The 144,179-nt window shown below is 45.3% G+C and overlaps 3 protein-coding genes across 9 annotated transcripts in view; 2 read left to right on the top strand and 1 right to left on the bottom strand.

The window, feature by feature from the left end:
* The window catches only part of TMEM161A (transmembrane protein 161A), a 43,073-nt gene extending 16,855 nt beyond the window's left edge, over positions 1-26,218 (top strand). For all 4 annotated transcript variants that reach the window (XM_073555118.1, XM_073555120.1, XM_073555119.1 and 1 more), the window contains 9 exons: positions 643-740; positions 3,272-3,428; positions 3,512-3,663; positions 3,962-4,022; positions 22,063-22,206; positions 23,013-23,126; positions 23,466-23,640; positions 24,568-24,664; positions 25,507-26,218. In XM_073555118.1, the coding sequence (XP_073411219.1) occupies positions 643-740; positions 3,272-3,428; positions 3,512-3,663; positions 3,962-4,022; positions 22,063-22,206; positions 23,013-23,126; positions 23,466-23,640; positions 24,568-24,664; positions 25,507-25,787 (1,279 nt within the window). In that variant the 3' untranslated portion in view covers positions 25,788-26,218. The remainder of the gene's footprint in view (positions 1-642; positions 741-3,271; positions 3,429-3,511; positions 3,664-3,961; positions 4,023-22,062; positions 22,207-23,012; positions 23,127-23,465; positions 23,641-24,567; positions 24,665-25,506) is intronic.
* LOC141058911 (uncharacterized) lies at positions 5,214-9,436 on the top strand. The gene is made up of 2 exons (XM_073555117.1): positions 5,214-6,264; positions 6,359-9,436. Exons 1-2 carry the CDS (start codon positions 5,361-5,363, stop codon positions 8,032-8,034), a joined length of 2,580 nt encoding a protein of 859 aa, XP_073411218.1. The 5' UTR covers positions 5,214-5,360; the 3' UTR covers positions 8,035-9,436.
* Positions 26,219-78,780: 52,562 nt separating the features above from the next.
* Positions 78,781-143,942, bottom strand: SLC25A42 (solute carrier family 25 member 42). Of its 4 annotated transcripts, none has more exons than XM_073555114.1 (8): positions 143,797-143,942; positions 126,236-126,355; positions 109,192-109,306; positions 100,512-100,537; positions 97,430-97,596; positions 91,154-91,270; positions 83,251-83,402; positions 78,781-82,359 (listed from the first exon to the last, which is right to left on the bottom strand). In XM_073555114.1, the coding sequence occupies exons 2-8, from the start codon at positions 126,317-126,319 to the stop codon at positions 82,034-82,036; spliced, it is 987 nt and encodes a 328-aa protein (XP_073411215.1). In that variant the 5' UTR covers positions 126,320-126,355; positions 143,797-143,942; the 3' UTR covers positions 78,781-82,033. The 4 variants fall into 4 exon arrangements, with proteins under 4 accessions (XP_073411215.1, XP_073411217.1, XP_073411216.1 ...); XM_073555116.1 differs by lacking the exon at positions 143,797-143,942 and adding an exon at positions 118,395-118,430 and having other exon boundaries at positions 126,236-126,323; XM_073555115.1 differs by lacking the exon at positions 143,797-143,942 and having other exon boundaries at positions 109,192-109,330; positions 126,236-126,354.
* Positions 143,943-144,179: the final 237 nt, after the last annotated feature.

The raw sequence follows: 144,179 nt of genomic DNA, 5'->3' as shown, positions 1-144,179 counted from the left end.
TATAATCTACAGCAGTTATCCATAAAATGGTTGTCATATGCGTAGGTCACCAATATCATATCAATGTGAATCTTACACCTGATATCCCAACTTTTCAACTATTCTCAGCTCTGGGAGGTGGATGTAAATGGTGAACAGCACAAACTCTATTTAATCCAGTCTGGCTTCTGTTGAGAATTGTAGCTCCGCTCCCATTTAAGAGAATATCAGATCTGCAGTACCCTGTAGATGTCACTACACAATGAATAGAGCTGTATAACTCCATGCGCTGATTCCATCCAGATAGATCATTACCAGTATCATATGCCCAGGCAAAGCCCTACAATCGTGTTTGACACTAAGTGTCAATGGTAATTATTCTCTTAAATTAATGTTGTGTTTTTTGTTTTTTTTTTTCTTCTAAACTTTAATAATCGTTTAGAACTCCTTCACTTATGGCAGACCATCTGGAATTACGGAGTCATGGGTTTTTGCAATGGCCGACAGACTTTTAGACCATCTAATCTATCTATCTATCTATCTATCTATCTATCTAATAGAAGAAAAGTGTAATACTGTGCATGTGTCCAGATTTAGTGAGACATTAAACTTTCAGCTCCCATATTTTTTTACATTTTTTAGTTAACCTCTATTTTTTTGTAGGAGAATGAATGGAACCACAGATGAAAAACCCCTCACAGTCCCAAGAGACATTGACCTTCATTTGGAGGTCACACCAATCACGACGGTTGATGCTCTTGGTAATTTTTTATATTATTTAGTTGGATAAAGGTAAAATAAAGCTATAAAATCTTCCTTTTACATTCATAAGAAATCCGATCACTTGTGCGGCATGTGATACATAGTAGTTGTATTTGATCAGAGGGGACTGTATGATACATGTTTAATACACAGTAATGAGCATATCTACAGTTGTGCTCAAAAGTTTACATACTGCCTTTTTTCAGAGAATATGAATGATTACGCAAAAACTTTTTCTGCACTCATGGTTAGTGGTTGGGTGAAGCCATTTATTGTCAAACTACTGTGTTTTCTCTTTATTAAATCATAATGACAACCCAAAACATCCAAATGACCCTTATCAAAAGTTCACATACCCCATTTCTTAATACCGTGTATTGCCCCCTTTAACATCAATGTTTACTTTAAAGGGTTTATCACAAAGTCTGCAGTCACTCTGTATTACTGTACACTTGTGAATCCTCACACTCGCGCTGTCAGGATTCTCCACTGCTAATGGCGGAACAGGGCGGTCATCAATATGCATATGACTGGCCACATTCCAACTAGACGTGCAAGGCCTGCAGTCAAATAGTGACTGCACACTTTTGTGATAAACTTTAATGTAATCATCTTTCTGATCATGCAGAGTGTCTCAGTGTAATTATTAATAATTAATAGCAGTGTATAAATTATGATGTTTCAGTGAAAACCTCTCAGCATGTAGGCTTAAGATTCCAGGGTACTTGTGACTGCATTTGAAGAATGAATGGCCGGGCATTCCCTCATCATGGGATTGAAGTCAATGTGACCAGTATGGGACTTTGGGTGCTTGATATTACTAGTATGAGGTGTTCAGTTACATTAATAAGGGTATAAGGACTGTTTGTTGCTTTCCTACTGGAAGGAAACATGTTGGCAGATTTGCCTGGCATAGGTGGATATATCATGAGAGCCTTGGACCCAACAAATGAGTATCAATGGGTAATGTGATCTTGGCAGTTTAAGCTCTGAAAACTGGCTAATAAAGGCATGCTCTAGATATTTAGTGACGCAATGCAGGGGATATTGCAGGCTATTATCGATTGTTCAAAGGAGCACAATGTATGCTACATTTCGGGATGTTTCCAGAGCTTGTATATTATGCTTGGGTCAAATTTGGGATTCCTGTGGCTGGCAGTTGTCTTCAAATGGCTTTTAGTTTGGCATATCCACCACAGTGTCTGATAGGATAAAGGCTTGTCTTTGGATGCCACACTAGATGTGCCAACTTATAGTTAGGCTTCAGTATAAGGTTTATGAGTACTGCTTCTTCCTATAATGGCCAGTATCATAACTTCTCTTAATAAAAGGCTAATGAGACTCTGAAATAGTAAACTATCTGAATTTAGTCTATGTTCTTGTTTCAGGCTTTTGCATTTGAGGGCAGCCACATGATAGGGTGAGATATTGACTTGTTGCTATCCTTGGTATGCCATCATCCTTAGGCCACGGTCACACGTTCAGTATTTGGTCAGTATTTTACCTCAGTAAAAATCAGGAGTGGAGCAATCAGAGGAAAAGGATCATAGAAACCGTCACCACTTCTGGATTTATCACTCACTGCTGGGGTAAAATTCTGACCAAATACTAAATAAATGAACGTAGCCTTATTTCTATAGATTTCTCAGATTACAACTGTACCTAGCTAACTCTGGCCATGCAGTCACCCATAGGCACTGTGTCTGAGAGAATAAGTTGTCATTGATGGGTTCTCTCTATCCACAGCGGATTTGGCCCTGTGGACCCGCAGCGATTTCCGCAGCGGAGTACAGTACCATGTTAGCCTATGCAAAACAAAAACCGCTGTGCAGATGCTGCGGATTTTTCCGCGCGGTTTTGCCGTGGATTACAATCCGCAGCATGTCAGTTGTTTGTGCGGAATCCACAGCGGTTTCACACCTTATCCTTATGAGGTGTGAAACCACAGGGCAAAACCGCTGGCTAATCCGCAGATAAACCGCAGGACTTTTGTCCTGCGGGATTTACCTGTGGATTTCACCAAATCCGCGCAGAAAAATCTGCAGATCAATCCGCAGCGTGTGCACATAGCTTAAGGGTGTGTGCACACGCTGCGGATCCGCAGCGGTTTTGGTCCTGCGGATCCACAGCAGTTTCTTCTGCGGTGTACAGTACCATAATATCCTATGGGAAATGGAAACCGCAGTGCAGACGGTGCAGATTTTTCGGCGCAGATTTGCTGCGGTTTCTAATCCGCAGAAAGAATTGACATGTCACTTCTTTTCTGCAGATTCCGCTGCGGTTTACCATCTCCTCCATTGTAGCGGTGATAAACTGCAGGGCAAAACCGCAGTCTAATCTGCAGATAAACCGCAGGTCTTTTGACCTGCGGATTTTGCAAAATCCACGCGGATCAATCCACAGAAGAATCCGCAGCGTGTGCACACAGCCTTATACTGTAGGTGACACTTTCCTACTTTTTGTTCAGTGTCTGAGTATGTAATCTCTTTCTAGTAATGGCACTTAATTCTATTTTTTTTTTTTTTTGCAGTGCTTCGATATTTCCTGGAGTACCAATGGTTTATAGACTTTTCATTGTACTCAGCTATCATCTACCTGTTGACTGAAGGATACTACTGTCTAGTGAATGCCCAGAATGAAATCAATATTGGTGTTTTGTGGTGTCTGCTGACTGTCATTTTTGCTATGTATCCTTTTAAGGCCTAATGTAAGGGGGTGCGGTAAATGGGATGCAGCATATGTTGGTTACTCCTTACCCCAAATCCTCCAGTAAAGTTCTGTTTACCATGATGAAGCACTACTTCCGTTCCGAAGAGGGAGGAGAGCGCTCGGTCTGCTTGACCTTTGCCTTCTTCTTTATGCTCATCGCCATGATCGTGATGGTTGTAAGAGAAGAGTATTTAGAGTTTGGACTGGAACCAGGTATTCATGTTATCACCAATCTCTTCTGTCCCATTTTTAACCTTTTTACTGACTTTGAATGTACTTGTACGCCCAATGTTGGCTCCATGACTTTGATGTGCAATTTCGCCTCACATGAAATTTTTTTTCCCTGTAAAAAAAGTTATGGCTCTTGCATGAAGGAGAGTTAAAAACAAAAGCGTAAAAATGGACATTTGCCTGTCGGGATGGTTATGGTTTCTATGTGATGTCTTTTTCTCAGTTCTCATAGTTTTTCTACGTCTCTCATCATATATGATAGAGCTTTTTTTTATTGCAGGTATCGATAATATATGTCACAATCTGGAAATTTTACTAAAGCAGCAAGGCTGGCAGTTATCGTAAGTTGCCTCTTAGAATTTTTTATTAATGTACCTAACTTGCTGTAATCTTGGCAAATATATGTATGAGTTTAAGTGTTAAGTTTAGTGTTTAAGCAAATCTGTCAGCAAGTTTTTGCTATTTTAATCTGAGAGCAGTATGATGTAGGGGTCAGAGAGCCTGATTCCAAGGATGTGACATTAATTAGGCTGTGTGCTATAGTTTCAGTACAATCAGTATTTTATCAGCAGGAGATTAACACTAGAGGACTAAGTCTCATGTGCAGACCAGTCAGGCTAATCTGCATAACCCTGCCCCCTCCACTGATTTGTAGCTGACCATTCACAGTGTACACAGAAAACTGCTAGTCAGTGGTGTGGGAGAGTTTATATGCAGCTCAGTGTTCTGACCACTGCAACATCTATATATACATCATTTTTACTTTTCGCCACGACAGCACCCACTGGAGGTATCGGATCCGCCCATTTGGAACAGGAAACCCTACAGGAAAGATAAAAGGGGCGGTCCGCCTTTCCTCCTCAGTTTTGGGTTTCCTGTTCCAAATGGAGCAGGATCCTGCAGGATCTTACCTGGGCCATGCATCCGCCTGTGCGGTCTCCTCGGGAACGGCAGGGGCTGCGGTCCGGAAGCAGCGTCGGGGGAGATTCCGTTTGACGGCTCCCCCCTCGTCTGGTGGCATAACGGTGATGACCGGGTCCGGGGAGGGCCGCCCGGTCTTACCAGGGAGCGGGCCGGTCTGGCATCCGGAGGCAGAACACCCCCCTCCCCCCCCCCCCATCGGTGGGGATACAGCGTGGGAGGTGAAGCCATGAGCGCGCGAACCGCGCGTGTGAGTAGCGGTGGCGCAGGAGCCGGCCGGCGTCCGACGCACCTATACCCCGGAAGTAATGGTTGAACTTCCGGGGTAGGACGGCGATGACGCGGCGCATGCGCCCTGACACAGGGTGACTTCCGGGGGCACGACAGGAGTGAAGATAAAACAGCGCTGCAACGATGGAACCATGTCGTCCCCCACGGAGTCGCAGGCCCCAGCAGGGGATTCAGCTGGGGGCAACTCCACCAGGGACCGCAGCGCCAGGACAGAGACTGCCCGCAGGAGCGAGGCAGCAGAAACCAGATCCAGACCGTCTCAGCCATCTAACCCGGTATTAAGCTTCACTGGGTGAGTGTGCAAAGTATGTACTCTACCTATTAAGCTAACCTCCTCCCCCCCCCCTCTCTTTACCTTTGACCTCCCACTTCAGTCAAAGAAAAAAGAAAAAACTAAACATAAAGAATGCGCATTATGTTCAGAGCCTCTCCCTGACTCCTACCCCAAAAAACTCTGCAAACAATGCATGAAAGAGACCAGGCAGGGGTCGACGATATCTTCTAAAGATATCCGAGCCATAATTGGGGAGGAGATACAAGCCATCAACCGTGCCAGCACTCCCTCAGAGTCCAGTCATAAGAAACAGGTCGTTGTTAGTTCAGAGTCAGAGGAAGAACAGGAGTTAAATTCAGGCTCCGCATTCACGTCCTCATCGTCATCCTCGGAAATGGAAGGACGCGCATGTTTTCCACTGGACAGCGTAGATAACCTAGTAAAAGCGGTTAGAAATACTATGGGGTGTGAAGAGGAAAGGGGAGCCCAAACCGCGCAGGACATTATGTTTGCGGGATTGGCAGAAAAAAAGAGGAGATCATTTCCGGTGATACCGGCAATTAAGGACCTCATCAAAAGAGAGTGGGAAAAACACGACCAGAGGGGTTTTCTCCCATCAGCCTCAAAACGGAAGTATCCGTTCACTGATGAAGACCTATTGAAATGGACTAAAATACCAAAGGTGGATGCCGTCATAGCCTCCACTTCCAAACAGACCTCGATCCCGGTCGAGGACGCAGGATTGTTAGCAGACCCATTAGACCGAAAGGCAGAATCTTCGCTCAAAAGGTCCTGGGAGTCCACCACCGGGGTATTCAAACCCGCAATAGCCAGCACATGTACTGCTAGATCAATGCTGGTATGGCTAGATCAATTAGATCAGCAGATCGAGCAAAGAGTGTCAAGGGAGAAACTGCGTGCAGCCATCCCGTTGATAAGAGGTGCAGCTGCCTTTATGGCAGATGCTTCAGCGGACACCCTGAGACTGGCAGCGAGGTCGGCAGCCCTGGTGAATAACGCCAGACGCGCGCTGTGGATAAAAAGCTGGAAAGGGGACGCACAATCAAAATCCAAAATTAGTGCAACCCCATGCGAGGGTGAGTTCCTCTTCGGGAAAGCCTTAGACAAAATTCTCGCCAAGGCAAAAGAGAGGAAAAAAGCCTTCAGTGATTCTCCCATTCCGTTTTATAGGAAAACCTTTAAGAGACGGCCATTCGGGAGAAGAAGACAGTCGGACAGAACGAATAGATGGGCCACGAAAGACGAAAAGCAGAAGGGTACCATCTTCAGAGGGCCAACATATAGGAGAGAAAAAAATTAAGAGTTTAGACCCACCAGTTGGGGGTAGATTAAAATTTTTTGTTACCAAATGGGAACAAATTACGTTAAGCCCATGGATTTTGATCATAATCAAGGAAGGAATAAAGATTGAATTCCTTCAGATCCCTTATGAGTTCTTTGTTATAACTCGCCTTAATTCCTCAGTTCAGCAAAAGGCTCTCGAAGACGAGATTCGAGTCCTACTAGCTAAAAAAGTTTTAGTTGACGTCCCTGAGGAACAAGAGGGTAGAGGCTTTTACTCTCCCCTGTTTTTGGTTTCTAAACCAGACGGTACGTTTAGAACCATTATTAATTTAAAGAAGCTTAATTCATTTATAAAAAATTATAACTTCAAAATGGAATCAATTAGATCCACTATAAAGCTTCTTTTCCCAAATTGCGTAATGGCAGGGATTGATTTAAAAGATGCTTATTATCATCTCCCTATTCACAATAGATTCCAGAAATACCTAAGAGTCGCAGTGGAAGTCGAGGGCAGGATTCGTCATTTCCAATACGCGGCCATGCCCTTCGGGCTTTCCACGGCACCAAGAATATTTACCAAGGTGATGGCAGAAGTGATGGCCTACCTTCGCCAAAAGGACACACTGATCGTGCCGTATTTAGACGACTTCCTAATAATTGGGAATTCAGTCAAACAATGTACCGAACGCGTGACTGACGCAATCTCCTCTTTTCAGAGCCTTGGCTGGATCATCAATATCCAAAAGTCCAGACTCGATCCACAATCTCTCCAGACATTTCTAGGATTTCAACTAGATTCCTTGACCCAGAGATGTCTACTACCTCAGGTAAAAATCACCCTCACGAAACAAAAAATACGAGCAGCTATAGATAGAACACGGGTGTCCTTGAGAGGAGCAATGTCACTATTAGGATCACTAAATTCTTGCACCCCGGCAGTCCGGTGGGCCCAGTACCATGTCCGTACACTACAACACCAGATCCTCCAAGAGGATAAGCGACATAGTGGTCATTTACAGAGCAAAATAACCCTGTCACAAGAAGTCTTGACTTCTCTAGAGTGGTGGTTAGATGATGACCATTTATGTTCAGGAGTTCCATGGGTTATAGTTCCATCCTGTATCGTAACCACCGATGCCAGTCCCCAGGGCTGGGGAGCCCACATGGAGAATGGGTTTCATCAGGGAAGGTGGAATAGAGAGGAATGCGAGTACTCATCCAATTTAAAAGAACTGACTGCAGTGTTCTATGCTCTATACAACTTCCTTCCGCAGCTCCAACAGAAGCATGTCAGGATCCTATCGGACAACACCACCACAGTGGCCTATATAAACAGACAAGGAGGAACTCGATCAGAGACTCTGATGTCTTCAGCGGCAAGAATTTTAAACTTAGCAGAAAACTATTTTTTGTCCCTCTCGGCCCTTCATATCAGAGGCGAGAGCAATCAAAAGGCAGACTTCCTAAGCCGACACACTCTACGGCAAGGATCCTTCCTTCGACTCCCAACCTACTCTCCCAAGGCCCCTTTTTCCACCCTCAAGTGGTCAGCTTGCACTTGACGGCGTGGAATTTGAGAGGCAGTTATTGAGGACAAGAGGATTCTCTGAGTCTTTAATTACTACACTACTACAAAGTAGAAAACAGTCCACAACCCAAATTTACACTAGAATATGGAAAAAATTTCTTCAATTCCATACAGTACCTCATACAGCAGAAGTTCCGATAATCCCAATCTTGGAATTTCTGCAGAAAGGGAAAGACTTAGGCTTAGCAGTAAATACGCTAAGAGTACAAATATCGGCATTAGGAGCACTATATGGCCATAATATAGCAGGCAACAAGTGGATAACTCGATTCATTACAGCATGTGAACGAATAGCTCCAATCCACATACCCTCCGTCCCTACATGGGATCTAAATCTGGTCTTAGACGCCCTAACGGTAGACCCCTTTGAGCCGATCGACACAATACCCTTCAAATACTTAGCACTTAAAATGGCCCTCTTGGTAGCACTGGCCTCAGCTAGAAGAGTGGGTGATATCCAGGCCTTGTCAATAGATCCACCTTTTTTTCAAGAATACCAAGACAGATTGGTATTAAAACCAGACCCTGCCTACCTGCCAAAAGTGGCAACAAAATACCATAGATCTCAGGAGATACTCCTCCCAACCTACTATAAAAATCCCTCTACTCCGGAAGAGCAGAAGTTCCATACTCTGTACGTCAAAAGAACTGTCCTAAAATATATTGAGAGGTCCAACAGTTGGAGGCAGAGTAGGGCCCTATTTGTTTCATTTCAGGGCTGTAAGAAGGGGTATGGAGTCACGAAGAGCACCATTTCCCGGTGGATCAGAGAGGCCATTCGTTTAGCCTACTCCGCAAAAAACGAAGATCCTCCAGGGAACATCAGGGCGCATTCCACCAGGGCAATGGCAACTTCTTGGGCGGAAAAGGGAGATGTTCCGATTGAAACTATATGTAAGGCGGCAGTTTGGTCATCCCCTTCTACCTTCTATAACCACTATAGACTTGATCTTTCATCAACCTCTGACTTAAGCTTTGGCAGGACTGTCCTTGCCACGGTGGTCCCGCCCAGGTGATGGTCTCTGGAATCTCTCCAGTGGGTGCTGTCGTGGCGAAGAGTAAAAAGCCGGATTACTTACCGGTAATGCTCTTTTAATGAGTCCACGACAGCACCCGCTCACTTCCCTCCCTAAAGATATCAATAGTTAAAGTATATCAACCAAATAATGGATAAGAAAGATGTTAAAATAAGAGAACATTGCCTAATCCTTGGCGGTCCTTCTGGTACTCTGAAACGTAAAACTGAGGAGGAAAGGCGGACCGCCCCTTTTATCTTTCCTGTAGGGTTTCCTGTTCCAAATGGGCGGATCCGATACCTCCAGTGGGTGCTGTCGTGGACTCATTAAAAGAGCATTACCGGTAAGTAATCCGGCTTATTTGATATACAGCTCTGGCAAAAATTAAGAGACCACTGCAAAATTTTCCGGCATTGCAGGAAGATGGGAGGCGTTGGATCCGGACCTGTGACACCCATCGGACCGTACCACATTGGACAGCCCCCTGGATGAGTATAATAAAACTTATTTTTCTCATCTTGCAGGTCGGACTGGGGGCTTATCTACAGCATTATAGAATGCTGTAGGCAAGCCCTGAAAGGTGGTGGCCGTATCTTATTGCTGCCAAAACAGGTGACGTGCACTTTAAAATGAAACCACTGAGATGCAATTGCATGTAGACTTTCAGGTTTAATTAAAGTTTAATTGGAACCATTTCTCTACAAAGTCTACGCTTTTCAGGGGCTCAAAAGAAATTGTACAAATTAACTTAACCATAAATAAAATGTAGAGACTCCTTTGCAGGCAATGTCTCCCTGAAGTCTGGAAGCCATGGACGTCCCCAAATACTGTGTTTCCTCCTTTGTGATGCTTTGCCAGGCCATTACTGAGGCTGACTTCAGTTGTTGCTTATTTGTGGGTCTTTCTGCCTTAAGTTTTGTCTTAAGCACGTGAAATGAATGCTCGATGGGGTTGAGATCTGATGATTGACCCGATCATTGCGGACTATTCCACTTCTTTGCCTTAAAAAAAACTCCTCTTGTGTTGCTTTCGCAGTATGTTTTGTGTAATTGTCTATCTGTTTTATGACGTGCCGTCCTATCAAACATGCTGCATTTGATTGAATCTGAGCCGAAAGTATAACCCTCTATACTCCAGAATTCATCCGGCTACTTCTGTCTTTAGTCACATCATCAATAAACACCAGTGACCCAGTGCTATTAGAAGCCGTGCATGCTCATGCCATTAGGCTCTGTGCACACGGTGCGGATTCTGCTGCGGATTCGCAGCGGATTTGGCCCTGCGGATCCGCAGCAGAACTGCAGGTGATGTACAGTACCATTATTGGCTATGTAAAAAAAAAAAAACGCTGTGCACATGCTGCGGATTTTTCTGCGCGGAATAAAAAAAGCAGCATATCACTTCGTTTGTGCGGTTTTGCTGCAGTTTTCCACCTGCTCCATTATAGAAATCCGCAGGTGGAAAACCGCACAAAAACGGCAGTAAAACCGCACACAAAAATGCACTAAATCCGCAGGAAAAATGCAGGTCATTTGACCTGCGGATTCAGTAAAATCCTCGCGGAAAAATCCGCGGGAGGATCCGCACCGTGTGCACATAGCCTTACACTGCTTCCACAGTGTTTTACAGAGGATGTGGTGTACTTTGGATCATGAGCCGTTCCAAGCCTTCTCCATACTTTCTCCTTCCCATCATATAGGTACAGGTTGATTTTAGTTTCATCTGTCCAAAGAATGCTTTTCCAGAACTGGGCTGGCTTCTTTAGATGTTTTTGGCAAAGTCTAATCTGGCTTTTCTATTTTTAAGGATGATTAATGGTTTGCCCCTTGTGGTGAACCCTCTGTATTTGCTCTTATGAAGTCATCTTTTTATGGTTGATGTGACGGCCAGGAAGGTTACGTCCGAGAGTGGACCCTCTGGATCGCAGCACTGGAGCTCCCGGGGGTGAGCGTGCCAGGTGGTGCCGTCCCCTATACAGGGGCCGTTAGGGGCAGACCCTCGGAAGACAGATACCGCGACTGCTAGAACAAGAGGGGCGGCTCAAAGGACGGAGTGAGAGGTACAGGACTGAGAACAAAATGCAGGACGGAGTAGGAAGTACAGAACGGAGTACAGGATGGAGACACGGAGTACAGGACTGGGCACTGGAGTATAGGACGGAGACACGGAGTACAGGACTGGGCACTGGAGTACAGGACGGAGACACTGAGTTCAGGACTGGGCACTGGAGTACAGGACGGAGACACGGAGTACAGGGCTGGGCACTGAAGTATAGGATGGAGACACGGAGTACAGGACGGAGACACGGAGTACAAGACAAGGGAGAGAGTGTGAAGGGGAAACCCCTAAACACTTGGCCAGGATACCGCAAGGAAAAGGCACACGATAATCAGGCGTCTCCACCATGCTGGAGACGCCTGATATACCCCATGCTGCTGGCTGATTGGGCGCTCAGGCTTCTGGGCGGGCGCTGCAGGGTTAAAAGACCTGCAGAGCGCGCGCCCGCAGCCTAAGGCGCCCACATGAGACAGGCCCGCGCCGGCCTGATGAGAACAAGGAGGAGGCGGGCACAGTGCGGCGTGGGGAGCGCCGGTGAGTATAGGCGGCGACGGGCCCCGCCGCTGCTGGGACGGCGGCGGCTACCACCGCCGACGTGACAGTACCCCCCCCCCCCCTTTACGTCTCCCTCCCCTGAGGTTGGACAAAAACCTCCTTAAAAGAAGAGGAGCATTAACATTTTCCTTAGGTTCCCAGGACCTGTCCTCAGGACCAAAACCCTTCCAATCAATGAGGAAGAGGGTACGCACCCAAACTTTTTTCATGGCAAGAATTTCTTTTACCTCAAAGATGTTATCGGCCCCTACTGGCTGAGGGGAAGGAGGTGGGACTGAGCGATACCGATTCAGAACAACAGGTTTAAGGAGCGAGACATGGAAGGCGTTAGGGACCCGAAGCGAAGCCGGCAACCTCAATTTATAAGCCACGTTGTTAATGCGTCCCAGGACCTCGAACGGGCCGATGTACCGAGGACCCAGTTTGTAAGAAGGTATCTTCAAGCGGATATGCTTAGTTGACAGCCAGACTTTGTCGCCAGGTTGGTATGGTGGAAGATCCCTGCGTCTCTTGTCTGCATGTCTCTTAATCCGGATACTGGATCTTTCAAGTGCCTCTCTGGTCTCCCTCCAGACTTGAGAAAATTCGGTGGCGAGGGCATCTGCTGCGGGAACACCAGAAGGCGTAGAAAGAGGTAGTGGAACACCAGGGTTTTGGCCGGAAACCACGAAGAACGGTGTTTTATTGGTGGACTCATTAGGATGGTTGTTGTGGGCGAACTCTGCCCATGGCAACAGGGACAACCAATTTCTTGATGGGCGTTAGAGAAGTGACGCAGGTAGGTTGCTAATACCTGATTGATCCATTCCACTTGCCCATTGGACTGAGGATGATACGCAGAAGAAAAGTCCAGAGATATACCCATGAGTTTGCTGAGTGCCCTCCAAAAACGGGAGGTAAACTGGACCCCTCGATCGGAGACAATTCGTTGAGGGAGTCCGTGAAGCCTAAAGACCTGGTGTATGAAGACCTTGGCCAACTCAGATGCCGTAGGTAATCCAGGCAGCGGGATGAAATGGGCCATCTTGGAGAAGCGATCGACCACTACTAAGATGGTAGTGCACCCGGAAGAGCGCGGTAGATCGGTAATTAAATCCATACCAATCTGTCACCAAGGGGCCTCAGGAGGAGGCAGAGGTTGAAGCAGACCAGACAGCAGACTTCTCGGTACTTTATTCAGAGCACAAGTCGTGCATGAGGCTATGAAATCTGTCTCATCTTGGCGAAGGGAAGGCCACCAATAGTAGCGTGACAGAAGGCTGAGGGTTTTCTTGACCCCGACGTGACCCGCAATCTTGGAGGAATGCCCCCAGTGTAGGACTTCCGACCTCTTATTCTGTGGGACAAAGGTCTTGCCTGGCGGAATGGGGGAGAGCGTCACGGGTGCCACGGTGATAACTTTGGTGGGCTCAATGATGTGAGAAGAAACCTCCTCAGCCTCAGGTGATTGTAGGGACCTGGACAGAACATCTGCCTTGATGTTTCTGTCCCCAGGTCGAAAATGAAGTTTGAAGTCAAACCGAGAGAAGTATAGCGACCACCTGGCTTGCCTGGCGTTGAGCTTTTGCGCAGACTGAAGATACGCCAAATTCTTGTGGTCCGTGAAGATTATGAATGGATGGACTGCCCCCTCTAAAAGATACCGCCACTCCTCCAAAGCCATCTTAATGGCTAGTAATTTCCGGTCTCCAATTGAATAGTTGCATTCTGCGGGAGAGAATGATTTAGAGAAATACCCACAAGGTACCACTTGACCAGAAGTTGTCCGCTGAGAAAGGACCGCTCCCGCACCAGTAAAGAAGGCATCCACCTCCAGGATGAAGGGCCTATTGACTAACGGCCGGTGTAAAATCGGAGCGGTAGCAAAGGACCGTTTCAAGGCAAGAAAGGCCTCTTCAGCCTCGGGTGTCCAGACATTTGATTTGGTCCCTTTCCGGGTCAAGGCAGAGATGGGCTTGGTCACAGAGGAGAAGAAGGGAATGAACTGTCTGTAATAGTTCACGAAACCCAGGAACCGTTGGATGGCTGTTACTCCAACCGGACGTGGCCATTTGAACACAGCAGACAATTTTTCGGGGTCCATCTTCACTCCAGAGTCCGTGATGATATACCCTAGGAAGGGCAATGAGGTTTGCTCGAACAGACATTTTTCTAATTTTGCGTAGAGTCTGTTCTCCCGTAGACGTTGCAGAACCAGGCGAACACTCTTTCTTTGAGTGGATAAGTCAGATGAAAAGATGAGTATGTCATCTAGATATACGATGACACGTGAGTAGAGTAGGTCTCGAAAGATCTCATTAACAAACTCCTGGAACACCGCCGGGGCATTACAGAGGCCAAAAGGCATAACCAAATACTCGTAATGGCCGTCTCGAGTATTGAAGACCGTCTTCCATTCATCCCCGGCACGGATTCGGATCAAGTTATAGGCTCCCCGCAGATCCAATTTGGTAAAGATCCGGGCCCCTCTCAAGCGGTCAAAGAGTTCTGGGATCAGCGGAAGGGGATACCTATTTTTGACTGTGATACTGTTCAGGCCTCGGTAGTCAATACACGGCCGAAGGGATCCATCTTTCTTCCGGACGAAAAAGAACCCAGCTCCAGCAGGGGAGGACGACTTCCGAATAAAACCCCGAGCCAAGTTTTCCTGGATATATTCAGACATGGCCGCGGTTTCTGCCGGAGACAGAGGATAAATTCTTCCCCTGGGAGGAATCGCTCCTGGCATCAGCTCAATTGGGCAATCGTAGGCACGATGCGGCGGCAGTGTCTCAGCCTCCTTTTTGCTGAAGACATCGGCGTACAAGTGGTAAGCCGTAGGAAGCCCAGGAAGATCGGTAGGAACTTGTTGCGGACTTGGGCGAGATACCGGCAACAGACAACGTTCATGGCAGAAATGTCCCCAGCGGAGGATCTCCCCGGAACGCCAGTCTAGAACGGGCTCATGTAGACGAAGCCAGGGTAAGCCGAGGAGCACGGCGTGGGACAAACTGAGCAAAACATAAAAGGTGATTTTTTTTTTTCTTGGTGAAGGGCTCCAACTTGTATCTCCACCTCGACAGTGACCATGGTGATGGGTTCAGGTAGTGGTTTGCCATCCACGGAGGCGATGGAACGTGGATTCTCTAGCGTAACAACCGGAATCCGGAACTGGTCCACTTCTTTGAGCCGGATGAAGTTACCAGCCGCACCAGAGTCCACATACGCCTCCACAGATCTGCGCTCCCGACCTAAAACAACTAAAGCCGAAATGGTAAGGGGTAGAGAGGAATCGGAATCACCTAGGGAGGCCTCTCTTACCTGGCCTAGGCGGAGGCGCTTCCCGGCCGCACTGGGCAAGTACGCACAAAATGATTGGCCCCACCACAATAAAGGCATAGGCCCTGCGTCCTTCTCTCCCTGCGTTCTTGCTCGGGCAACTTTACTCGGTCCACTTGCATGGGCTCGGGATTGGAATTACTAGAAGACGCCGGGGAGCGGGGAATGGGGGCTTGGTATAGCCTAAAAGATTTCTTCTCCCTAACTGACTCCCGGGTGCGTTCCTGAAACCGTAAATCTATATGGGTAGCAAGGGATATAAGATCCTCCAGAGTGGTAGGGGTGTCTCGGCCGGCAAGCTCATCTTTTATTTTACCGGAGAGTCCCCTCCAAAGGGCCCCAACCAAAGCCTAATTATTTCACCCCAGTTCCGAGGACAGTGTCCAGAAGCGGATGGCGTACTATCCTACGGTGAGAGAACCTTGGCGAAGATTAAAAAGAGCCTCAGTGGTGGAGGCCACCCAGCCAGGCTCATCAAGTACCCTGCGAAAGGTATCTAAAAAGTTGTGGATGCTTGATACCACCGGGTCATCTCTCTCCCACAGGGGATTTACCCATGCTAAGGCCTCCCCCTCAAGATGGGACACAATGAAAGCTACCTTGGCTCGATCAGAGGGGTATTGCTGAGGCAGGAGCTCAAAGTGCAAGCGGCACTGGTTTAAAAACCCCCGACACAACTTGGGGTCGCCATTAAACCTGGGAGGTTTCCCCAAGCCTGGAGGCGGATGGGATACGGGATCCCGAGGTAGAGCTGAAGCGGCAGCAGAGGATTGTAGGGACTGGAGTCGGTCGTCCACGGACGCCATGTAGCTCAGAATATGGGACTGGGCGTCACGCTGCTGCGCGAGCTCCTGCTGGAGTCCCACTAGCAACGGGGCGTTCCCCGGATCAGTAGTTTGTAGGGCGGAAAGACGGGTGTCCATGGATTTCATAAAGGACATTATTCTGGTTTGATTCTCGCGTAAAAAGAGCAATTCTTTCTGGGTGGCCGCCGAAGCGCTAGCAGGGTCCATGGCCTGATTATACTGTGACGGCCAGGAAGGTTACGTCCGAGAGTGGACCCTCTGGATCGCAGCACTGGAGCTCCCGGGGGTGATCGCGCCAGGTGGTGCCGACCCCTATACAGGGGCCGTTAGGGGCAGACCCTCGGAAGACAGATACCCCGACTGCTAGAACCAAGAGGGGCGGCTCAAAGGACGGAGTGAGAGGTACAGGACTGAGAACGGAATGCAGGACGGAGTAGGAAGTACAGAACGGAGTACAGGACGGAGACACGGAGTACAGGGCTGGGCACTGAAGTATAGGACGGAGACATGGAGTACAGGGCTGGGCACTGGAGTACAGGATGGAGACACGGAGTATAGGATGGAGACACGGAGTAAAAGACAAGAGAGAGAGTGTGAAAGGGGAAACCCCTAAACACTTGGCCAGGATACCACAAGGAAAAGGCACACGATAATCAGGCATCTCCACCATTCTGGAGACGCCTGATATACCCCATGCTGCTGGCTGATTGGGCGCTCAGGCTTCTGGGCGGGCGCTGCAGGGTTAAGAGACCTGCAGAGTGCGCGGCCTAAGGCGCCCCCATGAGACAGGCCCGCACCGGCCTGATGAGAACAAGGCGGAGGCGGGCACAGTGCGGCGTGGGGAGCGCTGGTGAGTATAGGCGGCGGCGGGCCCCGCCGCTGCTGGGACGGCGGCGGCTACCACCGCCGACGTGACAGTAGACTTAGATACTGAGACACCTACTTCCTGAAGACTGTTCTTCACTTGGGTTTACTTTATGAAGGGGTTTCTTTCACCAAGGAAAGAATTCTGCATTCTTTCACCACTGTTGTCTTCTGTGCAAATCCAGGCCTCTTTGAGTTTGCAAGCATACTAGTGCGTTTTGGTTTTTTTTGCAGGATGTACCAAACTATTGATTTCTGGTATCTCTCTGATGTATTTGTTCTTTTTTTTCAACCTAATGATTGTCTGTTTCACTTCCACTGAGAGTTCTTTTGACTACATGTTGTGGGTTCACAGCTACAGCTGCCTAATGCACATGTCACACCTGGAATCAGCTCCAGATCTTTTACATGCTTCATTGATGATGCATTAACAAAGGAAAAGCCAATCAAGTGCTTTTGAGATAATTTTCCAATTACTTTTGGTCCCTTGAAAAAGAGGCAGCTACATATTAAAGAGATGTTTCCTAAACCCTTACTCCAACTAGGATGTGAATACCCTCAAATTAAGGCCACATTCACACGTTCAATAGTTGGTCAGTATTTTGCATCCCTATTCGTAATCCAAAACCAGGAGTGGTTGAAAATTGCAGAAATGGTGCCCGTGCTTCTATTATACTTTTCCTCTGATTGTTCCACTCCTTATTTTGGCTTGCAAATACTAATGTAAAATACTGAACAAACACTGAATGTGTGAATTTGGCCTAAAGCTTAGTCTGCACACTAAGCCCGTATTGATTATATAACTGTACCTTGAATATGTTTTGGTAAATAGCTAAAATGCCAAAATTTGTGTCTCCATCCATATATTTTCAGACCTAACTGAATGTGAGGTTTTATAGCTAAATATTGTACATGGTGTTGAGAAGTGGATGTTTGGGTTTGGCTGAACAATTAAAAAAAAAAAAAAGTTTGGTTCGGGTACAAGAACAGTAGAATGGGGGGGTTTGAACATCCATTGTTTACCATGCTATCATCTGCATGAGAGCGCAGTAAACACTAACAGTAAGATCATTACCACCGGTCAGATCGCTGCAGCTCCCTGGCTCGCTGCAGATGACAGTGTGGCCCAGCAGCTGTGACCGAAGGTAAAAAAAAATGTACCTCCAGTGACAGGCTTTGGCTGATAGGAGTAGTCCTCCCATCAGCCTACGCCTGCTGTCGGTGGTAGTAATCTTGTTGCCAATCAGAGCCACTGGTGTTTCTCCTGCTATCATGCAGATGACAGCATGGGAAACACCCGATGTTAGGGGTACTGAACCATATCAGTTAAACAGACTTCCTGGAGAAATCTGTGTTAGGACCCCAAACTTTACTGTTCAAATTCGTCCATCTCTAGTTGTGAGTCACCAAAAGTTGTAGGCAGATGTGAGAAAAATTCTGCAAAGTAAGAATGCTTTGAAAAACAGAAGTGTTTTTATACAAAGAGTCCTGGAATTAATGATATGGCCTTAGGGCCACAGCCCTAATGGGAACATCGAGTCTATCTGTAGATTACATGAGACAGAAGGATTTGCATAAACCTACATTCACAAAAGACCTGTGATTAGTTCTCAAAGATGCTTGAAAAAACAAGTACAAATGTATCTAGGTAAAGAGTGGGTAATAACAAATATTGGATTGCTTTAGTTTTCTGTTATTCATTCACTTTGCAATTTATAAATTAACTAGCTGAAGAGCCCGGTGCTACCCAGGCATAGTAACTAACTACGGTTAGTTATAACAAATTATAATTATATATATATATATATATATATATATATATAAAGCTGAGTGTAGAGCCCCACCCATTCCGCATAGCCACATTCACTATAATATCCCACATCATCCCGTCAGCCAGAGCCACCGGACTGCTACTCCTAATATCCCACATCGTCCCGTCAGCCAGAGCCACCGGTCTACAACCCCAAATATCTCACATCATCCCATCACAGACGCTGGACTACTCCCCATAATATCCCACATCATTCCGTCAGCCAGAGCCACCAGACTACTACCCCTAATATCCCACATCATCCCGTCAGCCTGTGGTCAGAACCAGAGCGCTGAGTAGAACGGTCCTAACTTCCATACCGAGGATCCCTTTAAGAGAGGCCTGGGGTCAGAACCAGAGCGCTGAGTGGCTTTGTCCTGACTTCCATACCAATGATCCCTTTAATAGAAGCCTGGGGTGAGGATCAGAGAGCTGAGGGATTTACCCTAACTTCCATACCAGAGATCCCTTTAAGAGAGACTGGGATCAGAACCAGAGCGCTCAGTGGATTTGCCGTGACTTGCATACCAATGATCCCTTTAATAGAACCCTGGGGTCAGAATCAGTGCATTGAGGTATTTGCCTTAACTTCCATACAGGAGATCCATTTAAGAGAACCTGGGGTCAGAACCAAAGTGCTGAGGGATTTGCCCTGACTTCCATACCGGAGATCCCTTTAAGAAAGGCCTGTGGTCAGTACCAAAGCGCAGAGTGTATTTGCCCTAACTTCCATACCAATAATCCCTTTAAGAGACCCTGGGGTCAGAGCCACAGAGCTGAGAGGAATGGTCCTAACTTCCATACCAGGGATCCCTTTAAGAGAGGCCTGTGGTCAAAACCAAAGCCCTGGATGGATTTGCTCTGACTTCCATACCAATGATCCCTTTAAGAGCGAAGCTGTGCCTACAGGATGGAGGATGTGTGATGGGGATATGGGCAGGGAGGGGGTGATTCATTTCTATCATTTGCTCACTGCTCCTTTCAGAGGGGCAGACAATGGCTGGGAGCTTATGTTCCCAGGGATGCTAGATTTCTCCCACCATGTAAACTTGCTCATAGCAACCAATTACAGCTCAGCTACTTTTAACCAGCTCTGGTGAAATGAGAGATGCTTAGTGATTGGTTGCAAGGAAAACTGTTGCTCATAGCAACCACTCACAGCTCAGCTTCTTTTGGTTGGTGATACACACACACACACACATACAGTGCCTAGCGAGAGTATTCGGCTCCCTGGAACTTTTCAACTTTTTCCCACATATCATGCCTCAAACATAAAGATACCAAATGTAAATTTTTGGTGAAGAATCAACAAATGGGACACAATTGTGAAGTTGAACAAAATTTATTGGTTATCTTAAATTTTTGTGGAAATTCAAAAACTGAAAAGTGGGGCGTGCAATATTATTAGTCTTGTTGGAAGACAAATCTCCGTCCCAGTCTCAGGTCTTTTGCAGACTCCAACAGGTTTTCTTCAAGAATGGTCCTGTATTTGGCTCCATCCATCTTCCCATCAATTTTAACCATCTTCCCTGTCCCTGCTGACGAAAAGCAGGCCCAAATCATGATGCTGCCACCACCATGTTTGACAGTGGGGATGGTGTGTTCAGGGTGATGAGCTGTGTTACCTTTACGCCAAACATATCGTTTGGCAGTGTTGCCAAAAAGTTCGATTTTGGTTTTACCTGACCAGAGCACCTTCTTCCACATGTTTGGTGTGTCTCCCAGGTGGCTTGTTGCAAACTTTAAACGACACTTTTTATGGATGTCTTTGAGAAATGGCTTTCTTCTTGCCACTCTTCCATAAATGCCAGATTGTGCAGTGTACGACTGATTGTTGTCCTTGGACAGACTGTCCCACCTCAGGTGTAGATCTCTGCAGTTCATCCAGTGTGATCATGGGCCTCTTGGCTGCATCTCTGATCAGTCTTCTCCTTGCTTGAGATGAAAGTTTAGAGGGACGGCCAGGTCTTGGTAGATTTGCAGTGGTATGATACTCCCTGTCATGAACTCATTTTCTGCTCCACCAGTTGAGAGTTCCCCTTCCATTCTCCCTCTGGTGGTGACAGGAGGTAGTGCGGTTGGTTTAAGTGGTAGTGATCTGCCACCTGATGAGGAAGATAACGATTGGATCTCTGGAGTATCAGACTGGATATAAGACAGCCGACGCCCTATCCGGGTGCTGGTGATTCAGTCTGCTTCTCAGATCCTGGACTTCAGCTCTCTTCCAGTCTTCTCAAGTTAAGTTTGTTTTTTGCTAATGTTCACACTTGCGCTTGTTGGTCAATTCAGTTTGTTGTGTAATCAGCCTGCCCCTGCTGGGGCTATGCTGAAATTACACTTCTATTAATCAGTATTTGCCAATCTGCTTTTTGTCCCTTATTAGATTGGCCTCTTTTTTGCTCTCTCAGAATATTTCAGAGTGCTGATATAGGTTTAGAAGTCTAGTGACTTCAGGGTTAATTTTGCTATCAGAAGTGTTGGACAATATTTTTGTAGGTTGTTTTTGGCAGATTGCAGACAGTGTCTTTCCTTTTCTGTCCTTTTTAGTTAGCCGGGCCCCATCGTTTGCTCAGCCTATTTTTCTGCCTTTGTTTGTATTTTCATCTTGTTTCACCGTCAATACATGTGGGGGGCTGTCTTTCCTTTGGGGTCTGCTCTGGGAGAGTTAGTTTTCCTCTTTTCCTGCTTTAGGCTTATGTAGTTCTCCGGTTGTGACGAGGCGTCTAGGACGAACGTAGGAACGCTCCACGACTGCTGCTAGTTGTGCGGTTAAGATCAGGGATCTGCAATCTGCATAGTTACCAACTTCTCTGGTTTTCTGAGACTTAGCTTGTTGTCTTGTTTTTCCTCCTCGGTTTCCCATTCATAACACCTTCCATTTCAATATGATCGCTTGCACAGCGCTCCTTGGGATGTTTAAAGTTTTGGAAATCATTTTGTATCCAAATCCGGCTTTAAACTTTTCCACAACAGTATCACGGACCTGCCTGTTGTGTTCCTTGGTCTTCATGATGCTCTCTGTGCATCAAACAGAACCCTGAGACTATCACAGAGCAGGTGCATTTATACGGAGACTTGATTACACACAGGTGGATTATATTTATCATCATTAGTCATTTAGGACAATATTGGATCATTCAGAGATCCACAATGAACTTCTGGAGTGAGTCTGCTGCACTGAAAGTAAAGGGGCCGAATAATATTGCATGCCCCACTTTTCAGTTTTTGTATTTCCACAAAAATTTAAAATAACCAATAAATTTCGTTCAACTTCACAATTGTGTCCCACTTGTTGTTGATTCTTCACCAAAAATTTACATTTGGTATCTTTTTGTTTGAAGCATGATATGTGTGTAAAGGTTGAAAAGATCCAGGGGGCCGAATACTTTCACAAGGCACTGTACGTATATTCACTTTTATATATAGAGATAAAAAATAAACTATTAACAGTTCTATTTTTTTTAAAGCACTGTTTGCAACATTTTCTCCACACGTAAAACTTTTGCACATTACGATAGAATTTAGTTGTATGAATGCCATGTTGCTGTTCTAAGTCCATGTGTGCTGTTTTTCAGGGTCCCCTTTATTAAACTGGGTTTCAAAATTGCATTGGTTGCCCTTTGTTCGTTTCTTGGTGCTTGTCTGACATTCCCCGGCCTGCGATTGGCTCAGACTCACCTGGATGCTCTTAAGATGGCATCAGACAGACCTATGCTCCAGTAAGTATATTGTCAAAGATGGCTTAAATAATAACATTTGGGTGGACCAGAACAAAAAGATCCAGTTGAGTTAAATAGCCATACTAAGTCCATTATACCCAGAATTTCACTCCTCCTCCTCCTCCTCCTCCTCCTCCTCCTCCTCCTCCTCCTCCTCCCATCCAGATTTTCATCCCTTTAATATATTGCAGTCATATTATACAGCACTGTGTATTTACAATTGCTCATTTTGCCTTTGTACCAGATAATTCTGCTCTATGTAGAAACAGGAAATCTCTTGTCCCTGCATTTATCATTCCCCTCTTCACCTCCTGACCCATTTGCCCCCCCTTTCTCCCTCTTACAGTGACTTTTGCAGTGACTCATGACTCATATAGGGAAAATTGACTTCATGTTTCTCTATAGAGCTTAAAAGGATTCAGCTTGTTAGTTTTTAATCACGTGATGTCATAAATCTAATGGAAAACAGAATAATTAGCTGGGTAGAAAGGCAAAATGAGCAATTGTAAGTACAGAGTGCCATGCAAAATGATGATTGCAGTAAAAACTTTGATGTGAGGAGTGATTCTCTAATGTCCAGAAAACATGGTTGTATTGTGCTTGTACTATTCGTCAGTATTTCCCATTGACTTAGTTTTTCTCACAATCATGTAACTTTCAATATAAAAGTGCAATGTATTATTCTGTTTGAAGAGGCAGGTGGTAATTTATGGGGCCACAGAAGATTGCAGGGTGGGCACATCTGAACACTGGAAAACGTGACTTGTTGCTGTTAATGATAACTCTTATGTGACCTCTTTATGCAGGCTTCTACTTCATGCCAGCTTTCTGCCTCCTGTCATTGTGGTGTTAATGTGGATCCGCCCAATCTCCAGAGACTTTCTCTTAAATGCACCAATGGGTAAAAAAGCTGTACAGCTGTAAGTAACATGAAAATAAAGGCAAAATTATTCTAAAAATCTTCCTCACGGCAAAGTGGATGCAGATCTAATATTGATTTGTAATGTCTTTGATAGGACCACCATAAAAGACTTATTGCTTAAATAAGGTTTTATGTAAAAAAAAAAAAAAATATATATATATCTTTCATTTCTGGGATTTTTTCTTTATTTATCAGTCTATTTTTCTATTTCAGTTTCATATTATAAAATTTGTCAAATGATCCTGTGTGAACAAGGCCCCAAAACCAGGCTTTTGGTATTTTCTTGTGACACTTTGTAACCTAAGAAAATAATAAAATAATCTTGTTATCTTCTCAGTATGTCAGATTCCACATACAACACTTTCCGCCTCTGGGTCATCGTGATTTTATGTCTCCTCCGCCTCTCCTTAACACGCTTCCATTTGCAAGCATACCTCGGCTTAGCTAATAGTTGGGTTGAGCAGATGAAGAGAGAGGCTGGACGGATATCCATGTTGGAGATTCAGCATAAAGTAAGTAGCCAAGAGAAAACGAGTAATAAGGTTCCCCTACAACACAATTGATAGTCCCTAATTACGGGTGAGCCATAGTCTGCTGTCCCGAGATATATTGGGAATCGTACACTAAGAGCTTTTTAACTACCATATATTCCGTATCGTGAACCTGTTACTGGAGTACTTTATCGGGCTCCTGATAACGTGTTTAATCACCAAAGTGTTACTGCGGAGTGTGTAAAAAAACAAAACAAAACAAAAAAATGTAATCCCAGTGCTTGTGTACTCAGAGTAGTATGGGAGTTCCATTATTCACAGTCCACTGATATCACGCCCACAGCAGCATCATTAGCAGAGAAGCGTGTGCAGCGCATTATCCTTAGGATAGGTCATCAATGTCTGATCAGTTGGGGTCCGAGACCCGACACCCCACCAATCAGCTGTTTTAATCAGTCAGAAGCGGATGTGCAGTTCCCTGCCTTGGCCACTATCAGAAGACGGAGCAGCTCTGCAATTGAGCATTTCCAGCTGCCTCTGACACCAAGGACATCTGGTCAGCGGGGGTGCCAGGTATCAGACTCCAATCAATCAGACATTGATGACATCCTAGGGATAGGTCATCTATGATAAAGTAGTGAACAACCGCTTTAAGCATATTATTAAGAGCCTGATACTATTATAGATCCTCCTTCCCTTTAAACGTTGCATAGTCCTTCAGAAACCTATTACAGTGTAGCCAGGTAAAGCTCATAGAATAGATGTGTTTAACTTTTACATCAATTTCTGTCAGCTGTAAAGATTAAATCACATTTAGTAGTGTGCATTTCATGTATGTATTTGCACTATTTTATTGCAAAATTAAAACAAGCCCAAATTGACATTTGAAAAAATGAATTTAATGACATCTGGGGCAATTTAATTTTTATTTTTTATTTTTTTGTGCAGATTTCCCGCATCTTTTGTTACCTCACCGTAGTGTCTTTACAGTATTTGGCACCAATCATTTTTACCCTGCATTGTGTTTTGTTGCTGAAGTCAATGGGTAGGTAAAATTGTCAAATAATTTGCCTGTTTGTGGGGAGTGTAGTTTGGTGGGAGACACACCCAGCTTGTGTATTGCACTGTAGACATTGGCCGCAGGGCCCAGCCGAAATGATCAGTCAGTGGTTGCTACATTACTAAAGGGCACATACCAATCGGCAATCTATTGTGGTCACCAAGGGAAGGGACGGAGTCCCTTTACTTCTGCTGTGTACTCTGAAAAAGATCTTGTTTCCATAAATGAGAACACGCTTTGGCCTACACAGCTTGCCATGCATGTAAAGTCACTAAATAAGCTAGACCATGCACTTGATGATTGTGGGTTGATGTCATCTTTCCCATCTTCCATATTAACATGCATTTTTCTTGGTGATGGGTTTCATGGGACAGCCCAATAGTGTGCTTACACGTATAGGTCCCAATTCATCAAGACAAGCGTTTATCACGCTGGTCTTGATGAGGGAGCATATTTGAGTCAGATTTTACTGATTAATGAAGAGGCGCATGCCTTTTAATGAATTAAGAGCGTCTGATGGTTGGTGTACACCTCCATGCACCTCGCCTCAGCTCACCATGGCCTTGACGAGTTGTGGCGTCACATCCCTGTCCCTCCCTAGTTTCACTCATTTTGACAGATCTGAAAGAAACTGTTGTTGAAAAACATCAAGTCGCAACATTTTTGTGCAACTCCAAGTGCAATTTACTCCAGAATTCTGGCGACTTTGCTTTGATGATTCATCTACAAAGCCCAACCAAGTTAGGTTATTGTGTGTGGCTAGTTCCATGAATTGGGTATTAATAAGACTCTATTCCATGTTATGTGCAATTATTATATGCTTCCAGGTAATTACTCTTGGGGTCTGTACCCAGAAACCGTTGGCTTGTCCCCTGTAGTAGAGTATTCTACTCCACCACCCATTACATCTTCTGAAGAAGAGGAAGACTCTGAGGATGTTCAGATTGCCGTTGAGCAGATAATAGGGGCACTGAGTGCTTTTCGAACCATCTTCTCTTCCATTTTCTTCCGTGGTCTGTTTGGCTTTTTGACATGGTGGGTCTCTGTGTGCCAGATTGTCACTAGCCTGTTTGGTCTCTACTTCCATCAGTACTTAGGAGCCTCATAGATGTGGAAAAGGATTTTTGAAGATTGAAAGACTCTACTAGACTTTTGAGCAAGCAGACACTGCTTTCTAACGGGCTACGTTACTGTAGGGATGCAAAGCACGTATGCAATGAAAAGGCATAAGTAACTTTTTAAAGGGGAAAAAAGGACTATGAAAACAACGACATCCATCATGTGGAAGATAAGATTTAATTTAACAAGAATCACAGCAGCATGGGCCCACTGTAATGCTAAGTGGACTGAATCAGAGGTTTTCTTTTTACCATGTGTTTTTTTTCTTATTTCTGAGCAGATTTTATCTGATTTGTTTGGCACATATTGTAGTAAATTGGGTCATCTTGACTAAACTGAAACATTTTTACTTTATATGCAAATTAATAAAAAAAAAATTATGTATACCCACAATGATAAAATGCGTTGAAGTAAAATTAATGCCCCGCTTGTAAGGCTTCATTCACATGTCCTTTTACCTATTTTTGTCGTAAGTGTTCCTTCGTTGTTCTTCACTGACATCACCATGAGACATTAAATTGTTTGGGGGTATTCACATATCATTTTTGCTGAGCGATAGTCGCATTGCAGACCTCTCCCCCACTCTGGTCTCATTTTCAGCCAAACTGCTTCCATTTACGTGCATAAAATGGCAAAATTAAAAAATGGCAGCATATGGATATACTGACGGGGCATAGACCAAAAATAGATGAAAACTGGATCAAACCCATGGATGAAAATGTTTGAGTTCAACTCTAATACTTTACATTTCTTGATTTGTACTCTAACTGATGTAGTAGGAAGCTGAAATACAGGAACTGCACGGAAATAAAGGTGTGGGGTTTTTTTTAATAGCGATATATCGCTAAAGCGTCACCGATTTTGTGACGCAACAGCGATATTGCTAGCGATCTCGCTTTGTGTGACACATACCTGTGACCGCCCCCCCCCACTGGATATCGCTGATCACGCTCGAATGGCTTGGACCATTTTTTCTCGTTGGCGTTCCGCTGGCGCCGAATAGCGACGCATGGACGCAGGCGGAAGTCATCATCATCGCTGCGGTGTGACAGGTAACAATGACCGCCGATGGATCGCTTATCGCTGCTGCGTCGCTGTGAGATCTGCCTGTTTGGCAGTTCACTAGCGACCATTTAGCGATGCACCAGCGATCCTGACCGGGTCGTATTGTTGTCAGGATCGATGGTACATCGCTAAATGTAACGGGACCCTAACTCTTTTAAGTTGTCCTTGTTAGGCTACGGTTCCATGATGAGCTTTTGGTGATGGTTTTGATGTTGCCAAATTTCTGTACCAATTACGTAAATTAGGTTACTTGCGTCTGAGTGCGTTTCTATTGCATTTTTGACATTGCCATTTTTCTCTGTTATGTCAGGATTTAAACAAAGATGTTTTGTTTTCGATACTTCTTGGTATTTGGCTTGGACACAACTTTGATATAGTCATGTGCGGATTACATGTGTTTGATGCTTTTCCAACATAGAAATGCACTAAAAACACGCGTGTATTTTGTACCAGAGAATTTAACGTCCAATACAAATCTTTTGGAAAGATCTGCACATAAATCTCAGTGTACTCGCAAAAGAAATTAACATGTGGATTTGAATTACGCAACGCAGGTCAGTTTACGCTAAGTTATTTTAAAAAAAACCAGTGCGCATAAGATTTCTATAAATCCCATCCGCTTTGCTGGACTTGTAAGATGCTGCGTTTCTGACGCAGCTAAAATACGCAGCATCATGAACTTTCCAAAAACTCATCTTGAGCACACAGCCTCGTGCTTCTTGTTTTGCACTGATATTGCTGTAGAAGAAGGAGCTGAAGATGACAGGCTTGAAGAGAGACATGTGGAAAGAATTGAAGACCCGTAAAGAGGCCAGAAGTTTGAGCTTGTAAGCTACGGCATTAATCTGTTAGAGAACCTTGAATGGACCAATGAAGCAAGAACTCAACTTGTACGAAGGTAGCTTGAGACGGACAAACTTTGAAGAAACCCAAACCTTATCCCCAGGACGAAACATAGGCGAACCCAGATGTCTCTTGTCCACATGTCTCTTCATCCATTTACAAGATTTAATTAATGTGGTTTTGGAGTCCTCCCAGATCTTAGAGAAGTCCTTGATAAGAGCTTCAGTAATGTCTGTGGTAGTAGACACGGGGAACTAAATATTTTGGTGTTGACCATACAACAGGTGGAGGTGCCTTAAATAATAAGTGTCTCCGAGCCATTGGCTGGGAACATTTTTGGATGGTGTGCATTATCCCTCTAAGAGACCGGGAGCGCACGCGTGCCCTAAGCTCAGTTCTGGGAACTTGTATGTGCACGTATGCGCAGACCCCGTGAAGCAGCAGATGGAGGAGGGCGCGTGTGACGAGGGCGGGGAGTGAGTCGGCATCCATGTTGGGGGGGAGGATAGGAAGCATGCAGGGAAATGACACTACAGGAATATTCTTCCAGTTCTGTGAGATTCCTGGGTTGTCTTGCATGCACTGATAATTTGTGGTCTAGCCACAGATTTTCAATGATGTTCAGATCAGGAGACTGTGAGAGCCATTGTAAAACCTTCAACTTGTGCCTTTTGAGGTAGGCTATTGTGGATTCTAATGTGTGTTTAGGATCATTATCCATTTGTGGAAGCCAACCTCTTTTCAACTTCAGCTTTTTTTTACAGGTAGTGTTATGTTTGCATCAAGAATTTGTTGAAATTTCATTATATCCTATTCTTCCCTCTACCTGTGAAATGTTGCTCATACCATTGTCGGCAATACAACCCCAAAGCATGACTGATCCACCCTCATGCTTAAAGGGAACGTGTCAGCAGGATTGTGCTTAGTAATTTACAGACACTGTTAGGTTGGCGCTGTTAGGCTATGTGCACACGCTGTGGATTGGTCTGCGGATTTGTATCTGCGGAACCGCAGGTAAAATGGCCTGCGGTCTTCCCCTGCGGTTTATCACCTCTACAATGGAGGAGATGGTAAACCACAGCAGAATCCGCAGAAAAGAAGTGACATGTTATTTCTTTCTGCGGATTCAAAACCGCAGCTTTTCTGCAGTTAAAAATCCGCAGCATGTGCACAGCAGATTGTAAATCACATAGATTTACATGCTACTGTACACTGTCGGCAGAACTGCTGCAGGTCCGCAGCGGATCCGCAGCAAAAACCGCAGTGTGTGCACATAGCCTTATACTGATTAAAATGATACTTTGGTTGATAAAATCCATCTTTATTTGCAGTTTTCAGTTAATAAGATTCTCGTGTTTTTTCTTGACATATTTATTGTACTTCATGATAGTGGTTACATTTCTTCGATATGACTTGTGTTTGTCTGAGAAAATATCAGAAATTTAGCGAAAATTTCGGAATTTTCAAACTTTTAATTTTTATGCCCTTAAAACACAAAGATGTTACACAAAATAGTTAATAAATAACATTTCCCACACATCTACTATACATATGTCTCATTTTTTAAAACATTTTCATTGTTAGAAAGTTACAAGGGTTAAAAGTTGATCAGTAATTTCATTTTTCCAACAAAATTTACAAAACCATTTTTTAAGGACCACATCACATTTGAAGTGACTTTGGGGGGCCTATATGACAGAAAATACCCAAATGCGACACTATTCTAAAACTGCACCCCTCAAAGTCCTCAAAACCACTTTCAAGAAGTTTATTATCCATTCTGGTACTTCACAGGAACTAATGCAATGTGTAAGGAAAAAAATTAACATTTAACTTTTTTCAAAAAAACTTAACTTTAGCTCCAAATTTATTTTCACAAGGGTAACAGGAGAAAATGGATCCTAAAATTTGTTCTACATTTCCTACTGAGTGTGCCGATACCCCATATGTGGGCAAATGCTAAGGAGCATGACAGGGCTCATAAGGAAAGGAGCACCGTTTGACTTTTTAAACACAAAAATGGAAGGAATCAAGAGTGGACGCCATGTCCCATTTGGAGAGTCCCGGATGTGCCTAAACAGTGGAAACCCCCCCCAAATGACCCCATTTTGTCTTCATGTCAACGGACAATACAAAGGTGACATCAACCCCACTTAGCTCGATACAGGGCAGGTGGGAAAAGCCAGGCAAAGCACCAGAATTGGTGCATCTAATAGATGTGCCTTTTCTGGGTTGCTGCATGCTGATATTTTTAGGCTGGGGGGCCAAAATCCATGGACTCTTACCAGCCTGAGAATACCAGCCCCCAGCTGTCTGCTTTAGCTTGGCTGGTCATCAAAAATAGGGGGGACCCTGTGCTGTTTTTTAAAAATATTTATTTAAATAATTTTAAAAAAATGGCGTGGGACCCCTCTATTATTAATAACTAGCCATGCTGAAGCTGACAGCTGAGGGTTGCAGTCCCCAGCTGTGCATTTTGCCTGGCTGGTTATCAAAAATATGGGGGAACCCAAGCCGGGTTTTTTTGTAAATTATTTATTCACAGCGTGGGCGCCAGCTGAACAATACTTCCATCAGCTGCTCCTGCTATCACTGTTAGCTACAGCAGGTGTCAGCTGATGGGAGCAGTAATCCCATCAGCCTACACCAGTGACCGGAGGTAAACTTTATACCTCCCATCACAGCTGCGTGCTCGCACTGTCAGCGTGGGAACCTGGCTGTCTGGCGGTGCTGATTTTACTGCTGATCATAAGCGGTGTTTTCTGCGCTGTAATGCACATGACAATGTGACAAACACCTGGTTTTCGGGGACTAAACCTAAACAGTATAAATTTAAATTTCAAAAACTGACCATCACATCCAAGCATAAGCATAGTGTGAACAGATGCTTAACCTAGAGTCACCAACTCATATACATTCAAGCAAAAAAGGAAGCACACTGTAGCGCCAAACCATGCAAACATGAAAAATGAATAATGAATTGCATTACTGCATTAGAAGTATGAAAAATTGAGAAAGTTTAGCGCATAAAATGGCCAAGTTATGTGTACCTGGAAGCCACGTTAAGGCATTTCTCGTTTTCCAGGTCCCTATTCTACGCCACTCCTCACTAAGACTGTAGTCTCCATCTGAATGGGAGCCTATGAAAATTCCTCTGTTAGGACTGAAGTCTATATCTCTGTGGAGGGGAAATGGCCCTGGTTTGATTAAAAACTCCTGCAGCTAACAGGTGGAGTGCTCAGTCAGAAGGTAAATGAATACAAATTTCAAAAACTGACCGTCACATCCCAGCATATGCATAGTGTGAACAGGTGCTTAACCTAGAGTCACCAACTCATATACAGTCATGGACAAAAGTTTTGAGAATGACACAAATATTAATTTTTACAAAGTCTACGGTTTCATTTTTTCTAATGGCAATTTGCATATACTCCAGAATGTTATAAAGAGTGATCAGCTTAACAGCAATTACTTGCAAAGTCAATATTTGCCTAGAAAATTAACTTTATCCCCCAAAACACATTTCAACATCATTGCAGCCCTGCCTTAAAAGGACCAGCTAACATCGTTTCAGTGATTGCTCCATTAACACAGGTGTGGGTGTTGATGAGGACAGGGCTGGAGATCAATCTGTCATGATTAAGTAAGAATGACACCACTGGACACTTTAAAAGGAGGCTGGTGCTTGGCATCATTGTTTCTCTTCTGTTAACCATGGTTATCTCTAAAGAAACACGTGCAGTCATCATTGCACTGCACAAAAATGGCCTAACAGGGAAGAGTATCGCAGCTAGAAAGATTGCACCTCAGTCAACAATCTATCGCATCATCAAGAACTTCAAGGAGAGAGGTTCCCTTGTTGCCAAGAAGGCTCCAGGGCGCCCAAGAAAGACCAGCAAGCGCCAGGACTGTCTCTTAAAAGTGTTTCAGCTGCGGGATCGGGCTACCAGCAGTGCAGAGCTTGCTCAGGAATGGCAGCAGGCAGGTGTGAGTGCATCTGCACGCACTGTGAGGCAGAGACTCTTGGAGCAAGGCCTGGTCTCAAGGAGGGCAGCAAAGAAGCCACTTCTCTCCAGGAAAAACATCATGGACAGACTGATATTCTGCAAGAGGTACAGGGAGTGGACTGCTGAGGACTGGGGTAAAGTCATTTTCTCTGATGAATCCCCTTTTCGATTGTTTGGGACATCTGGAAAACGGCTTATTTGGAGAAGACCAGGTGAGCGCTACCACCAGTCTTGTCTCATGCCAACTGTCAAGCCTCCTGAAACCATTCATGTGTGGGGTGGCTTCTCAGCCAAGGGAATGGGCTCTCTCTCAGTCTTGCCTAAAAACACAGCCATGAATAAAGAATGGTACCAGAATGTCCTCCAAGAGCAACTTCTCCCAACCGTCCAAGAGCAGTTTGGCAATCAACAATGCCTTTTTCAACATGATGGAGCACCTTTCCATAAAGCAAAGGTGATAACTAAATGGCTCAGGGAACAAAACATAGAGATTTTGGGACCATGGCCTGGAAACTCCCCAGATCTTAATCCCATTGAGAACTTGTGGTCAATCATCAAGAGACGGGTGGACAAACAAAAACCTTCAAATTCAGACAAAATAAAAGCCTTGATTTTGCAAGAATGGACTGCTATCAGTCAGGATTTGATCCAGAAGTTGATTGAGAGCATGCCAGGGAGAATTGCTGAGGTCCTGAAGAAGAAGGGTCAACACTGCAAATATTGACTTGCTGCATTAACTCATTCTAACTGTCAGTATAACCTTTTGTTACTCATAATATAATTGCAATTATATTTCTGTATGTGATAAAAACATCTGACAAACACACATAAAAACCAGAGGGCAGCAGATCATGTGAAAATATAATATTTGTGTAATTCTCAAAACTTTGGCCATGACTGTACATTCAAGCAAAAAAGGATGCACTCTGTAGCGCCAAACCATGAAAACATGAAAAATGAATAATGAATTGCATTACTGCATTAGAAGTATGAAAAATTGAGAAAGTTTAGCGCATAAAATGGATTTTTCATAGGCTCCCATTCAAATGGAGACTACAATCTTAGTGAGGATTGGCATAGAATAGGGACCTGGAAAACGAGAAATGCCTTAACGTGGCTTCCAGGTACACATAACTTGGCCATTTTATGCGCTAAACTTTCTCAATTTTTCATACTTCTAATGCAGTAATGCAATTCATTATTCACTTTTCATGTTTGCATGGTTTCGCGCTACAGTGTGCTTCCTTTTTTGCTTAAACCTAAACAGTAACACGGATTCCTGGTGAAGTCTGTGATCAGTGCCCGTGCCCAAAAGTAGGTGTTCGGTACGGACGTCGAACTTTACTGTTCAGGTTCGCCTATCTCTAATTGTGACTGCTATATCGCATATGAAGAGCCCCTGACATCTGGAAATAGCAGAAACCCCACATAAGTGACCCCATTTTGGAAACTAGACCCCTCAAGGGGTCATTTAGAGTGTAGTAAGTATTTTAAACTCATAAGTACCTCACAGAATTTTATAAAATTGAGATGCGGAAATATGACATTACAATGGCAAAATTTAATTTTTCCTTTTGCCACGACAGCACCCTACTGAGAGAGGGAATCCGCCCACCAGGACAGGAACCCACAGGTTAAAAGGGGGCAGTCCCCTTCGCCTCCTCAGTTGGGTTCCTGTCCTGATGGAAGCCTGCTGAACAGTCGTACCTGGGTCCAACCAGCCTCTGTGCGGTGTCTGAGGGAACTTCAGAGCCTGGGATCCCAGAAGCAGCGTCAGGGGTGCTTTGCCTGTTCAGGCCCCTCGTCTGATATGGATGGTGCGATCCCAGGGTCCGGGTAATGCCCCCCTGTGTTCATCCGGAAGGGCGAGCATCGGCCGCCCTGCACCACGTGCAGGCCATTTCCGGTCGGCTTTGACAATGACGTGTGTTATGAATGAGTCACCGTAGGAGGCAAAAACAGAAATACTAGCTAAGTCCAGAAAACCAGAGAAGTTGGCAGCTATCGGATTGCAGACCCCTGAACCTATCAACAACAACTAGCAGTAGCCGTGGGGGGGTTCTTACGGTGCCCTAGACCCCTCGATCACAGCCAGAGAACTAAATAGCCTAAAGACAGAAAGGGAAATCTAAACTGCCCCAGAGCAGACCCCAAAGCAATAGGCAGCCCCCAACATATAATGACGGTGAAGCAAGATGAAAAAACACTCACCCAGATAGAAAGATAGGCTGAGCAAATGATGGGGCCCAAGCTAACTAAATAGGACAGGATAGAAAAGCTGCTGTCTGCAATCCGCCAAAACCCTATCAAAACAAGAGCCAACAGGCTGATAGGGAAAAAAGCCCTGAAGACGCTAGGCTTCAAATAGACTATATCAGTACTCAGGTATTTTCTGAAGACAGAGCAAAAAGGAATTCAGCTCACCCCAGCAGGGAATGGCAGAAATCCAGAAAAACAAGGCAAAACAAAAGCAAAACACAAATGCAAAAAGCAGAGCAGAAAACTTAGCTTTTGAGGAGCAGGAATCAGACTGGTCTCCTAGAATCCCTCAGAGATCACCAGCAAGGCAGAAGGGCGTCGGCTGCCTTATATCCAGTCAGCAATTCCCGTCACCCAGTCATCATCATCCTGCCCAGGTGCTTGATAATCAGCCTCACTACCTTCCTTCACCAGAAGAGGGAGTTCATCAGACCTCAATGGTGAAGGGGAAAATGAACTCACAACAGTACCTCCCCCTTGAGGAGGGGTCACCGAACCCTCATCCACGCCACCAGGGCGATCAGGGTGATCCCGATGAAATAATAATAATAATAATAATTTTTATTTATATAGCGCCAACATATTCCGCAGCACTTTACAATTAAGCGGGGACATGTACAGACAATAAATTCAATACAAGTTAAGACAATTCAAACAATGACATTAGGAGTGAGGTCCCTGCTCGCAAGCTTACAATCTACAAGGAAATGGGGGGACACAGTAGGTGAGAAATGCTTGTTAATTCAGGTCTGGCAATTATAATAGGGATTTTCATATAAAGCTGCATGATCCGGTCATCAGCCCGTGTGTTTAAGCGCAATAGACAAGTATCAAGTGCAGTTATGTGCATGAAGGGTGTGGAGACAGATGAATAGTAGGGTGCAGATTCAGAATAATATTTGGAAGGAGGGAACAGGGCAAAGTTAGCTTGCTGAGTAGTTGATGTGATAGGCTTCTTTGAAGAGATGGGTTTTCAAAGCGCGCTTGAATAGGTCAGGGCTAGGTATCAGTCTGATCGTCTGGGGAAGTGCATTCCAGAGAGCTGGAGCAGCACGAGAGAAGTCTTGGAGACGGAGGTGCGAGGTTCGGATTACGGGGGATGTTAGTCTTAGGTCATTTGTAGAACGGAGGGCACGTGTAGGGCGATAGACAGAGATGAGAGAGGAGATATAAGGCGGTGCAGAACAGTGGAGAGCTTTGTGGGTGAGAGAGATGAGTTTATACTGGACCCTGTAGCGAATAGGTAGCCAGTGTAATGACTGGCACAAGATGGAGGCATCGGTGAAGCGGCTGGACAGATGAAAGGCACGCACCAATCTTTTGGCATGAATATCAGAGGCAGAGACCCAGGAATTATCCTCCTGACCATAACCCTTCCACTTAACCAAATACTGGAGTCTCCGTCTAGCCAGACGGGAATCCAGTATTTTCTCTACCTCACATTCCATGTTACCTTCAACCAATACAGGGTCCAGAGGTGCCACCCCAGGAACTACTGGTTCAACAAACCTCTTCAACAAGGACTTATGAAACACATTATGGATTTTAAATGTGACAGGAAGAGCCAAACGAAAAGAGACCGGATTAATAATCTCCAAAATCTTGTAAGGTCCAATAAATCTAGGCTTAAATTTAGGAGAAGCCACCTTCATAGCGATTTTTTTTTTGATGATAACCAAACCATATCACCAACCTTAAACTGGGGACCAATGGTCCTATGTTGGTTGGAAAACCGCTGGGCCTTTTCCTGGGAGAGAGATAACTTATCCACCACTTGGTCCCAGATCAGGTGCATTCTCTCCACCACAGTGTCAACACCTGGGCAGGCAGAAGGCTCCACCTGCCCTGAAGAAAATCGAGGATGAAACCCAAAGTTACAAAAAAAAGGTGACATCAAAGTGGCAGAACTAGCTCTATTATTTAAAGCAAATTCGGTCAAGGGCAAAAATGAAACCCAATCATCCTGATCAGCGGAAATAAAACATCTCAAATACGACTCCAAGGTCTGGTTTGTTCTCTCCGTCTGCCCATTGGTCTGAGGGTGAAAAGCAGAGGAGAAGGACAACTGAATTCCCAGCTTGGAACAGTATTTTTTGTAGCAGATTGGTACGGACCAGTTTTAAATAAAACTTAACTTTTAATGTACCTTTAAAAACATATAACAACAAAAAGTGCCATACAAAGTGCTCGTGCTGAAGTGATTATAAAATGATTCAATGCCGCCTGAAATCACCCATATGGAACAATGGGGCACTCATTATATCATTTTATGTTATGAAGAATGGTCTATGGCCCCACATATAAATTGTCCTTATATGGTTAATACTATTCTCTAGGCTCTATAACAGTCCGTATAGGACATAAATATAAACAGAAAAGTGAGCCACTGTACATACATCAGACACCCTCAGAGAGGAAATGTATAGAGTCTCCTTTAGATTACTGACCACAAATCACCTCTCTAGAGTGTGAATAGATCATAATGTACTTATCTCAGATAACGTTGTTTTCCATGACGGTACCCAAATACTGCTCACAGCTAGGGGGCTACACATATCAGCGCATCGCTGGGAAGCTCGATTCCCTCTATATGTCTCCCAACGCGTTTCATCTACCACAAATTCATCAGGGGAGTAGTGGCATATAGTCCAGTGGCATTGCGCGCCATATCGCGCTCTCGTTATCTTTTAAATACTTTCAGAAGTCCCGCGGTCTATCCCCACTTCCGGACGCTGGGGTTGGCACTTCCGGTTTCCATCTTGTTCAGGCCCCTAGACTCCTCTCCTGCCCCACTTCCTGGGCATGTCTAAGGGACGAAACGTCACATCCGGTGACGCGTATTGACCAGATCATATGCCCCACTTCCTGGGTTCGTCTGGACGTCAATAGCGTCACATCCGGTAAAAACGGCGATGTAAACACATCGCGTTCATGTGACTCGCCCGTGCCCATAGCAACCAGCCGCTATTGTACATGTCTATCTAGCGTTAGGCATCTCCTTCTAGAGAGTAGGGCTCGGGCTAAAAAAGAAAATTATTCAACTATTCCCATTTAGATAACACTAGTATCAATGCATTGGAGACGTGTATAATAACAAAAGATCAGCAAAAACCATTTTTTATTTTTTGCTGATAACCCAAACAAGGGACATTTTCAGTGCATTCCTAAGTCCAAAAAACAATTTTTACACCATATTCAGGATAAAAAACGTATGATTAAACTTCACAGAAAAAATAGTCAATTGATCAATAAATGTTGCATGGTAAATACTGGACACCACGGAACTTTTTAGGGAAGGATAGAGAAGGGTGCTCACTAGAACTTACCCTATTCTACCCTCTCTATATGTCACCTACCTAGCGCGGAGGTTGGCACCCTAATTCCTGCGCAAATGGCGCCCCCACTCGACGGCGGCTCTCCCTATACTTTTATGGCCCTATTAAAGTACTCCCTACAAGAAGGAAGAATAGGTGAGGAGTTCATTAAGTCCCTTGGGATGTACTGTTCGTAGTGAGAAAATCCAGAAGGTTTCTCTCTGGAGGATTCGCTTATCCCAATCACCTCCTCTTTGATTTTTTGGGACTTTTTCAATGCCTATGAAACTGACAGCCTTAACATCCCCATTGTGGGCCTGGTTGATGTGATTCGCCACTGGTGTATCTCGTTTGTTTATGATGTCCCTATGATGCTCTCCCACTCTCACTCTAAACTCTCTCTTGGTTTTGCCAACGTATTCTAAACTACATCTACAGGTAATCTTGTACACAACTCCAACCGATCTACAATTAATAAACTGTTGTATGGGAAAAGTTCTTCTTGTGACACTACTGCGAAAATTAGTGTCCTGTGTGATTGATGCACAATATTTGCAGTTGCCACACTTAAAACACCCTTTGGGTTGGGTACCCAGCCATGTAGATCTATTGTTAGTGTTTAAGGAAAAATGGCTACGGACTAGTCTATCCTTGATAGAACGACCTTTTCTGAACGTAATTTGTGGGGTACCAGGTAAAATTCCTAGAAGGTCTTGATCCATGAGGAGAATTGGCCAATGCCGTTTCATAATTTCCCTCAAGTCATTGGATCCATTAGAATATTTTGTTATAAATCTGATCGTTCCTTCATCTGTGTTTTTCTGTTTTGGAATTAATAGCTCTTTTCTATCTTTGACTACAGTAGTCTTGAATGCCTCCTTGAGGATATCATCAGGATATCCACGCTCCAAAAACCGAGATCTCAAGTCATCGGCTTGTTCTCTGAAATCTCTGTGATTAGAGCAGTTTCTTTTCATTCGTAGGTATTGTCCCTTTGGAATGCCTCTTCTAAGGGGGGCTGGGTGACTAGAATCCCATCTCAGCAGAGAATTTGAGGAGGTGGGTTTTCTGTAGGTTTTAGTTATCAACTGACCATTCTCTCCTCTTTCAATGCTGATGTCTAGGAATGATAGTTTATGTCTATCCGCCTCAAAGGTAAATTGAAGGCCCAGATCGTTCTTGTTCAAACTTTTTACAAAATTACCAAACCCCTCCTTATCTCCTTTCCAAATTATGAACACATCGTCGATGTAGCGGAGCCAGAGCACAATACTCTCCTCCGCCACATCCATGTGCTCTCCAAATACAATGTTTTCCTCCCACCAACCCAGGAGCAAATTTGCATACGATGGCGCACATGGGCTACCCATTGCAGTGCCCCTGAGCTGGTGGAAGTACTCTCCATTGAATAGGAAAAAATTCCTAGTGAGGCAAAATTCAAGGGCCTTAATGACAAACTGATTGTGTTCAGAGAACTGGATACCCCTGGTTTTTAGATAGTAGTCCGCAGCCATTAGACCTTTGATATGGGGGATGGATGAATATAAGGCCTCTACATCGATTGAACCCAATATCATATTGGTGTCCAAATCGATGTTGTCAAGTTTCACCAAAAGATCCGTGGTGTCCCGGATGTATGAACTTAGGGAAATGACAAATGGTCTAAGGATTTGGTCTACATATAATCCTAGATTTTGTGTTAGACTCCCGATCCCAGAGACGATGGGTCTTCCCTTTAGAGGGACCAAACCCTTATGCACTTTTGGTAAGGCATAAAAGGTAGCAACAACAGGATGCGTCGGTGTCAAAAATTCCTTTTCGTTTTTATCAATAATTTTAGAATGAAAGGCTCCATCAATTAGTCCTTTCAATTCTTTCACAAAGGATTCTGTGGGATTACTCTTAAGCCTTTCATAACCCATGGATCTCTGTAACAGGGAGTAACAGAGTGTTTTGTATTGGACCACGTCCATCACCACTATGTTACCCCCTTTGTCCGATGGTTTTATTATTATAGATTTGTCCCTTTCTAGATCCAACAACCCATCCATTTCTTTTTTGGAAAGGTTGTGAAATCTACGTTTTTTAATCCTCTCTATTTCCATCAAATCCTTAGAGACTAGGTTCAGAAAGACATCTATAGCACCAGCATCACTGCTGGTAGGTGGCATACGTGTACTCTTAATTTTTAACGCTGTAAAGGGTCCTTTACCTTGTACATTAGGGTCCACATCCCCCAGATGATACAAAAATCTAACATCATTTAACAAATCTTCATTAATCCCCAATTCAGCACAGCTTTTTTTATCAACGTTAATGAAGTGCTTTTTCCACTTTAACTTCCGAACAAATAAATTGAGGTCTTTGGTGGTTTCAAAACATTCAAAGTCAGAGGTAGGCACAAATGACATGCCTTTACTAAGGACCGCCATCTGTTCACTACTGAGGGATTTTGAGGATAGATTGATAATATGATTATTCAATTGGGGATCCGGTTGTTGAATCTGTTCCTTAGAGGGTAGTTGGAGTCTAAAAAATGCTCCCTCTGTGGTGAGCCTCGACCCACTCCCCTTTCCCCCCCCCCCCCCCGTGAGCCACCTCTCCCTCTGACTCTTCCTCTACTGTGTTTAAATCTAACCTCGGAATCAGAATATTCTGCCTCCGAGGAAGATATATCAGTATCTTGTGTGCGATTATTTTTGGTCACCGTATAAGCTTTGTTTTCACGGAACTCCTGTAAGTCCCGAATAAAAAAACTTGTGTTTCCTCTCCTTTAAATGGTATTGGAATTTCTCTATTATGCCCTGCAGGCTAGACTCTTTTAGGGCAAAATCTGTTTCCGTTGAAAATTTCTTGGTTACCTCAATCTGTTCCCTGAGGCGTTCGTTAATGTTGTTTAACATGGATTTCTCCTCATCGAGGAGTATCTTCATCAGCCTCAGTGAACTATCCGTTGCCTCTTTTTCAAGTCTAGCCAGCAGGGCTGAGTTTCTATACCTGTAACCGAAATTCACGGAAATCCTGAGATGCCGGGGTACTATCCCTGCTTTAATATAGCTCTCCAGGCTTTGCACCTCCCACCAGGATGTGATCTGTTCTTTATATACCTTAGTCAATTCCTTGAATGCTGCGCTGAATGATGGTATATATTTTTTCTGAGTAAAGTTACCATCTGAAAATACGTCTTTTGCTTCATTTACCCATTGATTGGTGTCTATTCCTATGGACAGGAATCCTGCCATGTCCTGATATATCAAAATTATTAGCAGGGGTATATACCAAAGATAGGATGTATATTTTGTAGCAGATTGGTACGGACCAGTTTTAAATAAAACTTAACTTTTAATGTACCTTTAAAAACAGACCTAGGAATTTTACCTGGTACCCCACAAATTACGTTCAGAAAAGGTCGTTCTATCAAGGATAGACTAGTCCGTAGCCATTTTTCCTTAAACACTAACAATAGATCTACATGGCTGGGTACCCAACCCAAAGGGTGTTTTAAGTGTGGCAACTGCAAATATTGTGCATCAATCACACAGGACACTAATTTTCGCAGTAGTGTCACAAGAAGAACTTTTCCCATACAACAGTTTATTAATTGTAGATCGGTTGGAGTTGTGTACAAGATTACCTGTAGATGTAGTTTAGAATACGTTGGCAAAACCAAGAGAGAGTTTAGAGTGAGAGTGGGAGAGCATCATAGGGACATCATAAACAAACGAGATACACCAGTGGCGAATCACATCAACCAGGCCCACAATGGGGATGTTAAGGCTGTCAGTTTCATAGGCATTGAAAAAGTCCCAAAAAATCAAAGAGGAGGTGATTGGGATAAGCGAATCCTCCAGAGAGAAACCTTCTGGATTTTCTCACTACGAACAGTACATCCCAAGGGACTTAATGAACTCCTCACCTATTCTTCCTTCTTGTAGGGAGTACTTTAATAGGGCCATAAAAGTATAGGGAGAGCCGCCGTCGAGTGGGGGCGCCATTTGCGCAGGAATTAGGGTGCCAACCTCCGCGCTAGGTAGGTGACATATAGAGAGGGTAGAATAGGGTAAGTTCTAGTGAGCACCCTTCTCTATCCTTCCCTAAAAAGTTCCGTGGTGTCCAGTATTTACCATGCAACATTTATTGATCAATTGACTATTTTTTCTGTGAAGTTTAATCATACGTTTTTTATCCTGAATATGGTGTAAAAATTGTTTTTTGGACTTAGGAATGCACTGAAAATGTCCCTCGTTTGGGTTATCAGCAAAAAATAAAAAATGGTTTTTGCTGATCTTTTTTTATTATACACGTCTCCAATGCATTGATACTAGTGTTATCTAAATGGGAATAGTTGTATAATTTTCTTTTTTAGCCCGAGCCCTACTCTCTAGAAGGAGATGCCTAACGCTAGATAGACATGTACAATAGCGGCTGGTTGCTATGGGCACGGGCGAGTCACATGAACGCGATGTGTTTACATCGCCGTTTTTACCGGATGTGACGCTATTGACGTCCAGACGAACCCAGGAAGTGGGGCATATGATCTGGTCAATACGCGTCGCCGGATGTGACGTTTCGTCCCTTAGACATGCCCAGGAAGTGGGGCAGGAGAGGAGTCTAGGGGCCTGAACAAGATGGAAACCGGAAGTGCCAACCCCGGCGTCCGGAAGTGGGGATAGACCGCGGGACTTCTGAAAGTATTTAAAAGATAACGAGAGCGCGATATGGCGCGCAATGCCACTGGACTATATGCCACTACTCCCCTGATGAATTTGTGGTAGATGAAACGCGTTGGGAGACATATAGAGGGAATCGAGCTTCCCAGCGATGCGCTGATATGTGTAGCCCCCTAGCTGTGAGCAGTATTTGGATACCGTCATGGAAAACAACGTTATCTGAGATAAGTACATTATGATCTATTCACACTCTAGAGAGGTGATTTGTGGTCAGTAATCTAAAGGAGACTATACATTTCCTCTCTGAGGGTGTCTGATGTATGTACAGTGGCTCACTTTTCTGTTTATATTTATGTCCTATACGGACTGTTATAGAGCCTAGAGAATAGTATTAACCATATAAGGACAATTTATATGTGGGGCCATAGACCATTCTTCATAACATAAAATGATATAATGAGTGCCCCATTGTTTCATATGGGTGATTTCAGGCGGCATTGAATCATTTTATAATCACTTCAGCACGAGCACTTTGTATGGCACTTTTTGTTGTTATATGTTTTTAAAGGTACATTAAAAGTTAAGTTTTATTTAAAACTGGTCCGTACCAATCTGCTACAAAATATACATCCTATCTTTGGTATATACCCCTGCTAATAATTTTTTTCCAGCTTGGAACAGAAAGTCCTCCAAAATCTAGACACAAACTGAACTCCTCTGTCAGATACAATGTTCTCAGGAATCCCGTGCAAGCGAACCACCTGTTGCAAAAACAGGGGCACCAACTCAGAGGAAGATGGCAACTTAGGGAGTGGTACAAGATGAACCATCTTAGAGAACCTATCACAAATCACCCAAATAACAGTCATTCTCTGAGAGACAGGCATATCAGAGATGAAATCCATTGAAATATGGGTCCATGGCCTCCTGGGGACCGGCAAAGGCATCAACAACCCACTAGAGCGAGAACAAGGTTTAGACCGGGAGCAAGTCCCACAGGACTGCACAAAATTCCTGACATCACGAGACAAGGCGGGCCACCAAAAAGACCGACTCACCAGATCTCTAGTACCAAAAATACCTGGATGACCAGCCAATGCAGGGCAATGAACTTCAGACATTACTCTCTTCTTCCACTGGTCAGGAACATACAACTTTCCACTGGGACAACGCTCAGGTTTGTCCTCCTGGAACTCTTCCAGAGCACGTCTCAAATCGGGCGAGATGGCAGAAAGAACTACCCCCTCGCCTAAGATGGTAGCAGGCTTGGTCACCACAGGAGAATCAGCAAAGAAGCTCCTAGAGAGAGCGTCAGCCTTGACATTCTTAGTGCCAGGAAGAAAAGAGACCACAAAATCAAAACGTGTAAAAAACAAGGCCCACCTAGCCTGTCTAGGGTTCAAGCGTTTGGCCGACTCCAGGTAAATCAAATTCTTGTGGTCAGTGAGGACCACGACTTGATGTTTAGCTCCCTCCAACCAATGTCTCCACTCCTCAAATGCCCATTTCATGGCTAACAGTTCTCGATTCCCCACATCATAGTTACGTTCAGATGGAGAGAACTTTCGGGAAAAGAAAGCACAGGGATTCAATTTAGATGTTACAGGATCCTTTTGGGGCAAAACAGCTCCTGCACCAATCTCAGAAGCGTCCACCTCTACCTGGAACGGGAGTGAGACATCAGGTTTCCACAAAACCGGGGCAGAAGTGAATCTTCTCTTCAGCTCCTGAAAGGAAGAAACAGCCTCCGGAGACCAATTCAACACATCAGCACCCTTCTTAGTCAAATCAGTCAATGGCTTGGCAATACTAGAAAATTTTGCTATAAATTTCTGATAAAAATTAGCAAAACCCAAAAACTTCTGGAGGGCCTTCAAAGAAGTGGGCTGAACCCAATCATAAATGGCCTGTACCTTGGCCGGGTCCATTTCAATAGTTGACGGAGACAAAATAAATCCCAAAAAAGAAATCCTCTGTATCCCAAAAAGGCATTTCGATCCTTTGACATACAGGAAATTCTCCCTCAAGATCCGGAACACAGTCCGAACATGTTCCACATGAGAATCCCAATCCTTGGAGAAGATCAAAATATCATCCAGATAGATAATCAAAAATTTATCCACAAAGTCTCGGAAAATGTCGTTCATGAAGCACTGGAAGACAGAAGGGGCATTAGTGAGCCCAAAAGACATCACCAGGTACTCAAAATGTCCCTCCGGAGTATTAAACGCCGTCTTCCATTCATCCTCATGCTTAATGCAGATAAGATTATACGCCCCCCTGAGGTCAAGCTTGGTAAACCAGCAAGCACCTTTAACTCTGGAGAATAGATCTGAAATCAGGGGTAACGGATACTGATATTTAATAGTAATTTTGTTGAGGTCACGATAATCAATACAAGGCCTTAATGAACCATCCTTTTTGGCCACGAAAAAAAACCCAGCACCTAAGGGTGAAGAGGATGGTCTAATATGACCCTTCTCCAACGCCTCCTTAATATAGGATCACATAGCCTCGTGCTCGGGTACAGATAAATTGAAGAGCCGACCCTTGGGAAATTTACACCCCGGGCTCAGTTCAATTGCACAGTCATAACTCCTATGAGGAGGCAAAGACGCAGACTCATTCTCACTAAATACATCATAAAAGTCCGCCAAATAGTCAGGAACATCATGCGACTGAGGAGAGGTGGAAAAAACCGGAGCCTCACTAAGGGCACACCCACAACCCCAACTCACCACAGACATAGATTTCCAATCCAAAACTGGATTATGAATCTGCAACCAGGGAAACCCCAGAACAATGGTATCATGCAAATGATGCAACACCAAAAATCTGCAATTACTGTTGTGAGTTCATTTTCCCCTTCACCATTGAGGTCTGATGAACTCCCTCTTCTGGTGAAGGACGGTAGTGAGGCTGATTACCAAGCACCTGGGCAGGATGATGATGACTGGGTGACGGGAATTGCTGACTGGATATAAGGCAGCCGACGCCCTTCTGCCTGGCTGGTGATTCTGTTATGAATGAATCACCGTAGGAGGCAAAAACAGAAATACTAGCTAAGTCCAGAAAACCAGAGAAGTTGGCAGCTATCAGATTGCAGACCCCTGAACCTATCAACAACTAGCAGTAACCGTGGGGGGTTCCTACGGTGCCCTAGACCCCTCGATCACTGCCGGAGAACTAAATAGCCTAAAGACAGAAAGGGAAATCTAAACTGCCCCAGAGCAGACCCCAAAGCAATAGGCAGTCCCCAACATATAATGACGGTGAAGCAAGATGAAAAAACACTCACCCAGATAGAAAGATAGGCTGAGCAAATGATGGGGCCCAAGCTAACTAAATAGGACAGGATAGAAAAGCTGCTGTCTGCAATCCGCCAAAACCCTATCAAAACAAGAGCCAACAGGCTGATAGGGAAAAAAGCCCTGAAGACGCTAGGCTTCAAAAAGACTATATCAGTACTCAGGTATTTTCTGAAGACAGAGCAAAAAGGAATTCAGCTCACCCCAGTAGGGAATGGCAGAAATCCAGAAAAACAAGGCAAAACAAAGCCAAAACACAAATGCAAAAAGCAAAGCAGAAAACTTAGCTTTTGAGGAGCAGGAATCAGACTGGTCTCCTAGAATCCCTCAGAGAGATCACCAGCAAGGCAGAAGGGCGTCGGCTGCCTTTTATCCAGTCAGCAATTCCCGTCACCCAGTCATCATCATCCTGCCCAGGTGCTTGGTAATCAGCCTCACTACCTTCCTTCACCAGAAGAGGGAGTTCATCAGACCTCAATGGTGAAGGGGAAAATGAACTCACAACAGACGTGCCCGTGACCTGGAAGTTCCTCCTCTTGACTTCCGGGTGGACCGGGGAGGTGCATCGTGGATGGAGAAGTGAGGAGGTGTGGGCACGCCTTGTTAATCCAACACCATGTGGCAGGCTGTGTGCCGAAAGATGTCTTCCTCAAAAGATGTTGGAGAGCCCTCACCGCCGAAAGGTGGTTACTGTGCAGCGCAGAAGTGGCAAAGGCAGCAACAGTGGCCGCTCTAGAGGGAGTGACACCACTGAAGCCAGAAGTGAACGAGGTCAGCAAACATCTAGATCCTCTAAATCACGTGCTGTATCTCCACCTCCTGAACTGGTACCATTACTTACAAGCTTCCGATGGTGAGTGCATATAATGGTCACTTGGTAAGCTGAATCCCCCTTCTGTTCTATATGTTCTCAGGTAAAGAAATCTGATAAAGCCAAGCACAAACAGTGCACTTTATGCACAGAGCCCCTCCTGACGCCTATCTAAAAAAGCTCTGTCAGTCGTGCATATGCCGAACCCTGGAGGAGGAAGCTCTTGTACGTACGTCTGATCTTGGGACAAAGTGCGGAAAACCCATAGGGACAGGGCTAGCTATTTAGACTCTTGCTCAAGATCTAGTCCTTCACTAGGAGGGCGGCAAATTGAATCTCCAGAATCCTCTTTGTTCATCTTCCTCAGATGAGGATGGTAGACTTTGCTTACCAATTGAAAATATGGATGCTTTGGTTAGATCAGTACGATCCACCATGGGGATGGCTGACGGTAAGGAGCCCAAGTCTGCTCAGGACCTGATGTTTGCAGGTTTATGCCAGAGGAATCGAAAATTATTTCCTGTGAATGACATGGTGAAAAGCCTTGTGAAAAGGGAGTGGGAGAAGCAGGACAGCGGGGGTTTCTTCCATCTACCTCAAAGCGTAAATACCCCATTGATGATGACCTGTTAGCGGAATGGGTTAAAGTCCCCAAAGTCGATGCTGCAGTACCTCCTCGTCAAAGCAGTCAGCACTGCCCCTAGAAGACGGAGGTCTCCTAAAGGATCTGTCCAAGGCAGACATGTTTCTGAAGTGGGCCTGGGAGTTGTCGTCCAGAACATTTAAACCGGCTATCGCGAGCACCTGTACCGCCAGATCGATGATGGTCTGCTGGACCAATTTGAAGACCAGATACGATCCGGAATACCTAGGGACAAGTTACTGAACTCCTTTCCACAGATCTGTGGAGGGGCAGCTTATTTGGCAGATGCTTCTGTCGATTCATTCCGATTAGCTGCCAGGTCTTCTGGTCTGTCCAATGCTGCCCGCTGAGCCCTCTGGTTAAAGAGCTGGAAGGGGGATGCTCACGCTAAGACCAAATTGTGTGCCATTCCATGCCGGGGTGAGTACTTATTTGGCCCCGTGCTAGATGAAATCCTCTCAAAGGCAGGCGATAAGAAAAATAGATTCCCTAAACTATTTACCCCTACTTTCAGGAACACCTTTAGAAATCGGTCATCTTTCCAGAAGAAATACAGAGACTGGGAGCCAGCAGAACCAAAACGGAAAGGTGCCTACTTCAGTGGGGCCTCATCCTCCAAGTATAGGTGCAAGTATCGGTAACCCCGATCTTCCCGTAGGCGGTAGATTGAAGTATTTTTTTATAGTCAGTGGATCCGTATAACGTCCAGCACTTGGATCCTCAATATGATGTCATCCGGGCTAAAATTGAATTTCCGGAGTATTCCTCTGGACTCCTTCCTGTTAACCTTAAGGGACTCCCCGATCAGCAACGGGCCCTGGAATTGGAAATTCTGCTGTTGATGGAGAAGTGGGTCCTAATTGAGGTTCCTAAGGACCAAGAGGGGAAGGGGTTTTATTGCCCTCTGTTCTTGGTCTCCAAACCTGATAGTTCCTTTAGAACCATTATTAATTTGCGGAGGCTAAATTCATTCCTATGGTCTCATACTTTTAAAATGGAGTCCATAAAATCTGCAACCAAACTTCTGTTTCCCAGGTGTTTCATGACAGTCCTGGACCTAAAGGACGCCTATTACCACCTGCCTATATACCAGGACCACCAACAATATCTCAGAGTGGCCGTGCTGCTAGGCGATCAGGTTAGACACTTTCAGTTCACCGCTAAGCCATTTGGTATGTCCTTGGCAACACGTGTGTTCGCCAAGATGATTGTAGAGGTGATGGCCCATTTGAGGGAATGAGATACCCTGGTTATTCTATACTTGAATAACTTCCTTATAGTAGGGAGGTTGCCCGTCCAGTGCAGTACCAGGCTGAACCATATAATATTGTCCCTACAGGATTTGGGTTGGTTAGTCAATCTGAAGAAATCAAGACTAGTTCCCTCAACCCCTCAAAGGTTCCTCGGCCTCCTCTTGGATGCAGTAGATCAACATTTTCTTCCAGAAGACAAAAAGCTAGGCATCATCGGCAAAGTCGGGAAGATAATAGACAATCCAGAGCTATTTTTGAGAGATGCAATGTCCCTGCTGGGTTATATGATGTCTTGTTTACTGGCTGTGCAGTGGGCCCAATTTCACACCAGGGCACTACAGAACGAGGTGCCCGAGGCAGAGAGGAAGTTGCAAGGCCACCTCGATGGAGGAATGCGATTGTCAGTTGCCACTGTGAGCAGTCTATCCTGGTGGCTAAACCTGCTACATCTGTCCAAAGGGGTGCCATGGGGGATAAAACCCGACAGTATAGTCATGACAGATGCCAGTCCCTTGGGGTGGTTAGCTCATGTTGGAGACAGACTAGCCCAGGGAGAGTGGACAACCAGAGAGGCACAGGGTTCCTCAAACCTGAAAGAATTGAGGGCGGTGAAATATGCGCTTCTTGAGTTTCTACTGATTCTGCAGTACACCCACATGCGGATACACACCGACAACACTGTGGTGGTGGCCTATCTGAATCATCAAGGGGGGACAAGGTCTCAATCACTAATGTCCACCGCAGACGACATAATCACCTTGGCCGAAGGTTACCTCCTCTCCCTGTCGGCGCTTCACATCAGAGGGGAATACAATATTCAGGTAGACTCTCAGTCGACACTCCCTGGGGAATGGTCCCTAGACCGACAGATTTTCAGACAGATCGTACAGTTATGGGGCCTCCCAGACATAGACCTTTTTGCCACAAGGAGCAACAGACAGGTCAGGAGGTTTGTGTCACTACAAATATCAGACCAGCCGAGGTAGTAGACTCCCTTCAAGTCCGGTGGGATTATACTCTAGCCTACACATTTCCTCTGATGTGTCTGATTCCGCTAGTGCTTTGAAAGATCAGGGATGAGGGAGCGAGAGTAATTCTGATTGCCTCCTTTTGGCCTAAGAGGCCTTGGTTTTCTTGGCTGAGGGTGATGTCCGTGACCGACCCTTAGGTGCTGCCAATGAGCCTGGGGCTCCTCTCTCGGGCCAATCCGTCATCTGCAGATGGAGGGCTTCCACAAGGCAGCTTGGAAATTGAGAGAGGGCTGCTGAGGCGTAGAGGGTTTTCAGAAGCCCTAGTCACCATTTTACTAAGGCGTAGAAAGGAGGTTACCACAAAAATTTATTATAAGACCTGGAGGAAATTTTTGCTATTTCACTCAGCTCCCCTGTCGGATCTTGTTCCAATTCCGGCGATTCTGGAATTTTTTGCAGAAGGGCCGGGAGTTGGGGTTATCTGTTATCACCCTTTGTCAAATTAGTACTATAGGTTCTATGGAACTCTGTGGCATGGGTCAGAGAAGACAAACACAGTATATGTTCAAAGGTTCAGTATTGTATTGTAGCAACAGGTCTCAGTACTATGCAGATGTAGTTCAGGGTATTACAGTAAACAGGCTTCAGTATTGCACGGTAAGTGGATATAAGTTCTGGCAACAGGTAAAGTCTGTACGAACCAACTGGCGAGAGTCTGAGGTCCAGGCGCACACAGTCCTAAGGTCCTGAGACTGGACCGGGCTCCAAGCGGAGAGCAGGCCGCAGAGATGACAGAGGCAGAGCAGACCGGACAGGAGAGGTGGTCAGGCAGGACGGCAGGTAAGTAACAAACGGGGAATCCCGAGGTTTAGAAGAAGCAGGCACAATGCAAGTTCTCCAAGCTTGGCAGCAGGTGAAGATCCAGATACACAAGCACAGGTATAATGTGCAGAGTCCCTTTAGTACACAGCAGGCAGGAAACAGGAAAAGTCAAACAGGAACAAGATGGCCCCTTGTGAAGCTACTCACACCATCTTTGATAAGGGCAAAATTAAGGGCAAAGTCAAGCAGAACAGAAACATGGCTCAGAACCTCACACCCTTAGAGTAAAGGTCTCTGCTCAGGGCGCACTGTATAACTATAATGTAGCAGAGGACAGGTGGGTCACTAGGTTCATAAAAGCTTGTGAGCGCAGTAATCCAGTGTATATTGCCAGATTATCTCCTTGGGATTTAAACCTTGTGCTAGATACCTTAACAGGTCCCCCCTTCGAACCCTTAGATTCTGCCTCTGTTAAGGTTCTAACTCTCAAACCAGCTTTGTTAGTAGCCTTAACTACGGCAAGACAAGTCAGTGACATTCAGGCACTATCAGTAGATGCTCAATTTTTAATGATTTATCAGGATACATACATAGGAGCCAGGAGATTTATTTACCATCATTCTTTGATAGCCCCGCTACAGCAGAGGGACAAAGGTTCCATACTCTGGATGTCAGAAGAGTGGTATTAGAATACCTAGAGAGGACTCAAAGATCCAAATATTCCAGCACATCTTCTTAATTAAAAATAGAATCTTTATTGAGAAATCTTCATTAAAAATCCAAAGGCAGGATACAGGTTAAAAAACCATGGTAAAGACTGGCATTTACGCGTTTCAACTCAACTGAGTCTTACTCATAATGACTACATACTAAAAATTCCCATCCATATATCCTGCACTAGGAACTGAAGACAAATCAGTATGCACCTGATGAATTAACTCCATGTGAACCACTAATAAACTCAAAGAATCATATGATTGCAAAAAGTAGGGAGGATTATTTAAGGGAGAGTGTACACACACAGAATTTGGATATCTCTCCGGTTTCTGAAATAGTTTTTTCTACTACATATAGTAATCAATTTAACAAGATAGTGGCAATTGTAAAGAAGTACCTTCCCATTCTAAATACTGACCCCACTACACAGAAAAATTCTTTCACAGGGTGTTAAATTTGTATCAAAACGCGGGGTTACTATTGGCAACTTTCTTTCACCCAGTGATCACTCGTCTAATAGGAATTTTCATAGGGAAGCTCAATCAACATGGCTTGCCATGCTGGGCTCATATCGGTGTGGCCATAAAACATGTGAACAATGCTGTCTGCAGTACATGGGATACACCACGCGTTCGCTTCATAAACGTTTACCAGAGCATATTTATGATTCTCAAAATCGTACTACACGTACTCGCTCGGGTGCATCTCGACTTTTTTTGCAAATGCATGGGGGTGATGTATCTAACTTAAAAGTTATGGCCATTGACAAACCAAATTTAAAATCCAGAGGAGGTAACATAATATATGAATTACGAAAATGTGAGGCGAGGTGGATTCTGTGTTTGCAGACAAGAACACCTGGCGGTTTAAATTTGAAAAATGATCTGAGTTTTTTATATTGAAGGGAAAAGGGGAATTTGAATTGAAAACGCATGAGACCCAGGCGGTTTTTTTTTTTGTGATTTTTCTTTTTTTTGTCTCATGCGTTTTCAATTCTGTATACTTGGTTGGTTGCCTTTATATGTAGATGTTTTGACGGTACTTTTTGCAATCATATGATTCTTTGAGTTTATTAGCGGTTCACATGGAGTTAATTCATCAGGTGCATACTGATTTGTCTTCAGTTCGTAGCGCAGGATATATGGTTGGGAATTTTTAGTATGTGGTCATTATGAGTAAGACACTGTTGAGTTGAAATGCGTAAATGCCTGTCTTTACCATGGTTTTTTAACCTGTATCCTGCCTTTGGATTTTTAATGAAGATTTCTCAATAAAGATTCTATTTTTAAGTAAGAAGATATGCTGGAATATTTGGATCTTTGCATTTATGTCAGCTTGTGACATTTCCTAGCACCTTCATCAAAGAACTGCCTCCAACGTGACAAGTAAAAAAGGTGAGCTGAATATATTCGTTTCTAGAGAGGACTCAGTCTTGGAGACAGAGTAGGGCTCTGTTTGTCTCCTTTCAGTGATGGCAGAAAGGGTCGGGTGTCACAAAGAGCACTATCGCCCGGTGGATAAGAGACGCGATCGGCCTAGCCTATTCAGCCAAAAGAGAAGTCCCCATCGGAGGAAGTGAGAGCCCATTCAGCGCGGGCCATGGCATCCTCCTGGGCCGAGTGGGCAGACGTCTCCATTGTTTGATTTGTAAGGCAACAACGTGGTCATCACCTTTCTTACTGCTCTTACCGCGAAGAACCCTCTTCTATGCTGGTGCAGAAATTGTCTTTCCTCGAAACGAAGAGAATGCCCCCTTGTTCTTGTCACAGTCCTTGGTACAAACAGTTCATTGGAGAGATCTCTGTATTGCCCTCTGATATACTTGTACATATATATTAAGTCTCCCCTAAGTCTTCTCTTTTCTAGAGTAAATAGACCTAATTTTGATAACCTTTCTGGGTATTGTAGTGAACCAACTCCATTTATCATTTTAGTAGCCCGCCTTTGAACCCTTTCAAGTTCAGTAATGTCTTTCTTGAGCACCGGCGTCCAAAATTGCACACAATACTCCAAGTGTGGTCTGACGAGTGATTTATACAGAGGGAGAATTATGTTTTCATCTCGTGTCCCCAGACCTCTTCTAATGCATCCCATGACCCTATTTGCTTTGGTGGCAGCTGCCTGACACTGGGCACTCCAATTTAGCTTCTTATTGACTAAGATGCCTAAGTCTTTTTCCATGTATGATTTCCCCAGCAGTTTCCCATTTAGTAAGTAATTATAGCATCTGTTTCTCCTTCCCATGTGCATAACCTTACACTTATCTGTGTTAAACCTCATTTGCCATTTTTCAGCCCAATTCTCCAATTTACTCAAATCTGTCTGTAGTTGCAAACTGTCCTCCTTTGGGTTAACTACCTTACATAGTTTTGTATCATCTGCAAATACTGATATTTTACTGTGTAAGCCATCCACTAGATCATTAATAAATATATTAAATAGTAGGGGGCCCAATACAGAACCCTGTGGTACCCCACTAGTAACCCTGGCCCAATCTGAGTATGCACCATTAATAACCACTCTTTGTTTTCTATCACTAAGCCAGCTACCTACCCATCTACACACATTTTCCACTAGCCCAAGCTTTCTCATCTTACTTACCAATCTTATGTGGGACAGTGTCAAATGCTTTAGAGAAGTCGAGATAAATGACATCCAATGATTCTCCTTGGTCCATTTGAGAGCTTACATCCTCATAGAAGCTGATCAGGTTAGTTTGACAGGAGCGATCCTTCATAAATCCATGTTGATATGGAGTTAAACATTTATTAACATTGAGATATTCCATAATGGTATCCCTTAGAAACCCTTCAAAAATTTTACCCACAACAGATGTTAAGCTTACCGGCCTATAATTTCCAGGTTCCCTTTTACACCCCTTTTTGAATATTGGTACCACATTTGCTTGCCGCCAATCAAAAGGAACAGACCCTGTTTCTATAGAGTCTTTAAATATAAGTGTATCACATTACTTAACTCCCTTAATACCCGAGGGTGAATGCCATCAGGGCCTGGTGATTTGTCAATTTTAATCTTACTAAGGCGGTTCTGCACTTCTTCCTGGGTTAGGCAGGTAATACTTAATGGGGAGTTTACATTATCACTCTGCATTTCCCCTGGCAAATCCTTTTCCTGTGTGAACACTGTTGAGAAAAAAGTATTTAAAACATTTGCTTTTCCCACATCGCTCTCTATGATTTCACCCTCATTGTTCTTTAAAGGGTCGACACCATCAATTTTAATCTTTTTACTGTTTATATAATTAAAGAATAGTTTGGGGTTTGTTTTACTTTCCTTAGCAATGAGTCTTTCAGTTTCCACTTTTGCTAAATGTATTTGTTTTTTACACATTTTATTTTTTTCTCTATAACTTTTTAATGCTTCTTCATTGCATTCTTGTTTTAGCTTCCTAAATGCCTTGTTCTTGTTATTTATTGCCCTTTTTACATCTTTACTTAGCCACATTGGTGTTCTCCTGTTCCTAGCCCTTTTATTTCTGTACGGTATGGCTAGCTCGCAGTGGGTGTGTAATGTGTAACCATTAAGTAATGTCCGGTTTTTTATTTGATGCAAATAAAGGGTTAATAGGTGAAACTAGACCCCACAATTTATTACTGCTGCCCCATATGTTGCCAGAAATTACTGCTAGGCTGGAGTCATGCTAAACGTATGAAAAATCGGTCTGAGTCTCCCTGCTGAGAGTTGCATGAGTGTCATGCGAGTACAATCCGATTTCTCACACCTAGTATCCAATTTATATCCGAATGCAATGCCAATTCATGTGCGGCGGACAGTAAAATCACAGAGTGACAGGTTAGAATAGATAGAATACATATATATATAAATACATATGTATATATACATACATACACATAGAATATATAGATAAATAGATGTCAGTGACACACACATACAGTGTATATATATCACATACATAGAAGCCAGCAATTCATCTGCCGTGTACTGTAAAACCACAACAGGAGCCGACAGGATAGAAGAGGTGGCTCACACACAGTAAATACAGTACATATAGAATAGGGTAGATATACAGATGTCAGTGAAAAATACAATTAATGCAGTGTGTGTGCAAATTACAGTACATGTATTTAATTAATAAAGGATTTTTTTTCTGAAAAAAATGGTGTGGGCTCTAGCATAATTTTTATAACTAGCAGAGGGAAAGCCGACGGCTGGGGGCCGATGTTTATAGCCTGGGAAGGGGGTAATACCCCCATGGAGCTTCCCAGGTTATTCAGCTCACAACTGTATACTTGGCCTTTACTGGCTATTAAAATGGGGGACCCTAAAAAAGAAATGAGGTAGGGTCCCCCTATAATTAATAACCAGCAAAGGCTATGCAGACAGCTGCAAGCTGATATTAATAGCCTAGGAAGGGGCCTTGGATACTGACCCCCATCAGGCTAAAAACATCATCTCTAAGATGCACCAATTCTGGCACTTAGCCTCGCTCTTCCCACTTGTCCTGGGCCAAGTGAGGTGATAGTGGGGGGATTGATGTCACCTTTGTATTGTCAGGTGACGTCAAGCCCATTATTAACCCCATAATCATATTGTATGAAAACACAGACACCCAGAAAAAATTCCTGTAAGCTATAATCATCAACATTAACAGAAATAAATACTTGAAATAGATCACTCTGTTTGGCTTCTTGTCTCTACCATACTGTCCACACACTGCATGTACAATACGAAAGATTTCCTGTGTTTTGTTTAGAAGTAAAAGACTGCTGCTGTTATTTGAAAGTATGTAATAAAAAATTTTGTGCCAATTATTGGGGTTAGTGGTATTTTTATCAAAATACAGCAAGCTCAAGGTATAGTCTTTCAGGTATTTTCTTCATAAGTTCCTCTATAGATGTAAGTTGTAGAAGAAATACAGCTGGGAGAAGTACTTAAAGGGAACATGTTTTGTTAAAAAAAAAAAACTATTAACTTGCAGCTATTGGGTTAATCTTCAGGTTAATAACGATTTGAAGCTGCCAGAGCCTGCATTGAGAGCCCCTCTGCCAGGAGGAAATTAACTTTATTCTTCCTGGCAACCTTGGACTAAGGCCGGGGTCACACAACCCATATATTATCTCTGCGAGAGCATCGGATTGATTATGTTAATGACACTCTGCTCAAACTCAGCTTCAAGTTGAGCAGTGTCAGCTTAATTTGATCCGATTCTCTCTGATGAGAAAATCGGAACACAGGTGTGGAGAAGATGGAGAACTTAATTTCTCCATTTCTGAGTCTGCAGAAATCAGACTGCAATTGGATGATATCCTATTAGTAGATCCATTTGCTGCATGCTTCTGGACACATTCAGACTAGATGTGTTGCCTCACTCAATTTACTGCATGTATGCAAATTGAATACTTGCAGTGATGTGACTGCCTGGTCTTGGTAGTGACACCGGAGAATCCGGACGGTGTGCAGTGCGCATGCTATAAGGATTCAGAAGGCTGCTGTCAGTCTTCAAGCAAGAGATCAAGCAACCTTTTTAAAGTGTGAATGTTATGTCAGGAAACTTTTCAGGATGAGCCATCATGTTTATATATATATATATGAGACACAGCATTATTTCTGGCAATTATGACTTTTTTTTAATCTTGTTTTGTTGTAACAATTATATGACTTGTGGAATGCACATTTTAGCAGTTTTCCCCTCCACAAATTCTTTATATTTCATTTTAAATAAAAATTAAAAAAAAAAAAAGATTATTTTAAAATTGTCTCAGAACTTATGCTTAGACACAAGCTGCTATGATGTGTCCCAAAGTGCACATAAAGAGAGATCCCTGTTCGTTCTCCATAATACTTAGAAGCAGCATGGAGAGCATAATGCAGTACCATTCAAACAGTGTAGCTGTGATTCCAGCACTGAAATAAATTTGCTAGAAGCTGTAGCTTGGTCTGCCTGGCCTCGCACTGAGGGCTTCGCACTTCTCGCTCCTCCATAAAGTTTAATAAGAGCTAGAACCTAATATTTCAGTCCAGTCGATCTTGCTTTGACCAAGATGGATTTCATGGGTATGTGCAGACATTCAGTATTTGGCAGCACTTTGGACACAGCATATCTCCGCTGCATCCAAAGTGCTGCCGGCTTTTGAACGCAGGTGAATCTCTGTGTTCCTTGAACCGTGCGGAATCACCACGTCCAATACATTGTACGGGTGAAATTTATCTTGCGGGGTCTCGCGTCTTCGCAAGATAAATTGACATGCTGTGGTCTGGAGAGATGCGCTGCATGTCCTGTTCTGCGGGTGAGCTGCGGGTGTCTGTGCACGCATAGTGGACATGGGATTTCTTGAAATCCAATCCACTATGCTGTAACATCTGGACGCTTACTTGTCGTGTGCACATACCCTAAAGGTATGTCAGTAAACGCTGTGGGTTGGATGCTGCGTACATCCACAGCGTCCAACCCGCAGCAATGAGATGTTATAGCATAGTAGATGGGAATACAAGAAATCCCTTCTCCACTATGCGTGCTCCGACAACCGTGGCTTACCTGCGATGGCGGACGTGCGGCGCATCTCTCATGACCGCAGCATGTCAGTTTCTCTTACAGTGACGTGAGTCTCCACAAGATAAATTTCACCCGTACAATGTAATGGATGCAGTGATTCCGCACGGTTCACTGAACACATGCGGATTCACCTGCGTTCAATAGCTGGCAGCACTTTGGACGCAGTGGAGATGTGCTGCTTCCAAAGCGCTGCCGATTACTGACCGTGGGGACGTAGCCTAACAGTCTTTCAGTCTAGATGGGGAGTTCTTTAATGTTTCTTTAATATCCAACAAATATTGAATGTTTAGAACAAGTTTGATATTTCATTACATAACTTGGTTTTCCAGTTTAAAAGTAAAAATGCTGTTTTAAAATCATTGGCTGGGCAAATAATTAGATTTGATGGTACTCTGAGTGCCATGTCATAGCGTGGTCTCATTGCTTGTTCCCATGCTGTGTGGAGAGACCGCTCACAAAACTGTTTCTGCCAATTTAAGGACCTTTTCTTGAAGTCCTAATAAACTGTGGAATCCAGCTAATTTTCACATGGTATAATATTAAATATAGTGAATAAATCAAGGATAATAGGGTTTTTGCGTGAGTTAGTGGACATCATTTAGAGCTCCTGCACATGGGTGCCTCCTAATCCATACCTCTCCATTCTATTATTTGACAGGGGGGCAGACACTCTCAGAGATTATTGATCTCTATGGAGCAATGGAATACCCATTCACACGGGAACTAAAGAAGATGGATGTGAAAGGAAATGCTGAACTAACTCGGCTATTCCTCCATCCTCCTCTGTAGTCACTTCACAATGGCCAGTCCGTTACTTTATCAAGATCAATAATCCATTCAAGTACATGTCACATTCAAATAATTCTAGAATGTAACTTTTCTATTGGATTTTGAGGATTTTTATATATATACAAGGAGTGTTTACTACAGTTGTGTCTGGTATAAACAGTCCTCCGAAAGCTAAATACATTGGTACTACATTCTCGGTTTCTTTTTCGGAAAGGTTGCAGCAATGTATCACTGTTGGTAAAAGCTATCATTCTGTGGGTTTAGCTCACAGAGGATGGCCTAGAAGGCTTCGAATCGCTGACAGCAAGCATAGCTGAACATGTTCAGGAATTAGACATTACTTAAAATGAGTAGCTTCCTTTATTTACAACCCCATATAATACTCCGTGTATACACAGCATTTTGATTTTGCGAAGATACAACAGCAAGTTCCCAGACCTCTCTCTAGTTACGTGGGATAATAGCCAGCTCAAAGGTTTAAGAAGGCATGATCTAATAAGGACACATAATGGGGCTGGATATCTGGAAAGTGCCCAGTGACAATGACTAATCATCAGCAGAATATTTCAGGTGCTAATATATTCAGGGCTGCAGGCTGACTCCTCTCAGGGGGTCTCACCCAGACGTGACCCACAATGCTGGGACAGAGCGTGTAGGACACAGCTCCGTCATGTTCACACGCAGTCTTAATAGAGGCTAACTAATGAGAGGGGGAAGGGGACACAAGGAGGACGTTGGCGCTACATAGATGTCATTAACAGCCCTGGGATTCTGACACCAATGATCATTTGCGAGAGGTCATCTTTATCCATATCTATTATGGACAATGCAACTGCACCAGAGACATCTACGTGGAAGGCAAATAAATTTGAAGACTTCACGAAAAACTGAATGTTCCGAACACGGACGCCATGGTCACACGTTTCGCACCATTAGAATCTGTGGCTCTTTTTGGTTAATACAAATGTATGCCAGATTTTACAATTCAGCAGAAAATAATCTCCATGGGATAATAAACCCACATAGCGGTCATTATTTGTGCAGATAAAGAAGGACTGACAATAGGACTTAGCCAAAAAAAGCAAAGTTTTAACATCATGAAATTTTCAATTAATCCATTGGAGAAAAAAATCTGTGAGATCTGTCAGTCCCGAGCTTGTGAAGATACCCAAACACATATTTTATACTTCTGGATTCTAAATGTTATTTATATAACTATAGCTCAATGACCTGATCACTAAATGGCCTATGTTGTGCTACAGATCATGTGTAGAAAATATATACATTTCTAAAAACAAAAAAACAAGTGGGAGGAAAATCTATACTAATTGTTTATTCATCAGTTTTCTTGCACTTATGGACCCACTTCACACTTTTGTGTCTAGTACAAAAAGAAATGCTGTCCCACAGAACATTTGGGGGCTGAAAGGCAACTTGTGTGCTTGATATCAGCCCAACTATGCCAAATAAAGTGTACCAGCATCCTCTAGTGGTGATTGCACATACACACATCAATCATGTTACTTTTTCCACACTGCCTAAGGGGTGCAAAAATAAATCAATTAATTAATTAGAGACCTGTAATTTGGGGTTTGGTTCGTACCCATATCCCATGGAGAATACTATATAGTGTGTAGTTTAGTATGTCTGTACAACTCTATAGTTTTTCATAACTTCATTTGCAAAAACGCTACCATATCTGCTTAAGATTTCTGCCTCTGTCAGAAAAGCGTTGAAATTTCATAGCCACACCGTATACTCAACACGTGGTCAATAGCAAATAGGGCCCATGCTATGCTGCAATTACATACTAGAATTACACCAGTAATACTTAAGAGTTTTCACACACAAAACATTAATTTTAATAACTAGATATTGGAATAATAATAAGTTCCACAACTTGATGTGTTAAATAAAATGTCCCTGTGCTGAGTTAATCTTATAAATGTGCCCCTGTAATGTACTGTGTAATGGCTGTGTGTGACCGTGCAGGAACATGGTCTGATCCTACCACAGCTCCTGGGCAGGGGAAGAAAGAAAAATAGCCCATCGTGTTCTCATCCACACAGGTTACTATGGGTAAGATGGCCTTTTTGGGTACATACTTGCATGATATCATTTTGTGGACCCGTACCTATATATCATTATTAGCGTTAGTACATTACACACAGGCCTTCACCACCTGTACCCAGTACAATTCAGTGGACCTGCAGATTTTTTTTTAAACTATTTGTTTTTGCCAGTGTATTGTATTTTGTTATAAACAATGTTATATTTACTTACCTTGTTGGACTCAGAGGTTGTGTTGCTTATAGATTTAAGGGAGTGTCCACTGGAATTTTTTCTAGGCTTTGTCTCTATGGGCAATTCGCCATGATACATTAATATACTCCCATGCAATGTTTTCTGTTCAGGTGATATTGGTCTAGACTCAGTATACAGACATTACAGCAGGGGATCACAAATTATTCTCTGAGGTAAAACCAGTTTTTAAAGAGGTAGGGAAATGTTTTACCTCACAGAAAGCAGCAGCTGTGATCCTGTGCTGTAATGTCTGTATGCTCATGCTTCCACATCCAGTTCAGAGGTAAAGAGCCACATCCAACTCCCGTCACACCCACAGTAGTAGCAACCAAAGCCCCCCACTACGGGCAGGGCCTCCATCAGGGCATTACTGCCCTTATTGGCATATGGGACCCGGAAAGCAGAGGGGCCCCACAGCAGGCCCCCTTTCTTCTGCTCACCGGGCCCCAACGGCAGGATCCTGCTGCTTCAGTAACTGATGGTACGTCCTCAGACGTACGATCAGTTAAAATCTGTTGCAGTGCGGGAGATTCCTCCACACAGCAACAATTAGCAGCTGCCATCCAATCACAGGCCAGCAACTGACGTCAGCGCGCTCTTTGGCGGAACGAAGGTCCAGCCTCAAATGAATCCATCGGAGGACATCGCTGCATCTCGGCCAGGTAAGGAGAAACCTTATATTTTATTTTGTAGAGCTGCAGTATGGGGTGTATTATCCTACCATTGTGCTGCATTATACTACTATGGGCGAGCATTATACTAAATACTACCATGGGGGTGCATTATACTGCTATATATGACTATGGGGTGCATACTATTATACAACCACTGGCAAAAATTATGGAATCACCGGCCTTGGAGGATGTTCATTCAGTTGTTTAATTTTGTAGAAAAAAAGCAGATCACAGACATGGCACAAAACTAAAGTTATTTCAAATGGCAACATTCTGGCTTTAAGAAACACTAAAAGAAATCAAGATCAAAAAATATGGTAGTCAGTAATGGTTACTTTTTTAAATCAAGCATATAGGAAAAATTATGGAATCACTTAATTCTGAGGAAAAAATTATGGAATCATGAAAAACAAACCAACAAAAAAGCACTATCAGCGGCGCTCACGGGAGCGCTGCTGATCGCAGCCGGATGTCAGCTGATTATCACAGCTGACACCCGGCACTATGTGTCATGGTGACCGCCCCCGGCACATTAACCCCTGGCACACTGCGATCAAACATGATCGCAGTGTACCGGGGGCATAGGAGAGAAGCGCGCAGGGATGTGGTTCCCTCCGTGCTTCCCTGCGACCCCCAAAGCGACGCGATGTGCTGCGTCACTCTGAGAGTCCTCCCTGCAGGCCCCCGGATCCAATATGGCCGAGGGGTCCTGCAGGGAGGCGTCTTCCTCACTGCCTGCTGAAAGCAGGCAGGAGGAAGCCTGCAGCAGCACCTGTCAGATCGCCGATCTGACACAGCGCTGCTCTAAGTGTCAGATCGGTGATCTGACAAAAGACAGTGATGTCTCCCCTGGGACAATATAATAAAGTAAAATAAAAAATAAACACGTGTAAAAATAATTTTTTTTAAAAAAAAAATCACAAAATTAAAAAAAAAAAAAAAAAATTCCCTAATAAATTCTTTTTTCTAAAAAAACAAAAAAAAAACAAAGTGCACATATTTAGTATCACCGGGTCCGTAACGACCCGCCTTATAAAACTATCCCACTAGTTAACCCTTTTAGTGAACCCCTTAAAAAAAAAAAACAAAGCAAAAAAAAAATGCTTTATTAACATACCGCCGAACAAAAAGTGCAATAACGTGCAATCAAAAAGACGGATATGAATAAACATGGTACCGCTGAAAACGTAATCTTGTCCCGCAAAAAACGAGCTGCCATACAGCATCATCAGTGAAAAAATAAAGTTATAGCTGGCAGAATAAAGTGATGCAAAAATAATTATTTTTTATATAAAATTGTTTATTGCATAAAAGCGACAAAACGTAAAAAAAATTACATAGATGAGGTATCGCTGTAATTGTACTGATCCGAAGAATAAAACCCCTTTACCAATTTTACCACACGCGGAACCGTGTAAATGCACTCCCCAAAAGAAATTCATGAAATGCTGGTTTTTGTTCATTCTGCGTCCCAAAAATCGGAATAAAAAGTGATCAAAAAATGTCACATGCCCGAAAATAGTACCAATAAAAACGTCAACTCGTCCCGTAAAAAATAAGACCTCACATGACTCTGTGGTTCTAAATGTGGAAAAATTATAGTTCTCAAATTGTGGTGATGCAAAAACTATTTTTACAATAAAAAGCGTCTTTTAGCGTGTGACAGCTGCCAAACATAAAAACCCGCCATAAATAGTAAATCAAACCCCCCATTATCACCCCCTTAATTAGGGAAAAATAATAAAATTAAAAAAATGTATTTATTTCCATATTCCCTTTAGGGTTAGGGCTAGGGGTGTGTTGGGGTTAGGGTTGGCGTTAAAATTGGGGGTTTCCACTGTTTGGGCACATCAGGGGCTCTCCAAACGCAACATGGCGGTTGATCTCAATTCCAGCCAAAAAAGTCAAATGGTGCTGCTTCCCTTCCGAGCTCTGCCATGCGTCCAAATAGTGGTTTACCCCCACATATGGGGTATCACCGTACTCAGGACAAATTGCACAATAACTTTTGGGGTCCTGTTTCCCTTGGGAAAATAAAAATTGGGGGTGAAAAGATCATTTTTGTGGAAAAAATACAATTTTTTAATCGTACAGCTGTACGTTATAAACTTCTGTGAAGCCCCTGGGGGTTCAAAGTTCTTACCACACATCTAGACAAGTTCCTTGGGGGGTCTAGTTTCCATAATGGGGTCACTTATGGGGGGTTTCCACTGTTTAGGCACATCAGGGGCTCTCCAAACGTGACATGGCGCCCGATCTCAATTCCAGCCAATTTTGCGTTGAAAAAGTCAAACGGCGCTTGTTCCCTTCCAAGCTCTGCCATGCGCCAAAACAGTAGTTTCCCCCCACATAACAGGTATCAGCGTACTCAGGACAAATTGCACAATAACTTTTGCAGTCCAGTTTCTCCTGTTACCCTTGGTAAAATAAAAAAATTGGACCTGAAGTAATTTTTTTTGTGAAAAAAAAGTTATGTTCATTTTTTTAAACATTCAAAAAAAATTCCTGTGAAGCACCTGAAGGGTTAATAAACTTCTTGAATGTGGTTTTGAGCACCTTGAGGGGTGCAGTTTTTAGAATAGTGTCACTTTTGGGTATTTTCTATCATATATACCTCTCAAATTCACTTCAAATGTTATGTGGTCCCTAAAAATAAAGTGGTGTTTGTTACAGAACCCCCCCAGCACCCCGAATAGGAGATGCATGTATGATAGGTGCAATGTGAGATGCATGCCCTTAATGCAGCAACCGACCTGCTCCAACCCCTGGGCAGAGGTAAATGAGATATTCCACTTCTGACCTCCCCCCACCTTTGTAAATCCCACGGCTATTGTAATGTACGTCTGGCGTCTTAATTGGAGCATGTTATCTACTGGCCCGACATATATTGATTGTCCTGCCCTCTGTATGTATGCATGTAGATATATTCTGAGACCGATGAGTAAAATGTGGTCACACTGGAAATACGTGGAGAATCAGTGATCTTTTATATGTTCCCATGTTACAAAGCCTTTCGAGCCTGCACCCTTCATTCAGAAGTAAGGAAAAGCAGAGTGGACCTCCTGAAACATGGGGTGGTAATGTAAGAGGTATTACAACACAGAAGACCCCGTTACACTGGTGGCAGCAGCGGGATATGATACCCCGTCTATAGGAGTAAAGGACTGAATGGAAAACAATTACCAGAAGTTAAAGAGGAATACATTAAAAGACCTGGTGGAAGCTCGAGGGTTAATCGCCAGCAACAAAACAAAAAATGGATTTGATAACAGCCATCATGGAACACGACGGTGCAGCGCCCCCCCCAATGTGAACATGGGAGAGACTGAATTCCAGAGGGAGATAAAGAGCAGACTGGCGTTCTATGGCCCAAACCCTGCAGTAGAGATCGTACGAGAGGTGATGGCTGATGTGCGTACTGATCTGAAGGAAAAGATGGCAGAGCGGACCAGGATAGAGCTAGCCAAGTTGGAGATGGCAGAGCGGAGAAAGGAGAGTCAGCGAGCAGGGGGAGCCCTTGCCTCCGCCCAGGTACCGTCAGCAGTAAGCCACAAAAAAATCCAGTATAATGCCTTCCGACAGTTGGGGGAGGCAGAGGAAGACATTGATGGCTTTCTGCAGGACTTTGAGCGGTAGTGTGCCCTTCATCAAGTGAAGCCGGAGGATTAGGTTCAGGTTCTGACCAGCAAGCTGACAGGCCGGGCAGCGGACGCCTATCGCACGGTACCTGATGAGAACTGTATGGACTATGAGCGGGTCAAAGAAGTGATCTTGGCCCGGTATGCGCTGACACTAGAGGCATACCGCCAAAAGTTCTGCGGACTTATAGAACAGGTAACAGATACACACGCTGAATGGGCCTGTAAACTACGGCAGTCACTGCTACAGTGGGTACAAGGGAGCCAAGCAACCACTAAGGAGGACGTCCTCCAGCTCTTCTTGTTAGAGCGATTCTTTACTGGACTAAACCCTGAGACACAAGAATGGCTTCGGGACAGACGGCCAATGACTCTTGAGGAGACCACTCGTCTGGCCGATGAACATCATGATGCCAGGAGGTCTCAGTTGTCAGGATCAAAGACTGTCACTAGGGGCCCTCCCATGGCTCTGGAGGCCCCTAAACCACAGAAGACTGTCGGGGAACCAGCTAAAACCTCGGCTTACCAGAGTCCCCCTGGGGTGCGATGCCACACCTGCCATCAGCTGGGCCACCTGCAAAGACAATGTCCTAACCCAGTGGCCAAAGGCGGGAACGGCTACCATCAACCAGGCCGCTGTACACTACTACCAGGGCGAAGCTGACCCGGCGTTGGGGGCTATGACTAATCCGGGGATGAAAGAGATGGAGGAAGTGCTGCATGAAGTAGACCCCATGCAGGCAGCCCGGGCAGATAATCGACAACAGCATCGACAGGCGGTGTGGGTTAATGGGAAATGTATGCAGGGACTAAGATTCTGGAGCAACGTTGACCCCTGTGAAGCCTCATCTCATCAGGGACCAAGAGAAGGCGGACCGGACAGTGGCCGTCCATGTAGCAGGGGGAGCCATACATCGACTGCCCACTGCCAGGATTCACCTGAACTGGGGAGTCGGGGATGGCCTTGTTGAGGTCGGCCTGATGGAACATTTGCCTGCAGACGTCTTGCTGGGAAATGACTTGGGGCCCATGTTGTCTGCATTCTCGGTCGCCCCTCTGGCTGAGACCTATCCTGTGACCACCCGGAGACAAGCTCGAGCTGCGGAATCACACTCAGAGGAGGCCCAGGTAAAATACCCCAACCCTACACGTATCCCCATAGCCAGACACATTTCTTGGGCCACCCCAGCTGAGTTTAAAAGGGAGGTACTTGAGGATCCCTAATTACAGGGGTATCGTGGAAAGGCACAGGAGGGGAGAGGAGTACTGGAACGGGAACAGTTTGTATGGCATCAGGGACTCCTCTACCAGGTTACAGAGCAGCGCCACACAGGGACGAGCCCCACTATAAAACCACAGCTGGTAGAGCCCAAGAAGTATAGGCAGGAGCTACTGCGAATCTCTCATGACATACCCTTTGCCGGGCACCTCAGCGGCAGTCGCACCAGGCATCGTCTGACACAAAAATTCTTTTGGCCGGGGGTAACCTATGATGTTCGTCAGTACTGCCAGACCTGTGACAGTTGCCAGCGCATTGGCAAGAGGGGAGATCACTGGAAGGCCAAATTACACCCCCTCCCCATTGTGGAGGAGCCATTTAGCCAAGTAGCGGTCGATCTGATAGGGCCGTTAGCCAAACTCAGTCCGTCAGGGAAAAAGTATATATTGACAGTGGTAGATTATGCCACATGGTATCCAGAGGCGGTTGCATTACCTAACACACTGGCAGAGACAGTGACAGCTACCCTGCTCCAGGTTTTCTCACGGGTTGGATTTCCCCGGGAGGTTATCTTGGACCAGGGTACCCAGTTTACAGCAGAGGTGACCAACCAACTGTGGAAGCTGTGCGGCGTAAAGTCCATTAGAAGTGCCCCATACCACCCACAAACCAATGTGTTGTGTGAACGTTTTAACAGAACATTAAAACAACTCATTGGGACTTTTACCAGGACCTACAGGGACTGGGAGATATTCTTGCCACACCTTCTGTTTGCCTATCGGGAGTTGCCCCAAGAATCCATGAGGTTCTCTCCGTTCGAACTGTTATACAGGAGGCGGGTACGGGGACCCCTAGACTTAGTGCGATAACACTGGGAAGGGGAGGGAACCATAGAAGGGATACCTATTGTGCCCTATGTGCTGGAATTCCACGACCACCTACAGTTGCTGACTCAGGCTGAACGTGGGAACATGCAGGCGGCCCAACGGCACCAGCGCATATGGTACGATAGGAGGGCCAGAGAATGAACCTTTGAGATAGGACAGAAGGTCCTGGTGTCAGAACCAACTAGGCAGAACAAGTTCAAAGCTGCATGGCAAGGGCCCTACCAGGTAGTGGGGAAAATAGCCGACACCACCTACAATGTTGCCGATTGTGACGACCCCAGGGTTATCCGCATGTTCCACGTGAATATGCTGAAGTCCTACCGGGAGCGCCCTGAAGAGGTAGTGGCCATCTGTGCACCCGAAGCAGAGGATTTAGCAAGACTCCCCTTGCCTAATGTCTTAGGGGAGAGGACTCAGTCTAAAGCATGGGACCAGGTACACTTGGGAGAAAACCTAGGGCTCCGGGAGAGACAGCAGGCGGAGGCGTTGTTGAGGCAGCGACAGATGATGTTTTCAGAGAGACCGGGGTACACCCGCCTGGCACAACACAAGGTTGAGACCCAGGATCAGACCCCCCTGAGACAACCCCCCTTCCGTGTCCCTGAGTCTGTACGAGAAGGGATGCTACAAGAGATGTTGCGTTTAGGGATCATTGAAGAATCAGATAGTGCCCAAGAAGGATGGGACTACCGGTTTTGTGTAGACTATCGCAAGCTAAATGAGAAAATGGTGACGGATGCGTATCCCATGCCGCGTGTGGATGAGTTGTTAGACCGGCTGGCGGGGGCAAAGTATTTGACCACAATCGATCTATGCAAAGGCTATTGCCAGATCCCCCTAAGTCCTGACGCTATTTCCAAGTCTGCATTTGTCAAACCTTTTGGCTTATTCCAGTTTCGAGTTATGCCATTCGGGATGAAGAATGCCCCTGCGACCTTCCAGAGGCTGGCTGATCGGCTTCTGGATGGTCTCCAGGACATTGCCATCTACAGCACGACATGGAATGAACATCTAAATCACCTAGAGACAGTATTGGACAGGATCCACAAGGCCGGAATCACCTTGAACCCCAACAAGTGTCACGTGGGCAAAGCAGAGGTTCAGTATTCAGGACATTGGGTGGGAAGTGGGAAAGTGACAAGAACCAGCTAAGATTGAGGCCATAGCCAAATGGCCCACCCCACGCACTAAAACCCAGGTCATGGCGTTTCTAGGGACAGCAGGGTATTATAGGAAATTTGTCCCCAATAACAGCAGCGTAGCCAAGCTCCTCACTGATCTGACCCGTAAGAACCTCCCCCGCCAGCTAAAGGGCGCCCTCACAAATACCTCGGTATTGGCCGCACCCGATCCAACTAAACGTTTCCTTGTTCACAGACGCTTCTATGTTTTGAGGGCAATGCTGAGCCAAGTCGGGCAGGACGGTCAAGACCACCCGGTAGCTTACCTGAGTCGGAAACTATTGCCCCGCGAAGTAAGCTATGCGGCCATCGAGAAGGAGTGCCTGGCAGTAGTATGGGCACTCAAGAAGTTACAACCATATTTGTATGGACGACAGTTTTCCCTCCTAACGGACCATAATCCCCTAGTGTGGCTTAATCGGGTCTCTGGAGAAAACGCCAGATTACTGTGGTGGAGTTTAGCCCTACAACCTCTAGACTTCACCATCCACTACAGACCGGCAAACAAAATGGTAATGCAGATGGACTAAGTCGACAAACGGAACTTGTACGTACCAACCCCATAGACTTCGGTCATCCCCAAGCCGATCCGTTAAGGATCAGACTGTGTATGCTGATCGCGTCGCTGAAAAGGGGGAGCCGTGTTACAGAACCCCCCTGCACCCCGAATAGGAGATGCATGTATGATAGGTGCAATGTGAGATGCATGCCCTTAATGCAGCATCCGACCTGCTCCGACCCCTGGGCAGAGGTAAATGAGATATTCCACTTCTGACCTCCCCCCACCTTTGTAAATCCCACGGCTATTGTAATGTACGTCTGGCGTCTTAATTGGAGCATGTTATCTACTGGCCCGACACATATTGATTGTCCTGCCCTCTGTATGTATGTATGTAGATATATTCTGAGACCATTGAGTAAAATGTCACACTAGAAATACGTGGAGAAGCAGTGATCTTTTATATGTTCCCATGTTACAAAGCCTTTCGAGCCTGCGCCCTTCATTCAGAAGTGAGGAAAAGCAGAGTGGACCTCCTGAAACATGGGGTGGTAATGTAAGAGGTATTACAGCACAGAAGACCCCATTACAGTGTTGTAAAAAGGAGAAATCGCTGGTCAACTTTTAACCCTTATAACTTCCTAACAAAAAAAAATGTTGGCTCCAAAATTGTGCTGATGTAAAGTAAACAAATGTGAAATGTTAATTATTACGTTTTATGGGTACCATATCTCTGTGATTTAAGGGCATAAAAATTCAAAGTTGGAAAACTGCGAAATTTTCAAAATTTTCGCCACATTTCCATTTTTTTTCAAAAATAAACGCAAGTTATATCAATGAAATTTTACCACTGACATGAAGTACAATATGTCACGAGAAAACAATGTCAGAATCACTGGGATCCATGGAAGCGTTCCAGAGTTATTACCTCATAAAGGGACAGTGGTCAGAATTGTAAAAATTGTCCTGGGCATTAATGTGCAAACCATCCTTGGGAGTAAAAGGGGTTAAAACCAGAAAGTTGCCATTTGAATTGACTTTAGTTTTGTGCCATGTCTGTGATCTGCATTTTTTCTACAAAATTAAACAACTGAATAAACATCCTCCAAGGCCGGTGATTCCATAATTTTTGTCAGGTGTTGTATATGACTATGGGATGCATTACACTATCATGGATGACTATGGGGGTAATATGGAGAAATATGGGGCAGTATGGAGAGACAGGAGGCAGAATGGGAGGACACGTGGGGTCCAGAAAGTGGGATATTACTGTAAGGGTTAATTAAAGGATATTATTTTTGGAGGATACTGTTTTCAGTGAGGGGGAGGAGAGGTTGGGTTACTGTGCAGGTCGACACGGTCGCTCTTTTTCTTCATCTGGCATACTGTAGAGGTTGGGGAAAAATTTGGGAATGTGCTCTACAGTCATAGCCAAAAGTTTTGAGAATGACACAAATATTAATTTTTACAAAGTCTACAGCTTCATTTTTTCTAATGGCAATTTGCATATACTCCAGAATGTTATAAAGAGTGATCAGCTTAACAGCAATTACTTGCAAAGTCAATATTTGCCTAGAAAATTAACTTTATCCCCCAAACCACATTTCAACATCATTGCAGCCCTGCCTTAAAAGGACCAGCTAACATCGTTTCAGTGATTGCTCCATTAACACAGGTGTGGGTGTTGATGAGGACAGGGCTGGAGATCAATCTGTCATGATTAAGTAAGATTGACACCACTGGACACTTTAAAAGGAGGCTGGTGCTTGGCATCATTGTTTCTCTTCTGTTAACCATGGTTATCTCTAAAGAAACACGTGCAGTCTTTATTGCACTGCACAAAAATGGCCTAACAGGGAAGAGTATCGCAGCTAGAAAGATTGCACCTCAGTCAACAATCGCATCATCAAGAACTTCAAGGAGAGAGGTTCCCTTGTTGCCAAAAAGGCTCCAGGGCGCCAAGAAAGACCAGCAAGCGCCAGGACCATCTCTTAAAAGTGTTTCAGCTGCGGGATTGGGCTACCAGCAGTGCAGAGCTTGCTCAGGAATGGCAGCAGGCAGGTGTGAGTGCATCTGCACGCACTGTGAGGCGGAGACTCTTGGAGCAAGGCCTGGTCTCAAGGAGGGCAGCAAAGAAGCCACTTCTCTCCAGGAAAAACATCATGGACAGACTGATATTCTGCTGCAAGAGGTACAGGGAGTGGACTGCTGAGGACTGGGGTTAAGTCATTTTCTCTGATGAATCCCCTTTTCGATTGTTTGGGACATCTGGAAAACGGCTTATCCGGAGAAGACCAGGTGAGCGCTACCACCAGTCTTGTCTCATGCCAACTGTCAAGCATCCTGAAACCATTCATGTGTGGGGTGGCTTCTCAGCCAAGGGAATGGGCTCTCTCTCAGTCTTGCCTAAAAACACAGCCATGAATAGTACCAGAATGTCCTCCAAGAGCAACTTCTCCCAACCGTCCAAGAGCAGTTTGGTGATCAACAATGCCTTTTTCAACATGATGGAGCACCTTGCCATCAGTGGCGGATTATAATGAGGTCAATTTGGGCAGTTGCCCCGGGCCCAGTGGGGTTAAGGGGCCCACAGCCCAGGCCAGTAAATTGCCCCATTATAATCCGCCACCGCGCAGGGCCGGATTATAGGCAGGGCAGGCGGGGCTTCAGCCCCGGGGCCCCCACCACAAGAGCTTCTAAGGGGGCCCCCACCACATTCCTGCTGGCTGCTGCAATGGCACTCCATCTTCTCCCCACCTAAAAGTGAGTGACCGTGGGGGCGGCATTATGTGCTCTGCTACCAGCAGCATCTACAAGTAGCGTGAACGCTGGTGCTGCTGGTAGCGTGCAAAGGCTTGTGATGAGATCACAGGAGGTAAGGTCTCAGGCCCCCCGATCATGTGACCCCTGTCTCCTCCCCTCCTGTGACCTCATCACAGGTCCTGTGCGCACAACACAGAGCACTGAGAGCAGCCATGTATGTGGAGTGCGGCTCTGCGGGTGGAGGTCGGTGCTGGAGGCTCCATTATTCTCTATGTGGAGTGCGGCTCTGCGGGTGGAGGTCGGTGCTGGAGGCCCCATTATTCTCTATGTGGAGTGTGGCTCTGCGGGTGGAGGTCGGTGCTGGAGGCTCCATTATTCTCTATGTGGAGTGGGGCTCTGCGGGTGGAGGTCGGTGCTGGAGGCTCCATTATTCTCTATGTGGAGTGCGGCTCTGCAGGTGGAGGTCGGTGCTGGAGGCTCCATTATTCTCTATGTGGAGTGCGGCTCTGCGGGCGGAGGTCGGTGCCGGAGGCTCCATTATTCTCTATGTGGAGTGTGGCTCTGCGGGTGGAGGTCGGTGCTGGAGGCTCCATTATTCTCTATGTGGAGTGCGGCTCTGCGGGCGGAGGTCGGTGCCGGAGGCTCCATTATTCTCTATGTGGAGTGTGGCTCTGCAGGTGGAGGTCGGTGCCGGAGGCTCCATTATTCTCTATGTGGAGTGTGGCTCTGCGGGTGGAGGTCGGTGCTAGAGGCTCCATTATTCTCTATGTGGAGTGGGGCTCTGCAGGTGGAGGTCGGTGCTGGAGGCTCCATTATTCTGTATGTGGAGTGGGGCTCTGCAGGTGGAGGTCGGTGCTGGAGGCCCCATTATTCTCTATGTGGAGTGCGGCTCTGCGGGTGGAGGTCGGTGCTGGAGGCTCCATTATTCTCTATGTGGAGTGCGGCTCTGCGGGTGGAGGTCGGTGCTGGAGGCTCCATTATTCTCTATGTGGAGTGGGGCTCTGCGGGTGGAGGTCGGTGCTGGAGGCTCCATTATTCTCTATGTGGAGTGTGGCTCTGCGGGTGGAGGTCAGTGCTGGAGGCTCCATTATTCCCTATGTGGAGTGGGGCTCTGCAGGTGGAGGTCGGTGCTGGAGGCTCCATTATTCTCTATGTGGAGGGGGGCTCTGCAGGTGGAGGTCGGTGCTGGAGGCTCCATTATTTATGTGGAGTGGGGCTCTGCAGGTGGAGGTCGGTGCTGGAGGCTCCATTATTCTCTATGTGGAGTGTGGCTCTGCGGGTGGAGGTCGGTGCTGGAGGCTCCATTATTCTCTATGTAGAGTGCGGCTCTGCGGGTGGAGGTCGGTGCTGGAGGCTCCATTATTCTCTATGTGGAGTGGGGCTCTGCGGGTGGAGGTCGGTGCTGGAGGCCCCATTATTCTCTATGTGGAGTGCGGCTCTGCGGGTGGAGGTCGGTGCTGGAGGCTCCATTATTCTCTATGTGGAGTGCGGCTCTGCGGGTGGAGGTCGGTGCTGGAGGCTCCATTATTCTCTATGTGGAGTGGGGCTCTGCAGGTGGAGGTCGGTGCTGGAGGCTCCATTATTCTCTATGTGGAGTGGGGCTCTGCAGGTGGAGGTCGGTGCCGGAGGCTCCATTATTCTCTATGTGGAGTGCGGCTCTGCGGGTGGAGGTCGGTGCTGGAGGCCCCATTATTCTCTATGTAGAGTGTGGCTCTGCGGGTGGAGGTCGGTGCTGGAGGCCCCATTATTCTCTATGTAGAGTGTGGCTCTACGATTCGTGACCCCCGTCACGTGACGAGGGGGGCCCAGAAAGTCTGAACTGCCCCGGGCCCTGGCTACCCTTAATCCACCCCTGCTTGCCATAAAGCAAAGTTGATAACTGAATTGCTCAGGGAACAAAACAGATTTTGGGACCATGGCCTGGAAACTCCCCAGATCTTAATCCCATTGAGAACTTGTGGTCAATCATCAAGAGACGGGTGGACAAACAAAAACCTTCAAATTCAGACAAAATAAAAGCATTGATTTTGCAAGAATGGACTGCTATCAGTCAGGATTTGATCCAGAAGTTGATTGAGAGCATGCCAGGGAGAATTGCTGAGGTCCTGAAGAAGGGTCAACACTGCAAATATTAACTTGCTGCATTAACTCATTCTAACTGTCAATATAACCTTTTGCTACTCATAATATGATTGCAATTATATTTCTGTATGTGATAAAAACATCTGACAAACACATAAAATCCAGAGGCCAGCAGATCATGTGAAAATATAATATTTGTGTCATTCTCAAAACTTTTGGCCATGACTGTAGATAACGACATTGATGAGGCCTGGCTGGAAGAAGTGGTGGCGGTCTGCACTGGATGAAGATGTAAAGCGAATATGAAGGACTTCAACTAGAGACGTTACCGATAAGTCAGTGTGTTACCTGTACACTGACACTATAAGCACAGCGCCTGTGTATAATGTCACTGGTGATTATTGCATTACCTGTACACTATTTACAGCGCTCCTGTGTGCAGTGGGTATGGAAAGTATTCTAACTTTTTCACTCTGTTTCAATGCAGCCATTTGGTAAACTCAAAAAAGTTCATTTTTTTCTCTCATTAATGTACACTCTTCAACCCATCTTGACGGAAAAAAAACAAATGTAGAAATTTTTGCAAATGTATTTTAAAAAAAATCTGAAATATCACATGATCATACATATTCAAACCCTTTGCTCAGTATTGAGTAGAAGCACCCTTTTGAGCTAGTACAGCCATGAGTCTTCTTGGGAATAATGCAACAAGTTTTTCACACCTGGATTTGGAGATCCTCTGCCATTCTTACTTGCAGATCCTCTCCAGTTCCATCAGGTTGGATGGTGAACGTTGGTGAACAGCCATTTTCAGGTCTTTCCAGAGATGCTCAATTGGGTTTAGGTCAGGGCTCTGGCAGAACCAGTCAAGAATGGTCACAGAAATGATCTGAACCCACTCCTTTTTTATTTTAGCTGCATGCTTAGGGTCATTGTCTTGTTGGAAGGTGAACCTTCGGTTAAGTCTGAAGTCCAGAGCACTCTGGAAGAGGTTTTCATCCAGGATCTCTCTGTACTTTGCCGCATTCATGTTTCCTTCAATTGCAACCAGTCGTCCTGTCCCTGCAGTTGAAAAACACCCCCATGGAATGATGCTGCCACCACATTTTACTGTTGGGATTGTATTGGGCAGGTGATGAGCAGTGCCTGGTTTTCTCCACACATACTGCTTAGAACTTTTTGGTGATAATTCTATTTCTCATAGTCTGGGAGTTCTTAATGTGTTTTTTTTAGCAAACTCTATGCGGGCTGTCTGGCACTGAGGAGAAGCTTCCATCAAACCACTCTGCCATAAAGGCCCAACTGGTGGAGGGCTGCAGTTGACTTTGTGGAACTTTCTCCCATCTCCCTACTGCATCTGGGCAGCTCAGCCACAGTGATCTTTGGGTTCTTCTTTACCTCTCACCAAGGCTCTTCTCCCACGATTGCTCAGTTTTGCAGGACAGCTAGGTCTAGGTAGACTTCTGGTGGTCCCAAACTTATTCTATTTAAGGATTATGGAGGCGACTGTGCTCTTAGGAACCTTGAGTACTGCAGAAATTCTTGTGTAACCTTTGCCAGATCCTGTGCCTTGCCACAGTTCTGTCTCTGACCTTGGCCAGTTACTTTGACCTCATGATTCTCATTTGGTCAAACATGCATTTGAGCTTTGAGGTCTTACAGCTCTGGCAAAAATTAAGAGACCACTGCAAAATTTTCAGTTTGTCTGATTTTTCTCTTTATAGGTATATTTGAGTAAAATGTAAATTGCTCTTATTCTATACACTGACACAACATGTCTTCGAATTTCCAAGCACTAAATTTTGTATTTTCAGAAAATGAGAAACTGAAAATCACAAAAAAATACAGTGCTTGTAGACCTCAAATAATGCTAAGAAAACAAGTTCATAATAATTTAGAAACAACACTAATGTTTTAACTCAGGAAGAGTCCAGAAATCAATATTTTGTCGAATAACCATGATTTTTAAATCGCTTTCATGCGTCTTGGCATGCTTTCCACCAGTCTTTCACACTGCTTTTGGGTGACCTTATGCCACTTCTGGTACAACAATTTAAGGTCTTCTTTGTTTGATGGCTATTGAATATGAGCCTTCCTCTTGATTACATTCCAGACGTTTTCAATGTGGTTCAGGTCTGGAGATTGGGCTGGCCATGACAGGGATTTGATGTGGTGGTCCTTCATCCACACATTGATTGACCAAGCTATGTGGCATGGTGTATTGTCCTGCTGGAAAATCCAGTCCTCAGAGTTGGGGAACATTGCCTGAGCAGAAGGAATCAACTGTTTTTCCAGGATAACCTTGTATGCGGCTTGACTCATACATCCTTCGCAAAGATTAACCTGCCCAATTGCAGCCTTGCTGAAGCATCCCCAGATCATCACCGATCCTCCACCAAATTTCACAGTGGGTGCAAGACACTGTGGCTTGAATGCCTCTCCAGGTCGCCGTCTAACCATGAGATGACCAGGTGTTGGGCAAAATTGAAAATTAGACTCCGAAATTACGTTACTCCAGTCCTCTATGGTCCAATCCTTATGGTCTTTGGCAAACTTCAGCCTGGCTTCTCCTTTGCTTCTTATTGATGAAAGGCTTTCCTTTACATGACTTGAGCCCCACCTCTAGGAGCCTGTTACGAACAGTTCTTGCTGTGCAATTCACCCTAGCTGCTTTTTGCCATTCCTTTTGTAGGTCACTTGATGTCATCCTCCGGTGGCTGAGTGACATTCGACTAAGATGACGGTCATCCCAGTCAGTGGAGAGTCGTTTTCGCCCTCTGCCATTCTGTAGCTTTGTTGTCCTCAATGTCTGCTGCTTCACCTTGTTATTATGGACTACCCTCTTAGAAATGTTAAGGATGGAGGCAACATGACGCTCACGGTATCCCTCTGCTAGTAAAGCCAGAATTGAGCCCTTCTTTTCCTCACTCAAGACTTTTCTTTTCAAATCCTTTGGCATGGTTAAATTTATTTTTTCATTCCTAATACTTGTGGAATATTACTAGCACTTGTTTTGCCATCCAGCTTGTGGATTGTGAGCACCACAGCCGGGTTTTTGTTTTTTTATACTTTCCTTCGTTAAATAAGATTTGGTACAGGTGATAAACTAATCAGAAGCACATTAAGTAGAATGAGGTGTACTCTGGTTGGAATTCAACTGACACTGGAATGGCTGTCAGAAATGTAGAGAAGCTGATTTTTATAAAACTATGCAGTTGTCTCTTGATTTGTAAAGGCACACACCTGTCTATATACAGCTTTGGCAAAAATTAAGTCCTATCAGTTTAATTAACCACAGCTGGACTCCAATGAAGGAGTAGAACCATCTAAAGGAGGATCACAAGGAAATGGACAGCATGTGACTTAAATAGGAGTGTCTGAGCAAAGGGTTTGAATACTTATGCTCATGTGATATTTTAGATTTTCTTTAATAAATTTGCAAACATTTCTACATTTATTTTTTCAGTTAAGATAGGGTGCAGAGTGTACATTAATGAGAAAAAATGAACTATTTTTGAATTTACCAAATGGCTGCAATGAAACAAAGTGAAAAATGTAAAGGGGTCTGAATACTTTCCATACCAACTGTATATCGTCACTGGTGATCACTATTACCTGTACACTGACACTATATACAGAGCTCCTGTGTATAATGTCACCAGTGATCACTGTATTACATGTACACTATATACTTTGTACTATATACAAAGCTCCTGTGTATAATGGCACTTATGGTAAAATTAGTACTTTTGTTTATTAATGATCAGTATTGTAGCATGGGGCTCGAAATTCCTGGTGGTAGCCCCGATTATGGGTATAATGAAACCAAAGTTTTTCCACAGAAATCACACTGAGGAGCTATACCAAGATCAAGGGTTTCCACAATACCTCCATTCTGTATTTTCCCATCAAGCGCTCCCACCACACTGTTACATCCAGCTTCACCTCCTATGACAGATAGTATCATCTTGTCTCCAGCGTACCACACTTTCATTTTTTTTTTTAAGTCCCGGATATATTTTAAGCATAATCACCAACAGGTAGGTACTGGTTACCTACCTGCCTGTTGTGCCCGGCGTCGTGGTCTGCCAGCACATACTTCTGCTGACGTTATGTCAGAGCGACAGTTTGTTTTCCGGTTGGCAAGGCGGGACTACTGGTGTCATTGTCGCTGCCTAATTGGGGGAAGCCGGCTGTCAATCAGCATGACACCAATAGTCTGGTCCTGTCACCAGGAAGAGAAACTGCAGCCGAATCTGTGGCAGGAGCGGTCAATGATCAGTGTCAGGTACAGCATCAGCTAGTTGCCTCTGTTAAGTCCTGGATATCCCTTTAAGTTATCTCTAAACCCCTAAGACCAGTATATGTGCATCCAGATCTGCTCTTCTGTGCAGGGGTACTCACAAAATTCACCATTTTAAGATGTGCGCTTCATACCTAGTTTGCCAGCTTGGTGCATTCGCACCAGCTCTAGAAGACAACCACAAGCCACAATTCATGAGACCAAGAGCCACATGTGGCTCCTGAGCTCCAGGTTGAAGACCCCTGCATTACACAGTACATAGCAGGGGCACATTTATAATATCTCAGGACAAGAACTTTTTTTTTTTTTTTTAAATGCCCAATTGTGGAAATTTTATTCAAAGATATGAAAGGTAGACTCACCAAACCCTGACTGATGCACTAGCAGGATGCAGCAGGCCTCCATTGATAAAGGCTTAGGGCAGCACAGGTGCAACCCACTGATGAAGACAACCAGTACCTAAAGAAAAAAAGAGGATCTGGCTGCCAAGTGGGAAAAATGCACACAGATAAGGCTTGCATAGGACCTCAGTCACACAGTGCGGTGCAAAGTGTCTGAACAGCCTATTGATATCGCCCCTTGTATTAGCAGGCGGGCTGTTCTGTACTATATACATGCATCACACACAAAAAAACCAAGCCAACATAAAGAGGCCTAGCCGCATCCTGCAAAAACAATGAAAAGAAGTGCAAAAAGATACCCCATGTATTTTTATCTTTTTGCACCAAGGGGTGGCTCCTTTCGGAAACCACCATTACCACCATATTAAGTGGTCCTTTAAGTCAATATCCAGCTCTTAACAAGTTTACAGATATGACAAGGGAAATACCAAGGCCAGGTATCCATCCACAGACAGCTGTTTCGGGGTGTAGCCCCTCATCAGTGTGGAGTAGGCTTCTGGCTCCATGGACTTTATATGCATTTTTCCCACTAGGCAGCAAGCTCCTCTTTTTTCTTTGGATACTGGCTGTTTTCATCAGTGGGTTGCATCTGTGCTGCCCTAAGCCTTTAACAATGGAGGCCTGCTAGTGCATCAGTCAGGGTTGGTGAGTCTACCTTTCATATGTAAGTTTTTTTGGAAATTTTATTCAAAGACCTATTGAATAAAATGTACTTTGGACAGCTAGACACCTTTTTAAAAAGGGTTTTCCCAACAGCAAAGTTCTATGTGTTGGTAAGTATTAGCACCTAGGTCATGTAAATTATTCATTTCAACACCAACCCAAAATAATGTGTTTAACATAAAACATGACCTCTAAAAAAGAAAGGGATGTGAGGTGGTTTGGGACAAAAAAAAAAGTTGTAATTCATAGCAGAAATGGCGTGCAGACAAAACCAGAAATTGGTTTACCATGCAGACTTTTGAAAAACTGTTCTGCAGATTGGACAATCCCAAGATTAACATAATGAAATGACACACTGACATATTATATTATGTTTTATTAAATATACAATCTCTTGCAACAATTGTTTAAAATAGAGTTATATTCATATATAAACCTTTTTTCCAAAAGTGCTGGCACAGCAGAACAGAAGGGTAAAAAGCATCAACCTTTCTAACTTGTTAGTTATTAGAAGAGATAAACACTTTCAGCAGCAAGGTTGCCGTTTAGCATTGTGCAACACTGTAGTTGTGCGTCATTGTGCAATGTGCTTCTCATAGGGAGTTCCAATAGATGAGCTCTTTTTACATAGCTAGCCTCTACCACATATTCAAAGAACACACACTAGGGCAGACATTTCATTATAGACACAGAAATGCATTCTGCAGCTACGCAAGAGTCATCAATGTGCACTTTGTATCACAAAACAGACAATACTGTAAATGGCCCGACTTCTCTGAACGAAGCTTCACTTTTGTAAGATATTAAAGGGGTAGTCCTATCTCGAAGATCCTATTCCAATATGTAGTGTGTGTGATAATAATATGAGCAAATGCCTCCAATTGGAAATGTAGTATAGTTTTCTGATTCACTATGTCGCTTACCCCATGTGCATTGCAGTAGCTTTTATATGCATGGTTACGACCACTAACATCTAACTGTTACTATATTAGTGGTTATAACCATGGATACATCGCTTTTTTTACCCTGTGTCTGTCCTCTGCATAATACAGAGGATACTTCCTCTCTTGAATACCTTGTTGGCGTGCGCCATATGGCTACGGTTATTGTCTACCATGGTATGTTTGATTTACTGAGATGGTTGTATTCTCATTTTTGAATACTAGATATTTTCTATGATTCTATATATTATCTGTTTGCATATAATATATTCTTTGTTTGTTAAATGCTCAATAAAATAGATTGAACATAACCATGGATACATAAGCTACTGCAATGCGCTTGCACATGGGGTAAGCGACATAGCGAATCAGAAGAACTATACTACGTTTGCAACTGGAAGCATTTGCCCATATTACACCTACTACATACTGGAATAGGATCTTGTAGATGGGAATACCCCTTTAATAAAATGCAGGCCAATTCCCACCTTCATAAAAGCTTTTTAAGACAGTGAAAAATATATTTAATCTAATCATCGAAACACGGGAATCCATTCCAGAAGTGAATGCCTTTCCTGCTTCTCCATGATGGATCAGATTCCATTTTTAGTATAGAGTGTGAGTGTATGTGTTTATATCTGTTAGAAAAGGAGTGAGTAGTGGTGCCAAAGAAAAGAGGAGCGGTTGCCCATAGTAATCATATTCCACCTCTTATTTTTCAGAGGTCCTATTAAATAAAATAACGCAAAAGCAATCAGCCCGGATATGATGAGCAGCAGCTCCTGTTAAACTATGAAATAAATGTGAAACGTCACCCTTACTATATATTCAGGAAATAGGGAAGCAATGCCTGTCCAGATTTCTTTTCATGTGTTGTACTGATTAAGGGTGAAATAAATCCCTTTCGCACCAAGTGGAACATTGTGTACATTGTGTGTATTTCCTCAGACCACAGTTGTGCTTTTCCTGCAACTTCTGTGGCACTTTACTGTACGGTATCATCAAAGGAAAGTAAGAACTGTACAGTGGATGTTTTCTCCTCTTCTACTTTTGTACATAACGTCAGAAGTCATCTAGAAATAAAGCATCTAAAATGTATCCTGTATCTATAGGTTAGGGGTAACTTAGTGCTTCACTAGGGGTCCTAATGTAGTGCCTGATTGACCTCAGCTCCATTCATTGTCTATGGGACCATCGGTGGAGTTCAGCGCTCAGCCAGTCACAGCAGTCCCATACACAATGAATGGAGTGGAGGATAAGCATGCTCACCACTTCATTCAGATGGCGCTCTACAGAGCCAGTTCTTCTTATCGGTGAGGGTCCCACCGATCAGTAAGTTATTCTTCACCTAATCTGAATTGTGGGGAAAAACCCTTTAAAAACCTTCTTAAATTCAAGTCTTGGACCTTGGTTACAGGGAACCTGATGGACTAATCATCTTGCCCAAACTACGGAAAGCTGAATCAACACTTGCTCTGTCATTTCAATCAGGTATGTTTCACTCAAGCGCATTTCACAGAACACATACATTTATCATTCAGCTTAGGATGACTAGTACAGGAGTACAGTCCCTGGCAGCGTCTCACAGTTCTCGCCCCATACAAACATAGCAAGAGATCACTGCTTTTCAGAGTAAAACATACCTGACCAAAATGACAGCCCTGGGCTCCAGCAGTATGGATCAGCTGCCAGGTTCACGATAAGATGAGTTTGCTGAAACATGAGTGGGATCCAGCGGAGTAGCATAAAAAAAAACAAGTTTCAAAATGCTGCTCTGCCCTGTGCCAACAAAATCATACTGGTGCCATCTATAACCACTGACTTCTCTCCTTAGACACTAGTCACCTAAACCATCCAGCATTATTTTGGTACAGATTAATAATCCAGGCTGCCAACACAGGAATTGTTATTCACATTGCAATGTAGGTCTATATGAAATGTCCACGTGTACGAAGTATCAACCTGGACACAAACACACAGCATAAAAGCAGCATTTATAGGAAAGTAGAAACAAAGTGCACAACCGTGTGCAACTATATACGTTTTCTCTTCACCAAGCAATGGCACTTTGCATCATCGTGATGCTTTAAAGGAGGATACACATTGGTATTTTAAAAGGCAATGCGGCAATCTTATTCCACAAAATTCTAAGCATAAAGAAACAAACAAACCTGCACAACATTCACTCAGTGGGAGAAAGTAAAACGGACAAACCATAGTACATGAAATGGGCACGAAAGCCCTTGTGACCCTGAATATAAGTTTTGAGCTTTGATATCCCCTGCATCACTAGCATACAACTTGAGATGGAAAAGCCAGCAGCCTGTTAGGAGGCGACACTGGATGATGATAACAGCGCTGTATGAATAGTGACACAGAAAGGTTGTGCTCGGCTAATAATTCCCAACACCCCTTATATCCCCAGACCTGAACTATAACCCAAGCTCCTAACAATGGCAGAGTTAATGCCTCTTTTTGGCAACAGCATTTTTCACTCGCAGCCATACTGTTTTGGCCAACTAAACTAGCACCAATCTGTTTCTTAAAAAATACTAAGCAAACCTTCTCCTTCATACTTGGAAGGAAAGATCTGTTGTTCTAACATCTTCACTGTCAAAAGGAGCCTCCTCAAACAGCAAACAGGTTAAAAGTACCATGAAATGACAATCCACTTTATCGCTGAACATCAGACACTCGCTGGAGCTTCTTCAGAAGGATCTGCGTTAGGTCAAAGGTAGTAAAGCTTATACCGACTGCCACTGGGCCCTTTACCCAGTTCATACTGAGGCCTTTATACAAGCCACGGATCAAACCCTCTTCTGCCACCACCTCCTGCATGGTTCCAAGTATTGAGCTGTATGTATGTCCAGTTACTCCAGCAGTCTGCATGCGTCTCCGCACCACATCCAGGGGGTAAGAGGCAGACTGACCAAGGAGTCCAGCGCAGGCACCGAATAACAGCCGTTCAAAAGGGTATGGTTGTGCCCGGCCACTCTGCTCTAAAATGACAAATACAGAAAAATAACATTGTTTTAGCCATATTTGTTATATGTAGCACAAAAATAAAAAACATTGTGTTTGCCATGTGTTAATTCAAACAGATCCAAGGATCTGACTTGTAAGGATATCCATTAGATGCCCTCATAATAAGGAGCTGTAAGCAGCTGGTGTTCAATTCTGTGGCCAGCCTCTTCAGCATGCCACCTGGGCACGCGTGGCACATACGAGGCCTAGTAAGCACCATAGGAGTCCAGGATGCAGGGCACAAAAGAAGGGCATACGAGTAAAGACCAGTAGCCAATGAAAACCAGACTGGATGCCAGACCAGGGGAGCACAAATCAAATTGCTCATATCACACAATGACATTTATTCCACTGCAACACAATCAAAGCTAGAATTATCTGCACGATAGTCACTGCATAACGATCACTGAAGGTCCTAAATGCCAAACACTTAAAAGGGCTTAAAATGGAAACTTTTAAACCCCAGTTTCACAAATGACAGCATTTGAATATAGTTCTAACTGATAACTGGAATGTCCAAAGGAAAAAAAAAAGCATGGTATAAAGCAGATGGTAAAAGCAGCATATACTTGACATGATGGGATTATAACTTGAGTGGAACAGGTAGCGATCAGAAACCACTGCACAACACATTATCTAATAAGTAATATAGAAGGTACTCCGCAAAGAATAAATGTACACAATGCCCAAAATGCTAGTGGGCCAGTCCCACTAAAATGATGCGCATGGGGCATCTAAATGGGACTTTTTTTTTTTTTTTTTTAAAGGTACAATTATTAGGAAAGTGTGGAGAGATCGCAACATATAGCCTTATGGTGCAGAAAATAATTATGGTGATGTAATGGGTGGGCTACAAGTCTGCTCACCTGCATGTATCTTCTTTAATGTCTCATAAGTGAAGAAGCTGATGCCAGCATATGGTATAACCCCCAGAATAGTAGGATTGAATCCACGGTACAGAGATTTCAAGCCTTCTTCTCTGGACATGCGTATGAATACCTGAAAGATGTTACTGTACCTATAATATACAAAGCACTGAACCATTACTTAACAATAACAAAGTCTTTCCAACAAGAATAAAAAGTTTATAATAGTAGTTGCTATGAATAAAAACCATAAAGGGGTTGTCCAGGATCGGAATGAAAGTCTGCCGTCACTCTTGACTGCGTGCAGAGTGCTTGCTGTCAGGATTCTCCTATATTGCCAGTGAGAGCAGGCAGTCACGTGACCACTAGACGGGCTTGTCTGCCGTCAATGGAAGGGCAATGAGCAAGGACGAGGATGTCCGGCATGTGAGCAGAAGTATACAAATCATATACATGTGAACCTGCTCGGGCCTGTAATACTGGAGAATCCTGCCTGTATGTAGTCAGTATTCAGAAGTCTGCAATCACAGAGTGACTGCAGACTTTCAGCTCAGACAACCCCTATAGATATGTTCACACTTTTTTCCCCCCTCTACACTTTTCGGTGCCCATTTTGCACCAAAATCAACAACAAAAAATGCTTCAAACCTGTATCATCAAGCTTCCCATTAATTTGAATGAAAAAACGCACATGAACTATAGAATGCACTACATATGTTTTTTTATGGGGGATTGTCAAAACACAGCACGGTCTGGAAAAAATGCTACCAAAAATGATACTTGAAACATGAAAGCTGTGTACAAGTGTTTTACAGAATCAAAGCTTATGGCATCTATTTTACTAAGAAATATTCTCTTGGAGGTGGGATAAAAACGCTTTACACGACCTTCAAAACTCCTCAATATAGCAGGAAAAAATGGATTGCTCATTTTGAAGCATCCCCATTTTTAGAAATAAAACCTGCTGTACTTATTTATTGCATGGGAAATAATCAACTTTCAGCTATTTTTTATTATAGATGAACTCCATCTTCTGTGGCAACAGCTTAATATGTAGATTATGTGCAAGGTAGATGTGGACTCTGAAGTGCACACATAGCATTCACAACACATTATGAAATTCCCAGCGCATGGGCGAATAGTCACATGAGCAATTAAAGGTCTTTACTACAGAGCTTTATTCAGGGCTTCTGCACGTCTTCTACACAGACAACGCTTCTACCGTAGCTTCTGAATTACAACACTGGACTGTCAATGATCTCAAGCTTCCAAAATCATTTCAACAAAAGATCACACTGTGAGGAGCAAAATCATGCCACCAAGTACAAGAGGCACATTATTTCAGCAAATTCCTTACGATAAAGGCCTTGCACACCATTGCAGGACCTTATTACTATTAATTTATTTATATAGCGCCATTAATTCCATGGTGCTGTACATGAGAAGGGGTTACATACATAGTTATAGCTATCCTTAACAGTAAACAAATTTACAATGACAGACTGGTACAGAGGGGAGGGGACCCTGTCCTTGCGGACTTACATTCTACGGGATAGTGGGGAAGAGACAGAAGGTCGGGGGTGCAGCAGTAGGGTGACCGGATCTCATATGGGGGGGAAAAAAATGTCAGAATCTTGTTCGTCTGGACCCCACAAAACGATTCCCCTTTCCAGATATTGAGAGAGCCAAAATTTGAGCTCGATCAAACGACGTTAACCCGTGCCGCTCGTCGCTCAAAGTTTGAAAAAATCCAAATTGAGGTATTTTAAGATTTAGGTATTTTGCATAGTCTGTTAGACTATAAAGAATGTGACAACAACATTGCAGAAATAGCCCTGACCAAATTTTCGAACCATTTGTGGTATTTGAATGCAGAGTTGGTGGGATTATCGTTTTTTGATCCCACCATTACAGACAATGAAAAGTTGTTAATGGCTAATAAATTGCTCAGTAGCACAGATGAACCATCAGAGCACGCTAACCTACATGAGTTGATAATTTTACATAGTTATCTAATCTATTCTAGAGCTTTTGTTAAAGTAGTTTTTGAAACGTCAGAATATAATGCTCGGCATTTGCTTACAACTTGCAGGACATATTGCTTTTGTTCTTCATCTTTTGTCAGAAGGTCGTTAAAGTCGGATACTTCCTACCTCTTTTAATTTTTCTTTCCTAACTTTTGGATTTACAACCCTAGCGTGCTCTGATGGTTCATCTGTGCTGCTGAGCAATTTATTAGCCATTAACAACTTCTATTTCTGCAATGTTGTTGTCACAAATTTTGGCTATCTCAATATCTGGAAAGGGGAATCGTTTTGTGGGGTCCAGACGGACAAAATTCCGACATCGATTTTTTGCGGTCACCCTAGTGCAGCAGCTCTGGTGGTGGTGAGGCGGCAGAATGGTTATTGCAGGCTGTAAGCTTTCCTGAAAAGATGGGTTTTCAGGTTCCGTTTGAAGGATCCGAGGGTGGTGGATAATCGGACGTGTTGAGGCATGGCAGTCCAGAGGATATTTGGGAGAAATCTTGGAGGCGGTTGTGTGAGGAACGAATAAGTGTGGAGGACAATAGGAGGTCTTGGGAGGATCGAAGATTACGTGAGGGAAGATATTGGGAGATTAGTTCAGAGATATAGGGAGGGGAAAGGTTGTGGATAGCTTTGTAGGTCAGTGTTAGTAGTTTGAACTGGATTCATTGGGGAATTGGGAGCCAATGGAGGCATTTGCAGAGGGGGGAGACAGGGGAGTAACGAGGAGAGAGGTGGATTAGTCGGGCAGCGGAATTGAGGACAGACTGGAGTGGTATAGAGAGTTAGCAGGGAGGCCTCAGAGGAGAGTGTTGCAGTAGTCAAGGCAGGAGATGATGAGGGCATGTACAAAGGTTTTAGTAGATTGAGGACTGAGGAAGGGATGGATTCTGGAAATATTTTTGAGTTGGAGGTGACAGGAGGTGGCAAGAGATTGGACATGCAGTTTGAAGGACAGGGCAGAGTCGAGAGTTACTCCGAGGCAGCGGATTTCATGTGCTGGAGAGAACGTGATGCCGTTTACCATAATAGATAGATTGGGTAGGGAAGATACGCGAGATGGAGGAAAGATAATGAGTTCAGTTTTGTCTACATTGAGTTTTAGGAAGCGAGAGGTGAAAAAGGAGGATATGGCTGATAGACACTCCGGGATTCTGGACAGCAGAGAGGTGACATCTGGGCCAGAGAGGTTGATCTGAGTGTCATCTGCATACAGGTGGTACTGGAAGTCATGGGACTTTATGAGTTGTCCTAGGCCAAGAGTATAGATGGAAAAAAGTAGGGGCCCCAGGACAGAGCCTTGGGGGACTCCGACAGAGAGGGGGCAGGATGAGGAGGTAGTGTGGGAGTGGGAAACGCTGAATGTGCGGTATGAAAAGTATGAGGAAATCCAGGACAGGGAAAGGTCTTTGATGCCAAGGGAAGAAAGAATCTGTAGCAGTAGGCAGTGGTCAACTGTGTCAAAGGCAGAGGACAGGTCAAGAAGGAGGAGGATGGAGAACTGTCTGTTAGCTTTGGCTGTGAGTAAGTCATTAGTAATTTTGGTCAGGGCAGTTTCAGTGGAGTGGTGGGGGCGGAAGCCAGATTGCAGGATGTCAAGGAGGGAGTTAGATGAGAGGTGGGAGGAAAGTTGAGCATGGGCATGCTGTTCAAGGAGTTTGAAGCAAACGGGAGCCGTGATATGGGGCGATAGCTGGGCATAGCAGTTGGGTCAAGGTTTGATTTTTTTGAGGATGGGTGTTATGGTGGCATGCTTGAAGGCAGAAGGGAAGGTACAAGAAGTTAGGGATAGGTTGAAGAGATGGGTTAGGGCTGGAATGATCATGTTAGTGAGGTTGGGGAGCAGGTGAGAAGGGATGGGGTCAAGTGCACAGGTGGTGAGGCGTGATTTGGAAAGGAGATTAGTAAGCTCTCCTTCAGTGATGTTGGAGAGGGAGGTTATTAGGGAAGGGCAGAGGTCTAGTATGTGGAGTGGTTGGGGTGGTGGAACTGTAAAGGTTTGCCTTGTTTTGTCAATCTTGTTTTTGAAGTAGGTGGCAAAGTCCTCAGCAGAGATGAGGGGAGTTGGAGGTGGCAGTGGTGGATGAAGGAGAGAGTTGAATGTGCTGAACAGTTGTTTTGGATTGTGGGATAATGAAGATACAAGGTTTGTGACATAGGTCTGTTTAGCAGAGGTGAGGGCTGATTTAAAGGCAAGTGTAGCTTGTTTGAAAGCAGTGAAGTCGTCTGGCAGGCGTGTTTTCTTCCAATGCTGCTCAGGGACCCTGGATGCTTGTCGAAGTTTTTTGGTGAGGTTGTTGTGCTAGGGTTGACTATTGGTTTGTCGCACTTTGCCATGCATGAGAGGAGTGACTGAGTCTATGGCTGATGTGAGGGTGGCGTTATAGAAAGCGGTGGCACTGTCCGTGTTGTGGAGTGAAGATATGGAGGATAGAGGTAGAAGAGAGTCTGAGAGTCTGTGGATGTCTAGGTGTGCGAGGTTTCTGCGGGGATGTGCTAGTGCGAGACATGGAGGGCAGGTGAGAAGGACAAGGATAATAAGGTGAGTAGATGGTGGTCAGATAGGGGGAAGGGAGAGGTTGTGAGATTAGATAGGGAACAGAGGCGGGTGAAGATGAGGTCTAGTGTATGTCCATCTGTGTGGGTGGCTGTGGAGGACCACTGAGTAAGTCAAAACGATGAGGTAAGTGACTGGAGTTTGGAGGCTGCTGGCTGGTGGGTGTCAATGGGGATGTTGAAGTCCCCCATGATGATGGTGGGGATGTCAGAAGAAAGTGGAAGAGCCAGGTGGAGAATTGGTCGATGAAGGCAGTGGCTGAGCCTGGTGGTCGGTATATGACAGTCATTTGGAGATTAGAGGGAGAGTAAATACGGACAGAGTGAACCTCGAAAGAAGGGAGGATAAGGGAGGGTGGAGGTTGGATAGGGTTGAAGGAGCAGTTTTTAGAAAGGAGGAAACCCACTCCTCCACCTTGTCTGTTGCCAGGGCGAGGAGTGTGGGTACAGTGGAGGCCGCCATAACTCAGTGTGGCCGGGGAGGCTGTGTCAGGGGGTGTCAGCCAGGTCACAGTAAGGGCCAGGAAGGAAAGGTTGCGGGAGGTAAAGAGGTCGTGGATCATGTGGAGCTTGTTGCAGGAGGAGCATTCCAAAGTGCTCCAGAAAGAGGGTGCGGGAGGGAGGTCAGTGGCACTGGTTTTAAGCGTGAGGGATTGCGGTAGTTTGTCTTAATGTGAGAAAGATAGGGGTGAGGATTAGTGGGATGTATGAGGCAGGGGGGGCCAGGATTGGGGGATATGTCACCAGCAGTGAGAAGAAGCGGAGAAAGGGAAAGCAGGTGGGTGAAGGAGAGTGATCGTCTTGTATTGTATTTTAGTAGGAGAGGTCTGATGTTAAGCAGTATGTCTGCAGATAAAGCAAGGTGGGGGGGTAAGAGAGGGGGAGATAGCTATTTGGTTCGAGGGTGCATGGGTTTGGGGATAGCGAATGAGAGTGAAGACTAGTGGAGCAAAAACGGTGATGGAAAATGTGAGCATGGTTAAAGAGCAGGGTAAAAAAAAAAAAAAAAAGACCCACACAAGTAAAGTAAGAAAGCAGTGGTTAGTCTTGACTATTTCTGGTAAATTTCTCATGTATCACTTTAAATATGTCACTTCAAATGATGTCATATCTGACCTGCTCTGTTCAACTTATACCATTCAAATGTCAATGAAATGAAGCCAGGTGAGTGAGGGAGGGAGGGAGTGAGTGAGGGAGGAGGTTGGAGGACGGTTCACAGCAGGGGCCAATTAACAGATTGCAGTTAATGGGACATTTGACTAGCATCAAAGTTGAAGAAAGAGGTGGGATAAGATGGAAGGATAGAAGGTGTGAGTATGGGTATATCAATATGCATACAGTCAATTTGAAGTATGCTACATGGAGTTAAAGTCAGGGGAAAAAACAGAGTACAGACGTACCAATTAAAAAACAGAGGGTGAACAATGCATGAGGGTTCAGGGGTTCAGTGAGTATTCTGGGTTAAGAAGAGGGTTCAGCAGACATACCAATTAAAAACAGAGACAGGACATGTCAATACATTGAAAAATAAATAAAAAAGCAACTTTGTAATTACTTCTCACCATTAGCATTTTGTGTCTATAGCTCCTGAATCTACAGTCTGAGAGCAGTATATCTGGCCAAGAACAATGTGCATGTAAAGGCGCATGCAGATTCAAATATCAAGAAGTACTCGGAGGATTTTTCTTCTAACTATCCACACTGAACACTGTCTGAAGACAGCAGTTGTAACACCAAAAGTTGTAAGAACTTGCATGGAGCTGATGGATGAATAGAGCAGCAGAGTGAATGTGCAAAGCGCTCTCATCAATGTGCTCTGCTGCAATGAAGCGCTAGGGCACATGCACGCCACTCCTCCTAGCCACCATCTGGCATCCAGGGGAGAGCAAGGGGTCCACATTCAGTTTGAGGACTAGGGGAGGGACCTACAATACAATAATTCAACAATCACTACACCTTTCTAATGTATAGGTGACAATGTAAGTAGACAGGAATACACCTTAAAGTCGTGATAAACCTCTAACTAACAGAAGGGCAAAATGCTGGTAGAGGTAAAAATTGTGGGTATCAAATAAGTATATACTGTACTAGCTATTGAACCTATTCTACGCCTGGGTGGTGTGAACATTATTATTGGTATTTTTAATTTTGTAGTACAATAATTCATTAAAATGAAACCGGAGTCAGTGCGCGCAGTGTTCTTAAGACACGGTCTGTGAATTCACATATACACAGCGTTCAATAAAATGGCACCAGAGATCACTGTACACGCACGCGCTGACTCAAGCGCCACTTTATTGAACGAATGTACACAAACGTCAACATAGTGTGTACACGCCAGCCTTAGGGATAATGGCAATGGCCAGCACGTGCCCACTGCTATATTGACGTTGTAATACATTACTTCAGAAAAATGACGGTGGTGTCAGTGTGTGCTGTAAGGTAGCGCTGTCATTCGGGTAGGGGATACTTGCTTGGCAGCCAAATAATCACATTCGGCACGGGTTTTCCATAAAACAATCACAGTCCATGCGGTTTATTTAGGCATCACAAACCATGACCAGCAACATAAAGTTCATATCAACAGCATAGCGTCCATGACAGAGCTTAACACTGTTATCCCTGTGGTCACACAGGTTATGCCATGTCCAGCACACAGGCTCTCTTAGCCTCAGTTATATCCCCTCTCTGGGTTTACCTCATGGCTGCTTCACCACGCTGCAGACGTCCATTCCCTCCAGGGAAATATCAGGCACGTGCAGCCATTAAACACAGCGTTCACTTGCTGTCAGGAAGACAGCCCCATCTTTCTCAGACGGGACCGTCCAAAACGGACCAACCGGGTCCCTGCATTCACTCCATGTGCCCTACCCTGGCCACCTTATATGGTCCGTAGCCACGCCCACCGGGTCACATGGCTATGACCTCATCAGAGGTCCTTCAACCACTTATACACACTTTACAATAGCGTTCTTAAACACACCCCCTGGGTGGGTTTGTAGGTACCTGGTCACCCGTCTCACCAGCTACCTGGAGACTTCTCCCTGACACATTGGAAAGATCAGCTCTGCTGATCAGCACATAAGCAAGCCTCCATCCCAAGGCCACCAACCTTGAGATACATAACGATCCTTTAGCACCCTGCTCCTGTTACTACTCTGGACAAGGCTATCCGTTCGTCCTGGGACACCCACACAGCGCCCCCTAGCGGACACAGTGGTCTTTACACCACAGTGACTCTGGCTTTGGACTGAAGGACACATCCAGCGTTATATATTATAAGATATACACATACTGCTGCTAGACAGTCGTGAACTTACATCTCCTTTGGTGTGACAGCCATACGTGCACGAACAAGGTCCAGTGGATAGGTTAACATCGTTGCTGTTGTACCAGCGAGAGATCCTGCCAGAAGACGGGGTATGGGTGTTAAAGCACTGGTGGAAGAAAAGATAAGCAGATCTTAAAAAGAACAAAAAAAAACAAAAACAAATGTGCAATGTTAAGGATGCACTCAAACATTGGCGAGTTACTTTTTTACAGCTCTAACGCTAGGACGGCAACATTTTTTTCCAGACATACAATACTATTCTCATACTGGCAAGTGAGCACATTTCTGGGATATGCCACCTATTGAATGTGAAAGCTGGACTGCCGCAATGAGATGCAAAAAATGTATAAGAGGAACACCACTGCTACCTAGTGGTCAGTGCTGGTTCTGCAGATCAGCTACTATTGGAAAGAATAGGAAACAAGGTATGGTACCCGGCAGGAGCCATTAAACAGTGTACTGAACAGTGGTGTTCTTTTCTCTATATACGTTTTTACATCTGGTGACAACTGATTGGTGCAGGTGACATGTGTCCCCAACCTACATTATATACATGAACTACCCTTTGTAAAGTTCATCAATATAAAAAAGTAGCGGACAACCCCTTTAAGGGAAAATAGAATGAAGAAATTATTTGACCCTGTCATGCAGAATGTATACTGCACATTAAATGAAAGAATGGACCTAAATTACGGTGTAATACACAACTCAAAATACGGAAACTCCTGTACCTTCATACTACAGAGTATTCAAGGAAGACAAAGTTATTCCTGTAAATCAGTATGTGATCCACATGATATCCATTTACAAGGAATCAACACTGACCAAGGGCAGTCCGCATGATACAATGATACGGTTATCAAGCGCACACAACTGTACCCAATGCATTCCTATTAGGTTTATGCAGATTATGGGCCATTTCCTCCCTTACCAATTTAACCCTTTGGAGGAACAGGCCCATTTGCAACTTAACCCCACTGTGACCAGCAGATTTCTAGATTTTGAAGCTGTAGTGTCCCCCCCACCTTCTACAAAGAGACATAAACTTTTATTATTTGTCCACTGATACAGTCATATGAGGGCTCTCTTATTCCAAGTCCATTTGGAGCTTGGAAGGACACCAATTCCGCTAATTCCGCTATGGTTTTTCAGGTTTTGCTTTAACGGTCTTCATTGTGCAGTAAAGATGGCCTGGAATGATTCTTCAGGTCAACACAACTATGACAATGCCAAATCTATGTATAGTTTGTCTGTCTTTATATTTATTTTAGTTGTGAAACCCTTCACAGTCCGGTTTCCGCCCACTACATTCGACAGATACCGCACTCAAAGTGACCAACGACCTTCTGACAGCAAAACGTAATGGTGACCACTCTCTGCTCATTCTTCTCGACCTTTCTGCAGCTTTCGACACTGTTGACCACTGTCTCCTCCTCTCTAGGCTCCAGTCACGAGGCATTAAAGACACTGCTCTCTCCTGATTCTCTTCCTACCTTTCTGACCGCTCCTTCAGTGTTTTGTTCTCTGGCTCTATGTCATCTCCTCTTCCTCTCACTGTCAGGGTACCTCAGGGCTCAATCCTTGGCCCCCTTCTCTTCTTTCTCTACACGGCCCCAATTGGACAGACCATCAGCAGATTTGGCTTTCAGTACCATCTTTATGCTGATGACACACAACCATACACGTCATCCCCCGACCTTACCCCTGTGGTACTTCATAATGCCACTGACTGTCTGTCCGCAGTCTCCAACATCATGTCTGCTCGTTATCTGAAACTTAACCTCTCAAAAACTGAACTACTTCTGCTTCTGCCGTCTACTAACCTCCCTAAATCTGACATTTCCCTCTCCGTGTGTGGCACCATAACACCACCCCGGCAGCAACAGGCGCTCTGTCTGGATGTTATGTTTGACACCAATCTCTCCTTCACCTCCCATATACAACAAAAACCCTTACTGTCGCATTGATCCACTCCCGCCTGGACTACAGCAATGCTCTATTAATTAGCCTCCCCGTTACTTGACTTTGCCCTCTCCAGTCCATACTTAATGCAGCAGCCAGGGTCATCCATCTGGCTAATCGGTACTCAGACGCGTCCGCTCGTCGCCACTGGCTGCCCATTCATTATAGGATCCAATTCAAAGTACTTGTTCTCACCCACAAAGCTCTCCACAGTGCGGCACCCCCCTACATCTCCTCCCTCATTTGTCCATCAGCCTAACCGACCACTGCGCTCTGCAAACGACTTTTGACTAACCTCTGCACTAATCCGCACCTCCCACTCCCGACTCCAAGGTTTCTCCCGTGCTGCACAAATCCTCTGGAATGCTCTACCTCAAGAAATTAGGACCATCCACAATTTACACAGCTTTAGGCGCTCCCTCAAAACGCATTTGTTCAGGGCGGCCTATCACGTTCTCTAATCAGTCATTTTATGTTAAGTGTGCGTGTGTAGCCCATTCACTATCTCAATCTATCCCTCACTCCCTCAAGATGGCTGGACCATCAATGTAAATACATCATTGTAAATACACACCTGTACCTTGTATCTTCCCCACCTCATTGTAGGTTGTAAGCTCTCACGAGCAGGGTCATCTTATTTTGCTTTAATTATTGTATTGTTAACCTTGTTACTTATGACTTGTGTTTTGAAACTGTTAAAAACTGTAAAGTGCTGCGGAATATGTTGACACTATATGAATAAAGATTATTACTATTATTAGTGAAAAATATTCAGATATTTGTAAAAGAAAAAAAAAAATTGGATTGTGTCACCATTTTGCGAGACCCATGTATTTTCGTGCTTCTGTCGATGGAGCTGTGCAAGGACTATTTTTCATGGATACCATTTTGGGGTGCATACAACAAGTTGATCACTTTTTTTTTTTTTTTTTTAGAAATGGGGTAACGGAAAAATGACAAACCTGGTGTTTTGATTTTTTGAGAACTGCAACGTATCTCCCTTTTATGCAGCAGGCTCAAATCCTGAGCCCGCTTCACACACAGGCACCCAGACTGTGATATACATATATGGCAATATGCGTAAAAGGGGATAAAGAAGTATTCCCATCTACATTTACAGCATATCCACAGGATGTGCCATAATTGTACAGTATAAAAGACAAAAAACTGGCTGGCACATCCAGACTAGTGTGAATAGGTGCATACCAGGAGGAGCTCCCTCCATATACAATACACAAAATAAGGTTGCACTCTATCATGCTAAAGCATGTCAAGATAGAATATAAGAAACTTGAACAGCAATACAGCTATGGAATATTAAGAAAAATTATGAGACGCTTAGCATATAATTTGACCAAATTATATCTGCCCATCAATCAACGTCAAGGTGGCCTCAAAATCTGATGGGTACCTACACTGTGTGAATACCTCTCTAAGGCTGATGTCTGAATTCCTGGGTGAATGTGGACACCTCTGTCAACAATGCCTGCATTTATGTGTAAGTAGGGACCTGCTGTAGTTAAAATCACCACCTGGTGGAGGGCGGAGTGCTTGGTCAGTTTTCTAATATACAAAAGACAAGTTCAAGTTTCTTATAGTCTATATTGACATGCTTTAGCATGATAGAGTGCAACCTTATTTTGTGTATTTTATATGGAGGTAGCTCCTCCTGGTATGCACCAATTCACACTAGTCTGGAAGTGCCAGTCAGTTTTTTGTCTTTTGTATGTTAGCTTACTGACCGAGCACTCCGCCCTCCACCAGGTGGTGATTTTAACTACAGCAGGTCCCTACTTACCCATAAATGAATGCATTGCTGACAGAGGTGTCCACATTCACCAAGGAATTCAGACATCAGCCTTAGAGAAGTATTCACACAGTGTAGGTACCCATCAGATTTTGAGGCCACCTTGAAGTTGGTTGATGGGCAGATAAAATTTGGCCAAGTTATATGCTAAGAGTCTCATAATTTTTCTTAATATTCCATAGCTGTATTGCTGTTCAAGTTTCTTATATTCTATATTGACATAATTGTACAGTATATTCAAGCCTTACTATGGAACTTGCATCTATTTCAAGAATATTGCTCTAACCCTCTTCGTTGCGAGTGGACAGGTAGTCAGAATTCCTTCATTTGTTCGGCAATTCCAAACACTTCATCACTAACAGCAGATTACAATGAGGTTCCATTAGTCTACTATATATTTATGGCATAACCGGTGGATAGATCATAAATGTATGAAATAGGAATACCTTTTTAGCGATCAACTTGTGCTTTTCATTGTCACATTCCAAGAGCCATAACTTACTCTCTGAGGTTGCAGTCGCAAACGGCATTTTTTAACCATTTTATTTTTTACGCAGCTCAATGCTACTTTAGAGCTTGAAGCAAAACATTATAAAATCTACATATACACAGATTTTTGTCACCTTGTAAAATGCACTAGCTTCTTTTCCATATATACTGTACACAATGTCAAAAGAAAAAAGCCACCATTACCGCTTTCAGAACATGTGTAAATAAGTGCACAAAATCTAAAGGCCCCTATACACATTACACTGATGTCAGTCTAACACGCCTATATTGATGGGTTCAGTCCAATGTGTAGGGGTCCAAGACAACTGATTGCTGAGGGAAATGGCTACAGGGCATGTCCAATTTTAGACAGTCAATCGCTTTGTTCTCTTTAAAGAACACAGCAGTGCTTGGCCAAACAAGCGCTTCTGTCTATAGGACAGCCAGAAGAGATAGTAGCTGGCCAAATGAGCAATGATTTGGCAGACAAATTTACTATAAATATATATTAACATTTTATATTAAAGAGGACCCTACACCAGCTTGAGCATGGTAAACTAGCCACATGAAGGAATAGTGGCTGCAGAGATGAATAATTTTCTTTGTTGTGGGGGTAATATATTGTAAAGTTTAAGTTATAATTTATGTTAAGTCAAAGGGGAAATTACCAGAGATTTCTCACTGGGGGTGTGCACTTCTTCCCCTGCATGATATGGACCAATCATAAGCAGGCAGAAAAATAGATTGAGAAAAAAAAAATACATCCCCACATTAGCAGAGAACAGGTGTCTCAGTGTGAGACATGTAATAACAGATAGCCCTGATCTCACTGAAGAGAGGTGGGTTATTAAAAAGTGCTGAGAATTACAAACCCGTTTGCAGCGCTCCTCTCATAATGCTGTACTCCTCTACCCCCACACTAACTGCCATGAGATACAAGGCGTTAGGAACTTCTCCTTTACTCCCAGCACTTGCAATCGTTCTGAAGTGAGATGTATATCTCTATATATAAATGTGTGTGTGTGTGTGTATGTGTATAATATATATATATATATATATATATATATATCACCAACCAATCACGAAGCAGCAGAGTGGGACACCAACCAATCACCAAGCAGCAGAGTGGGACGCGGATGGACAGCAGGGCTGAGGACGGATACAGCAGGACAGTGCATGGAGAGCGGGGCTGTGGAGGAAGACAGTCTTCAGGACAGGGGCCCTCCCAGTCCTGTCCCGGCTCAGTCGGCACTCCCCGTCACCAACTGCGCTATCCCCCCTCTCCCCTGCAGCTTCCCGGCCTAAATTTAGTCCCCGGCTTCTACTGCGGCCTACTACAGTGCTAGGCCAAGCCGCCCCCTGCAAGCCACCCAATCACACATGCTGCAGCTCCGCCCACTTCTGCCAACCGCACTAGGCCACACACCCTTCAGGCCACCCAATCACATGCGCTGCAGCTCTGCCCACTCCGGCCGAACGAAAAATCTGCGCACCTCTCTCTCCTGGTCTCGGCGTCACCGCGTGTGGTGCATGGAGAGAAGGGCTGTGGAGGAAGGAAGACAGTGGGGCTGTAGATGGTGAGAGCAGGGCTGTGAAGGAAGAGAACGGGGCTGTGGATGGAGAGCAGGGATGTGAAGGAAGAGAACGGGGCTGTGGAGGGAGAGAGCGGGAGAGCAGGGCTGTGGACGAAGAGACCGGGGCTGTGGAGGGGAAGAGCAGGGCTGTGGATGAAGAGACCGGGGCTGTGGAGGGAGGAGAGCGGGACAGCAGGGCTGTGGAGGGAGAGAGCGGGGCTGTGGAGGGACATCGGAACACAGATGTAGAGCGCGGCTGCGGAAGGAGAAAGCGTGATGGCGGGTGGAGAGTGGGGCTGTGGAAGGAGAGAACGTGATGGCGGGTGAAGAGCGGGGCTGTTAAGGAAGATAGCGGGACCCACAGTTAGGTACTATGCCCGGGCAACGCCGGGCTCTTCAGCTAGTGTTCTATAAAGTTGATCTACATACTTACGCTCCTTGAAAGCCATAATAGCTACCAAGCAGCTTTTTATATTGTTCATGGGCGCAGAACTGTATGGCAGCATAGGGGATGACTCGCACCATAGTCGCAGAATTGCCTCTCCAGAGACTTAGAAATCCCTCATTGAGGTAAGTGCGATATATCAACCTGTAGGCTTCCTGTAAAAGAACAAAAACGTTATTTGTACCCGTGGCTGTGTCAATAACTTTAAAATCTGATGATTGGTAAAGGTTCCAAGGGAATGTACAAGTAGTGCTCTTGAGTGACCACTGCTCCATTCACTGTCTATTGAAGAAGTTGTCATAATCCCTTCCAAAGACAGATAGAAGTGAATGCAGCATGTGTATTACCATTCCATCCACACAAGACTTTGAAATCCTGAATCTCTGAATCATGGGAGTCCAAGCAGTAAGACCCCACCAATCAAACATTTATATTAACATTCCAGTGTTTCTTTTTTGGATGAGGACTGCACAGCTCCATTACAAAATTATAATGTAGAATATGACAGTTCAGCCGCCTGACTTTATACTTGTAATTAGACTATTTATAAGAATATAGAGGGAAAGATCACTGTTCTACCGGCACACAGAGGCTCTAAATGATGCCAAGGTGTCCTGATGCATAATAGGTTTGCTAAAGCGCAGAGGCATAAAATGCGGGGTGAAATCTGGAAATCAAGAGAGCGTCTGAGGAGAAGCAAAGGGAAGGAAGGTAAGCAACTACACCATACATAAGACGTGCACACTGTGATGGGAAGAAAAAAAAAAAAAAAAAAAAAATTCTGGACTGTTTCTTCCTTTTTTGGGATATCCCCTTACATTTTTGACCACATAAGAGTCGCATGGTATAATAGAGGCAGTGGAGGGTCTGCTCCGACAACTGAATAAAAAGGGAGAATTAAACATTTTATTTTTTTTCCCCCCCCCAAGAGGGACTACATTGAATAATTACTGAAGTGAAAAAACTACATAGTGGCAGTCAAAGGGTAAACCCTTATGACTACAGAGGGGAAAGTTTTACTCTAAGGCATAGGTAATGCCCCCATGCAAATCTTGGACTGTCTGCTCGTAAACAAGAAATTGCTATAGGGAACCAGTCCTATGACTTATGCTGACCCAACCATGGACAGCATGAATCAGAGCTTGGCTGCACGAGTCAGCTTCAGTTGTGGCCAAAAGTATTGACACCCCTGCAAATCTGTCAGATAATAGTCTGTTTTTTCCTGAAAATGATTGCAAACACAAATTCTTTGGTATTATTATCTTCATTTAATTTGTCTTAAATGAAAAAAAACACAAAGAATTGTCCTAAAGCCAAATTGGATATAATTCCACACCAAACATAAAAAAGAGGGTGGACAAAAGTATTGGCACTGTTCGAAAAATCATGTGATGCTTCTCTAAATTGTGTAATTAACAGCACCTGTAACTTACCTGTGGCACCTAACAGGTGTTGGCAATAACTAAATCACACTTGCAGCCAGTTGACATGGATTAAAGTTGACTCAACCTCTGTCCTGTGTCCTTGTGTGTACCACATTGAGCATGGAGAAAAGAAAGAAGACCAAAGAACTGTCTGAGGACTTGAGAAACCAAATTGTGAGGAAGCATGAGCAATCTCCAAAGACCAGAATGTTCCTGTGTCTACTGTGCGCAGTGTCATCAAGAAGTTTAAAGCCCATGGCACTGTGGCTAACCTCCCTAGATGTGGACGGAAAAGAAAAATTGACAAGAGATTTCAACGCAAGATTGTGCGGATGTTGGATAAAGAACCTCGACTAACATCCAAACAAGTTCAAGCTGCCCTGCAGTCCGAGGGTACAACAGTGTCAACCCGTACAATCTATTATCCGTCGGCGTCTGAATGAAAAGGGACTGTATGGTAGGAGACCCAGGAAGACCCCACTTCTTACCCCGAGACATAAAAAAGCCAGGCTGGAGTTTGCCAAAACTTACCTGAAAAAGCCTAAAACGTTTTGGAAGAATGTGCTCTGGTCAGATGAGACAAAAGTAGAGCTTTTTGGGCAAAGGCATCAACATAGAGTTTACAGGAGAAAAAAAGAGGCATTCAAAGAAAAAAAAACACGGTCCCTACAGTCAAACATGGCGGAGGTTCCCTGATGTTTTGGGGTTGCTTTGCTGCCTCTGGCACTGGACTGCTTGACCGTGTGCATGATGTTATGAAGTCTGAAGACTACCAACAAATTTTGCAGCATAATGTAGGGCCCAGTGTGAGAAAGCTGGGTCTCCCTCAGAGGTCATGGGTCTTCCAGCAGGACAATGACCCAAAACACACTTCATAAAGCACTAGAAAATGGTTTGAGAGAAAGCACTGGAGACTTCCAAGGTGGCCAGCAATGAGTCCAGACCTGAATCCCATAGAACACCTGTGGAGAGATCTAAAAATGGCAGTTTGGAGAAGGCACCCTTCTAATATCAGGGACCTGGAGCAGTTTGCCAAAGAAGAATGGTCTAAAATTCCATCAGAGCATTGTAAGAAACTCATTGATGGTTACCGGAAGCGGTTGGTCGCAGTTATTTTGGCTAAAGGTTGTGCAACCAAGTATTAGGCTGAGGGTGCCAATACTTTTGTCTGGCCCATTTTTGGAGTAGTGTGTGAAATGATCAATGTTTTGCTTCATTCTCTTTTGTGTTTTTTCATTTAAGACAAATTAAATGAAGATAATAATACCAAAGAATTTGTGTTTGCAATCATTTTCAGGAAGAAACTGAGTATTATCTGACAAAATTGCAGGGGTGTCAGTACTTTTGGCCACAACTGTAGGTACATTTTCCTCTGACCTCCTCTGGCGTATCAGAAAAAAAATAGACGGTCCAGCTGGGGACCCTAACCGGCGATGAGACTAGTCTGGCGCTGCGCACAACCAGCATCCCTCTGCACCACCATGTGAATCATCTGGAGCTGTGTTCAGACAAGCCAGCCAAGAGCAGCACAGGGCTAGTCTCATCCCTGGCTATGTTTTCTCTGAAATGCCAGGATATTGCATAGAAAATAATTTAGGCAGCATGAATTGCAGGACCAGTTCCCTTAGAGCAAGAGACACTCTTACCTTAGCAGAGAATCTGTTTGATGACACTGTAAATGAGATGAAATAACAGCTTTAGTGGCTGCGCACTGGAATTAGCAACATATAAATGTACCATACAGATTAGTATTGGTGTATGACACAAAGGGCAAAAGCTTATTACTTCATGTGTCTCAGTAACATTATCCACAAACACTTTTGGGTTAAATCTACAATAAACAATGCTTTTATTTCATTAGACTGATTTCTTCTCTGCAGGTTACAAGAGGATATCGGAGCCAGTCACTGGACTTATCACTACAGCTAGAAAGCAGCTCTGGACGATATCCAAAGACTAGGATAACTAAAAGGCAGCTATACACCTTCAAAAGCCATTTATTCTATGACCCAGCCTTCCTCCTTCATGCTTAGCCACACTTGGTTCAGCTGTGGTGTGTGCTCAAGAGGGAAAGGAGAATGAACCGCTTGCAGACAACGCTGATGGCAGCAAAGGACTGGGCATGCTGAATCTTTCTTCCCCAAAATCAGAGTGGAAGCAGAGAAGGCACATAAGACAGTGGGCTATGCCAACGTCCGCTGGTTTGACCCAATTTGAACTTATGTGTAATGACGGACCTTCCAACTTATGATTGCTGACATAAAGAGTAAGAATCATTAAGAAAAAAAATACATTTATATAATCAATAAATGCATCGTGTGTGTCTTTAATTATATATCTTTAGTTACGCCCATTAAAAGGTTAGGCAACTCCTACAATTATTTTGTATTTTTAAAAAAATTAGTTTTTTTAGATTTCAATTACAAAATTATGAGAGCAGCTGTCTTGTTTGAAGTTGTGTTGACAGTACAGTGGGTACGAAAAGTATTCAGACCCCTTTACATTTTTCACTTTCATGGCAGCCATTTGGTAAATTAAAAAAAAAAAACAAAAAAAAAAAAAAAAAAACACAAAACAGGATTTTGGTTGATTACCGTAAAATCTGTTTCTCAGAGTCTTCATTGGGGGACACAGAAACCGTGGGTTTAGGAGGAGCCTGCAAAACAACCTTGTCCTGGTGCATAATTAGGAATGGAGGGTGACAGGACAATGCCGCCAATTCTGAAACCCAACTAATAGAAGTGTTGGCTACGAGAAATACCACCTTCCAGAACAACAAAGACATGGGAGCTTCTTGGAGGGGTTCGAAGGGTGAACCTGTCAAGGATTCCAAGACCAAGTTAAGATCCCATGGAGCCACAGGGGATCTGTAAGGAGGGGCCGCATGTGCCACTCCTTGCAGGAAGGTCTTAACCTGTAAGCGGGAGGCCAAATTTCTTTGAAAAAAAAAAAGAGAGAGCAGATACCTGGCCTTTCAAGGAACTTAGGGCCAAACCGCCATCTAACCCTGCCTGGAGAAAAGCTAGGACAGATGGCAGGGAACAGGGCATCGGTGTGATCTGATTAGACTCACACCAGCCAAAATAGGCCTTCCAGGCTCGATAATAGACCCTGGAAAAGGAAGGCTTCCTAGCCTGAATCATTGTATTAATGACTATGTCCTGTCTAAGCTGTTTGGTCCATTCTGTAACAGACTTAGCTACCCAAGCTGAGGCGAAGGCTGGACACAATGATTCTATCCTCCCATCATTGAGATGTTTTAGGACTACCCCACTGGCGAGTGGGAGGACTGTATTGGTAGCGAGTCTGGACACTGGTGGGTCCACCGAAGGGGAGGCGGTCCAGTTGGCGGGGAGATCTGGAGGGAAGGGATATAGAATCCCAAAACGACTTCCTCTCTGAAACCGCCTAGTTGGGTTCTCCCTTTCCCTGGCCAACACTTCCTCAAAATCCTAGTGGGAGGCGAAGACCCTAGAGGGGGACTTATGATGCTTGAATGAGAAAACCTGATCATTAGGTTTTGATGTGGTGTCCCCAATGTTAAAGGTCTCATTGACTGCAGCAATGAGGCCCTGAACCATATCCTTGACCTGGGACTGTTCTGGCCCGTACTCAGAACCCTCCTCTGAGTGTGTCTCTAATAATGCCTCGCCTGATTCCGGGGATGAGGACCGGGAGGAGGCAGACGGCCAGAGGAATTCTGGCAGTGAGATGGAGCGAGAAGGGGACCTGGGTTGGTGGTCCTGTCTAAACCTTTTACGGCCCCTAGAAGGCCCAAAGGAGGCTCCTTAGGTGCTCCTGTGTCTACTGGAGTCTAAAGTGGCAATCTGTTAAGCACCGTTACCAAGGTCTGTGATACCATGGTAAGGTCGGCCACGGACTTCGATAAGGAAGAGGCCCATCCTGGACACTCGCTGTCTCCCGTGGCGATGGATGGCCCCTGGGCAGCAGGAAAGGTGGCTTCCTCCTGCTCCAGGGGTAATGTGGGAGCTCTGACAGGCAAAACGGGGGGGCTGCACCTGCCCTCTAGCGTAGGTGACACCTTAGGTCTGCTGCAATCTGAGCAGAGTGGCGAGGATTAACCTGAAGGAAGCCTGACATTGCATTTGGTACATACAAAATATTTGACCAAGGTCACTGAAGCGGATGAGGAGGAGCGGGACTGCTCTCCCTTGGGAATACTGAGAAGTTTTACCTGTTGCCGATCGTTGGGGCTAGAAAGCGGAGTGAGGGAGCAACCTGTACAGCAGTACTCACATACCCACGACCTGTGTCCCCGCCGCAGCTGCTGCCCGAAGGCTGAGGAGAGAGAGAGAGCGCGAGGTGAACAGCCCTGCCGCTGTCTAGAAGCCTTATAAAATCCCCGGCCGGAAGTGGTGGGCGGGGCCCTGCTCCAGCCTCCTGGAGCACAAAGATGGTGCTGGTACAGGAAGAGGAAGCCGGGGGGGTGGAGCCAGAATCTGGCGACGGCTGTGCTGGGCTCCTGCTGGAGCCCAGGGCCATAACGCTGCCACGAGGGGAGGCTGGAACCGTGCTGCACCGCGTGCTTGAAAGTAAGTGTTGGCTCTTAACATAAGTATAGAGCCATGGGCTGCAAGCCTGAGTGCTGATTACAGCGGTCACATTCAGCCAGAGCGGCTGGTGAGCAGATCATACAACGCTGCAGCCTCTTACCTCCAGTTCACCCCGTAACAGGGGTTGGTTATCTGCATGAAAAGATTGCTGTCCCAAACCTTTTCTGCAGGGCGTGTCTCTCAATCATCAGATAGCGTGGAGACGGTCAAGAAATAGGAGCACTAGCCGTGCGTTATTTAAAATTGCAGCTCCAGCCAGGTAGCTCATGAGAGGAAGCGGTAACAGTTCTGGGTTGTATCCTGGTCACAAACGGAGCGCAAGGAAGGGAGAGGGTGAATTAAAATCTTTTTATTAGTGTATGGTCCACAATGCGTTTCAACAGAATCATCTGTCTTCCTCAGGTGGCAGTACCTCTCCCTTCCTTGCGCTCCGTTTGTGACCAGGATACAACCCAGAACTGTCTCTCGATCATCAGGCTCTGCTGGGCGAGTGATGGAGGACAAAGGTCAGGACCAGGAACTGCCACCTGAACACGAGTCCTGTGTTAGGGTCCTGCCCATGGGATTCATGAGGATACAGGGTGGCAGTACACGCCGTACTCATGATCCCGGTGTGGGAATACAGGTGTAGCAAATCTACTATGTATCCCTCCCAGGGCTGTGGAGTCGGTAAGCCACAGTTGCGACTCCGACTCCTGGATTTTATCCGACTCCGGCTCCTTCATAAATGGCCAATTCATAACAAATTTACTGTTGTAAAATATTAAACATCGTGCTTATTCAGTTTCTCACCATCATATAAGTAATCAAACCACTTAGAGCAAAAACTACATTTATTAGAATACAATTAGAATATAGCAAATAACTTTTATAAACTTTTCTAAACTGTAAGTAAATATGCAATAAACACTTTTATGCAGTTAATAAGAAGAAATCTATAAATTTGTCCTCAGAAAAAGTATTGCCTCTGTCAGATCCTCCTTCATGGATGCCCTCAAATCTGATCTAATTATTTTGAGAGCAGAGAACAACCTCTCTACACTAACTTGTGTTGGTGGCAAAGCAGTAACCACTCGGGCAACATCTCTGACAATGTCAGGATACAGAGGAATCGCTTGTTGCACTGTTATTTTTGATGAACGGTCAAATTTCTCAATTTCTTTTAGTGCACATGAAAAATTCTGCTGAAATGTACTGGCTGTGTTCCTTGATGGGGATGACTCTTCATCTATGCGGGAACGCTTTGCACGGTCCTTGTGATCCAAATATTTTTCGAAATTAAATTCTTCATCAGTTGATGATGAGGGTGAAGATGTGGCAGGACGACCAAATTCTTCTTGTTCCTCCTGACTGTTCTGCAACCCTTTCATCCTTACTGCTATTTCAAACAGAGCTTCTTTTCCTTTACTTAGCTGTTGATCATCTAGAAGAATCCGATGCATTGGGTCTACATAAACAGCTGCCAAAAGAATGTTATTTTGTAATAGTAGCTCCTCTCTCCGTTTCATTGATGTAGCATTGCCACTTGCAATTAACCTTCCTCTTTGGGACAGGCGAAACATCAGGTTCTTCCACTCCTTTAAGAAAATACCTGGAGTTAAGTCCTCTGCTTGTAATTTTTTAGTCACTGTAAATGGGTGCTCTAGCAATTTTTCCAGCTCAGTCACCTGATTCCACTGACTTTCATTTAGCGTCAGTTGAGGGTTAGCCATGTCTACAAGAAAGGTTTTCAGTTCAACCAAGCGCTGAATCATTAAGTAAGTACTGCCCCATCGTGTGGCTTGATCAATAATTGCCCCTTTTCCAGCACGTCTCTTCAAAATTGAGTCAACTTTAGGGGTTCTGGCAACAGTAACCAATTTTCTCACCTTGCCAATCAGTGCAGCAGCATGTCCTTCTTGCAGACTGTCTCTTATAGCCAGCTGTAGCGTATGCACAACACAGCGCATGTGATGAATGAAAGAACATATTGACACAGTTTCAACAAGATCATCTAAACTATCATGTTGCTGTTCATCTGAAGCAACTTCAGTTTGCTCCTCAGTTACAATACTGTGTTCCTCTATTTCAAACATTTCTGTGTCTGTGGACCCAGAATGTTCTTCTAGCTGCTGGTCACCATCATTACTCTCATTCATTAGCTTAATAGTACTTATCATATTTGAAGCATTGTCAGTTACGACAGAAAGAACTTGCTCTTTTTTAAGTTCATAGTCTTGCAGAACCTTTTCCACCAAGACCTGGAGAAACTCACTGGTGTGATGAGCTTTAGTGTCTTTTACTGCCAATGTCTTGGTAACTATTTCATTTTTGTCACAAACAAATCGGACATTGATGGCAAAATAGTTCACTCTGTGACGTGTGCAGGCATCCATTTTAAGAAACAGAAAGCATCCCTTGAGAGTTTTTTTAAGTTCTTCCTTTTGTTTAAAAGCTTCTTTGATTACTAATTTTCTAATACTCTCTCTCTCCAGAGAAACACCAAGCTTGCGGGCCATTTCCCCATTCAGACACATAAAAGCTGGTCGTGAAAATAATGAAATAGGCACACTATCCTTTACAACAAGCTCTATGATCTGTTTTTTAAATGTATCTACTGTCATTGTCACAGTAACTTTGTCACTGACAAAATATCTTGCAACTGATGGCTGCAAAGTTCTCTGCTCCTTTGTTTGGCTGGAAGAGCTGGGCACTGGTTCATTGGTTTGGATGCAGTCTCTCTCATCCACTGCTTTCAGTACTTCTGGGTGAAAGCGCTGTAAATGTCTCTTTAGATTAGAAGCTCTGGTAGGAGCATTTTTATCTTTGCCTGAATATGCACTCATCTTGGCTTCACAGCATTTGTTTTCGTCTGGATCATTTGTCATACACTGACAGACATAATGTTTTCTATCTTGAGTGATGGTGAAATGTTCAAATACAGCTGATTTAATGTGATGCTTCTTTGACATTCTCAGGTTTTTAATTCTGCATTCACAATCCAAATGACAATTGTTTTTCCTAAAAACAATTGTACAAAATTATTGCCAGGTCGTACAACTGATATAGTGGTCAGTAATACTGTTATTATTCCTCATGTACTCACAGTTAACTGATGAAAAGTTTGTTGAAAGGATAATACTTCTTACAGTCTTCCTCTTCTGAGTAGCAGGCAGCTGTGAGATGCTTGGAAGACACACACCTAGTATGATCTAGTCTAGAGGAGGAGCTTTACTACTAAGAATTTGCAACACATTTTCACTTTCAGTTTCATACATTGTAAGTAGGGGGGGGTTGGGGCAGCATGAGGTTAACCAAGTATAAGATTAGATAAGGGCAGTGGAGAACAGTGACACACAAGAAGTAAGAAATGTCTCTATCTCCAGCAGAACTGCTTATCACTGTTGTTCATAGTTTGATAGAACATATATATTTGAGTAACATTTATAAAATTCATATGAAAGTTCAATTATGAAATATTAATACATTTTTTTTTAAAGCTGGAGTCGGAGTCGGTACACTTCTACCGACTCCAACCAAAACTAACTCCGACTCCGACTCCACGACTCCGACTCCACAGCCCTGATCCCTCCATGGTTACCTGAAAAGGAATGACGCACATTGAGGTAGGCATGGGTCTGCGAGAGACGCCCGTCCACCACCTGCTGACACTAAGCAAAACCGATTGTCCTACAGCCGGTCGGAGGGGTGTATACTGCGGAGGCGGAGTTAATTTTTTTCATGCATAGTGTCAACCTCCTAGTGACAGCAGCACATATCCACGGTTTCTGCGTCCCCCAATGAGACGAAAGAGAAAGTTCATTTTTATCTCATTAATGTACACTCTGCACCCCATCTTGACTGAAAAAAAAACAAATGTAGAAATTTTTACAAAATTTATTAAAAAAGAAAAACTGAATTATCACATGGTCACAAGTATTCCGATTCTTTGCTCAGTATGGAGTAGAAGCACCCCTTTGAGCTAGTACAGCCATGAGCCTTCTTGGGAATGATGCAATAAGTTTTTCACACCTGGATTTGGGGATCCTCTGCCATTCTTCCTTATAGATCCTCTCCAGCTCACTCAGGTCGGATGGTGAACGTTGGTGGACAGCCGTTTTCAGGTCTCTCCAGAGATGTTCAATTAGGTTTAGGTAAGGGCTCTGGCTGGGCCAGTCAAGAATGGTCACAGTTGTTCTGAAGCCACTCCTTTGTTATTTTAGCTGTGTGCCTAGGGTCATTGTCTTGCTGGAAGGTGAACCTTCGGCCAAGTCTGAGGTCCAGAGCACTTTGGAAGAGGTTTTCATGCAAGATATCTCTGTACTTGGCTGCATTCATCGTTCCTTCATTTGCAACCTATCGACCTGTCCCTGCAGCTGAAAAACACCCCCATAGCTTGTTGCTGCCACCACCATGTTTCACTGTTGGGATTGTATTGGGCAGGTGATGAGCAGTGCCTGGTTTTCTCCACACAAACTCTATGCGGGCTTTAATATGTCTGGCACGGAGGAGATGCTTCCTTCGGGCCACTCTGCCATAAAAGCCTGACTGGTGGAGGGCTGCAGTGATAGTTGACTTTGTGGAACTTTCTCTCATCTCCCTACTGCATCTGTGGAGCTCAGCCACAGTGATCTTTGGGTTCTTATTTACCTCTCTCACCAAGGCTCTTCTCCCACGACTGCTCAGTTTGGCTGGAATTCTGGTGGTCCCAAAATTCTTCCATTTAAGGATTATGGAGGCCACTGTGCTCATAGGAACCTTGAGTACTGCAGAAATTCTATTGTAACCATGGCCAGATGTGTGCCTTGCCACAATTCTGTCTCTGAGCTCCTTGGCCAGTTCCTTTGACCTCATGATTCTCATTTGGTCTGACATGCACTGTGAGGTCTTATATAGACAGGTGTGTGCCTTTACAAATCAAGTCCAATCAGATTAAAACACAGCTGGACTCCAATGAAGGAGTAGAACCATCTCAAGGAGGATCACAAGGAAATGGACAGCATGCGACATATAAGCGTCTGAGCAAAGGGTCTGAATACTTATGACCATGTGATATTTCAGTTTTTCTTTAATAAATTTGCAAAAATTTCTACATTTCTGTTTTTTCATTCAAGATGGGGTGCAGAGTATACATTAATGAGAGAAAAAAAAAAAAAAAAAGAACTTTCTTGCATTTACCAAATGGCTGCAATGAAACAAAGAGTGAAAAATTTAAAGGGGTCTGAATACTTTCCGTACCCACTGTATGCTTTACAGCAGCCGCATAGCCCATAGGCAGCAATATACAAGGTTAAACTCAGCGACTTCCATAGGGGAATTTTCTAGGCATACTATGCTCTCGGAAAAGTCACTTTGATGGGAGGTGGTAAGTGAGCTTTGATCATTACTTATATTAAATGAGTCAATTAACCCCTTAATGACCGCCGATATGCCTTTTAACGGCAAAGTTAAGGGTACTTATGCTTCAGTGCTGCTTTTTTACGGCGCTGAGCAATAAATGTATAGAGCCCCCCCAGAGTCAGTTTCTCCAGGGTTTTGACTACTGGGGGTAGCTGAGACCCCGGAGAACATGATTCAGGTCGGTAAAACCGACCCCTGTGTTGCGATCACTGTTATTCACGGAATAACGGCAACCCAAAAATCCTCACAGCACACAATGTGAAGATTCACAAGTAATTAAAGACTTGTAGTTTGAGACAGGCCAATCCCATTAATGCTAATAAAAATATTAGTTACAAAATAAATTTAAAATATGGGATTTTGAATCCATTACCTTGGAAGATGATTTTGGTTCGATCCAACGGGGCAACAGCTGTCTTGGCAACAGCACCAGCCAGGGCGCCAGACATCAAGGAGTTGAGGACCCCTTTGCCATTTTTATTTCCTTTCTATGAAAAATAAACAAAACACACCTGAACACAAATTATGGTAATAGCCCAACAAACTTACAAACAATTTAATCTCATTCACTTTCTTTTTGGCTCAGTATATCACCATCATAAAAATAAAGCTTTACCAGTAGGATAAAAGATAATGATAAAAAAAATATCTATGCCATGTTTTGATAGAAGCAGGACCAACCCTCCTAAACAGTCTATATGGGCATGTAGGTCATGGGAAGCTGAATAACATGATACCTTGATATCTGTGATCCAATGTGTTATTCCAGAGAAATCCACGTTTTATTATATGTAAATGAGCTGCTCCAAGACATGGGCAGCCACTAATCTGCAGGAGAATCTGCCTCCAGAGCTTAGTTTAAGAGGAGATACCAGTAATGACAGTCTGCTCTCCTGGCTCACCTGACAATCCCGGTCCCCTCCTTCAGGGATATCAGACATCCAGAAGAGAAAAAGAACCCGCAGCTCTCCCTTCCACATGATGTCAGTTACGTCCGAAGGAAGAGAAGTCGCTGCCAACTGGCCGCAGGAATTGCAGGACGCGAGCCCCAGGAGAGGCAGTGTCAACACAGCTGGAATGGCGCTGGCACCGGAGGAGAGTATAGATATTATCTTACAAGTGATTGAGAAGGGGTTGTCCAAACAGAAAAGCCACTTTAAAATAAGCTCTAGAGGTAGATTCTCAGGGAGATCCATGTCCAGCCCTTAGCAGCTCGTTTACATAAAAAAAAAAAAAAAAAAAAATAATATAGTAATGTGCATACATAAATATCTCATGAAAAATGTTACACATTAAATAAAGTTAAGAATATTTGGCTAGTACCAAAATATTATTATAGTATTTAAGTTATTAACTTGGCTTTTCAATTGATTTGATCAACTAAATTAAAGACCTTTTGATTTAAAAGAAATATAAATGTGATATTAGTGATCACCCATCCAATTTATTAATATCGATTTTATATACAGTAAAATACTTGGAAGTCTTTTTGTTGCAAATTGCTTTGGATATATAAGGGCACTCTGGTAGCAATAAGGTGACAGCAATTAAATCCTACTTAAAGCCAAAATTGTTTTTCTGTAATGCTTTCTATTGAGAACCATATTGTGGTGCAGCAAAGAAAACAAAAAGTAAAAAATGTAATAGTGGCAGGAGTACGAGAAATTAGACACTGCGGTCTTCTGCCTCCTCTCTGTCACGGTAAACCCATGACACTTGACAACTTTCCTGCAAGGTCAGGAAAGCTTCAGGTAAATGTGAAGCTTCTTCCGCAAAGACAGCAAAACTCTTAATGTCCTGGGTGAAAGCATTCTTAAAAATCATCCTCAGCAGCATAGTGTCCTAATAATATATTTAAAAATTGGTATTGTGGGATTTTCTTTTACAGAATACATTGTGCAGTAAAAATTACTTGGAAAAGGATTCTCCAGGTCTGCATGATTAAATAATAATAAATTTTATTTCTATAGCGCCGACATATTCCGCAGCACTTTACATTTCAGAGGGGACTTGTACAGACGATAGACATTACAGCATAACAATAATCACATAGATCATAACAGATACCAAGAGGAAAGAGGGCCCTGCTCGCAAGCTTACAATCTATGAGGGAAAAAGGAAGACACGAAAGGTGGGTGGCAACAGTTGCCCTGATTGTATGGACCAGCCATAACGTTAAGTGTGTAACAGTACCGATGTAGAGGGCTAATGGATGCATAAAGCATGTGGGAACATGATGCGGGTAACCTCATTATGGTAAAAACTTTTGGCTGTGCCACATAGGGATAGATTAGGTTAATGTGTTGAGGCGGTAGGCCAGTCTGAATAAATGAGTTTTCAGGGCACGCTTAAAATTGGGGGGATTGGGGACTAATCGTATTGACCTGGGAAGTGCATTCCAAAGAATTGTCGCAGCACGTGTATAGTCTTGGAGACGGGAGTGGGAGGTTCTGATTGTTGAGGATGCTAACCTCAGGTCATCAGCAGAACGGAGGGCGCGGGTAGGATGGTATACTGAAACAAGGGAGGAGATGTAGGGTGGTGCTGAGCCATGAAGAGCTTTGTGGGTGAGGGTAATAAGTTTGTACTGGATTCTGGAGTGGATGGGTAGCCAGTGTAATGACTGGCACGAGGTAGAGGCATCGGTGTAACGATTGGTGAGGAATATGATCCTGGCAGCAGCATTCAAGACAGATTGGAGGGGGGAGAGTTTGGTAAGAGGGAGACCGATTAGAAGACAGTTACAATAATCAAGACAAGAATGAATAAGAGAAACAGTAACAGTTTTTGCGGAGTCAAAAGTAAGCAAAGGTCGAATTCTAGAAATGTATAAAACAATAACAAACTTAAATAGTTTTTGTATTACCATATTTGAGTGGTGAAACAAATTAACTCAAATTAAAAAGAAACATGGATTTTTGTGATAACTCACCATAAAATCTTTTTCTCCGAGACGCTCATTGGGGGACACAGCACCCACCCTGTTAGCCAAGTTGGCTTCTGTTTAATTAATTAATATGCTCTCTGTATGAGATTAGGGTGGTTATTTTCTAGACATGTTGCTACCTGCATTAAGGTTGATGTCTGATTTTTGTTTGATCTCCTACTGCTTTTGCACCAAACTGGTTTCCGCCCGCAATCGGGGTAAGGGTGTATACGGCAGAGGACGAGCTAACATTTTTTTTTTTTTTTTTCCCCCACTTAGTGTCAGCCTCCAGGCAGCAGTAGCATACACCCACAGTACCTGCGTCCCCACAGTACCCGTGTCCCCCAATGAGCGTCTCGGAGAAAATGATTTTACGGTGAGTTCTCCTCATTGGGGGACACAGGTACTGTGGGACGTCCTAAAGCAGTCCCTGGGTGGGAAGTTGACTCACCGATCCAAGCTACATGCACCTCCTGTCTAAAGGTGTGCCAACGCTGATTGGAGAATCCTTCTACCCAGGCTCACATCGGCTAAAGCCCGAGTATGGATATTGTAATGTTTAGTAAACGTGTGCAGGCTGGACCAGGTTGCTGCCTTGCAAACCTGTTCCGTCGAAGCCTGGTGCCGAAGCGCCCAAGAGGTACCCACTGCCCGAGTAGAGTGTGCTCTAATCCCTGCTGGAATCGGCCGCCTCTGATGCGGTAGGACTCCTGAATAGCCAAACGAATCCATCTGGCTATGGTTGATTTTGAGGCGTGTCCCTTCATGCGACCTTCAGGGAGCACGAACAGCGCGTCTGACTGACGAAAGTGTGCCATCCACGACACGTACCTCCTGAATGCAATCACCAGGTCTAACGTATGCAGGGCCTTTTCCACACGGTGTACCGGTGCTGGACAAAAAGAGGGCAAGACAATATCCTCATTAATGTGAAACGAGGAAATGACTTTTGGCAAAAAAAGGAGGAGCTGGTCTAAGAACCACCTTGTCTTTGTGAAAAGTCAAACGGGGCTCGGCAAGATAACGCTGCCAGCTCAGAGACCTGCCTGATTGATGATATAGCTACCAGGAACACCACCTTCCAGGAAAGGTATAACAAAGAGACATCCAGTAGCGGCTCAAATGGAGCTTCCTGCAGAACACTTAGGACCAGGTTAAGGTCCCAGGCATCCATAGGTGCCTTATAGAGAGGTACCAAGTGGGAGACCCCCTGGATGAAAGTCTTTACCTGCAAGTTAGTAGTAATCCTGTGCTGAAAAAGGACGGATAAAGCTGATATCTGTCTCCTGAGAGAACTGGGGGCCAAGCCGGAGTCTAGGCCAAACTGGAGAAAAGCCAAGATATTAGGGATGGAGAATCTCAGTGGAGAACAACCGTTGCCTCGACACCATGCAAAGAAAACCTTCCAGGTGTGGTGGTAAATTCGTGCTGAGGCAGGCTTCCGATGCTAACCATCGTAGCAACCACTTTGCGCCCAAACCCCGCCTGCATCAGACTCCAAGAGTCAACAGCCAAGCCGTCAAACACAGGGCCCCTGAGTTCGGGTGGCCGATCGGCCCCTGAGAAAGTAGATCTGGGCGCTCTGGCAGTCGCCATGGCACTTCGACGAGCAGCTGCACTAGATCTGCGTACCACGCCCCACGAGGTCAGCAGAATCACTGGCACCCCTTCTGCCTTGATCTTCTTGATGACCCTCGGAAGTAGTGGCAGCGGGGGAAATAGGTATGGGAGGCGAAACTGGTTCCATGGCAGAACCAGCGCATCCACTGCGATTGCCTGCAGGCCCCGGGACCGAGAGACAAATACGGACACCTTGGTGTTCACCCTGGAGGCCATCAAACCCACATCCGGTGTTCCCCACCATTGGCAAATCTGATGAACCTCTGGGTGTAGTGACCATTCCCCGGACGCAAGCACCTGCCGGCTGAGGAAGTCTGCCCCCCAGTTCTCTACTCCTGGGATGTGGACCGCCGATATCACCGAGCGGTTCCTCTCGGCCCAGCGAAGCACGTGCCCTACCTCGCTCGCGCATGGTTGCCCTGCTGCGGGTGCCCCCTTGGTAATTTATGTAAAAGGGTTTCCCCTGAAGAAGGGAGGAACTGATTGTCCACCACTCTAGTGACTGTCTGACCTGAGAGGACAACCGGCACCGATGATCGAGCGTGAACGGGTTCTTGTCCCAGGATGACAAGAGGGCGTGCTGCAGGGGGCGAAGATGGAACTGGGCGAACGGAATCGCTTCCATTGCCACCACCATTTTTCCTAGAATCCTCATGCAGAAATGGATAGTGTGAGGGACTGGTTGGCGCAGTACCCGCACTCCCTGACGGAGGGCTAGAGAATTACCAACCCTCGGCAAGTGTTGAAGGTCATCCCTAAAAAGGAAATTCTCTGAACTGGAACAAGGGATGACTTCTTTACATTGACAAACCACCCTAAGCGGGCAAGAGTATCTAGCGTGATGCTGACACTTTCCTCGCATGCCTGCCTTGAAGGGCCTTTGACCAAGAGGTCATCTAAGTAGGGGAATATGCCCCGGTAGTGCAGGATGGCCATGGGGACCTGCCATGTTCTTTGTGAACACTCTGGGGGCAGTGGCTAGCCCCAAGGGCAGCGCAGAAAAACTGAAAATGTAGACCGTTGATGGCGAAGCGTAGAAACCTTTGATGCGGAGGGAAAATGGGGATATGTAGATAGGTGTTATGAAGGAGTCACCGAAGGAGGAAAAAACAAAAATACAAGCTACGTCCAGAAAACCAGAGAGGTTGGTAGCTATCGGATTGCAGACCCCTGATCCTATTCACACAACAGTAGCCGTGGGGGGTTCCTACGGTGCCCTAGACCCCTCGTTCACAGCCGGAGAACTAAATAAGCCTAAAGAAAGAAAGGGGAAATCTAAACTGCCCCAGAGCAGACCCCAAAGCAATAGACAGCCCCCAACATGTATTGTCAGTGAAAAGCAGATGAAAACACAAACACAGACAGAAAGACAGGTTGAGCAAACGATGGGGCCCAACTAACTAAATAGGAAAGGACAGAAAAGATGCTGGCTGCAATCCGCAAAAATACTGCCAAAATAATGTCCAACACGTCTGATAGAAAAAAGGCCCTGAAGTCACTAGACTTCAAAAACACAATATCAGCACTCAGGTATATTCTGAAGACTGAGCAAAAGATCAACTTGACCAAAGACAAAAATGGAGCTCAGCCTGTACCAACAAGGGCAGGCAGAACACAAACACTAAGTAAACAGACAATATCTCATGGAAAAATAAGAGAGCAAATACTTAGCTTTCAGAAGACAGGTACTGAACTGGTTTGCAAGAGCTCAGAGCAGAAAGGATCACCAGCACCCCTGTAGGGCGTCGGCTGCCTTATATCCACTCAGTGATTCCAGGTGTCCAATCAGGCTCCACCTGTTCAGATGACAGGTTCTTCCCAACCCAATCAATTTCACTACCTCTCTTCACCAGCAGAGGGAGTTCATCAGACATCAACGGTGAAGGGGAAAATGAACTCACAACAGATAGGGGTCCTGGATATCGATAGAGGCCAAGTACACTCCCTGCCCCATTGCCGATATGACTGAACAGAGAGACTCCATCCGGAAATGTCTGATCCTGATAAATCTGTTCAGGAGCTTTAGATCCAAAATGGGCCTGACAGTCCTGTCCTTTTTGGGGACTGCAAACAGGCTGGGATAGAAGCCCTGAGTCTTCTCGTTTTCCGGTACTGGAATGATGACTCCGTTGTGGCTGAGCGAATCGATGGCTCCTAGTAGAGCCTTTGCCCGGGTATCCACTTTGGGAAGAAGGGAAGGAAAGTGTTTGTCAGGTATCCCCCAAGACTATTTTATCTTGTACCCTGTGGACACCAGCCCTCTCACCCATGTGTCGTGTGCAACACTGAACCAGGCGTGGTGAAACCGGAGTAGGCGGCCGCCTACCTTGCTGGTGCCGCCTGACAAATGCCCCGAGTCATTTGGCTGAAGATCTTTGGGACCTGGATCCCCTCGACCTGGACTGGTTAGTACGCATCCTCCCCAATGGGTTGGCTCTATACGAGAACTGTTGTTCCCTATTCTGGTTGGGGCGCCCTGACGCGGCGGAATTAGCCGCTGTCGTCCACCCGGGGTTGCGAAAGGCCCGAAAACGTGCTTGAAACTGGTGACGAAACGGCGGTTTGACCCTTTGTTGAGGAAGAAAATCACTCTTGCCTCCTGTGGTGTCGGAGATGAGCTGATCTAACTTCTCTCCGAACAGGCGGCCACACTGGTATGGTAGCGCTGTCAAGGACTTTTTTTGAGGCTGAATCGGCCCGCCATGTCCTTAACCATAGCGCTCTCCTAATGGAGATTGCATTTGCGGCCGCAAGTGCCGTGCAGTTGGCCGCATCTAAAGATGCATTGATCAAGTAGTCCCCCACCATGGCTATCTGATTTGTGATTTCTGATACTTCAGCTGGTAGGTCTATGTCTTGCAAGGCTCTATCCAATGATTCTGACCAAGAAATCATGGCCTTTGCTACCCACGTTGCTGTGAACGAGGGAGAGAGTGCTGATCCCGATGCCTCAAACACTGAGTGAGCCAAGTTCTCTATGAGACCATCAGTGGGATCCTTAATAGAAGAACCACTAGGTACGGATAGTCGTTTTTGTAGCCAAGCGCGACACATGTGGATGCACTGTTGGGGATTCCATCAACTTTTTACGGAAATCCAGGGCAAAAGGATACTTCGCCTCGAGTGACCTCTGGCCCGAGAGACGCCTGTCCGGCCGTTCTCTTTGTCGTTGCCGGGGGGGGGGGGGCTTGGCCGCCGCGACGCCGGGGGCGGGGGACTTCCGGCCGTGGCCTAGCGCTGGCTGAAGCCGCGGCCTCGATTTTTACATTTTTATATTTTTATCATCCGCTCGGGGGGCGGAACCGCCGGACCCCAGAACCAAGGCCGGGAACCGGATCCGCCGCTGCCAGAAGCCCATCTCTGCTGCCGCCCTGGAGAAGTTAAGGGCTCCAGTCCTGCGCCGCTGCAGGAGCTCTCCCCGGCCATCCTCCTCCGTCCACCTCAGGTAGAGGGGAGGGGGGCCATACGAAAAAAGGACGGTGCAGGCACTCTAACTCCATCTAACCCCTTGCCGGGGTGAGGAGAGGGACCGTCCGCTGCCCTGCCCCACCACAGTATTAGCATTGGTGGGGCAGTGGGGGCCACACGGACTACACTTGTGCCTCTGTGCAGCCTAGGGTTTCAATACTCTAGGGTGGACAGGGCTAAGTCCGGCATCATGTCCCACAGTGCGGGAGAGGATACGTGGAGGGATACTCGCACTTGCTCGCATGTTGTTGGTTTGGGAGATCGGACCCTTTCAATGGGATCCGTAGCCCCTATCTCATCTTCATGTAAAAAAGGTACATCCGGAAAAAAATCCCCGTTGCGGGAGAGGATACATGGAGGGACACTCGCACGTGCTCGCCCATTGTTGGTTTGAGGACATCGGACCCTTTCAATAGGGTCCGTTCTCCCTGTCTCATCTTCATGGGGAAAAAGAAAGAAAAAAAAAAAAAAAATCAGTCTTGAGACAGACAGACGTGTGCCTCCAACAGATACTAAGCAAAAAACTGGTTTCCGCCAGCAATTGGGGCGAGGGTGTATACGGCGGAGGAGGAGCTAACCTCTTTGTTTCCCACTTAGTGTCAGCCTCCGGGCGGCAGTAGCATAAACCCACAGTACCCGTGTCCCCCAATGAGGCGAAGGAGAAATAAAAATAATTAATAATGAGGTTTGGGTCACCATTTTCAGAGATCCATAACGTTTACATTTTTCTGTTGACGGATGATGTGTAACGGCTGTTTTGTTGTGTGCGAGACGTTTTTATGGATATTTAGGGGGAGAAACATTTTGATTGCTTCTTATTGCATTTTTTTCAACAACTGTACAACTAATTCTGGCTTTTTCTTTCCTTATCTTTACTGCTTTAACAAGTGAGATAATTTTACCGATGAGTTTTATGGATGTAGGGATAGCAAATTTGTTTACCGTTTTTCCCCTATCTTATTAATGGGGTAAAAAGGGGTGTGATAAAAAGTTTAAGAAAATTGTTTTAGTCTATTCAGGGTTTTGAAACCTTGATTGTCTAATTGCTTGTTTTATATACTGCAATTCCACAGTATGGTTGTACATAGCGAAAACCCTGGTCTCTGTCTGGGTTTCAAAGGACTTTAATTCTGTGGCAGGCGTGGGGGCCTTCTGCAGGCCCCCAGCTGCCATAGGAAACCAATTGGCACTTGCAATCAGAGACTGACAGTGTCATTTAAAGAGTTAGTGATAAGAGCTTAGGTACAGACCCTGCTGTTTAAAGGAAAATGCCAACTGTGTAACATAGCTGGCATCTGCCAGCGCAGGCTCAGCTCCTGAACCAGCTCCGTAAGTAGGGACCAGAAAATGGACATATCAGTACTTTTAAAAGGTCAAGAAAAGGCAGTACTTTTAAAGGTCAAGAAAAGGGTGAAAGAATTACATGTAGCTGACTGGCAGTCATTTAATAGCAGCAGTTAGCCTGTTTAAATGAACCAGAAGCTATGGACTCCCCAAGTTTTTAACATCAATCCATATCCCTCAAGCACATGAAGTTTAAGTAAATACTAATTATAGTTTACCTATGATCCTCTAGTTAATTTCTGTTTATTAATTTTCTGAAATAAGAAATAAAAGTTAGACATTGTTTTTTTTTTTAATGTAACTATTACCCTATCCCTAAATCACCCACCCATACACAATAGATAGCTATTGACAACTATTTCCCCTCCATAGGTTGGAGTGTTCAGCTCGTCCAAGCGCTTCTGTGAGAGAGACGCTGTCAGACTCTTCCAATTGTGGCTTATCCCAAAGAGTATAAAAGGATTGATTGTCAGAAATCAAACATACTGGATCTTTATCTCCCTCAACACCATCTGTTGGTGAAGAGTCAGAGGCCTCCCCGTACACAGCGTGCTGACCCTGCCTGGAGGCCTCCCCGTACACAGCGTAATCATCCTGCCAGGAGGCCTCCCCGTACACAGCGTGCTCATCCTGCCAGGAGGCCTCCCTGTACACAGCGTGCTCATCCTGCCAGGAGGCCTCCCCGTACACAGCGTGCTGACCCTGCCAGGAGGCCTCCCCGTACACAGCGTGCTGACCCTGCCAGGAGGCCTCCCCGTACACAGCGTTCTGACCCTGCCAGGAGGCCTCCCCGTCCACAGCGTGCTGACCCTGCCAGGAGGCCTCCCCGTCCACAGCGTGCTGACCCTGCCAGGAGGCCTCCCCGTCCACAGCGTGCTGACCCTGCCAGGAGGCCTCCCCGTCCACAGCGTGCTGACCCTGCCAGGAGGCCTCCCCGTCCACAGCGTGCTGACCCTGCCAGGAGGCCTCCCCGTCCACAGCGTGCTGACCCTGCCAGGAGGCCTCCCCGTCCACAGCGTGCTGACCCTGCCAGGAGGCCTCCCCGTCCACAGCGTGCTGACCCTGCCAGGAGGCCTCCCCGTCCACAGCGTGCTGACCCTGCCAGGAGGCCTCCCCGTCCACAGCGTGCTGACCCTGCCAGGAGGCCTCCCCGTACACAGCGTGCTGACCCTGCCAGGAGGCCTCCGCGTACACAGCGTAATCATCCTGCCAAAAGGCCTCCCCGTACACAGGGTGCTGACCCTGCCAGGAGGCCTCCCCGTACACAGCGTGCTGACCCTGCCAGGAGGCCTCCCCGTACACAGCGTGCTGACCCTGCCAGGAGGTCTCCCCATACACAGCGTAATCATCCTGCCAGGAGGCCTCCCCGTACACAGCGTGCTGACCCTGCCAGGAGGCCTCCCCGTACACAGCGTGCTGACCCTGCCAGGAGGCCTCCCCGTACACAGCGTGCTGACCCTGCCAGGAGGCCTCCCCGTACACAGCGTGCTGACCCTGCCAGGAGGCCTCCCCGTACACAGCGTGCTGACCCTGCCAGGAGGCCTCCCCGTACACAGCGTGCTGACCCTGCCAGGAGGCCTCCCCGTACACAGCGTGCTGACCCTGCCAGGAGGCCTCCCCGTACACAGCGTGCTGACCCTGCCAGGAGGCCTCCCCGTACACAGCGTGCTGACCCTGCCAGGAGGCCTCCCCGTACACAGCGTGCTGACCCTGCCAGGAGGCCTCCCCGTACACAGGGTGCTGACCCTGCCAGGAGGCCTCCCCGTACACAGCGTGCTGACCCTGCCAGGAGGCCTCCCCGTACACAGCGTGCTGACCCTGCCAGGAGGCCTCCCCGTACACAGCGTGCAGACCCTGCCAGGAGGCCTCCCCGTACACAGCGTGCAGACCCTGCCAGGAGGCCTCCCCGTACACAGCGTGCTGACCCTGCCAGGAGGCCTCCCCGTACACAGAGTGCTGACCCTGCCAGGAGGCCTCCCCGTACACAGAGTGCTGACCCTGCCAGGAGGCCTCCCCGTACACAGAGTGCTGACCCTGCCAGGAGGCCTCCCCGTACACAGAGTGCTGACCCTGCCAGGAGGCCTCCCCGTACACAGAGTGCTGACCCTGCCAGGAGGCCTCCCCGTACACAGAGTGCTGACCCTGCCAGGAGGCCTCCCCGTACACAGAGTGCTGACCCTGCCAGGAGGCCTCCCCGTACACAGAGTGCTGACCCTGCCAGGAGGCCTCCCCGTACACAGAGTGCTGACCCTGCCAGGAGGCCTCCCCGTACACAGAGTGCTGACCCTGCCAGGAGGCCTCCCCGTACACAGAGTGCTGACCCTGCCAGGAGGCCTCCCCGTACACAGAGTGCTGACCCTGCCAGGAGGCCTCCCCGTACACAGAGTGCTGACCCTGCCAGGAGGCCTCCCCGTACACAGCGTAATCATCCTGCCAGGAGGCCTCCCCGTACACAGCGTGCTGACCCTGCCAGGAGGCCTCCCCGTACACAGCGTGCTCATCCTGCCAGGAGGCCTCCCCATACACAGCGTGCTCATCCTGCCAGGAGGCCTCCCCATACACAGCGTGCTGATCCTGCCAGGAGGCCTCCCCATACACAGCGTGCTGATCCTGCCAGGAGGCCTCCCCGTAAACAGAGTGCTGATCCTGCCAGGAGGCCTCCCCGTAAACAGAGTGCTGATCCTGCCAGGAGGCCTCCCCGTAAACAGAGTGCTGATCCTGCCAGGAGGCCTCCCCGTAAACAGAGTGCTGATCCTGCCAGGAGTCCTGATCCTGCCAGGAGTCCTTTCTCCATCACTGAATCCTAGCCATAGTTCCAACCCTAATCTAGTTTGCATTACAAAAAGCATGTAAAGTTTATTGCATAGTTCGGTAATGGGTTTGTTTTTCTTAAACAAGGGAAAGTCCTCCCAGCAGGTCTCTATCCACACTCTCACAAACCTGCAAGTGAAAAGTAGAGACAGAGACTGGTGGGAGAAGTGATGAAGTGGGGGAAGAAATATGGGAGGCAGAGGAGCTCTAGAAGAAAAGAGAAGGGAGATGATTGAAGACAGAGGTAGCTGGGAAGCAATGGGTAGTACGAGACAGTACTATGCAGTGCACAGCAGCAAGATGACAAGCTCATTGCAACTGTTGTCCTCTTCATTGCCATCAACTATTGAGAAGACAACAGAGCTAGCTACTCAGTGTTTTACTGATTCAGCTAACTTGTGCAAAGAAGAGGGGGAGGGGTAGAAGGTGAGTGTCAGTATGCTTATTAGAAAATCCACCAGACACGCTTTAATTACAATATTAAAAACTTTGAGGGTATGTGCACACAGAGTTTTTTGGTGGTGCGGATTTTGTAGTAAAATCCACAGATAAATCCTAAGGACTAAAGTCCTGCGGTTTATCTGCGGTTTTGCACCTCATAATGGATGAGGTGTGAAACCGCAGCGGTTCTGCACAAAAGAATTGACATGCTGCGGATTGTAAACCAAAGCAAAACTGCGCGGAAAAATCCGCAGCCTGTGCACAGCGTTTTCCAGTTTACCATTGAAAACAATGGTACTGTCAACGCACCTAAATCTGCTGTGGACCCACAGGGCCAAAATTGCTGCGGATCCGCAGCAGAATCCGCACCGTGTGCACATAGCCTGAGCTGTAGGCTTTTTTTTTTTTTTTTTTTTTATTTGTTGATGTAGTGAGAAGAGAAGCTACAGCCCTAGTGTTGTGCTGGGGGCTTCTATATGTAGACACTTCAGAGGATTGCCTCACATATCAGCTTTCAGTTAGGTGTAAGGGGTTCAGCTTGTGGAGGGATTCTACTGTATGGCTGAGGATGCCATTTTACAGAGAGAGAGACCTGCGCAAGCTCATCTACTAGAGGAGGTGGTCAGAGGAATGTACATAGTGGCTTCTTTCACTAGCTGTTGGTACTGTGTGGTGGCCATAGTTGCTGTGGTTCTGTGCTTGAGGGGCCACGTGGTCTGAAGTCATGGGGACTCAGTCTTGCAGAATAGGTGCTGTGAGGCACTAGGCTGCCAGTCATGCTGGTGTATTCTCGCTGCTCCTTCAAGGCTGTAAAAAGTTAGGACCCACAGAGGTTCACCGTGACGTGGCAGTGGGCTTCATACAGTCTGATCAGAATGTTAAACGAAGAACCACATGTTCAGTTTTGTAAATTTTTCCCTGGCGGCATTACATTATGTACGATTTTTGGTGTGCGATCCATGTTCTTTTTCTACAGTTCAGCATACGGGTTAGTATTACTAATGCTAGGGAGTGCATGCAAAGTATCAAGAGGTACTTGTATTGAAAATGATGTCCTAGTTAAGAGATATTTAAATTACAAAAGTATTTATTTGCAAGAGGACTGCAGCTTTAACTGCATGTTATACAGTGGCACAAACCAATAGTGACACTCAAGGCAAACCATAATTTGTCACAATCAAACAACTTTAACCTAATCTTATGATTCTCCCCATGTAATCTCAGGTCTTGACAAGATCTTCTTCTATGCTCTGTCCGCTCGTCATAAATTCTTGTCCAAGATTTTTCCTGTGCATCCTTCATACTCTAACTTGCTACCTTAGCCCATGATGAAGCACTTAACACTACCTGAAAACACATATATTCAAAAATTCCCACAACCTCCAATAACTCTGTTGTCATGCAATCCCACCTGAGCGGCTTCCAATGCCGACTGTCTCCATCAGTATTCTTTAGATTGTAAGCCCGTGAAGGCAGAGTCCCGCTATTCCTGTGTGCCAGTCTGACATGGTTAGATCATGCCGACTCTACTTTCCTTCTATGTTCTCTCTCTTCACATGTATAGCCTCCAGGAATTAATGATGCTTTAAAACAAGCAGCAACACATATTTGCACTTTCACAATATAGTGACTATAGGCCAGGACTCTGCAACGTAATCATTTTACTACATCACGATTAGTGTTTTTTGATAATATTACGCAGCACGGACCGGCCTAAGTCTGTGCCTAGGGCTACACTAAACTAAGCAGAGTCCTTCTCCTGCTGGGCCAATATCTTCAGTGCACGTCATAGGATTTTACAGCACACCATCACTCTAGGCCAGGGGTGGGGAATCTCTTTTCTGCCGAGGGCCATATGGATATTTATACCATCCTTCGGGGGCCGTACAAACTCCGCCCACAAAGTACATCCTGACTCTGGCACTGGTTTCATGACTTAGTCTTTCATAGCATGCCCTTCAATGTTCAGTAGTGAACACTGTGTGTGTGCTAACAGAGCAAGAAGAAATTAATGAGCTTGTGGCAATCAAAATACAGCTCCCTGCCCAAGAATGCAGTCCCTGAGAATCTGCCCGGGGGCCTGGCCGTAAATGGCCCAGGGGCCTGAGGTTCCCCATCCCTGCTCTAGGCCAATGTCTTCAGAGCACAGCAGGTAGCCCAGAATAAGGACAAGGACATGGCTTGGTTTAGTGTAGCAATGTAAAAACTGGAGGCAGCCTTTAAACAACAATATTTTGCACGTCAAATATCCATTGTGTGGTCATTTTGACAGATTCCATTTTAGAAGGTTCTATAGAAAATTTCTTATAGACATAACAAATGCAAAGAAAACCAAACAGACTCCCTTTATTTGCCTCAATTTTCTTTGCAGTTGAATAATAGAAAAAGTCACATGAAACGTAGAGATCTCTCTATGCCTTATTCTCCCATGAATGGGTTATTCAGTCTCACTTCAGGAAATACATTTCTGGAATACATGCAAACATACTAGTTTATATGTACAAAAAAAAAAAAAGTCTGCATGAAAACTCTGAGTATTAACACAAGACTTCGCAACATTGAGGAGGTTCTACAGTATCAATTGTAACAAGACTTTCACAAAGGCTCACATGACTTATCCACCGTGTGGAGTTGAGCGAATTGGTTCGGATTCGCCCATCGAATCTGAATTTGTCATATTCGTGCCATATGGATTCCCTTTTGATTGCGGATGTATATTTGATGAGCTGTTTCAAACAGATTTGGTAATTTCGACTCTCATTGACTCTAATGACATTCTGCAGTGTTCGACGAATATTGCAAAAACATAGTCGCTGCAGATCGGATTCGGAACCAAATCCGAACAAATTCGCTCAACTCTAGCACTGTGGCACACTTTGCTTCATAGAGGAGTTGTATACACTTGTATAGAGCAAGGCCACACCATCTAGTTAGGGGGATTCACAAGTCTGCAGTCACACAGAGTGACTGCAAACTTATTGATTTGGACTGGACAACCCCTTTAAGATAATGGAAAACTCTCTTTAAAGATGACCTGTCATTTGCTTAAAAAAAAAAATAAAAATAAATGATGGGAGTTCAAAAAAAAAAAAAAAAAAAAAAAAAAGCAAATTAGTTTAGTTTTAATTAATCATTAAAATCTATGGGCCCAATTCATCATAGCTTTCACACCAGAACGTAAGTGTTGAAAAGTCACAATCTTGGAACTGTGTTTTTTTTTCCCCCAGATGTAGAATCTTGCATTTCTCCCTGTTAAATACCAATCTATTAGCTGCTGCCTGAGTTGTTTAAGCTTATTTAGATCCTTCTGAATCGTTTGTCTTCTCTAGTGTTAGCTATCCCTCCTAAGCTTTAAGGTACTGTCACACTTAGCGATGTACCAGCGATCCCGACCAGCGATATGACGCGGTCAGGATCGCTGGTACATCGCTAAGTGATCGCTAGTGAGCTGCCACACAGGCAGATCTCACTAGCGACATCGCTGTGGTCGGGGGTCGCTACTTACCTGTCAGACGAGGCAATCCTGCGTCCTCACGCCCGCGTCCACGCGTCGCTCGTCGTCACAGCAGGAAGCCCAGCAGGAAGCTGAAGACGAGAAACAGTCCAGCCTGTTCTCGCGCGATCAGCGATAAGCAGCGGGGGAAGCGGGTTGTAGGTAAGTATCACACACAGCGATGTCGCTAGCAATATCGCTATAACGTCACAAGTTATAGCGATATTGCTAGCGATATCGCTTAGTGTGACAGGCCCTTTACATCGTCTGCAAATTTGATTAGTTTACCTTCAGTTTCCTTATCTAGATCATTTATAAAATGTTGAACAACACTGGGGTCAGGACAGAGCCTTGTGGTTCCCCACTCGAAACACTTTTCCAATTGGATGTGCAGCCATTTATTACCACTCTTTGAGTACGATCACTGAGCCAGTTATGAATCCACCTAAACGTAGCCTTGTCAATCCCATACTTGGTCATTTTTTCAATAAGGATAGTATGAGATACCTTATCAATCAAATGCTTTGCTGAAGTTGAGTTTTAATAGATCTACCGCATTTCCCTTATCCACCCAGTCAGTGATTCCATCATAAAAGGAAATTAGATTAGTCTGGCATGACTTGTTAGCTACAAACCCATGCTGGCTCCGGCTAATTACTGTATTCTTATCCAAGTACTTACATGCTGTTTAATAATTTGTTGAAATATCTTTTCTGGTATAGAAGTATGGCTCACTGGCCTGTAATTTTCTAGCTCCATCTTCTTTCCTTTTTTAAAGATAGGGACAACATTTGCCCTTCTCCAATCTTCTGGGACTTCTCCTGTTTTCCAGGATTTTTCAAATATTCTGGCTAGTGGTTCTGCAATTTCCTCTGCTATCTCTTTCAGTAGCCTAGGACGTAATTCATTTGAACCAGGAGATTTAAATTTATTTACCGTGAATTAGCTAATTGTTCCATCACCATCTCTGTTTATGGGTAGAGTGGATTATTTTATTCCTTCCATGGCACCATGAAGATCAGTTGATGTTGATGATGTTGACACAGATGCAAACTATGGTACTTCAAGAGAAGAGAAGTACCGTAGTATTGCTCTTTCATTCGTCCTATAAATAACTAGCATGCACTAGCATCCAAGCTGAGTGCTACTGTTAAATGGATATTTGCATTAGCATTCCTCATTAAACACTATTCTTTGGCAAGCGTAACATGACACTATCACAATATGTTAGAAGGTATGTGAAAGCAACACATTAAATGTCTCTAACTGCAGAAGGTGGTAAAAAGGCTCTGCATTTCTTGTGTAGTCTCTTACCTCTGACACCATAGCAGAAGGCAGCACAGTGTGTGCCCCATTTTTGCTTAGACCCACTTGGTTTTCTTCAATACCATTCTCCATACCACGATTGTTCCTAAAATAAATTGAAAAAGAACCCTTGAAAGAAAAAAAAAAAAAAAAGTTTTCAGATCAATATAGAAAAAAAATGCTAAAACATTACCCCCAATTAAAGGGGTGTTCTAAAGATTAAAAGTTACTCCCTCTTCATGGAATAGTGGATAACTTTCTGATTGCCGGAGGTCCGACCACCTTGGCCAGCACCAATGCTGAGAACCGGGAGCAGTACTGCACATGATGACCTCTCCTGTACTCAGCCAAGACACTCGCGATTTGTAGGGGACAAGGCGGTTGAACCGCAAGTGATTGGAAAGTTATTACCTATCCAGTGAGTAGGGTATAACAATTTTAAAACTTTGGAACACCCCCTTTAAAGAAGCAATCCCATCAAAGCTTTTATCCTAATTTATTGCAATCATTTTATACTTACAATTGCTCATTTTGCTTTTCTACCCAGCTAATTACTCTCGTTTCCATTAGGTCTATGACATTGTGTGATTAAAGACGGACTAGCTGAATCCTCCTAAGCTCTATGTAGAAACAAGAGGTCAGTTTTCCCAGTATGGGTCATTAGTCACTACAAAAGTCAATTGGGGAGGGGGGGGGGGGGGAGCAGAGCAGCTTGGTCAGGAGTGGAAGAAGGGAATGATAAATACAGGAATGAAAGACGTCCTGTTTCTACATAGAGCAGAGAAAAGAGAAGAATTAGCTGTGTAGAAGAGCAAAAATGAGAAATTGTAAAGCCCCCGTCTCACATAGCGAGATTGCTAGCAAGATCGCTGAAGTGTCACCAATTTTGTGACGCAACAGCGGCTTCGTCAGCGATCTCGTTACATGTGACACGCAGCGGCGTATCGTTTTCGGGATCGCTGGTGTGCCGCTAAGTGAAACGGGACCCTTAGTACACAGTGCTGTATAATGATAACTGAAATATATTAAGAGGATACAAACTGTGATGGGAGTGCTTCTTTAAGCCATACCCAGTCAGCATTTTGTGTGTGCCAAAAAAAAAAAAAAAAGAAAAGATTACACATATAATTTGCATTTATCACATACAATTTGTTACGCTGGAAGAGGGGGACCGATGAAAGAAAAAAGTTATCCATATAAAAGATGGACATTATCCAAATCAGCTGATGTGTATGGGAATGCCCCCACTCTTCCTCCCATCACACATCAGAGGAAAGGACATTCTGGATGTCCACAGTCCTCATCCTTTGTTTTCACAGGTAGAATGCTAAAGCGGTGCATGAAGATTGAGAAATGTAAGCATTGAAGAGCCTTTAGCACTCACATGCGCGCCCCTTCAAATTATAAGTATAGTCTTTTCTATTCAAAATTACCAACATGCAGAAGCGGAGATCTGCCCCTGTGGGAGGAAAAGGACACGCTAGATCCCCCTTATGTAGGTGTGCGACATGGGAAGAATTCAGATTTTGTAAGCCCCTTTAGGTCTTAAAAGATTATTCCCAAGATGATACATTATCCCCATCTATAGGAAAGGTACTCACTGCTGAGACTTTCAACAGTTCCAAGAAACCGGACTCTACAGAGCCTCATTTTAAATGGAACACATTTCAATGACTGTTTCATTCACTGACTACTAGACTCAGCAATCCCATAGACAATGAATGTAGAGAAGGCTGACAATGCACACTTGCCCTCTTATTCAATACCTCCCCTCTGCAGATCCCTGGTTCCAGAGTCCCATTCTCTGGATTCCAGGGGCCCCCAACTGGTTGACCTCCAGTGATCAGTAAGTTATCGCCTATCCTACAGATAAGGGATAACCTACTATATGAGGAACTAGCTGAAGAGCCCGGCGCTGCCTGGGCATAGTAACTAACTGTGGTTCGTTATAGCAATTATAATTATCCTCCATCCCATAGTCCCGTGCCCATATACCCATCATACATATCCATGATCCCATAGGCCCTGCCCATATACCCATCATACATATTCTCCATCCCATTGTCCCATGCCCATATACCCATCATACATATCCTCCATCCCATAGTCGAGTGCCCATATACCCATCATACATATCTTCCATCCCATAGTCCCGTGCCCATATACCCATCACACATCCTCCATCCCATAGTCAACCATTATGATATCATAATGAGCGGCGGGGCTTGCAACCTATGACGACATCAGCGTCGCCATGGCAACCATTATGACATCATAATGAGGGGCGGGGCTTGATACACACTTTTTCCCCATTATGTAGATAGGGGCAAAATTATTTGGTGAATTGGAACGCTCGGGGTTAAAATTTCGCCTCACAACATAGCTTAGGACGCTCTCGGGGTCCAGACGTGTGACTGTGCCAAATTTTGTGGCTGTAGCTGCGACGGTGCAAATGCCAATCTCGAACATACCCACACACATACATACACACACTTGAGCTTTATATATTAGATTACCCTTTGAGGTTATGTTCACATGATGTGCATTTGGGTAATTTTTTTAGATTTTTGGCAGCAATTAATCTAATAGATGCACCTTTTCTGGGCGGCTGTGGACTGCTATTTTTAGGCTGGGGGGGGGGGGGGGAATATCCTTGGACCCTTGCCGGCCTGAGAATATCAGCCCCCAGAACGCTGCTTTAGCTTGGCTGGTTGTCAAAAATGAGGGGTACCCCTCACCGTTTTTTATTTATTTAAATAAATAAGTATAAAAATCGGAGCGGGGACCCCTCTATTCTTAATGACCAGTCAGACAAGACTCACAGCTGGGGGCTGCAACAGTCAGCTTCAGCAAGCCTGGTTATCAAGAATACAGGGGAACTCACACTGCTTTTTTTTTTTAAATTTTTTATTTACAGCGCAGGCACCAGCTGATGAATACTCCCATCAGCCATTCCTGCTCTTACTGTTGTTAGCGGCAGAGGGCATTGGCTGATGGGACTACTGCTCCACCAATGACCGGAGGTAAGCTTGATTCTTCCGATCATAGCTGCAAACTCACGCTCTCATTTGACAGCGTGGGAACAGCAGCTGTCTGACCGGCAGTGATTATTTTACCGTCAATCATGCACATAACAGCGTGACAAACACCCGAACAATAACACGCACTTCCTGGTAAAGTCCGTGTTCGGTGTCCATGCCCGAACTGTAGGTGTTCGGTACAGACGCCAAACTTTACTGTTTGGATTTTCCCCATCTCAAAACACAATATTAGGCTGGTTTCACATTTGCGTTTTTTAGCGCTGGAAAAAAACGCATACGTGCGCATGCGATTTTTCCCCTATATTTAACATGGGTGCGCATACCTGCGCACTTGTAAGCGCATGTATGCGATTTTCATGCGCTGCGTTTTTTTGGGGTGTGCGTTGGTATTTTCCAGACGCTGCATGTTGCATTTTTTGGCCCTTGAAAAAATCGCATGCGCACGTATGCGCACGTTTTGCGCTAAAAATGGCCATTATAGCCTATGGATGCGCATACGTGCGCACTGGCATGCGCAGGTATGCGCTTTTTTAGCGCAGCGTTTTTTGGGTGGTGTCCACTTTTTATCCTAGTTAGAATCTTCTAAAGTCCAAAAAAAAAAGGCTATATAAAGGAGGTGCCTGCCAAAACTCTGCCACTACTACACTAGACAGATTGAAGAGCAGACATTCAACCAAGAACCCATTATATCAGCGAAGAATGTGAGTATATTACATTATATGCCTGTCCTTTTAAATTATGTATGTACTAATGATTTTTATTATTTTTACATGCAGTATGTCTTCAGAATCGGAGTATTCCCCATCGCGGCAGGAATTGGCGCAAGCAGACCGTGAGGTGATTATTTTCGTGCATCTGGTAAGTATATCTGCTGCTTCTCCAAATCTCTTACGTTTTTTTCAACTTTCAGACATCGTCATCATCATCTGCGGACGGGAATAGTGAGGGCGAACAGCAGGAGCAGCGAAGCCAAGTCCCGGTGGTGATACGTAATGTAAGTATCAAATGATTTGTAATGTTTTTTTTTTTTTTTTATCTTCTATTTTTACTCTTTTTTTTTTTTCTTTTTTTGTAACTTTTTAGTCAATTTAAATTTGATTATTCTAATGAATGTGTTTTGTCTAGGTTCCACAACGGGATGAAGACGTCTACCTGGATAATGAGCAGCTCATCAGCCTGGTCCAGGAGCGTTCGCCGTTGTGGGACAGCCGTGACCGGCTGTACAAGGACAATGTGGTGACACGGCGGCTATGGAATGAGGTGGCCGCAGCGTTGATGGATGGCTGGGACAGCGCCACAGCATCCGCCAAAAAGGCGTTTAGTGAGTATTTCCCTGCTCTGTATTGTGCCGCAGTGACTGTTGTCCTTGACGGCACTGTTGGGTTTCGTGCTAGGCGTATTCTAGCAGGAAACCCAACAGTGTCATCGTGGTCTACAGTGACTGCTTTGAGTATTGTATTGCTACATTGTGCCGCAGTGACTGTTGTCCTTGACGGCACTGTTGGGTTTCGTGCTAGGCGTATTCTAGCAGGAAACCCAACAGTGTCATCGTGGTCTACAGTGACTGCTTTGAGTATTGTATTGCTACATTGTGCCGCAGTGACTGTTGTCCTTGACGGCACTGTTGGGTTTCGTGCTAGGCGTATTCTAGCAGGAAACCCAACAGTGTCATCGTGGTCTACAGTGACTGCTTTGAGTATTGTATTGCTACATTGTGCCGCAGTGACTGTTGTCCTTGACGGCACTGTTGGGTTTCGTGCTAGGCGTATTCTAGCAGGAAACCCAACAGTGTCATCGTGGTCTACAGTGACTGCTTTGAGTATTGTATTGCTACATTGTGCCGCAGTGACTGTTGTCCTTGACGGCACTGTTGGGTTTCGTGCTAGGCGTATTCTAGCAGGAAACCCAACAGTGTCATCGTGGTCTACAGTGACTGCTTTGAGTATTGTATTGCTACATTGTGCCGCAGTGACTGTTGTCCTTGACGGCACTGTTGGGTTTCGTGCTAGGCGTATTCTAGCAGGAAACCCAACAGTGTCATCGTGGTCTACAGTGACTGCTTTGAGTATTGTATTGCTACATTGTGCCGCAGTGACTGTTGTCCTTGACGGCACTGTTGGGTTTCGTGCTAGGCGTATTCTAGCAGGAAACCCAACAGTGTCATCGTGGTCTACAGTGACTGCTTTGAGTATTGTATTGCTACATTGTGCCGCAGTGACTGTTGTCCTTGACGGCACTGTTGGGTTTCGTGCTAGGCGTATTCTAGCAGGAAACCCAACAGTGTCATCGTGGTCTACAGTGACTGCTTTGAGTATTGTATTGCTACATTGTGCCGCAGTGACTGTTGTCCTTGACGGCACTGTTGGGTTTCGTGCTAGGCGTATTCTAGCAGGAAACCCAACAGTGTCATCGTGGTCTACAGTGACTGCTTTGAGTATTGTATTGCTACATTGTGCCGCAGTGACTGTTGTCCTTGACGGCACTGTTGGGTTTCGTGCTAGGCGTATTCTAGCAGGAAACCCAACAGTGTCATCGTGGTCTACAGTGACTGCTTTGAGTATTGTATTGCTAAATTGTGAAGCAGTGACTGTTGTACTTGACGGCACTGTTTTTTTTTATCAACAGTGGACAAAGTCCGAACACGTTGGCGTTCGATCAAGGACCGCTTCAACAGTGATGTTCGTGCTGAGGGCCAGGTTCGCAGTGGATCTGCGTCAAGGACCAGAACTAGATACCGTCACTATCACGCGTTGCAGTTCCTAAGACCGGTCCTTGCCACAAGATCGTAAGTATTATACATTTTGGGTTTTTATTTTTATTAATCTGTGTTTTTCTAATCCACAGCTGATGCTTCTTGTAAAGGCATGGTAGTAATGATTTTCCTTTCTTCCACAGCACCTGGAGCAGCACCCTGCAACCTGGCCCTGGAGCGGTCCTTCGTCGGACGTCCTCTGACCCGTCCCAGCCATCCGACAGCCAGGAAGCACCTTGCAGGTCCCACACACACACAGCTGGTGACCAGGAAGCTGGGCCATCAGGTGTTCCCCTGTCCCAGGTCTCTGCCACTGGTTATGCGGGCACTACCCGCCAGCGGCAGAGGGCCTTGGACAGGAATGTCTTGCCCGAGTTTATGCATTTGAGCGAGACATTTAATTCCAGCCTCAAGTCACTGTCCGACAGAGTTGAAAGCGGTTTTGCACTGATGGAACGTGGTTTTAACCACTTTGAACACCGCTTCAATTCTGTAGAACAGCGCCTTGACCGTCTGGAGGCCGACCTCAACAGACCAGCACACCATTTTTTTAGTAAGATTGAAAAGGGCATGGCGGAACACCTTAGTCCTGATCAACAGCTGAATGTGCTGCAGGCCTGCAACAATGCTTTCTTGCAGGCTATGCAGCATAATCGGTACGGTCAGCAGTCAGTGGCGTCCTTTCCACCTGTGCCACCATTGACTCGCTTCACCTCACTACCGACTTGTGCTGCATACCACTGCACGGACACCTCTCTTCAAAGGCTGGACACCCACCGTTACACCACCACAAGTCTGAGTGCAGCTGGTCACTTCACCGACACCACCATGGCAAGCGCTGCTCCTGTCTGGAGCACCACCGCCAATCCCATGCATGCGTGGAGCTCAGCCACCACTAGGCAAACATGGAACAGCCCTGCCGCTACAACAACATGTAGTAGCCCTGCCACCACCACTCTGCAAACCTGGGCCATCACTGCCGCCACCAGTCCTCCTGCAAGGACGAGCACTGACCAAGAAGAGCAGCATCAGCCACCTCAGCAGCAGCAGCCAACTCAGCAGCCGCCACCTCAGCAGCAGCAGCCACCTCAGCAGCAGCCGCCACCTCAGCAGCAGCAGCAACCACCTCAGCAGCAGCCGCCACCTCAGCAGCAGCAGCAACCACCTCAGCAGCAGCAACCACCTCAGCAGCAGCTGCCACCTCAGCAGCAGCCGCCACCTCAGCAGCAGCCGCCACCTCAGCAGCAGCCGCAACCTCTGCAGCAGCAGCCGCCACCTCAGCAGCAGCAGCCATACCAGCAGACGGGGGACCTACATTCCATATTTGCCCCTACTTCAAGGCGAAATCAATCAAGGCGGGCATTGGGCCAAAGTCGGTCCAGGCACACAAGCCTACGGCGACATGCCATTACAACTAATGTAACTGAACAGATTTCCTCTCCTACAAGTGTTCCAAGTTTAATTCCCTTAACTGGACTACCTTCCCCCACAAGTTTTGTTGCCCCTTCCCCTCAAACACCGTCTTCAACTGCAAGTGTTGCATATTCCCTGCACACCCCCAAATTGAAACCATCTGCCCCCAAACGCCGTAAAAAATAATTTTTAAATTTTTTTTTTGTGATAAAAAATAAATTTACATTTGTGGTTCACCATTAATAAGTTTCATTAATGTTGTTTGCGCCGCTCACACACACTGATGGGTAAATACATGTTAAAAACCAACCCAAGGGCTAGTATAGTCATATGTGAAATAACATGGACTAGTATAGTCATTCAAAGGCCTAGTGTAATAACTCTAGTTTTACCAAATAGAATCTGGTTTCATGAAAAACAAATTGTTGAAACTTGTCTAAAAAATAAAGTTTCTTTCTAGTTTCACCACTTTGTTTTTGGTGAAACAAGATGCTAGTTGTTTAAAATGCTAGTTGTTAAAAATCGAGTTATTACAGTAGGCCTTGGTATGACTATACTAGGCCGTGGTATTTCACATATACTACTAGCCCCAAGGCCTAGTATACTCATATTTGAAATACCACGGCCTAGTATAGTCATTCCAAGGCCTAGTGTAATAACTCTAGTTTTACAAAATAGAATCTGGTTTCATGAAAAACAAACTGTTGAAACTTGTCTAAAAAATAAGTTTCTTTCTAGTTTCACCAGTTTGTTTTTGGTGAAACAAGATGCTAGTTGTTAAAAATCTAGTTATTACAGTAGGCCTTGGTATGACTATACTAGGCCGTGGTATTTCACATATTACTATACTACTAGCCCCAAGGCCTAGTATACTCATATTTGAAATACCACGGCCTAGTATAGTCATTCAAAGGCCTAGTGTAATAACTTTTAATGGAGCAGATTACATTCATCCACTCAATGCTGACTTGTATTCCCCATGGACTTTCATTGGGGTTGGGTTTTGAGTGTTGTGTTTTGAGAAAATCACATACTTTGTTTTAAACTATTTGCACAATTTTATCTTGAAAAAAAATGGTTTCCTGATTCATGGCCTGCAGCTTTGCTCATTCCAATATATTTAACGCAGACTAGCAATGCTGCATTTTAACTCGTATGTGTATTTACCTGCCCAGGTGTGTGAACATAACAAAATTCAGTTATACATGGGAAGTTTTTTAATTAATCGGAGTTTAAAAAATATAGTGCACTCAGTAATGGTATCAAATAAGGATTTTTATTACCATAAACAACAACATTACACCATTTCATCTTGCCAGTGCACCCGTCCTACATCAGAAATAAAGTAGGCCGCAAATTTGTCCCTCATTTGGCCAACTTCAACGGATGACCTGAGAGTGTGCTGAGTGAATTCAGGCAATGGGTTAGGAGCATCATCGTCCAGTTCAAAGGTCGGGTGCTCTTTAGCCATCACAAAGTTATGTAGAACCACACAGGCCTTCACCACCTCATCGACTGTTTCAAGTTTAAGATTAATGGCCGTGCCCAGAATTCGCCATCTGGAAACAAGAATCCCAAAAGCACACTCGACAGTTCTTCTGGCCCTGGTCAGCCTGTAATTAAAAATTTTTTTGGTGTGGTCCAAGTCCCGGCTGGAGTAGGGTTTCAGTAAGTTTCCGCACATTTGAAAAGCCTCATCGCCAACCATTACAAAGGGCAGTGGCGGAGCTTCGGTGTGAGGAAGAGGCCGTGGCATAGGGAAATTAAATTGGTTGCCATACAACCTCCGGCCCATGTCTGAGTTTTTAAAAGCCTGCGAGTCATTACCACGGCCAAATGCTCCAATGTCCACTGCTACAAACATACATCCGGCATCCGCAATTGCAATGAGTACTATTGAAAAGTACTTTTTGTAATTATAGTACTCAGATCCCGTTCTTTGGGGTTTGATGATCCGTATGTGTTTCCCATCAACAGCTCCCAAACAGTTGGGAAAATTGCATACTGTCCAGAATTTGTCAGCAATTTCCATCCACTTTTCAGCGGTGGGCAGGGGCATAAATTCTGGGCAAAGAACATTCCAGAGAGCCCGGCAGGTGTCAGCAACAATTCCAGACAAGGTAGAGATTCCAATACGGTACTGGAAGTGTAGTGAGGATAGGGTTTCTCCAGTCGCCAGGAATCTGTGAACAGACAAAGAAGTAAAATTAATATTTATGTATATTATTTTTAAAAACTATAAAAAAAATATTAGTACATTCACGAAAACTAATTACCCAAGGTTTTGAATACTAAATTTACAAAAAAAAACATCAGACCACACCCCTTTGTTTTTAAAACATACCGTAATGTCACCAGTAGCCGTTCCTCAGGAGGAATCGCACGACGGAGCTGTGTGTCCTGTCTCCGGATGGATTGTTGGACACGAGCAAGCAAATCCATGAAACTTTCGTGGGACATCCGGATATAATCAGTAAATTTCTCCGGGTTTGCACGTAGCTCGCTGTAGAGGGTGTGGTATGCCCCACGGCTCTCCCGGAGTTCAACAATCGGATGTATCCACAAACGCCGCCGTCTTCGCTGCCTCTCTCTCTTCCTTTGTTCATGGCAAGCAACTGCATACGCCTGAGCCATCGCGATGTCCAAATCCAAGTTGAAGTGAAAACTCTTCCAGCGCAGATCCATGGTCACGAGAAGAATCAAGCAAATGTGAAGAATACTGTAGACAGGGTGTATATATATTAACATACCACACCCACAATGAAGTCCCATTGGTCTTGTGTGTTGTTGAATGGTTGTTTTTTCTTTTTTGTGGGGTTTTTCCAAAATCTGTAAAAAAACGCAAACGCACAAAAAACGCATACAAACGCGCAAAAACGCTGCGTTTTTTTCCTGCATGCGCATTAAAATGCTGGAAAAAAACGCAGCGTTTGTATGCATTTGTATGCGTTTTTTTAATGCGTTTTTTTGCGGGAAAAACGCGCTGCAAAAAAAAGCAAGTGTGAAACTAGCCTAAGGCTAGTGTTTTAATGTTATGGTTGATCAGTTTGAGAGAATATGAATAAGTTTGAGTATTTATGGCCACGCACTGTCACTTTTTCTCATGGTTTAAAAAGGAGGCAAACCTTCATGTAAGATAAATGAACTTCCACCAGAATTTACTGTGGCAGTGATCAACTTTGAAAAAACACGGCAATTGTCCTATACAAGGACAATTATAACTCAGGACATGCTGCTATTCGGACAGCAACGCCACAACATGTTTAGCAATTTATCACTTGTTGTTAGACCAGCAGAGGTTGCAATGACTATCAATGTCACTAAATGAAAGCTATAGACTTGTCCCATGTCAGGTGTGACCTGCCATAAGACGTGCACTATTAGCACAGTTCTTCACTACTTACTATGTGTGCGTGAGTGAGACAGATTTTATATGTGCCAGAATGGAACACGAAGCTGTAGGGGTTAAATTAAAGGAATAGAATTTTTTCCGGGCATGCTCAGTTTTAAATTCCGGACAGCGACGGATCCTGTGCCCATAGGCTTCCATTATAGCCAACGATGGATGGCGCTGGATTCGTCGCTGTCTGACTTTTCAATGTACACAAAAAACGTTCCTGTGTCCGTTGTCTCCGTCCGACGGACAAACAATTTCCGACGGATCCATCGAACGATGGATGAAACGTGCGCCCATCCGTCGCAATCTGTCGTTAATACAAGTCTATGAGAAAAAAACGGATCCAGCAGCATCGGTCGCTGGATGTTTAACTGATGTGTGAAAGAGGCCTAACAAGACTATAACACTTTCACCTGCAACCAGTGCACATGAAACTGATCCTCCTGGGCGGTATGCACTGCACAGGAACGCATACTATACCCTACTTGCCCCTCAAGAAACAGCACTGAGAGAAGCTGGGCAAAGTATAAAAGCAGTAATACAGCAAGTAGGGCAGTCATTATCATGCAAGTCCAATACTTTTAGAATAAAAAGTTCAGCCACTCATTATGCTTTTAGCTTCAGTATCTTACCATTTTCAAGATCTTTGTTCATTGCCACTGGATACAATTATTCTTGCTTACATCCAGACGTTGACAATTTTGCAGATCTGCTCAAAGCTGAGAGTTTGTTGCAATTGCATTCAATGACAACAATCCTACATAAGCCAAGGGTGGCCATACACATGGCGGCAGCCTCTTGGCACCCATCGGGCATATATATAGTGGACACAAATAGCATTCATCCAGCCGCTAGTGAAGGTATACGAGTACGGTAGCTTAATAGGGTTCCTTGGTAACGATCACTGATAACGTAGAGCCATACTTATCATAGGAGCCTGAACAATAATTCTCATCACTGCTCAGCTCCACATGCAGGAAGGGAGTGGTGCTGCAGAATCCCACCAGTTAGTTATCCATAACTGTCCTTCCTGTGCTATAGTTACCGTCTTGGGAAACATACATATAAAATGACAATTGGGCGTCCATATTTCCCTCGTCAATAGGGCGTTTCCTAGAAATCCAGCACGCAGATTGTGGAACAAAAGACATGATTATTTCCAGGGCAAGATGCCATACATGGAAATAAGACGCCTACTGATTGCTGAAAATATAGTTCTGTATTGTGCTACTCAGGAGGCTGAAGGGCTCAGCTCGTGCATGCACAGAGCAGTGTACAGGCTCAGCAGACTGTCTCTGGAGCCACACAAAACTTGGTGCACGGGCTCCTACACATTTTCTACCAGCTAACAACTTATTGGCACGTGACTTTTTCCAGGAGGAATAGCACATGGTTCAGAATTATTATGTTGTCACAAATGCCATTATTTACTAAAACAAATGTCAGGTAGTGTGACAGGTCCTCCTCAGCTACAGCACTCAAGGGATTGTCTCAGTTTTCAAAACAGTGGCGCAGAAGAAATGAAATATTACATGGTGACTAATGTGGGGGCTGTTTTGGCTCATAAAGAGGGTAAGCAACAGCAGACTGATCTCGGCTTGGGCTACATGACATAAGATCACAACCAATTGTGAATGTGGCAACAAGGAAATTCTGCATTTTTGGATTTCTGGTGACGGTCCAGACCATATACACAGTCATGATTTGCAAACCCACTGTAACAACTCACTGAGTAGTCCTGACCTAGGGCATAAGGGCCGTGGTCATCTTAGAGATATTAGTAATGTTTTCTCTCCATATCATCACCTAAGGTGTGACAAACCTTGATAAAATGCCCCAAACAGGTGTGGGGAAGCCCAATTCTCACACAAGTAGAAGATTTGCTAGAGCAAAAAGTCATCTGAATGGTAAAATAACCTTTACGTAAGTATTAGTTTAGCTCTGTGAGTCTTATAATACCAGAACAGTTGGAATTATACTCTGAGCAGAAGGTCTATTCAGAACTGACTGAGCCTAGATGGGGATTACCCAGATTCATGGCGGCTTAATCCATAGATGCTCCCCGCTCTGTGTACTATGGCCGTGAAATATAGAGGCGCTGTCCATACTGTAGCCATGTAATCTGGAGGCGCTCCCCACTGTCCGTACTATGGCCGTATAATCTAGAGGCGCTTCCCACTGTCCGTACTATGGCCGTATAATCTAGAGGCGCTCCCCGCGGTCCGTACTATGGCCGTATAATCTAGAGGCGCTTCCCACTGTCCGTACTATGGCCGTGTAATCTAGAGGCGCTCCCCGCGGTCCGTACTGTGGCTGTGTAATCTAGAGGACGCTCCCCGCTGTCCGTGTAATCTAGAGGTGCTCCCTGCTGTCCGTACTATGGCCGTGTAATCTAGAGGCGCTCCCCGCTATTCATACTATGGCCATGTAATCTAGTGGCGTTCCCCGCTATTCATACTATGGCCATGTAATCTAGTGGCGTTCCCCGCTGTCCGTACTATGGCCGTGTAATCAAGAGGTGCTCCTCACTGTCTGTACCATGGCCGTGAAATCTAGAGGCGCTCCCCGCTGTCCGTACAATGGCCATGTAATCTAGTGGCGTTCCCTGCTGTCCGTACTATGGCCGTGTAATCAAGAGGTGCTCCCCGCTGTCCGTACTATGGCCGTGTAATCAAGAGGTGCTCCCCGCTGTCCGTACTATGGCCGTGTAATGTACAGGCGCTCCCCGCTGTCCGTACTATGGCCGTGTAATCAAGAGGTGCTCCCCGCTGTCCGTACTATGGCCGTGTAATGTACAGGCGCTCCCCGCTGTCCGTACTATGGCCGTGCAATCTAGAGGTGCTCCCCGCTGTCCGTACTATGCTCGTGTAATCTAGAGGCGCTTCCCGCTGTCCGTACTATGGACGTGTAATATAGAGGCGCTCCCCGCGGTCCGTACTGTGGCCGTGTAATATAGAGGCGCTCCCCGCCGTCCGTGTAATCTAGAGGTGCTCCCTGCTGCCCGTGTAATCTAGAGGAGCTGTACGTACTATGGCCGTGTAATCTAGAGGCGCTCCCCGCTGTCCATACTATGGCCGTGTAATCTAGAGGCGCTCCCCGCAATATGGCAGTGTAATCTAGAGGTGCTCCCCACTGTCTGTACTATGGCAGTGTAATCTAGAGGCGCTCCCCGCTGTCCGTACTATGGCAGTGTAATGTAGAGGGGCTCCCCGCTGTCTGTACTATGGCAGTGTAATGTAGAGGGGCTCCCCGCTGTCTGTACTATGGCAGTGTAATCTAGAGGCGCTCCCCGCTGTCCGTACTATGGCAGTGTAATCTAGAGGGGCTCCCCGCTGTCTGTACTATGGCAGTGTAATCTAGAGGCGCTCCCCGCTGTCCGCACTATGGCCGTGCAATCTAGAGACGCTCCCCGCTGTACGTACTATGGCCGTGTAATCTAGAGGCGCTCCCCGCAATATGGCAGTGTAATCTAGAGGTGCTCCCCACTGTCTGTACTATGGCAGTGTAATCTAGAGGCGCTCCCCGCTGTCCGTACTATGGCAGTGTAATGAAGAGGCGCTCCCCGTTGTCTGTACTATGGCAGTGTAATCTAGAGGCGCTCCCCGCTGTCCGCACTATGGCCGTGCAATCTAGAGACGCTGTCCGTACTATGGCCGTGTAATCTAGAGGCGCTCCCCGCTGTCCGTACTATGGCCGTGTAATGTAGAGGCGCTCCCCTCGGTCTGTACTATGGTCGTGTAATCTAGAGGCGCTTCCCGCTGTCCGTACTATGGCCGTGTAATATAGAGGCGCTCCCCGCGGTCCGTACTGTGGCCGTGTAATATAGAGGCGCTCCCCGCCGTCTGTGTAATCTAGAGGTGCTCCCTGCTGCCCGTGTAATCTAGAGGAGCTGTACGTACTATGGCCGTGTAATCTAGAGGCGCTCCCCGCTGTCCATACTATGGCCGTGTAATCTAGAGGCGCTCCCCGCAATATGGCAGTGTAATCTAGAGGCGCTCCCCACTGTCTGTACTATGGCAGTGTAATCTAGAGGCGCTCCCCGCTGTCTGTACTATGGAAGTGTAATCTAGAGGCGCTCCCAGCTGTCTGTACTATGGCAGTGTAATCTAGAGGCGCTCCCCGCTGTCTGTAATATGGCAGTGTAATCTAGAGGCGCTCCCCGCTGTCTGTAATATGGCAGTGTAATCTAGAGGCGCTCCCCGCTGTCTGTAATATGGCAGTGTAATCTAGAGGCGCTCCCCGCTGTCTGTAATATGGCAGTGTAATCTAGAGGCGCTCCCCGCTGTCTGTAATATGGCAGTGTAATCTAGAGGCGCTCCCCGCTGTCTGTAATATGGCAGTGTAATCTAGAGGCGCTCCCCGCCGTCTGTAATATGGCAGTGTAATCTAGAGGCGCTCCCCGCTGTCTGTAATATGGCAGTGTAATCTAGAGGCGCTCCCCGCTGTCTGTACTATGGCAGTGTAATCTAGAGGCGCTCCCCGCTGTCCGTACTATGGCAGTGTAATCTAGAGGCGCTCCCCGCAGTCCATACTATGGCCGTGTAATCTAGAGGCACTCCCCGCAATATGGCAGTGTAATCTAAAGGTGCTCCCCACTGTCTGTACTATGGCAGTGTAATCTAGAGGCACTCCCCGCTGTCCGTACTATGGCCGTGTAATCTAGTGGCGTTCCTCGCTGTCCGTAGTATGGCCGTGTAATCAAGAGGTGCTCCCCGCTGTCCGTACTATGGCCATGTAATGTAGAGGCGCTCCCCGCTGTCCGTACTATGGCCGTGTAATGTAGAAGCGCTTCCCGCTGTCCGTACTATGGCCGTGTAATGTAGAGGCGCTCCCCGCTGTCCGTACTATGGCCGTGTAATGTAGAGGCGCTCCCCGCTGTCCGTACTATGGCCGTGTAATGTAGAGGCGTTCCCCGCTGTCCGTACTATGGCCGTGTAATGTAGAGGCGCTCCCTGCTGTCCGTACTATGGCTGTGTAATGTAGAGGCGCTCCCCGCTGTCCGTACTATGGCCGTGTAATGTAGAGGCGCTCCCCGCTGTCCGTACTATGGCCGTGTAATCTAGAGGCGCTCCCCGCGGTCCGTACTGTGGCCGTGTAATCTAGAGGCGCTCCCCGCTGTCCGCACTATGGCCGTGTAATCTAGAGGCGCTCCCCTCGGTCTGTACTATGGCCGTGTAACCTAGAGGCGCTTCTCGCTGTCCGTACTATGGCCGTGTAATATAGAGGCACTCTCCGCGGTCCGTACTGTGGCCGTGTAATCTAGAGGCGCTCCCCGCTGTCCGTGTAACCTAGAGGTGCTCCATGCTGTCCGTACTATGGCCGTGTAATCAAGAGGTGCTCCCCGCTGTCCGTACTATGGCCGTGTAACCTAGAGGCGCTTCCCGCTGTCCGTACTATGGCCGTGTAACCTAGAGGCGCTTCCCGCTGTCCGTACTATGGCCGTGTAATCTAGAGGCGCTCCCCGCTGTCCGTGTAACCTAGAGGTGCTCCCTGCTGTCCGTACTATGGCCGTGTAATCTAGAGGCGCTCCCCGCTGTCCGTGTAACCTAGAGGTGCTCCCTGCTGTCCGTACTATGGCCGTGTAATCTAGAGGCGCTCCCCGCGGTCCGTACTGTGGCCGTGTAATCTAGAGGCGCTCCCCGCTGTCCGCACTATGGCCGTGTAATCTAGAGGCGCTCCCCTCGGTCTGTACTATGGCCGTGTAACCTAGAGGCGCTTCTCGCTGTCCGTACTATGGCCGTGTAATATAGAGGCACTCTCTGCGGTCCGTACTGTGGCCGTGTAATATAGAGGCGCTCCCCGCTGTCCGTGTAACCTAGAGGTGCTCCCTGCTGTCCGTACTATGGCCGTGTAATCAAGAGGTGCTCCCCGCTGTCCGTACTATGGCCGTGTAACCTAGAGGCGCTTCCCGCTGTCCGTACTATGGCCGTGTAATCTAGAGGCGCTTCCCGCTGTCCGTACTATGGCCGTGTAATCTAGAGGCGCTCCCCGCTGTCCGTGTAACCTAGAGGTGCTCCCTGCTGTCCGTACTATGGCCGTGTAATCTAGAGGCGCTCCCCGCGGTCCGTACTGTGGCCGTGTAATCTAGAGGCGCTCCCCGCTGTCCGCACTATGGCCGTGTAATCTAGAGGCGCTCCCCTCGGTCTGTACTATGGCCGTGTAACCTAGAGGCGCTTCTCGCTGTCCGTACTATGGCCGTGTAATATAGAGGCACTCTCTGCGGTCCGTACTGTGGCCGTGTAATATAGAGGCGCTCCCCGCTGTCCGTGTAACCTAGAGGTGCTCCCTGCTGTCCGTACTATGGCCGTGTAATCAAGAGGTGCTCCCCGCTGTCCGTACTATGGCCGTGTAACCTAGAGGCGCTTCCCGCTGTCCGTACTATGGCCGTGTAATCTAGAGGCGCTTCCCGCTGTCCGTACTATGGCCGTGTAATCTAGAGGCGCTCCCCGCTGTCCGTGTAACCTAGAGGTGCTCCCTGCTGTCCGTACTATGGCCGTGTAATCTAGAGGCGCTCCCCGCTGTCCGTACTATGGCCAGGTAATCTAAAGGCGCTCTCTAAAGTAAAAAGCCCTTGTCCCAACTAGTCATAATGGGGTCGGACCCAAAAATTAGATTCATGAGTCATATCAATCTACTTTTTTTGGGTCCGACCCCAATCTCACAGTTTGGAGATTTACAGAGTTTCTGGGAGTTGTAGTTCTCCATTTAGCTTACATTCCTGTGATGGCAAACCATCTGCAAGTGGGCAGGATGAGGTGCCAGTGTCAGACTGACTCGCTCGCATCCAAAGCCAAATTCCTATAAACAAAATGCAGAGCGCTCCCCCTGGCGTAGATGACACAGAGGCATGCGAGCACAAATATGAATGCTGAAGGAGCGCCGTGAGAGGGCGGGTGTCACACTGCCACTACAGACACACGGGCAATTGTGGGGCACGCCCGCCAACAGGTGACAGTCACTCACTCACCTCTTCAACCAGTCTTCACATACACCCGCTTATACACAAGCCGTCCACTCCAGGCCACCGTACCGCAACCGCACGGACTGAGTAGCCCGGACACGCCCTTCACAATGTTGTCCGCGGACAAGGCTAATGCAATTGGTTTGCAATACTAGATTGACGGCTTCCTAAACCAATAAACATCTGGGGGCGTGACGCGGTCTGTGGACTGAGAGGCCTTGTGTAAAAAGATGAGGGCGTGGTTACAAATCCCATGTGGCTGCTATTTTGGGGGGATGGGAGAAGGGTGAACAGAGGGTATAAGAAACACGGTGAAAGGTGACAGGAGTGGGTGACGTGTCCGCTGCACGGGTGGGCTGGCGGCGGTTATGTGGCATTGTTTTAGCTGC

This window comes from Dendrobates tinctorius, unplaced genomic scaffold (genome assembly GCF_039654945.1).
Source record: "Dendrobates tinctorius isolate UK_male_01 unplaced genomic scaffold, ASM3965494v1 ptg000219l, whole genome shotgun sequence".
NCBI lineage: Eukaryota > Metazoa > Chordata > Amphibia > Anura > Dendrobatidae > Dendrobates > Dendrobates tinctorius.
The sequence above is the reverse complement of the archived record's forward strand: the minus strand, read 5'-3'. Positions and strand labels throughout refer to the sequence as shown.

Coding starts and splice junctions, on each gene's coding strand:
- LOC141058911 (XM_073555117.1), top strand. CDS start 5,361: ATGAAAGAGACCAGGCAGGGGTCGACGATATCTTCTAAAGATATCCGA. Junction 6,265..6,358: donor TAGTGCAACCCCATGCGAGG/GTGAGTTCCTCT, acceptor TCCGTTTTATAG/GAAAACCTTTAAGAGACGGC.
- SLC25A42 (XM_073555114.1), bottom strand. CDS start 126,319: ATGGAGAATGGTATTGAAGAAAACCAAGTGGGTCTAAGCAAAAATGGG. Junction 100,538..109,191: donor AACCAAAATCATCTTCCAAG/GTAATGGATTCA, acceptor TCTCATTTACAG/TGTCATCAAACAGATTCTCT. Junction 97,597..100,511: donor CAAACAGATTCTCTGCTAAG/GTAAGAGTGTCT, acceptor GTTCTTTTACAG/GAAGCCTACAGGTTGATATA.